This window comes from Callospermophilus lateralis, chromosome 16 (assembly GCF_048772815.1).
Source record: "Callospermophilus lateralis isolate mCalLat2 chromosome 16, mCalLat2.hap1, whole genome shotgun sequence".
NCBI lineage: Eukaryota > Metazoa > Chordata > Mammalia > Rodentia > Sciuridae > Callospermophilus > Callospermophilus lateralis.
In genome coordinates this window covers 47,593,341-47,737,519 of record NC_135320.1, presented here as the reverse complement: position 1 = coordinate 47,737,519, position 144,179 = coordinate 47,593,341, and the positions used below count along the sequence as shown (strand labels likewise).

General features: G+C 34.6%; 3 protein-coding genes and 2 pseudogenes across 8 annotated transcripts; 2 read left to right on the top strand and 3 right to left on the bottom strand.

Annotated features, from left to right (window-relative positions):
- The first annotated feature begins 30,654 nt into the window (after nt 1-30,654).
- Nucleotides 30,655-53,086, top strand: Calb1 (calbindin 1). Of its 2 annotated transcripts, XM_076835875.1 has the most exons (11): nt 30,655-30,873; nt 31,405-31,481; nt 35,074-35,148; nt 43,074-43,157; nt 43,252-43,308; nt 46,395-46,472; nt 49,015-49,070; nt 49,161-49,200; nt 49,321-49,374; nt 52,257-52,328; nt 52,670-53,086. In XM_076835875.1, exons 1-11 carry the CDS (start codon nt 30,795-30,797, stop codon nt 52,781-52,783), a joined length of 786 nt encoding a protein of 261 aa, XP_076691990.1. In that variant the 5' UTR covers nt 30,655-30,794; the 3' UTR covers nt 52,784-53,086. The 2 variants fall into 2 exon arrangements, with proteins under 2 accessions (XP_076691990.1, XP_076691991.1); XM_076835876.1 differs by lacking the exon at nt 35,074-35,148.
- An 8,148-nt stretch (nt 53,087-61,234) lies between these two features.
- Decr1 (2,4-dienoyl-CoA reductase 1) lies at nt 61,235-99,295 on the bottom strand. Its single transcript, XM_076836346.1, has 10 exons — nt 98,922-99,295; nt 84,990-85,192; nt 83,478-83,535; nt 83,266-83,352; nt 82,177-82,324; nt 69,330-69,429; nt 64,176-64,248; nt 62,003-62,149; nt 61,520-61,582; nt 61,235-61,407 (listed from the first exon to the last, which is right to left on the bottom strand). Exons 1-10 carry the CDS (start codon nt 98,988-98,990, stop codon nt 61,348-61,350), a joined length of 1,008 nt encoding a protein of 335 aa, XP_076692461.1. The 5' UTR covers nt 98,991-99,295; the 3' UTR covers nt 61,235-61,347.
- Nucleotides 99,296-103,363: 4,068 nt separating this feature from the next.
- On the top strand, nt 103,364-142,402 carry Nbn (nibrin). 5 transcript variants are annotated; one of them, XM_076835861.2, is made up of 16 exons: nt 103,364-103,414; nt 107,806-107,939; nt 109,805-109,953; nt 110,384-110,543; nt 112,972-113,075; nt 118,060-118,177; nt 118,716-118,909; nt 124,593-124,690; nt 126,635-126,764; nt 128,643-128,918; nt 130,107-130,557; nt 133,564-133,632; nt 134,583-134,738; nt 135,532-135,645; nt 140,997-141,046; nt 142,223-142,402. In XM_076835861.2, the coding sequence occupies exons 3-16, from the start codon at nt 109,880-109,882 to the stop codon at nt 142,251-142,253; spliced, it is 2,025 nt and encodes a 674-aa protein (XP_076691976.1). In that variant the 5' UTR covers nt 103,364-103,414; nt 107,806-107,939; nt 109,805-109,879; the 3' UTR covers nt 142,254-142,402. The 5 variants fall into 5 exon arrangements, with proteins under 5 accessions (XP_076691976.1, XP_076691971.1, XP_076691972.1 ...); XM_076835856.2 differs by lacking the exon at nt 103,364-103,414 and adding an exon at nt 104,616-104,783; XM_076835857.1 differs by lacking the exon at nt 103,364-103,414 and adding an exon at nt 104,617-104,783 and having other exon boundaries at nt 133,564-133,626.
- Nucleotides 114,626-115,378, bottom strand: LOC143382288 (protein BTG3 pseudogene; annotated as a pseudogene).
- On the bottom strand, nt 137,298-137,477 carry LOC143382414 (U2 spliceosomal RNA; annotated as a pseudogene).
- Nucleotides 142,403-144,179: the final 1,777 nt, after the last annotated feature.

Here is a 144,179-nt window from a genome sequence, read left to right as displayed (position 1 = left end):
TATTTATTTGTGTTTGTTTGTTTATTTATTTATTTATTTATTTGCATATTGAAAATTGAACCCTTTGGTGCTATACCACTGAATTATATCCAGGTTCATTTTTATTTTTATTTTAAAACAAGGTCTCACTAAGTTGTCCAGGTTGGCCTCAAACTTGCAATACTCTGTCCTCACCCTCTTGATCAGATTGGATTACAGACGTGCACCACCAAACCTGACTCTCACTTTATTATATAACTAATGCTTTCTTCTTTCTCTCCTTTCACAAAAGAAATGGCACCCTCTTGCTTTCATCCCCTTGTGCAAGGCATTGCCCAGCAATTCCTCTTATCTTTTGTATTTCAACTCGCCCCTCCTCCTGGACCTCCTCCTCAGCCTCCAGGTTTCTCAGTTCTTTGCCAACCACACACTAATTTTCTATCAACACTCTTTCTCTTCAAGTTCTAACCTCATTTCTCCCTTTCTCTTTCAGAACCAAATTTTTATCCCTACTCTCTCTTGAATTAAAATCTCTCTCCAAGGAAAGCAGTATGGAGCTTCCTTGGAAAACTGGGAATGGAACCACTATTTGGCCCAGCTATTTCACTCCTCTCGGTTTATACCCAAAGGACTTAAAAACATCATACTACAGGGACACAGCCACATCAATGTTTATAGCAGCACAATTCACAATAGCTAAATTGTGGAACCAACTCCGATGCCCTCCAGTAGATGAATGGATAGGGAAACTTTGGTGTATATATATACATATATATATATATATATATATATATGTGTGTGTGTGTGTGTGTGTGTGTGTGTGTGTGTATACAAAATATATATATATATATATATATATATATATATATATATATATATTTGTATATATACAAAAAAATGGAACATTACTCAGTATTAAAAAGAGAATAAAATCATGGTATTTGCAGGTAAATGAATGGAGTTGGAGAATATAATGCTAAGTGAAGTAAGCCAAATCCCAAAAAAACAAAGGCTGAATGTTTTCTTTGATATGAGGATGTTGAGTCTTAATGGTGATGGAGGGGGAGCCTGGGAAGAATGGAGGAACTTTAGGTAGGGCAAAGGAGGGAGGGAAGGGAGGAGGCAAGAGGGTAGGAATGATGGTGGAATGAGTTAGACATCATTACCTTAAGCACATGTATGAAGACACAAATGGTGTGAAAATACTTTGTGTACAATCAGTTACTTGAAAAATCGTGCTCTATATGTGTAACATGAAATGAGTTGCATTCTGCCATTGTGTATAACAAATTAAAATAAATAAATAATAATAATTAAAAAAGAAATCTCTCTCCAGAAGGTTATCCTTGGCCTTCTAGTTTAAAACAATTCAAAACAAAAAATCTCTTCATAGTACTCTTTCTCCTTAAACCCTATACTATTACCTTGATGAGTTCCTTCCTTCCTATTTCTGAAATTTTATTTTCTTTGGTTTTTCACTGCCACGGGATAAATATGAATCATCAGACCCATGGTTTCAGAGCAATAATCTCACAGGTTAAGCAATCTTAACCTGTAAAACTCTGATCCCTTAGACTTGAGCAAAACAGCTCAGGCTAACTCCATGGCTGCTGGAATTCACCCTCACAAAACAAACTATACTAAAATCTGGGGCAAAGTCTCATGCATAGCACATATCTGAAATTGTCATCAAGACATCAAGAAATTGATGCCTTAAAAATAACAACTATATGGTACTCATTGTGATCTTAAATATCCAGGTCAGTACCATGTATTCATTAAATGAGCTCTCTTTTCTTAAATATATTAAAATGTGACAGATATTAACAAGTAGAAATATAATGAAAAGTGTATACCCACCCAGAAATTTCATAAAGCATAAAAGTTGTAGTTTCAAATTTGAAATTTGATGTTGTAACACAATGCACATTAGATAGTGAAAACCTGCTTAAAATACATATTTTTAAAAATATTTTGTTGGGCTGGGGATGTGGCTCCAGGGGTAGCACGCTCCGCTGGCATGCTTGTGGCCCGGGTTCAATCCTCAGCACCACATACAAACAAAGATGTTTTGTCCGCCGAAAACTAAAAAAATAAATTTAAAAAAAATTCTCTCTGTCTCTCTTAAAAAAAATATTTTGTTAATAGAAAAAAATGTTAACATTCATAAAAGTAGAAAAACAGAAAAATGGTCTCATCAAATGGTCATGATAACTCATAGCTACTTCTGGAAAATTCACTTTTAAGCTTACTGAATTAAATTTGAGAAAATTAAAAAGGAAAATCATGAAATTATTTATGGCTAAAATCAATTTTTTTAAAAAAGAAATATTTCATATACATCAACTATGTTAAGAGCTTTGTCCTATTTGCCACTCTCTGGAAATATACTGTCTGTCCATCACAGTCAGTGACAAGTTCCCCTTGATAAAAGAAAATCCTTTAAGGAATAGAATTCTGTCTTGATTTTACTTACCTGCAATTGCATATACAGGAATACTCACCTCAGCTACACAACAAACTGATAATGCAAACACATTGCCTAAGGGACTTGATTTCACTATCATCTAAACTACCAAGCAGCAGCTTCCAAGATTGCACTGCCCAAATTACAAAGAGTGGACATTAAATGTTCCTGAGTTACCACAAACATCAGCTGAGGCTACAGTTACAGGAACCCCTCCATCTTGCTGATACAGTAGAAGGAGACTGGTGTACAATATCTCAAGTGCAGTCTCTGCAGGAAGGATGGGGGCAGAAGCCTTGTCCTAGGTAAGGATCAGTCTAGTCTTTTGGATACATCAGGATTATGCATGGTGGTATGTAAGTGCTTTATTTAGGTTATAACATTTGTGTCCTCTGAGAACTAACTCACTGGGCCTCCTGAGTTCAGTATAGCATTAACCTTTTATGTAGGAATCAGAGTATTTTGAGCTGTCTTTCTGGAGCAGTGACTAGAACAGGAAATAAATCTGTTGTGAGACACTACTATGTCACTTGACTTCTTAAACTTTATAAGACAGTGAGAAAAAAAGACCACAAATGGCAGTTAGCAACATATTAATACTGGAATCTAAGACTACATAAGAATCTATTTCTGATGCTTTTTTTTTTTTTTTTTTTTTTGCTTTGTTTGCACAGCAATAGAGTTGGGAGTCTTGGTAAAATAAAGACTCCAAGTTTGGCCTTAAGTTTTCAATTTTTGTTTTGATCCCCTCTATCACTATATTAGTTTTTCATACTATAATAAGATAACTGACATCAGCTAATTATGAAGAAAAAGAGATTTACTTAGTTCACAGTTTGGAAGGCAAAAAGTCCAAATGGTGTAGTGCGGGGTTGGCAAGAGTCACCCCTTGGCTGCGTCACTTCATGGCACAGACAGCAAGGGCAGGAGGACAGGAGGAGCAAGCAACTGACCACTTCTCAAACCAGGAGATGGAGAGGACCAAAGGGGCAAGGCTTGCTTCTTTTATAACAACCTCCTCAGGAGAACTCACTTCCAAGAGCACACCCCCAATGACCCAGGGACTTCCCACAAGGCCCCATCTCTTAAAGATTCCATGGCACCTTCCAATACTGCCACCCTGCAGGGGGGTCTTCAATCATGTGAGTCTTTCAGAGGGAACATTTAAATCATCCAAACCATAGCAGTTGTCCTATTTAACTTTTGCTTTGCAGATGCATCAAGTGTTTCTTACTGCCCCAATTATCACAAAAAATTAGGTTTGAAGTGTTGGTTTTATGTTATTTTTTTTTATTATACCATAAGCCTTAATTTGATATCTGTCTCTTAAGAAATAACATGGAGGGCTGAGGTTGTGACTCAGCAGGTAGAGTACTTGCCTAGCTCGTGAGAGGCTCTGGGTTCAATCCTCAGCACCACATAAAAATAAATCAATAAAATAAAGGCATTGTGTTCATCTACAACTAAAAACTATTTTTAAAAAGAAAGAAAGAATGTAGTGATTCATTTCTTAACTCCTTGCTCTAGCAAGTGTGTTTCTCTTGAATTTATTTTTCCCAAATTTATTCCTAATAAAAGTCAAAATATATATATTAAAAAAAAGTAAAAAATCAGAAGTTGTCCAGAGCAAATAGCATGAGGACAGGTGTTGTCTTAGATAATGAGTTACTTGAAGCTCTCTTTTTTTTTTTTTTTAAGAAAGAGAGAGGAGAGAGAGAGAGAATTTTCTTAATATTTATTTATTTATTTATTTTTTAGTTTTCAGCAGGCACAACATCTTTGTTTGTATGTGGTGCTAAGGATCGAACCCGGGCCGCACGCATGTGAGGCAAGTGCGCTACTGCTTGAGCCACATCCCCAGTCCCAACTTGAAGCTCTTTATGGCCTCCACAGTGTAAGAAACTTAGGTCTGAAGCCTTATTAAAGGCATTAAGACTTTTTAAAATAACTTTATTTATTTATTTATTTAGTACTGAGGATGAAATCCAGTGCTTCACATGTGCTAGGCAAACACTCTACCACTCAGCTACACCCAACTTTTGATTGGAGAAAAAGAGCACCAGTTTAGTATGATAGCTATTGGACAACTGTTGGACAACAAATATTTGAAAAACTGAGAAGCTCATTTTGCAGTTTTGTAACACGTAATGATGCCATCGTTCTGATAGGAATTGCCAACTTCACTCCTAGTTAAGTCAATGACCATTGTTATTCTGAATAATAATAATAACTCAGTTATAGCATCACTAAAATGGAACTACTATTGTTATTTAGATACATAATTTTCTTGAAGAATTTATAATTATAATCTTGCCTCAAAACCCAGCTTTTTTTTGATTATGCATCAAATTTATCCTGAGAGAAGTTAAAGATTTTTCAGCATACAACTTATTGATCTAGGTTAATTTCTTTTTCATTTGAGTTACTGAGGAAGAGTTCATGCAGGTCACTTTTCACTGGGGTTTAAAAGTGCCATAGTGACTTGTAGCATTCTGGTAAAATTTCCCCTTACTATACTTAACTACACATAAAGGGCTACAAATCATTTTGTAGAGTATGCAGGTGATTATGAAAAGAGCAGCCTAAAAATAACTAATGATGTGCTCAATCAACAAATTTTACTCAGAAATAGAAATCTGGAAGATTTTTCATATCCTCATGTAAACATGAACAAAGGTGACAATATTATTGTCTAGGTGGCTGGCACTAGGTTTGTCTTTAAGAGAATTAATAAGTCAGTGCAAGTTGTCTTAGTTCTAGTTTCTACTTCAGAAAAAGATAGATCAGGGTCCCAACACCATAATTGGTGTAGACGATAATCCCAGAATCCCTGGAAGAACATCAAAGTGATCCATAACTAGAAATGAACTCTGTAAGTCTTATTTGCAAGGTCGATATTTCCAAATACAAAGAAGACTAGTCTTTTTTTTTTTTTAAAGAAAGAGTGAGAGAGAGAGGGAGGGAGAGAGAATTTTTTAATATTTATTTTTTAGTACTTGGCGGACACAACATCTTTGTTTGTATGTGGTGCTGAGGATCGAACCCGGGCCGCACACATGCCAGGCGAGCGCGCTACCACTTGAGCCACATCCCCAGCCCAAAGACTAGTCTTTTAATGATCCATCAGAATTCTCTTCTGGACCCAGTTTTGAGACCCAGGCTCTTTCCCACCAACCATCTGTCCATCTGGTACCTATCAAAGTTGTTTCAAAAGTACTTTAAATCACCACTTTAAACTGTGAATTTCTAGAAGAACCAGCTATATAACATAGCAGCCTGCTTTATACTCCTTCTAGAGGATAAGTTCTATTCACACCTGGAAAATTTGTATCAAAAAAAATCTGAAAATATATATATTACTTAAATATTATAGTTTGTTTCATTTATTCCTGAAATAATATCTCAACATACATCTATTGAGTACCTACTAAATGCCAGGCACTCTACTGAATATGTTGAATACGTTAGTTAATGTTTTCTTGTAAAAGTATGCTATCCTTGTGGAGTTTATAATCTAATAAAGAATATCATAATTGCTGTCATTAAACATGACTATTCAGTACAATCATGTATGGCAAATATAGAAAATTGCATCATAATAATATTAAGGACATTATTATTTGCATATGAATTTTTTTTCTGAGACACAAAACTGTAATACATTTGCCTTATCTAGGAATATTATAAATGATTTATTTATGTTTGATTCAAGTCTTTATTCACATCAAAAAATCACAGCATTTTGAAAGAAGCACCAACAATTTTAGCAATTCTAAGAAAAGGTGAATGAAAAAGTAAACAGTCCTATTCAACCAAGGGCCACTGTCATGCCAAATACCATAATCAGACTGTTCCCATCCAGAGAAATCTATCATCATCCAGTTCCAATTATTGTTTTAAAGGGTTCTAGAAGGCAAAGCCAGATTTCTTCTTGTCATTCACTAAGACAAACACTAAGTCAAGGGTCTCAAATTCAAAAGCCTATGGTTCAGGAAGGTAATAAAACAGTAAGCAAATCAGGTGTTAAAACAATCAACTGCTAAACATATAACTATTTTTCATTTGTACTAAGTTTTGGCTCAAATACATTATATCAAAAACATGTATTATAGTGAAGACTACACTTTAAATCACCTATTGATTTAAATTATATCACATTACATATACACATAAAAGCAGAAATTGTTGAGTATTGATTTTCTTTTTCCCAATTCTTTGTTTATTTGATTTAGAAGTGGAAAATTCACCCTTTTTCTCTCACACCAGGATGACTATGTGTAGTTGTGTGTTTTACCTTGGTAGGCAGTACAGAATTCTGCCTTAAGTTCTTTAGGGAGAGTTTTATTTCATTTTATTCAGCAAAAAAAAAAAAAAAAACAGATATTCACAAATATAAACTGATCTGGACATGTATAAAATCTTTGCATAATAGTTTTACCATTAAGAAAACTACCACACAGAGATATTTGTAAAATTCTAGTATTTTAGAAGTTCTATTTAATTCTCAGCAATTTAAGTGGAAGTTTCTACAATTCAGAAACTTCACTTAAAGCTCTTTGTTCACATGATTGATGAAATTAATTGAAAAAGCTTAATTTTCTTAAAAAATGAATGGCAGTTCATTCTTATAAACCTTAAAATCAGAGAATTCTGTCTCAACTTGAGTCTTGGGGGAATGTAGTTCAAGCCATACTTGTCATTTCTGGAAACCATTTCCATCAGGGGAATGTAAACCAATATTTCTTTGTCAGATAACTTTTCCAAAGATATCATTTTACTTAAAATGGTACATTTAATCATTTGGGATCCTTTGTGAATGTCCTTTCACAATACATAGATGAATACAAGATTTAACATCCTTCTGGTGAGCTAAAGCAAGGATTTTTTTTTCAAGATGGCATAAGCAAGTCTATTTCTTTGAACTCTTAAAAAAATCAACAAGCTAAAGTGGCACAACTAAGTCACCTTGTCTCTGCATAGTACAACATATAAAACTAAATTGTGCTTCCAGAGCATCAAGGAAAGCCCTGAGGTCTCTACATTTCAAGCCAATGGAGCATTTCCAGTTTGCAGTGTTACTTACTTCAACCCACACAAAATCCTTTTCTTTTTAATCATTCAGTACAAAGTAATTCCCAAGAAATTGCAATGTGTTCATCTCAGAGGTTGGATGTTAACATATATTTCCATGGAGGACCCACCTATAATCACTCCCTAATATTTCTTGGCAGGTCTTCATTAAGCATTTAAAGGTTCTTCAACACAGAGATAGTATGCTTTCTGATGTGGTGCCTTCATAGGCTTTAGATTCAAAATTTCTTCAGTATCACTTATATTCTCATTTGTAATACATATAAATATAGCTGATCTAGTGGTATTTGTTACACATGGGCTTTCGTGAGCTAAAATCAAACCCAACTCAAATATTTTAACTTCTTTCTCCAATTTATCCATTAGGTTCTCTGCTGTTTCTTTATTATCCTAAGCTAATATTTCTGGTTAGAATTAAATTTGCCAATGAAAATAACTGTCTTGCATAATTTCTTGTGTCTATAATGTATATTATCTATACACTTTGACCTATAAAAAAAGTTTCTGATGCCAAGGCAATTTTTGGAGGCAATACTTAACTAAATTTTATAGTAGTATTAGATTTTTAAAAAAATTTCTCAGATCATTAAGTTTTTCATCGAATAAGTTTTTCATTTATCAATCATATTTCTTAATATAATTGCTTACATAATGGTATTTTAAGTTGCATTTTTGGACAAAGGTACATTTTACATATTAAGCACAACAATAATCTTCACTTTGGGAAAGAAATATGGTCTCTCTCATATGCTACCCTTTCAGCTTATCATTTCTTTTCTCTCTTTTGATGAGATATAAAAGCATAAGAAATCATCTTTTTCTCTATGAAAGAAAATAATAGACATGCAATGATCAAGGCAGCTGAAATTCAGGCTCCTTATCAGGGAGGCAAAAAGGAAACTGTGTTTCTCCCTTATGCTAAATTTGGGCCAAGTAATTTCAGATCTTCTAATTTTTCAGTGGCAGGCAAAAACAGATTATCTGCAAAACTGCTAACTTGTACATGCTGAGAACTAATTCAAAACATATTTAAAGCATTTAGTCCAAACAAAAGTTCAGAGTGCATTTATCCCATGGCTGGTTAATAGTGTGTCAAGTTGTACATCATGTGAACTGAGACCCTTGTCCAACTGCCCTATATCTTAATGACCTCAGATTTGACTACAGAGCATGATCTCATAAATTCTTAAACAAATTAATTATGTATGACCATTATCTATCAAAAGTACCGCTAGGAATTCAAAGAAATCATGAAACAATGGATTATTCCAATAATTTATCAACGTTGTATCAGGAGCCACTGAAATATTTTAATCTGTTAAAGGAATTTTAATAAGAAGCAGTATTTCAACATAGCCTATATAACCTACCACACAAATGGATATAATAATGATCATATATTACTATTATCCCATTAAAACCAATAATTTTTTCATCACACATTGTCAAAAAGAGCCTGAAGAAAATTTTCACTATTAAGTGCAACCCAATAGATTTTACATATTCAAATATATACACAAAGAATAATAGACTTTTCCATCCTATGAGAAATTAGTACACAAGGATTTAGGGCCCTGAAACTCTCCAGAGACTCAAACTAGCAAATAAATTATTGAGTCATAATGAACTGTGAAATCATCAAACTCAACTGTAATTTAACATACAAACATCTGAGACCAAGATGGCACAGGAGATAAACCTAAAGGAAAAGCCAAGCAATTCAGCTTTGAAAACTGAAAATAAGGAGTGAAAGCTGCAGTTCATAAAATATATTAAATATATACATTGACTGTCTCAGAAAGAGCATATTAGGTAGTAAATTTGTCTAAAAGTAGGACTTGGAAAATCATATTTCTAGTTAAGTATCAGGATCCAAGATTATCTTCTCTTAAATCCAGAAAGAATCTTATGTATCAAAAAAAGTTTACTCTCAAGAGAAACGTGGTGTCATTCAAAAAGAATCCATCAAATGTGATAATGTTTAATGAAAGACTTTATCCTGGGGTCTATGGCAGACATCTGAGTGATTCATGAAGTCCCTTAAATTACATATAAAATTTTGTTTGTATGTAACTTTTTCTAAGGACAGAGTTTATAACTTCCATAAAAACTGTTTAAATAATTGATAATACTCAATGAGTTTAAAATTATTATTGTGCTGGAAATGAAATCAAAGAAAGCATTTTATTGGTATTTCTGATTAAGAATCTCAAAATAACCAAGCCTTATTTAAAAAAAAAAAATGTTGAAGTAAGTCATTAATAATTGCTCGGCCAGGTCCTCTTAAATATGCAGTAAAGAATTATGAAATTCGATAAATTAATTAGAAAAGGTAGTGGAGTATTGAAAAAAAATTATGTATAAAGGAACCAGAAAGATCTACATTCTCTCCAAGTTCAGTTGCTAATTAGTTACATGACAAAGAACAAGGTATTCAAATATTCTGATCCCCTATTTCTTCCTTTGCCAATGGTAATCAACAATTCTCACCTTGCAATGACTACCTTACAGAGTTTTAGAGGAATTTAAATAATCTAGCCATTCTTGGCACTTCACAGGAACTCAGTAACAGTAAGTTTCCTCCCTCCTTTCATTCCTATTGAACCAATGCTCCTCATAATGGCCTAAAATATTCTTATCTTTCATTCATGGAAACTGTGGTGAAGGCCAAAGCTAGGTAATATGTAAAAGAGGCCACAGGATAGAAAACATCTCAATAACATTTTTCAAAATAAAAACAACCTAACATTCTTTCAAACCTCCTAAAACCAAGAAAGGCCCAAGTCATATGATGATTGTAAAAAATGTTTACAAATAATGATAAAAATTTGACTAGCCTGAGAGTAAACTCTAGCTAACAAGCAAAGGGCTTAGTCATGTAAGGTAAATGGAGAACATTTGGAAGGGTAGTACTAATCCCAGGGATGGTAAGTGAGGGTGGGGAAAATCCCAAAGTCACGGGGAGTGTCATCTTCAACTGAAACCAACATGAAAATCAACTGGAGAGAATAGACTGAAGGATTTCCGAGACGCCAGTGTAGTCCCTCAGCCCGAACATGTGGTTACAGTATTTGTACCCAGGACTCACCAAGTAGATGCAACACATGAAATGAAGTGGAGCTTTCCCCGCTGAAAACATCCACAACTACCACAACTACTCAGGAAGAGGGCAAGTATCAGGTGAAGCGTGAGGGCCAAAGTATGACCATATTGGCTCCCAGTGCCTATCAGAGGAGAGGCTTCCATTAATTTGCGGGGAGGTGAAACAATAAAGATCAATGTGCTAATAGTGTATATTGCCAAATTTCTACTATATAAGACACTACCTTATATGTGTCCCACTTTAGAAATATTAATATGTTCTTTGTTTTATAAATCTATGATTAAGTATAGGTAGTAACTTCCCAATTAACTTATTATAAGTTTTAAAATTTAATTATCATGTCATTTCTCAATTTTTTTGTAATGGGTATTGAATCAGGAGTGCTTTACCACTGAGCTATATCCTCAGCCCTTTTTATTTTTTATTTTACTACAGGGTCTTGCTAAGTTGCTGAGACTGGCCTCAAACTTGCAATGCTCCTGCCTCAGGCTCCCAAGTCTCTGTGATTACAGGTGTGTGCCACTATGCCTGGCTCTTTTCTCAATTTTTAAAATTTTCACTCCCTGTGAAAATAGTCTATAACTACCAGTCTACAAAGTTGCTAAAGGAAAGTATACATGGTAAATTTATTATCAATTAATCTAAATTAATCATTTTATCATTACTAATATCATAAGCAATAGAAGATCCCCAGGAATGACAAAAAAAAAAACAACAGAAGGCAATAAAGAAGATGACCCAACTGGGCAATCTGAACAAATGACTACCAGTGCAGACATTAATGAAAAAACTTTTTTAAAATTCTAATTAGAATTCTCAAGGAGATTTGGAAAATTAATATTGCATTTCAGAGTAAACTGCTATTTTGGAAATCACAATAGACAAATACATTTCAGTAATTAGAAAAGTGATTGACAAAATTGATAAATCAATAGAAGCAATGATTAGCAGAAAGTGTACTGTTCTAAAAACCAGGTGTATGAATCAGAACTTGAGAAACTCTTCCAGAAAAAGATATGATTCTATATTTATGAATGATAGGTTAAATGCTTATTCTTGTGTGAAAGTAAGAAAAAATCACTTAGATGTTTAAATGGAACAGTCTAGTTTGCAATCCTATTAAACTACATTATTCCTAGAGGTAAATCTAAAAAGAACTATATAAAATTTCTGTGAAAAAAAATTGTAGGCCAAGAGTGTAGTTTAGTGGTAGTACTTGCCTGGCATGTTCAAGACCTTGGTGGTTCAATCCCCAACCCTGAAAAAAATAAACAAATGAGTAAAAAATATAAAACAGTAAACCTCTGCTGAAGGGTATAAAAAGACTTTCTAAATAAAGTGCATGATATGGCAGATTCTTAGATGGAAAGAATCAATGCAATTGTAATGATGTTCATTTTCCCCAATGTGATTTATAAATTTAATACACTTCTAATTAAACTTCTTGTAGAACTAAAGTTATGCATGAAATTTACCAACCTGATTGCTTGATTCATGAAGAGAAATAAATTTATGAGGATGACCCAAGACCAAAGAATTTTAGAAAAAGAATAAAGGGAGATGTTTGTTCTACTGAACAGCAAGATTTAAAAAAAAAAAAAAGAAAAAAAAAAGAAAAAAGCTACAGTGATTTCAATAATATGTCACTTTTTTGATAAAAAAGACAAAATAAGACACAAATCCATATATATATGTGTGTGTGTGTGTGTGTGTGTGTGAATGTATATGTACACACACACACACACACACACACACACACTTTGTATTACAAATGCAGCATTCCAAATCAGTGGGTAAAAAAGAATATATTAAATGTGACAAATAATTTTGACACAGTTGGCTGACCATTTGGAAAAAAAAGTCTTTATGTACCTCAAACAAAACCAAGATATATTAACATTCAAATGTTTTAGCATAAAATTATTATAATAAAACAAAGGAGGCTATTATAATATTGAAGAAGAAAGGCAAAGAAATATTTCTTAGGCGATAAGAAATCCAAAAACCATAAAGTGGTATAACTATATATTAATGTAAAATCTTACAAGACATGAGCATTATGGTAAAATTAAACACAAAGCATTATAATATGTACAACATACAATATTCATAGTATTTTATATCCTATTATATTCCTAAAGTATTATGTTATATTTAATTATGTTGTAATATATAATACCCTAACAGAAAAATAACATAGCTGAAGAACAAGCAAATCTCAGAAAAAGAAAAACAATATGACAAATTGCTCATTAACTACTAATTCTAAAATTAAAATAGAAATATTTAAAATTCTATTTTCTTTCAACCTAGCAGAATAGAGAAGTTTTAAGATGTGAGGTTCTGGCAAGGACATAAGAAAATAGATTTTTACAAAATACAGTTTGCAAACTTTCAGAAAAACCACTTTGATATCTTTTAAATGTGCATTCTACTTGATTCAGTGATTTATTTCTGAGAATATACTTAAAATAATAAGATAAAGATATAGGTACAGAGGTATTTATTGGAATATAACAGCAAAGAGCATTAAGTGGATGTTCTTTTTGTAAAAACACTAAATAAGTTCTTAAAAGATGAAACACTCTTTTGAATTAGCATTAAATGGTCCACAAAATACCTTTAAATCAAATAGACATATTATATTCATATGTTTTGCTTTGATTATATGTGCATTTACATATATATGTATAATTTTAAAGGATGGAGGCAAATAAGCTAAAACATTACAGTAAACAGCTTTACAAAGTGAGATTACAGGGAAGTTTAAGTTTTTCTGTTTTCTAATTTTAACCGTGATTTGTATTACCAGAAAGATAATTTCCATTTTGAAACAAAAGTGAATAAGAAATACCAAATTTTACCATTTATGCAAGAATCAGTTTGATTCACATTTTTATTCCAACTCTCCTTCCAATGAAATCACTAGTCTGAAGAAATGTTTACATCATCCATGAGCAGCTGTAAACTAGCGGATTATTTTCTAGTGCTTATGAATACACTTGGGGCTTAAAGCAAATAACATTTTTTAAATATTGAATCCACAATACAGCTGAGTTATGTTTTCAAGAAATAATTTCTACTAACAGAACATCCAGAGTTCCAAGATATTTGAAATTCTTAGCAAGAAAAAATAAAACTGTATACACAATAGGAAAAAAAAAAGGTTATTTTTTTCTTTCATTTTTGAAGGTCAGTGCTGTACAAAAGTCAGCAGAACATAAAATGGGTGACTTAATGTTTTGTAGATAAGAGAATGACTGATTTCAATATTAGGCATTTCAACTCGTTTGAGCACAGCAACTCATTTGCTCATTTATATTTCCTAGCTACCCAAGGAGGTCACTTACATGATCAAAAGAATATGAGTTTTCATTAGATTGATCAAAAGATGCCATGTATGTTCTTTCTTTTAAAGATACCCATTAGCTTGAATGAAAAGAAAATGCTTATGACAACTGAATATATTTTCCTTTTGGTTTGTTCAAACTAATATGAAAGCACTGAAATGTTTTCCCTTACATGAAAATTTTACTAGTACCACAAAAAAAGACATAAAAAATTTCATACAAAAAAAGTATCTCTCTAACACAGTGTATATTACCCTAGAAGCAATAGAATTCTATGAAATCAAATCAACCATCCAACCAAATAAATCTGTTAAATAAATGTTCTATGCCTAGCAATGTAAAAAATTTTGTTTCAAATATATATTTACTCCCTAAAATGCAATAGTTCATGAAACAGGACTGTCAGCTGTGTAATATATACATACAGTCTTTGAAAATTCATAGTTATATAATTATCCTTTAAATCAGCCTCAAGCTTCATTATGACAGGTTGACAAAAAGGATTTGTGTGAAAATATAAGATGTATTTGTTTAAAACAGTTTATTTATGATGGGTTCTCTAAGAACAGAAATATAGGGTGGAATATTTTTATTTGGAAATTATGGAATTCTTTGATTTAAATCATTTTGCATGATTAACAATTAAGCTGCATAAACAAATTCTTTGTCAATGGTTTCCCTCTATTTAGTAAATGAATTTGTGTATGCAAACCAAAGTTACAAAATAACCTTTATGGATAATATTCTTAACACCTAAGCCTACTGAATAACCAAAGTACCCATTTACCATTCTGAATAAATTGTAGAAACAGCAGCCAATTCGATGAAAATATAAGCTAAATCATCATTTCATTTTAAAAGCTAAAGCAGTAGAGGGCTTGAGTAAATTTTCACTGTCAAATTTTCTCTAGCACTGTCTGATCATTCCCGGATACAGTCATTCATTAGTCTGGGTACTGTGGAGGGGCACGGGCACCCAATAAGCATTAGATTAGTCAATTATGACAAATAAGATGGGAAGAGAAGCAAAAGAACACCAAGAGACACTCATGCACCTTTCCATTTAAATCCTCCCAGAGTTTTGAGACTCTGGCTATCTTCATACGATCATGAGAATACAGGCATAAGGAAAATAGAATATTTTTTTCCAAAAAAAAAAAGAATAAATACTGTAGTCCAGCATTAAGCCCAAGTTTCTAACTGCAAACAGGGGCTTTCCCTTTTCATCTGCCTCCTCAGGAGCCAAACCAGTGAATAGAGTGTAGCTATTTCAGCCATTTGAATTTATTTCATTTTTAGATCCATTTGGATATTAGGTATGAATAATTCTAATTAAGAAACTAGTATAACTAGGTGAAGCCCCAACTTCCTCGGTTAGCAAACAAGAAAACTGAGACAGAAATCTAAGTTATAGAAATATAAACCTACTTTCTTCTTTGCATTTAGCTAATAATCTTAATTGTCTAAAGAGACAAAATAGAATAAAATATTAAGAGAATGAAACCGTATTTCCGGTGTGTCAGGCAGTTGATTCTAATTCAGAATAGCCTTGGGAGAATTCTTTGCCTTTCTTAGACTCAGTTTCCTTGGCAGAAAAGTTTAGTAGATGATGAACTTTCAACCATTTAATCTTTTCTAAGCAATGGGGCAAGACACTCCAATTTTTCTGAGGAAAAAGTAAAACAAAATCTGTGTATTTTTTTTTCTCCATCAGGGCAAGAACAAGAGGAAAGAAGCTTAGGTTCTATTTACAAGAAAAAAATTCATTTAAATGAAAGTCATTAAATCCTGGAATAAGGATAAAGGGTCAAAAGAAAACAAAGATGGGCTTTAAGTAGAGAATAGACTCTATCTCCTGGAAGATTCATTTACTGCTAAAGGACATTGATTCCTACAAATCTGAAAGGTCTTAGTCTATGTTAACACTTTAAAAGATAAACCATTTCTTATCTCTTCAATTTGCAAGCAAGAAAAATTAGACATGGTGGAATAAAATAATAAAATGACTGCTTGAAACCATTCCTCGAATTTTGAGTATCACCAAAATTAGAATTCATGGGCCATACCTAAACTTCTCCACATTAGAAACACATTCTTTACTATTGTAGTTGGCAAAAATACAAAACAAATATACAAACAAAACAATATGTTACTTGTAGTTTGGGGACCATGAGTCGGAGAATTGATGAAAACTCAAATCTCAAAGCTGCATGATTCTAGAAAATACTGAAGCTAAGCTTCTATTTTTCACTCTTATCTCTTCGAATAAGTATTACTCCTTTTGTATCACTCTAAGAGCCATTCTTCTTCAAAGGCCTGGTTTTCTAGCTATTGACAAAGCTTTCTTGGATTTGGGAGTTTATACAAAAGAAGAAGGAATTTGAGCTTTAAATTTACAGATATGCAGAAAAAGTGCAAGTTTCAAATTTGCACACTAACAAGTTTAAATGAACTTTTTTTTTAAGTAACAAAATAAATGAACTTTTAAAGTTAAGCCAAAGGTGTTGATTTTGTCTCTAATTTGATGAAGATTGAATAGGTAGATAAATCCTCTTCATTCTAAATCTTATCACAAGTCAATCTTCTCTTTCTTATATTTTTTTGGACTGTCCTATTACCAACAAAGTTCCTAACCAGCATATGACTTCTGGTCACTTAATCTTTGCCTACATAAAATATTACTAATAAAAATTATAGAAGATTCACAGTTTGAATATAAAGGAGTGTTTTTAAACTCTAGTTTTCTAGCCATGAACTAACAAACAAAAACCAAAAATCCTCTAAGATTATTTTTCTAGAAATCGTTAAAAGAAAGAAATATTGAAATTTTGCCTTTTTTTTTCATTTTTCAGTTTATGGAAACTGCCAAGGCAAATGATTTCTCCTTTATGTTCACACTTCATACCCAGTAATATTAATGAAAATGACACTTTGGGAACAAATAACAAACGGGTCTTCAGTGCTGCTGGAGCCCCCATTGCGACTACTTGGAAACATGCATAGAAGATGGCATGGTGAATAAATTTCTTTGAGGTAATTCCACAGCTGAATAACAAGTTTGCAATAACAAATTCTATTACACTAACTGGTTTCCTTATCATCCCCTATGGCAGTATAGACCTGTTTGAAGTTCATAGGGTTTAAGTGATGAACTAGTTAACCTTTCAAGCTGTGTACTTTACTGTTTTTTTCCACATAAAACTTTATTGAGATGCCCATCCTATGATATATTTGCTTTGAATCACATGCAATTGACCTATTTCCACAATAAAAGCATTTAGAATTACACAATTCATAATTTCCAGTATTCATTTAGGGCTGCTACCACCTTTTAAGGATCCCTTTAGATCCAATCATGTTGCTAAAATGAATATTTTTATTCAAGGAATAATTATGACCTCTCATATACCGACAAGGGCATAATGAAATTGTATACATGCAAACAAATTTTACGTTTCATTAGTTGAGTTCCAAATGTTCTTAAAGAACTCTAAAGCTTTTCTTTCAAATTAACAAATACATTTAGTTTACACAAAAGCAATATCTTCTTTTTTCCTAAGGATTTCCCAGGACATACAAATTATTTGTTATAAGTATTAGAAACAATTATTCATAATTGATCATGGAATACACAATGTGCTGACCACAATATAAACATGCTGATATCACAGCCCAATATCTGAGCTCTTATTAGCTACATAAATATATGTGTTCTATGTAGATGGTGAATGATCTCGTCACATTCCCTCCCACCCCAATCCTCCCCTGCTATTCTTACAGGGTCTAGTAGAATTAAAAAATAAAAAATAAAAACACTATATGATAGAAGAATCATGGGACATTTCTGACAATCCATCTTTTTCTATAATTTTGTATGAAAATCTCTACAATTTTTAACCATTGAGCCCAAATTATAGTGTCAGAAAAGGCCTACCACATATAAGGCTTAAATAAGATCAGTAGTCTCATTTCATTATACTCAAAAGCCAATTATTAAATGTTCATGGATTTTTTTTCAAGCTCATTATGAAACTATTAGTAGCTTGCAAGCAGCCATGATAGGAGCGTTTACACCACAGAAGTGGGAAAGCAATACAAAACAGAGCATTTTATTCAGAGTTTTTTTGCCAGCGCACCACTAAACAGCAGTTTTCCTTCCACAAGCTATAGATCAATTCATATTTTGGCCCCTGCCTAATCTTCAGTCTCATATGTTATCATCCTCAGCAGTACTTATAATGTGTAGGTCCATGAGCATACTGCATTACTTCTTGCTTCTTTTTTACATGTTGTTCCCTCTGCTACCACCATCATCACCACATGTACCACCATTACAAGCTCCTCAAATCCACCTTCAGCTCCACTTTTGCCCAGATAATTCCTCCTGTGCTTAGATGCTATTTCATCCAGGAACCTTGCCCTGTTCTGGTTGACTTGGTTAGATGCCAGTGTTCTCTGTAGTTTTCTACATTAACTTTATATAACACATATCACATTGTGTTAAAATTCTTTTTATACTTCTCAGTATTTCAAATTAATGGATAAAACCCATGGAAACAGAGAGCAACTGAGTTAGCATTGCATTCCCAGTTTATATACAATGGAGAACATATGGGAATTGTTGAAAAGTTATTGAATAGAAATTTCATTAACAAATTCCAGACTGATATTTGCTTCTTGGTTTCATTATCTTCCATGAGAAAAATATTTCCAATTACATTAATGAGATTGGCTGGAAAATGTGATTTACTTTATAAAAAATTAAATTAAATGTTATTAACATAAACATATTTCATAAAGTAAAAATGGCTCTAACCACATATGCTTGCAAATATACATATGTAGTTAGTACACATTTATATACTTACAAAAAAAAGCTTTCTGCCTACTTACGATAAAATAATTTTTAAACAGTGATCATCATCATTAACACAATGATTACTGGTATTTTAGTTAATTTGCATTTCCATGGCACCAAATGCTACCAGGTTGAGTGTAATACCTCTAAGCACATTCTAATTGCTTCCCATCTATGTAACGAGATATTTGTTTAGTCTTCATCACGGTTCTCCCCGGGGCACATACAAGATGTTTAAAATGGAAAAAAAAGAAAGACAATAAAAAACAGGATTTTCCTAGAGGTATTAAAGGTATAATGAAAAATATTTCAATCAGTTAGTTGCAGCCATAAGTATATAAAAATATCATTGTTCCAAGAAACAAACTAGAGAAGAATCCAACTTTCACATTTTCCCTGATGGCCAGAGAACATTCTGAAAGTTTTGTTTCCAGAAGACACACTCAAAAAGTTGCTACCATAAAATTTGGTATTTGGCAGGTTGATTTTCTTTGTTTTTGATTTGTTTTATTTTTTACTAATTATTTTCTTTCACCCTCATTTTTGTGGGTGATGAAAAAAATTCCTTTTTATATCTCCCATAAAAACATATTTCCCAGGGAATTTCTTGATTCTAGTCATGGCTAATTAGAAGGCAGCTATGTTCACCACTATACCACCAGTGCCACTTTGTGTCCTAGTCAATTGGAAAAGAATACCCTTAGTCTCTGAGACTGCACTAATGTTTGTATCCACTAAGCATAGTCATGTGCCATATGGCAAGGTTCAGTCAAGAATAGACCACATATTATTTGTTGCAGTGACCCTATAAGATTATGTCATCTTAGATTCACTAAGATGCATTTCTCATAACTTGTGGCTGTTAGTAATCAATGAATAGCTGTACTTCAAAATGTAAATGATGTGCTGGGGTGGTAGCTTAATGGTAGAGTGCTTGCCTAGCACATGTGAAGCACTGGGTTCAATCTTCATCACAACGTAAAAATAAATAAGTAAAAATAATAGCAGATGGAATAAAAAAGTTTTAAATGTAAATGATTTTTATCATGATCAATAGTCTTCACTTTACTTCAGGCTGACAGTATTTGAAACGTAGAAATCAAAAGGTCATTCAAAAACAGCACCTCTAGTTCATGAATTGTGACCTATGAATGGAAATTAACAACAACCATCCAATAACCATGTACCAATAAAATCACCCTGGAATTTTGCTATTGTGGGAAAGGTTTCCTAGTAAATTATAATGGATCAGGATTAAATACATCTGAAGATAAGAATCTAAAATATAAATTGAACTTGAAGATAAGAATCTAACATATAAATTGAACTTTAATATGCTAACATTGTACATGCTTATTATACCTGCCTTAATCACTAACTACTTGACCTGGCTTGCACCCGACACGGTGTTTTATTTTTTTTTATTTTTTTTTAAATTAATTTTTATTGTAGGTTGTTCAAAACATTACATAGCTCTTGATATATCATATTTCACACTTTGATTCAAGTGGGATATGAACTCCCATTTTTACCCCATATGCAGATTGCAGAATCACATCAGTTGCACAACCATTGATTTACATATTGCCATTCTGGTGTCTGTAGTATTCTGCTGCCTTTCCTATCCTCTACTATCCCCCCTCCCCCCTCCCCTCCCCTCTTCTCTCTCTACCCCCTCTACCCTTTTCCCCACATCCTCGCCAGCACTTGTTGTTGTTTGACTTCCTAATGGCTGCCAATCTTACTGGAGTGAGATGGTATCTTAGAGTGGTTTTGATTTGCATTTCTCTGACTGCTAGAGATGGTGAGCATTTTTTCATATACTTGTTGATTGATTGTATGTCCTCCTCTGAGAAGTGTCTGTTCAGGTCCTTGGCCCATTTGTTGATTGGGTTATTTGTTATCTTATTGTCTAATTTTTTTAGTTCTTTGTATATTCTGGATATTAGGGCTCTGTCTGAAGTGTGAGGAGTAAAGATTTGTTCCCAGGACGTAGGCTCCCTATTTACCTCTCTTATTGTTTCTTTTGCTGAGAAAAAACTTTTTAGTTTGAGTAAGTCCCATTTGTTGATTCTAGTTATTAACACTTGTGCTATGGGTGTCCTATTGAGGAATTTGGAGCCCGACCCCACAGTATGTAGATCATAGCCAACTTTTTCTTCTATCAGACGCCATGTCTCTGATTTGATATCAAGTTCCTTGATCCACTTTGAGTTAACTTTTGTGCATGGCGAGAGAAAGGGATTCAGTTTCATTTTGTTGCATATGGATTTCCAGTTTTCCCAACACCATTTGTTGAAGATGCTATCCTTCTTCCATTGCATGCTTTTAGCCCCTTTATCGAATATAAGATAGTTGTAGTTTTGTGGATTGGTTTCTGTGTCCTCTATTCTGTACCATTGGTCCACCCGCCTGTTTTGGTACCAGTACCATGCTGTTTTTGTTACTATTGCTCTGTAGTATAGTTTGAAGTCTGGTATAGCTATACCGCCTGATTCACACTTCCTGCTCAGCATTGTTTTTGCTATTCTGGGTCTTTTATTTTTCCATATGAATTTCATGATTGCTTTATCTATTTCTACAAGAAATGCCGTTGGGATTTTGATTGGCATTGCATTAAACCTATAGAGAACTTTTGGTAATATCGCCATTTTGATGATGTTTTGTTCTACCTATCCATGAACAGGGTATATTTTTCCATCTTCTAAGATCGTCTTCTATTTCTCTCTTTAGGATTCTGTAGTTTTCATTGTATAAGTCTTTCACCTCTTTTGTTAGGTTGATTCCCAAGTATTTTATTTTTTTTTGAGGATATTGTGAATGGGGTGGTTGTCCTCATTTCCATTTCAGAGGATTTGTCGCTGATATACAGGAATGCCTTTGATTTATGCATGTTGATTTTATATCCTGCCACTTTGCTGAATTTATTTATTAGTTCTAGTAGTTTTTTTGTAGACCCTTTTGGGTCTTCTAGGTATAGAATCATGAGGTAGGTATCACCATTTTAAAGATTTTAAGACTGCTCTTGACTTAGAGCAGGCCATAAAATTAGCAAGTAGACAAATCGGGAATTTTAATAGATCTCCACATCTACAAAGCCCATGTTTTTCCTATTTTCCTGTGATTCCTAATTAGGGATACCTGTTATCATTTAATGCATGATAGGAAGCATTAAAAGATGTCAAATTTCTTCATAACTCACCATATACTCAAAAAAAGATTTCTATTTTTTAAGTTTTCATCAATCCTATCCATGGATTCCTTCTTTGCTACTAGAAAGACCAGAAATAAAAGCATTTATAATTTGCTCTTTTCTTTCCCTCTATAAAGCACCAGACAAAAGGAAATCAAAACTGGAAAAAAAATAGAAAACATTTTTTGGATTTTGATCTCTTTTTCATGTACAGGAAAGGTTAGTTGGCATAGCAGCCTGCTTCATGCCAGTATTTCCAGATTGATATCCTTAGTTGAGAATTTAAAAATATGAAATCAGTCGCATTTTTTGTTAGCATAACAAATGACAACAGCATTTCTTTCAGCACTTTCTTTTCCTCTTTTTCTTCTGTTAACATATGTATGAACTTTCCTTATAGGGTTCTTTGGGAAAGCTAAAAGGAAGCCAGGGTTGGATACACATTAACATGTAAACAAAAGCATCCTCATAAATACAAAAGTATGCATCAACCACATCAAGTCCCAAGTTTACCTGAGAATCACAAGCAGAAACTTCTATGGGAACCTGCACTGGGGTAGAACAATTCTGAATTAGCAAACTAAAGGCTCAGTGAAGACAAGTATGAGTTCAGAACTCCAGAAATATAAAAAGACAAAACAAAGCAAGTGTTGGCAAGGGTGAGGAGAAAGGAGACACTTACACACTGTAAAATTAACAGCAAGAGCAATAATTAATAAAATAAATTAAAGTTTCCAATTGCCAAAAAAAAAAAAATCAGGAAAAAGTAAAATTAATCCTGTTTGCTGACAACATAATCCCACATGTATAAAACCCTGAAGACTCTTCAAAAATCAAAAATAAAACTCTTTGGAACCACTAAAGAAATACAGTAAACTGCAGGATACAAAAATCAAAATATAAATTCAATTGTTTCTTTGCAAAATGACCTACCAAAAGGAAATGAAGACAATAGTCCTACTTACATAGATAACATCAAAATAAATACAATTCTTAGGAAAAAAAATCCAAAGAGGTGAAAGATCTGTACATAAAAGCCACAAATAAATGGAAGGGTATTCCAGGCTCATCAACTGGAAGAATGAATGTTCCTAAAGTGTCCTTACACTGAGTCAATACAATGCTTATTAAATCCAATGGAATTTTTCACAGGACTAGATAAAAACAGTACTTAGCTTCATATAGAACCACAAAAGATTCAAAGTAGCCAGAGAAATCTTAATAAAGAACATTAAAATTGGAAGCATCACATTTCCTAATTTTCAATAAGGAAGAAAATATTGATACATAGTACAACATGGAAGAAGCTTAACAATATTAGAAGCCGACACAAAAAGACTGTAAATTACTTGATTCCATTTGTATAAAATATCCAGGAAAGTTAAATTTTTAGATATGAAATAAAGTCAGTATATGCCCATATGGAAGGAATATAAGCAAAAATTTCTAACAAGTGACGCTAAATTCAGGAAGTGAGGGAAAAGTTCTAAAATATACTTTGCTGGTGGCTTCACACTCCATAAATTTATTAAAAAGCAACGAATTAGCCAAACTGGTGGCACATAATCGAAATCCAAGCTGCTCTGGAGGCTATGGCAGGAGGATTGCAAGTTCTAGGCCAGACTAGATAAGTTTAGCAAGACCCTGTCTCCAAATAAAATATAAAAAAGACTAAAAACGTAGTTCAGTGGTAAAGTGCCTGTGGAATTCAATCTCCATTACCAAATAAATAAATAAAACGAATATGTATTTAAAATGGTTGAAATTTATTTTATATTTCAATAAAGCTATTTAAAAAAAAAACCCACTAAGCTATATTCAACCTTGTTTACACATTCGGATCACCTAGGTAAGTTTCAAAATACACTCATGACTGAGTCCCATTGTCAAGATTCTGAGTTCATATTAGAATTTGGGCATCAAGGTTTTTCTTAAGCTTTCTAGATAATTCTAACATGCAGCCATGATTGGGAACCACTGCAATAATGCGCTTTCATTGAAGCCCTAAATGGTATGCTAAGCTCACCATTCCAACTCTGTTAATTTGTTTAGCAATTTATTGAACTTCCATTATGTACCAGGCACGATGTCTGAAATTAAAACCAAAAGTTAGGAAGACCTCATTTCTGTCTCCATAGACTAACAAACAGGGAGAAGAACATTCTAAGAACTATAACGGTGTAATAAATTTTATAATAGAAGTAAGTACAAGGTTAGTGTAAGAGCAAATAAAGGAATGATCAGTTCTGAGCAACAAAAGAAAAGGTCAAGAAAAGCTTAAGACATAGTGATTCTTAATCCTGGTAGATTAGGGAGAGAGGAAGTGGCAGACAAAAATAGTCGAAGCATAAAATATTTGGGGGAAAGCAAATAACAGTAGAGCTGAAAAATTGGGGAGAGTAAAAAAAAAAAAAAGAACATTGGGGAGAACTGATAAAATAGTGAAATTTCAGAGAATTTCATATGCCATGGATGGTCAGCCATTGAATGAGAAGGATGTATTCATATTTGTTCTTTAAAAATAGCACTGGCAGCATTTTCAATAATGAATTAGGAGATTTCCCTATCCGATCAAGAAGAAAGCATAAGAGAAGATTTTTATGATGACCCTGCATTAGGCAAAGATTACTTAGATACAACATCAAAAACATGATTCCTTAAATCTAACTATACCTTTACCTACATTTAATAATGTCTTTTAAAATATTAATTTGCCATATTACTATGGACTTCCTGAAAAGGCTGAACTGTAGTCCTAATTCCTGATGGTCAACCCAACTAAAAAAATACATGAAGATGCTTAAGTAAGAGGAAAGACCATGTGCAAATGTCCTATAGATGAGAGAGTCTTGCAGAATGGAAAAAGGTTCAGTACAGATAAGCCACAGAATACAAGAGGACGAGTGTCTAGAAAGACATGGGGAACCTAAAAGGAAGACACAGCCGACCTTGTTAAAGATTTTGAAGATCTAGAATAACACAGATTTATTCATTTGATGAACTGCTTATCTGTTTTCAATTCCTGTTCCATTTTTTAAAGGAAAATTTTTAATTCACTGCCATGTACTGAGGGCCTTCCACCAGGCATGTCTCGTTTCATACTTTAAAAAAAAATGTTACAAAAATCTATTGGAAAAAAGTACAATAAAAAATTCAAAGATATTTACATATAATGGTTTTCTTTTAGCCAGGTATTAATTTAGATTGAAATCAAGATATGATAAATTTCTCACCCATTGTTATTAGCTAGATATAGTTCCTGAACATAACTTCCTCTCAGTTTGGCCTTTAAAACTACTTTATAAATAACTGCCCAGTCCAGTTGAGAGACCAGGTGGGGGAGGACGGAGAACAAGGAGCTACTAAAATTCATCCAAAAGGTAGAAGCATTATCTCTTGGTGAAAGACCAAGAGAGAACAAACAACCTGCTGAGATCTGCAAACTGTCCAAGGTTACTGATAAGTACTATTCCAACAAGAAAATGTTGAAGGAAGGAGAAAAGCAAATTTCCCAAACAAGAAAATATAAGCATAGACATGTCCAAAAATATGTAGATTTTTGTGTGTGTGGCTGGAATGTTGGATATTATAAGGACAGTGTTGGAAATAAGGATGAAAAACATGTCTTTGGATTCTGAGCTGAAGAACTTAGACTTTCTTCTTCATGAAGATGGGTACCCACTAAAATCTTTTGAAGGGAAATAACAAATTTCCTCAAATTTAAAACATGATTGATTTGAGAAACTTGATTATCACATATCAACCTGCTAATTATAGAACAGTAACTGTAAGATGCATCAAATTTCAGAATATTAAAATGTTAAAAATGCAGAGTTTAGAATTGATAAAAATTGGTATCAATTGCAAAAGCCTAATGATAAAGTCTGCTTCCCACTTTTATATCTCTCTTTTTTTTATTAATCAAGGGATTCTATGTCTTATAAAATAGTGAACTTATGGTTAAGATAAATTGAAATGTTTTTAACAGTATTGACTAGTTTTTGTAATTTGGGAGGTTAGTTGCCAAACTTAATGAGGTGAAAGGTTTGAGAAGTATCCCAGTGTTCAAGTTTGTCACCAAGAAAATCATGTTTATTCAAGTGTATGCTGATGTTTACAAAACTACCCAGAACAAGCACTATCACAAAATGATAAAATTAAAGAGATGGAAGGGATCACAGAAGTTATAAAGTCAACCCCTCCCAAGGCATATATCCTTTCTACAATTCTCCTCCCAGCTAGTCATTCAACTTTCACTTCTACAATCTTTCCTGCTAGACTGTAAGTCCATGAGCACAGAGATTTTCTGCCTTGTTCATTATAGTGTCCCCTGAATAATATACTATGGCCAATAAATATCCTTGAGTGAGTCAATGGATATTCTTGTGGGGGAATTGTACCACTCACATAGGGTGTTCATCTTAGCAGGGTTGGAATCTAGATGTCTGTTAAGCATTAAGAACCAACTCTTGTGCCTTCAGACTTTTCTGCTTCCTCTTCTTCAGTAAATCCTGCAAATGCTTGCAGGCAGCTTCTCCAAAACAAACTTTCCAACTTCCTTCTACAATCTGTCATACCTTATTGTTTCCAAGACTTTCTACTGTCCCCCAATAGAAGCCATATTTGGTCAGTTCTTTTAACATTTGTGGCTCGAAGAATGAAATATATTAAATAAATAAATATATTTCATGTTACCTGGCCAGCCCAGATGACAGAGTTCTCCTACTAAATCTACATTAAATTCTTCAATCCTCAGGAAAAATTACACCAAAAGACAAGATGATGCTGATCAGGGATCCTTCAGAGAACACTAGTAGGTAAAACCATGAACTAACCCCAGAAGGTTTAATTCATCTATTAAGGATTCATCTGTGAGTGACTAGAATGCTACAGGAGAGTGAATCCCATATTCCCCAAGCAACTGAACCCAGAGTGAAATATTTTTGAGAGTTTTCCTTTCTGAATGGAAGCTAAGTAAGCATTCTCCAAACCTGGGAAGTTCTGAGTCTTCAATTTGCATAGTGAATTGGAATGGCCTGTGGCAGCCTGAATATGAATGGAGATGTAGTAATTCAGTAACATAAAATGGGAAATGCAGTTTAATTACCCTGGATATTTTTTTTTTCACATAGATTGCTTCTACTTTTATAATATGGGATCACGAACCCATTCACCTTAATGTGGGGTAATGAAGCCTATAAAGGAAGTCATAAAAATGCTGTGTTTGCAATGTTGTTTTTAGAAACTCCAATCTAATGGAAAAATCTTGTCATTATTAAAAGCATTTGTAGTTCTCCCAGAATTCTAGACGTAAAAGGATTCCTAAGCAGTGAGAAGTAAGGTCTCTCCTACCTTGGTTAATGAACTAAAGGATTAAAGGATCAGGTGAGAGAAGTATTTCTCAAGTTACTTCAGATCAATAGATATGGAACATATGCTTCTTTACTGGCAATTTCTAGAATTTAATCTAGAAATGGCCCAAAATACAAGTATGAAAAGGGATATTGATAAGAGGTGACAGTATGGGACCAGTAGCAATTCCAAGGGAAAAAAAAATTCTTTTATAAATTACATTTCTGCTGTTAAAAAAAATCTAAGCAATAAAAATTCTACCTTTAAAAAAGGACAAATTTTAAGAATTACTAACGAATGCAAATTAAAGGAAGAATAACCACCTATTTTTTGCCCAGTACATTAGTACGAAAGTTTTCAAGGCAACAACAGCCATAGCCATGAAAGTATGCCATCCTCACACTTCATTTATTTAAGCCATCCTTACACTTCGTTTATTTGAGTTGAGTTGCTACAAGTTGGAAAAAATAATTTAGGAATGTACATGAAAATTTAGAATGTATACTTTTAAACTAACAATACTATTTTTGAGGAGTTTCTCTTATAATCAGAAACATGTGTCTATGATAAATGTATAAAGATGTTTGCTACAGCATTTTTTGTCACAGCAAAACACTAGAAAAAGGTGAAAAAATATATATATATATATGGTTAATCAATAAAATAGCACTCAACTCTTTAAAAAGTATAAATTTGATGTTAATTTTAATACTGGAGGGATGTCCTCTAATTAATAAATAACTCATGGTAATATCCATAACATAGTCCCTTTTCCTAAAGCCAAATAACAATAACATACACACACAAAAAAAATTGTATATGAGAATTTATATATTGGTATTAGGCTGGTGCTTTCAATACTGATTTCCTCAGGGTAGCAATAGCAGTAAGAAGCAATTTAAAGGTGACTTTTGATTTCCACAATTCACATTAGTTTCCTCAAAAACTCACTCCACATAACAATAAAAAGAAGCAGAAAGAATGTGCTTGGTATTTGTACACAGCTCCAAGAAAGTCTTTCTTTCCTTTCCAACCACCCTCCCCTTCAAGTCATACCACCTGAACTTTCCTACATAAAAAGTCTGAAATGTCCTAGTTTCAAAAAAGTGAAATCAAAGTGCTTTTCATATAAGAAAGTTTGGGAAAGTGCTTTTGTTTTCTTTTTCTGGAAGAAAATTCATTATAATTATAAAAAGGAGTAGAAATGTTAGTTTTCTTTGCATCAGTTTGTTCAGTCCCTGTCCCTTTATTATTTTTTTCCTGGCATTTTTGTCTCAACACTGTGGCCAAAATCCAGATACTATCAAATCTGTCAGGACTAGGAAGCATCAGAGTGTACCCTCGAATCATTCCACAGTCCCTGCTTTTTTGCCCTCTCTTCAAATTTTATGTGGTAGCTTAAAATTTAGCTTAAAATTGGCTTCCATCTTCCCATACAGCATGTTTCATACAAAGACACTGGCCACAGAAGGACAAACAGCACCTTTCTCAGTATTAGTTTTCCAGGAGTTAGGATAAAAATGCACAAGCTGTTGGTCTTTTATTCCTATGACCACTTCTCTTTTTACCCAAAGTGCCTACCATAAAATAAAGTTTTCTCTATAAAACTTCAGAGGTTACTTAAGCTTCAACTCTCACAGATGCCGAAAACTGAGGTTAATGCACATATAGTTGCCTGCGCATGTTTCCTTTATATCAATACATACTGTCTTTTGTTTCTATGTGGCTACATCTTTGTAAGTCTAAGCTTCAAAATGGCAGAAGCCATGTCTCTTATTATTTCCAGTGTCTTGGTAGAACACTTGAATAAATGAAAGTGCAAACAAATGACATTAAATCATTTTTTAAGTCAAGGAATATTAGGTTATTAACATCTCAAATTCTAGTTTACCTCTTGTGTAACATCAACTCAGAGACTATATATGAGAATCAGATAAGGTAACTAAAGTGAAAATAATTTATGAACTGCAAAGTATTGTCGCAATGAGGACTCCATTGAGAATATAATCTAAACAGGCCAGCTTTGAATGGATGGGTCTCTGCAAATGAGACTCATAAAAAGTCTTACAAATCCACCACAGGATAGATCTGTAGTTTCAGAAATATAAATTACACAAATTTAAAAATATAAGGCTTAACCAGTCCACTTTAGTTTTAAGTTGGCTATGTTTGAAGTTTCTTTTGTCCCTTTATTTTGTTTTGTATCATTGTAATAAGACACTTGGAACACATTTTTAGCAGACCCAAAGATCTCAGAAGATTGAAAACCATATTCATTAGAAGTATTTGTATAAATAAATAATTTAAATTAGCATTTGTTATATTGAAATGTAACAAATATACAAATATGCATAATATAACATGAGGTTTAGTTAGGTGGGTTTTTTCCCAACTCTAGTGATTTTCAGTTTCTGAAGAATTCTCCACCTGAGATAGAAATAAGGAGGAGTACATATATTAAGGTCAATGAATGTGGCTGTGTCTAGGTCACAATTTACCTAATGACCAGATACTTCCTTTCCTTAATTTTGGTTTATTCTTTCTAAACTTCACAGCAATAAGTTATAGTATCTCTAAGATTACTTCCTTTTCTAACATCTTAAAATTCTATAATTCAATTCAATTGCTTTCCAATTATAATTCTACTTCAAGCTGAAAAAAACAAACAAGCCATAATCCTGCTTTCTCATTTTGGTAAGGCTAGTTCATATAAACCATATGATATGATAATCTTCACAAGCACAAAACAGAATAACTATCAGTATCAGCCAATTCATTGTATACATGAATCCAATTAATTTAGGACTTGCCAAGCTTCCACCTGATTTTGTTCAAACAAATACCAAAAAGTCTTGAAGAAACCGCATGCAAATAAAATCATTTATATGGTTTTGCCCTTCATCAGCTTTCCCTTTCCATCTGAAAATCAAACCCTTTCCAAGTGTGTTCTTTTGCTATGATATTCCGGGATAAGTTTCTCCCTAGACTTAGGGAAAATGAGTCTCTGTTTTCAACATCCAGTCTTTAAGCAAAGATCTCCCACCACCTGCTGCTCTCTAGACTCCAAAACTCCTGCTCCAGCTAGCCTTCCTGGGAAGAGAGGAGAAAACTGGAAGGGAGGGGAAGAAGGTTGGTGAGAGCAAGAGGCGGGGAGTGCGAGGCCTGGGAGGCAGGAGGAGGCGTGGCCCAGCTTGGGGCGGTTGGGATAAATACTGCGAACTGGGTGCGGGGTGCGGAGAGAGAACTCCGGAGGAACGCCTGAGCTGAGCAGCACCGAGGACAGCGCCCGGCAGCGCCCGCTCCCAAGTCCTGCTCCCCAGCCCTGACGGGCACATCGAGGTTCTTGCTCGCCCCACTCTCGCACGGACCCTCACACGCACCGACACCTACCCCTCTGTACAATGGCAGAATCCCACCTGCAATCATCCCTGATCACAGCCTCACAGTTTTTCGAGATCTGGCTTCATTTCGACACTGACGGTAATTATTATCTTTTTAACTGTTTCAAGACCCCTTCCCCTAACCCTAGCCACCGACCCTTTCCTTGCACTTCCCTGAGCCTCCTGATCCCGTCGTCCTTTTTTTTCTCTCTATTCTTTACTTCTCCCCCCACTCTGTTTAATTTTCTCTCCCCTACCTGCTGCCAATCCTTCAACGTGAAAGTTTATATTGCTTGTGTGTAATGCTCAAACCTTGAACTTTCCTCTTTCTAGGAACGATAACGGTGGGAGAGAGAGAAAAAGAGCAGGGTTTGGGGAACTCTGCCCCCCCCCCCCGCAAAGTTTTCTGTAGCTGCGTTCAGCATCCTACTAGCCACCTTTGTCCTTAGTGCAGCTAAAGTTTGACACCCCAGAAGCGGGGAGCTGCCGGGTCTGTACCCTTGGCTGGTTAGTTAATGTGGAGGCCAGGGAGCCTCTTGGGTTGCCACAAAGATAGCTGTCGTGGAAAGAGGACGCAGAAGAAAACTTGGAGTGAGGTATCTGACACCTGGGCCCCTCTTTGTCTTTGCAGGAAGTGGTTACCTGGAAGGAACTGAGCTGCAGAACTTGATCCAGGAGCTCCAGCAGGCGCGGAAGAAGGCTGGTTTGGTAGGTTAGAGTTTGTGAAGGAGGAAAAAGACCTTCAACCCTAAAACATGAATATTCTTGTGTTTTCCTAAGTCATCAGGGGGTCAAGGACTTTCCCGGGAAATGTAAACATCTTTTGAATGAGAAAGGCGAGAACAGCTTTCAAATTGCTTAGAGAGAAAAAGAGGGTAGTGGGGAGAAGGAGAAGGGGGAATTCCCGAGAGAGGGAAAGAGGGAGGAAAAACCTTACAGTCTTAAATCAGAGCTTTCAATATAGATATCCTGTACTTGTATCTGCTTCAACAGGTCTGAAAAAGAAAGGTGGATATGTGAGAACCTTTAGCAGACCACCACTTCTGTCATTGAATTCTGTTGGGTAATTTTTAACTTCTCTCTTCCTTGCTGAGAGAAGGGGGTAGAAATACATTTCTGCCCCTTGGTGGTCAGGAAACAGATCTGCAGATTATGGATCTCTTCTAATGCCAGTTATTGTTGTGATGTTAATGTAGTTGGGGAGCCGAGAAAGCATCCTATCTTGACCCCTTTACTGGGGAAAGTTGGTCGATTGCTAATATAATAATGCACAAGAATTTAGCAAAGAAATGTCTTCATTTTTGTTAAAGAGAAGAATTCCAAAAGCTAGAGAAATAAAAAGTAAAACAATTTTAAGAATTCAATATATTCTTACAAATAAAAAGAGTGATTCTAATTGGAAGCAATTAATGATGTTTTGAAAGAAGCTGTTTGTAGTTTAAGCCATTAAGTAATTAAACAAATGACATTTCTTACTAATTATAAATATCATTTGGATATAAATCAATCTGTTAAGATTGCCAACATAAAAATAAAATATACCCAACTTTTAACCATATGAGATGGTTGTATAGAGAAAAATGGGCTAAGAATTTCAACCAATATATTGGGGTTTATGTAAGACTGTCATTCAGAAGGTAGTGTTGGGTATCTAATTGGATATCAATGATCTTTGGCCTTTTACTATGATTAGAAATAAATTTTTACATTGTAAATGTTGTACATGTCATCTCTGTATATTATATAGAAGATCAACAGCTTTAGGATTGAGTGATATGTATGTATATATATATATATATATATATATATATATATATATATATATATATATATATATAATTTACTAAGGGAATTATCTTTTTGTTCTATCTAAAGTGTATATTACACCTCTCTGTACAACATATTTAAAAGAATTCCAGAAGGCTCTACAGTGTATTATGGGGTATTACAAAACTGTGGGTTACTAAAATCATTGGCCAAATTGATTTTAAACCAGATCTTGTTCTAGGCATTGTTTTATACAGATTTAATATAATGCAAATCTTTTAAAAGTATAATAGAATGAGATCAAATTAAAAATTTCATATACTTTTGCCCTCCTCCCACCTTATTCATTACTATGTAAATAAATTCATACAATCCTATCATTATAGCTCTATGAATCTTTGGCCAGTAAAAGCCCTTATCTTCCTTATTTAATAATATATATTTAAAATATATATAGAGAGAAAAAGAGGGTAGTGGGGGGGGGGGAAATCCTGGTTGAAAAAGTCTTACTTTTCACAAAATTTTGAATTAAAATTTTGAAAGATGCTTCCAACAACTAAATGACTATAATTTTTCCAGAAGTAGTTTTAATACTGAAATTTATTTTCATCTTAGATATTCAAATATTCAAGAGCTTTGTACGGTTTTTCCAATGTTTCCTTTCCTTCTTCCATTTTAAAATTTGAACCTTTTTGTAAGCAAAAGGTTTTAAAGAGTTTATATCTTCATTATTTTTTTCCACTGCCTATACTCTTAAGTCTGGAATGTATGAAGATCCAATTGTTAGATTTTATTTCAATAATATTCAACTTGAGCAGAGGTAAATGATTATGTCAATTTATTTAATACCTTGGTTCTTGAGTATTTTTCTAGAAACTTCAAAAATTTTACCAAATGAAAATAACAAAAATGAAAGATGACAGTCCAATATATTTCTGAAACTATACCCTTTTACACTAAACATATTGTTTTGTCTTTAAATTTGTACTTCTCTTTACAAATCTTTAATGATAATTATATATTTTACCATTTAAAAAATAGATTTGACACAATTGTCACCAGAAACTTCACAACTAAATATCAAGTGTTCCGGTTAAACTAGTAGTTTTATGTAGTTGTAAGATTTAAGAATGAATGCATTGGTTTTACTTTAAGATTTGTGTGAAAAATATAGGGACTGGTATTCCTCCGTTGCCATGGGGATATCATTTTATTTTCTTATAGTTGTTCTTCTAGCAAAATTTAATAAATGCAAATGGTAATTTACCCACAGTAGAAGAGTTCTTATCAGACTACAATATAATTAAATTGTTTTGTTACTATTTATTACCTTAGTTCAACTAAAGATATTTGCATTGATATCAAAAAGATTTTGTAAATACAAGCAGTAATATTTAGTCTCAATATAGCCTTTAAATTACATTAACTTATCTACCCCTAGAATAAACCTGTGTGGTAGGTGACCATTGTGTTGTCAGTTATGATGAAAATTGAGACCTTAATTTGCTTTCAGAAGGATGTAGAATATTAGTAAGGGCTGACCTATTTTAAATAGGCTTCAGTTAATGCAACAGGGCTATTTTAAATGGGCTTGTTGAAACCCAAGGGTAAAAAATGAAACTTCCTGAATAATAGCTCTATGCTCAGATCACAGCTTTTAGTTCAGAACTCTCTAATCTCTCAATATCAAAAGAGATTATAAAAGCAATAGACTATATTGAAAAAAGCGACAGACAGCATTAACTTCTGTCACTCTTAAGCTTGTTTTGTTGTACTACAATACATGGGGAAGAGGATATCATCTTGGAAGAAGTGGAAACACTAAAAACTTCTCCCTCAATTACTGTTGGAGGCAAATATCATAAGCATACAATCCACAGTCTAAAATAAATTCACCAAAATAAGGTCATCAATATTGCCTGTCTGTTAATGAAAGTTCAAATTGATCAAATCATTTTTTTATCTCATATTTTTCCCCCAATATTAATTTTTAAATTTATTTAATCAATGAATAGCTATTTCATTCTGGGAACATTTCTTGCTCACCAAGTAAATTACTCTTCAACATTCACTTTTTTTTTTTTTGCTTATCCAAACCAAAACACGTAGTTCTACCATACATAATATATTATGCTAGCATAAGGAAAATGTTATAGGACAAATAGTGCAGAATATAAAATAATCTTTAATGAAACAAGTAATATTTAAAGTGTATTAATAATTATCATTTTATTTAAATTAACTAAAGTTAATAATAATGAGTAATTCTGATTATTTTCAAAGGATAGCATATTCTCAAAACTAATAATTTAAGATAAATTCTAGTGACATACAAAAATCTTCATAAATATTTAATTTGAAACTAATAAATACTATATTAATTACATCTAATTTTCATGACAATCATTTATCAACATGCATAATTCTAAATGGTTCCCATTTTGGCTTTTTACAAAAATAGATTAACACCATCACAAGCATAATTGTTTTGTTTTGTTTTACAAACTTCATACCTGCTTTCATATCATTTTAGGAGTTATCGCCTGAGATGAAAACTTTTGTGGATCAGTATGCGCAAAGAGATGATGGAAAAATAGGAATTGTAGAGGTAAGGAACATATGCATTTTTTTCTGATTTAATAAATGAGCTTCATTTTTTAAGTTATATTCAAGTCAGACATGATATGACAAGACTCATTCAGAGAAGCCTATTTTACCTAAGTAATATATAATCTTCTGTTCAGAATGTATGAAATTTTAAAATATTTAGAAAGGAAAGAAACCTAAGAGTTACCTAATCCAGAACCTCAGTATAATATATTGTAAAGCTGAGACCCTCAAGAAGTGAAATGGTTAGCATCTGGTCACGCAGCTGTTTGCTGGCACCAGTGCAGTTAGAAGAGGAGTGCCCAACTTCTGGGTGAGTGCTCATCACATAACACCACCCGCCCTCACTTCAACTGCTTCATTGGTACATACGATCATTTAACCGTGTAGACTTTTCTGTTGAAACTTAAAATTAAAAGTTTGCAGTTGCCATAAAAATGTGGCAAAAAGCTGCATCCTGGATTCTGAAATTTTATTTTTGATTGGATGATGGCCTCAGTAAAACTCAAGAACTCAAAAAAAGTAAGTGAACATTTTATGCTATGTTATAGGTAAATATTCCTTTTGTGTCTCTAAAGTTGAAACTGTGAGTGTCAAATCCTTTCTTTTCCAGTTGAGGACAACTTACTTTGTGAATCAAGGAAGCAAAACTGACGATGCATCCATTTTATATTCTCAGATTTATGGGGTTGGGGGAGGGAACATTGTTGCTTACCTTATTTCTACTTTTCCAAACTGGTGGTGCAGCAGCTTCTATCTATTTCTGTAAGCTTAAAGAAGTTGAATGGAAAGTTTTTTTCCAGAAAAAAAGTAATAAGGTCATATTTTAAACTATGACAAATCCCAAGTATAATAACGTTTTCATAGAGTGTTCTCAGTGCATTAGATTGACAGGTGTTCTGGCTTTCAACAACTTTTAGTTATAACTTACCTTTGATTCAGAGAATTAACCTGATTTTCAAATAATTGATCTTATTAGGACACTGTGGTGCTGGTGTGAAATACACTTAATTTTAAACAGCTACTACAAATAGAGTTAAGGGAGGGCATACTATTATTATCTTTGCAATTAAAAAATTTCCCTGGAGTATACCCTTTTCCCTTTGCCTATGTATAACTCATTACTATATAAATAGATATTAGTAATGAGACTTACAGATTGAGATAGAGGCCAATTAATCAAGATATAAAATCATCAAGAATAATAAAATAACTTTAAAATGAACACAAATGAGATGAGGTAAATCATATTATTCAAAACTAGCTTTCAGAATCTGACATCAGTGAAAGTCTAGATTGGTTATTTCAGAATTCGGCATACTGTATAATTGTACTAGAGGGAAGACTGTCATCTTATATGCTATGTGTTACACCTTGAAGGACTTCAGTGGGTCTATCTATTTATTCTCCCTCACCTCTTTGGTTATGCTAGGTTGTATAACAAAAAAACATGAATCTTATTCACATGAATTTTATACTTTTAAAATGAAAAAATGGATGAATTTGTTTTGAATCCAGCTGTTAGTATTTGTGATGTAGTTTAACCATTTATGCCTTATTATTTTAATTCTAATGTGAATGAGAAGCAAGAGGTCACTTAGCAGAAGCAAATTGTCTTGGACATTTGGTGATATATTTCTCCAAAAGATTAAGATAACAAACTATACAAGTTCGGGTTCCCCGGCTAAAAAATAGATCCTCCTATTATATTTAGACTTTATTTTATTGTTATGAGGTCAAATAAAAGAACTTATTTGAAAACTTTATAAATTGTATAATGTTACACAAATTAAAATTCCTTTTTTTCACATTGGGGTTACATCTTGATTAAACCCATTGGAAGCTGAAAGCAGCATAAGTAAAAAATGCATTATTAATACACTTTGCCTACAGAACATCATAGCTTAGCAACAGAGAACATTGTGGAATAGAGTTGCAGACTCTCATGACTGTGTGGCTGACAGAGAGCAGCTTGCTGCTACTGCCCAGTTTTACAAGAGAATATTCTACTGTATATTTTTATTCCAGGAAAATATAAAAGTTAAATTTTTTCCAGAGTGATGGAATTTTTTCATTTGTTCTAATTAGTTGTTCACGACAGTAGAATGCGTTTTGACATATTGTCATATTTGACATATTGTCAAAAAAATAATAATAAGCACAACTCAAAGCTGAGATTTTGATGTACAATTTTTACTGAATGTATACTGCTTTTGCACCATTGTAAAGTTGAAAAATTGTTAAGTTGAACCATCCTAAATCAGGGACTATATAGAGATGTTATTTGGCCCAAGAATCTGAAACTTGATTTGGGCAGAATTCTTCAGATCAGTTAAAACAGAAAGAATTGAAAGAAGAGGAGTGAGACATGTAAGAATTTGTTTCAAGAATTTAGTGTTCTGGGACATGGCACTTTTTGCTAGATAGAACCCTTGAGAAGAAATAGCCAAATTCCTCATTTTCAGATTGAAGCTCAGAAAGTTAAATGATATGCCCAACAGCCCACTAACAGGGAATGACAAAACCTGTATCCAGATCTAGATCTGACTTTAACCCCACAATTCTTTTCAAGTACTTGAGTTACCAGTGAAAGACATAGGAGGAATGTGGATGTGGGAGCAGGAGGGGTGGGATTCATTGGAGATGAGAAAATGAAGGAATGGGAGAACAGGGAGGAGAAAAAAGTCATATGTACACATTACTTTTTACACATTACATGTAAAAAACTACCATGGTAGTTCATAGGCACATTGCTTAGAGAGATTAACAAGCAGCAAAGAGCAGTTCAGAAAAAAGCTGGAAAAAAAGCAATTGAAAGTTACAGATAACATGAACAAACTAAGGAAAAGAAAGCAGAGAATGCCTGAACTTACTGTGTGACCGCTGGTGTCACAAGAAAGTTGTGTTAAATGATGCTCATTCTTTCTTTATCCAACTCCAAATATATTACTTGCTTATAAATCCTACATGTAATATGGAACACAAAGACACAAATCCTAACCAATTTTAAAAGAACATGAATCCCCCATCTTTCCAAATGTAATGTGTAAAAAATAATGTGCACGTGACTTTTTTCTGAACATGAATACATGAATAATTTCATGTATTTAAATGGATTTTAAAATTCATACAAATTCAGTTCAGTAATAACAAGATTTTTAATATGAATTCAAAACAGAAGCATTAAAATTCTGAAATAATTTAACAAATACCACAATTAAAAAAATGTTCTAAGTGTATGCAAACTAGTAAGTCTATTGCAAAGAAGTCTAATTAAAATAATTAAATAAGGAGACTGAATGATTTGCAGGGGACGGAATTTTCTTTTCTGGGATTCACACAAGTATACTTATTTTCTTTAGCTGGATGTCATATCTGTAAGCTTTTTTCTGATCCCTTGGGCAATGTATGGGACCCTACCATCTTCTCCAGTCTTAGTATTTTTATCTGTTCAGGTCAGTGCATCCACTGAAAAAAATAGATCTAAAAGCTATTTTAATCCTAAAAGTGTAACAACCCTCCCAGGAAAACAGGCACTTCTCTTGCCAATTTTTTCTTTCTTTCCACAGTGAGATTTGTGCATATAAGTTTAGGCAGGATGAATATAGTATTTCATGGCAGACTACTTATCTATCCACTTTATAATTTTTGTAAATGACTGACAATAAAATTTGACTCAAAATTTTGCTCTGAATATATTTTTTAAAATAATTTATTAGGAAAATATTTTTGATTGAACATTTAAATGGAGGATAAGGAAGCTTATAAGGGACAAGGATCTCAAAATCAAGAAAGTCAAACTGACTTCAAATGAGGCTCAAACTACAAGTTAAGTAAGAACAGGCTATTTATCCTCTCTGAGCCTCTATTTTCTGAGCTCTAAATAGAGAGAACTATGTATTAATTTCATAAAGTTGTTTTGAGTAATAACATTAAATCTGATAATATACATCAAACAAATAGATCAATCCTGGCCCACTGTAAAAACTTAATAAATGTTTGTTATTATTATTAAATGTAAAAAAACTTATTAGAAAATTTACATATTTGAATATCAAGTCTTTCCCACCACTTGTTATATAACTTGTCAAATTCAAATCATTAGACTCAAGGAGCCTGAAATGTATGAGATCATTTGCCTTGCAAGTTTTCTGAACTCACTTCTTATTGACTAGGATAATGTTACCTTCTTTCTCAAATGAAAAAGGGAATGCGTAGCTAATGGACTCAAGAAGGTGAACATACACCAGGATTGTCTTTGGAAGTTAGGAATTGTGCTTCATATACTTTATGTATCTCAGTCATTTATATCTCTAATGAAATTCCCATCATGTGAACTCTTCTCACACCTAGCACTTAACTTTATCACTATATCTATCTCCTGCTTGAAATTGTCAAGAAAAAAAATATTTGGTTGAAATCATCTGTCTCCCTATAAGATTCTTACTAGTGGTGACTATGAATCACCAGCTAGTAACAGAGTGACCTAGTATTTAGTAGCCAAATGAACCACAGAGAGAGATTTACATCAACTCCAAAACTTAAGACAAGGGCTCCATACTATTCCAGAAAAAGAACAAGATGTAAAGTTATTGAGTTTCCTGGGAAGCAAATTTGAGTGGGAGAGTAATATTGAAGAGGGTGATTAAGAAGTGCTTTGAGATCATTTCCTGCATAAAGCCACGAAGAGAACAGGACTGGACAAAAGCAGATGCTGGGAAATGACATCCTAACGGAGGCTTTGGCTAACCTTACAGTGAGCTCTGAAGCAGGGGTGACCCTTCAGAGATTTCCCAAGTTGAATGAGAAATTCAGGCCTTTATATTCCCGTGTGGGTTTGTAATGGGAAGCCACCTCTTGGGGTCACAACTGTCTTCAGCCAGGCAATTCCTCAAAGGGGCCTGACAGCTGAGGTCACAGCATACTCCAGAACCTGAAGGAGCTCTGGGTAGCATATCATAACATCTATTCCAACCCTTACCCACAGCTCAATAATAAGTTATTTGAATTATCTCCAGTGGAATTTTACTTCCATTTACTTATAGCCTATCCTGACACTAGAAAAGTCAATTGCCTTCATTCATTGCATCAATAAATATTTACTGAAATTTGTGCAGTTGCTGAGCAAAATACTCAGTAAGTAAAACATACATAAATAGAAAGTTTACTTCCCCCGTCTCAGTAGCAGACAATTCTCACAAGTGAAGATCTGAGGGATTCTGTTTGTGTCTACAGGGATCCTCTTTCCATTCATCCTCTTGATATTCTCCACTATCTTCTGCAACCAATAAAAAAAAGTTTGGGGATGGCTAAGGACTAAGAAATCACCAGCATCTTAGAATAGGCAGTACTGGGTACTTCTATGGACAACAGTGACATGGCTAATCTAAGAATAATGCAGCCCTACTTAATACAGTCTATGAAGACCCATATTGATGTGGTCTTAGATGTTGCAGCTGGAAAATTACTCTACCCACTCTGAAGGATCAATTACAACACAGGACCACCACAATGTTAAACCACACAGTAAAAGATTTATGTTCACTACAGCCACATTCTTCCTATCCATATATATTCATTGATCTTTAATGACTGGTTTGTCTTATAACAATAATTTACATGTTTAAGATTCATTTCCAATGTTTGTAAAATAGGGCAGTACTGTGTTGAGTATATCATTAGTAGTTCAGCAAAATGAGAAAGAATGAATATGTCACATATAGATACAATCTGTAATTTTTAATCATTAAAGAACAAAACAGCATGAGCCAAGGAATACACATTGACCTTAGACATGACTAACAATTTGACCCTCTTTATGTTTGACATTCTAGAGACCACTAAACTTTCTATGAGTTACATGAACTTTAATTTATGAACCTGAGATGGTTCGATTTCCACTAGCAACCCACTCACAGAAAAAGTGGAAAGGGGATGTTATAAAGAAAATAGTGTTTTAGTTTTCAGTGAAATGAAAACATATCCATATCATATCCATACTATCTTGTCACATGTAAAAATTAGCCATATTTGCATTCTAAGATTGAAGAAGCAACCTATCTTATTTCTGTCTTTAAGAAGCATGCTGCTGACTTAACTTTCTAATAAGCAGCAAATTAAAATGATTTTTCAAAGTCTTCCAATCACCATATTATTCAATCTCTTGGGTTTTAGCATCCTCAACTCAAAAATTTGGGCTTTATATTAAATTGAATTGAATTATTTCTGAGTTATATAATTCTATGATTTAAGAATTTGAAGAAATCAAAAGCCATAGAAGAGTCCTGAATGTATTAAGAGATCTGGATCTCTCTCGATATCTCTCTCACACACACACAGACACACACACACATATACACACCCAGCAGTGATATATGTGTTTTGGGACAAAAAGCTCACTAGGCTTTTTTAAAAAATTACTGTAAATCCTAAACTCCTATTTCCACCTTTTAGATTTATTAGTATCTACCCACACTTATGACCTTTGCTTTAAAATAAGATGTTTTCTGAACTGAGTCTTGCTAAACATCCTAATAAGATATTTGGTCCTTTGCCTTAGTCTTATCCCCACATGTATGACCAAAAACTAAAGTTTTTACTTGAGGTATTATTTCAAAGATCTAAAACAAGATAATTTACAGGACATATTATGGAGGCATAAGGAAAATGAGATTGCTTGCATTTAAGTTAAAATGTTGTTTTGAATTAAATTTTAAACGAACCTAAGATGATGACACTTTTTAAAAAATAGGTGTGATAATCTAATATGGTAGCATTTTTAGGACTTATACTAACCTTAAAGTTACTCTAGACTACAGATTCTTGCTTTACACTGGAGGAATGGGGGTTCACGTCTGTGCCCCAGGGAATTAATCAACTTCTAAAAATTAGGTGAAGTATAGTGTATGTAGGTTCATTCTTTAATGTTGAAGACACAATGAATCCAACAGAAGGTGTTTTGAACCCAGTACATTTAAGAGACATTAATTTCTCCTTCAACTTATTTTAGTGATGAGGGAGGGTACTGAGGTCCAGAAATGGCTGAGGGAGTTGCTGGGACCACAGCTCATTAGCAGCTAATCCAGAAATAGAATTCACATCTGCAGTGGGGCCATCAATCCAGCTCCCTCCTCCTCTGTATGCAATAGATGGATTATATTAGTCTTAAAACGGGATCCAGAGTCCTCTCCCCCCACTAAAGAAAGGGGGGAAGTATTAAAGCTATGAATAGAAATCTAGGGGAAATGTCATAGACTTAGACAGTAGAGATCAAAAATTAACCTAAGCTCTGGGTTCAAGCAGTAGATATCCTTTTAACAGAACCCAACAACTAGACTCATCTGATGATTGTTCCGTTTCTCACTAGTTGCTGTGAACTGTCTCTCAGCCTATCTTCCTGCAGCTTTACAGTTTTCTTCAGTTTACCGTCCCTTGCATCTCATAGTAGACGTTTCCCTCCGACTTGAAAATGCACTTTTTTTTTTATTCCCTCCTTTCCCTTACATTCTTGTTTCCTCCATTTCACATGAAATTCATGGCCAAATGTGCCATCTGTGCAACCAGAAAGGAAAGAGACTTGGTTCGTGGCACAGAATACTAAGGGTTCAAGCCGCCAGAGTAAATCTGCTTGTAGGTGCACAGACAAGATAGGGTCCTGCATCAGCTGTTTCACTGACGGGAGAACCAAGCACTTAAGAGCACATGAGCAACAGAACCCCCCCCCCCCATAGAGTTTGAAGGAGCAGAATACCAGAAAGAGAACATCAGCTCATGTTTTTTTCCTCTCCTGCTTCTCTAAGAAAAAAAAAAAAAAAAAAACCCTGCTTCTTAGGAACATGTTGAAGCAAAACTAAGCAGCAGGTGATAGCAGAGATTTGTTTTCAAGCTCTTTACCACAGTGTTTCCGTTCTTTTAAATCTTTTCCAGTTGGCTCATGTATTACCCACAGAAGAAAATTTCCTGCTACTCTTCCGATGCCAGCAGCTGAAGTCCTGCGAGGAATTCATGAAGGTAGAAGAAAGATGTTACTTTAAGAAAGCTGCTAAATGTGCAAAAATTGTCAACTTTCTTCTTTTAATTTTGTTTTTCTTATCCAAAATTACAGACATGGAGAAAATATGATACTGATCACAGTGGCTTCATAGAAACCGAGGAGCTTAAGGTAAGCAAATAAAAACTTAGGCTAAGCTTTTTCCTTTCAAATGCAATTATGAATTGCTAAGGGCTTCATTGCTTTTTTAAAAAACCTCCTACAAAAGAAACCAATGTTGAGCAATGGCACATTTTCACCCACTCTTCCATATCATTAATGAAATACCATATCAAAAAAGAGACTTCAAGTGCTTCTTGAAATTCTGTTCAGCAAAGCGAGAAATTAGCATTTCTGGGTTGTACATAAATTATTATATAAGGCAGACAGACAGATAGATAGAACTATGTACAAGGTGAAAAAGATACCCCATTTCCATTGAAATTGGAAATTTTATTTAATAAAATAAACACATATAAATAGACTTCCATTTCAAAAGAAAGACAAAGACAAATTATGGGACACCGATTTCAATGCCAACTAGTTTATACACATTGTCTTATTTAAGTTTTGCATGAGTTTCAAGATTAATATTACCACAGTAACAAAAGGCTTCCAAGAAGTGGTCTACTGCAGACCACATGGAAAAAAGACACAGGACTGCAGTGTTTATACCCAGACTTGTCTACCTTCAAAGCCCGTAGACATTCCATACAACCTACTGCCTCTCAACAACAATATCAACAAAATCCTAATAGAATTGAACTTGTGAAAATTGCAACTTTGAAAGTGAATTTATCAATTCATATCCCACAGAGGGACTGAGGAGGTGGTGTGGGAGTTGGATATAATGGAAAAGAAATCTGAAATCAAGTCTTACCTTGGGGCAAATTGGTCCCTGGTTCTATCTAATGTTTTTCATCTTTAAAATTGGGGTAATAATACCTTCCCCTCAGATGTATTGCAAAGCTCAAATAAGATGTCATATGTGAAAGATTCTGTGAAATATAAGACATAATAAATCGTATTATACATGAACTCAATTTACTAGCCTTTCAGAAATGTGGACAAATCTTTCATCACATTTTCTCAAATCAACCTTAGAATGTTATGATCTGAAAGACTCTATATTCTTAATTCAGAGAGACTGAAAGGGGAGCAAAGTTAATATTTACTGATCACTTGAATATACACCTTCTATGTGGTAGGCACAGTACTATGTGCTTGAAATGTATTTTAACATTTAATCCTCAGAGAAAACTTGCAAGGCAGTTTTCTTATTCGTTATTCCTGATGTATAGAGAGACTGAAGTTCAGAGCAATTGGATAATTTTTCAAGATTGCACAGCTGCCTAGGAATAGAACCCAGGTTTGGACTTAGCATATCTGCTAATATTAATAATGCCTTTTTCCTGTAAAACCACATGCCTTCAAGCTTCATTCATTGAGCTACTTCTGCTGATGCTAGTGGGAAAATACAAGTAACAAATAGTTTCCTAGTCATAGTTCAACATGGATTTAAAGAACAAATAATTTTAGAGATGGAACTGGAATCTTTGTACCATTGCAAAATTGCCAAAACATATTCAACAGTAACCTCTAGAAATGTGAAGTTGCTGAAAAATGATGTATTTTACACTCTTGGGGCTCCGAATCTAGAGCCCACAAGGTGATAAGTGCAGCTATTGTGTCTTTTTTCCATTAGATTAAAAAAAAATTCTTTTAAAAATCACCTCAGTTCATAATGAAAAGCTTAGTGCATTTCCAATACTGACCTCAAAATATTCTGAAAGTCTCCTTCTTTGTTCTAAATTTTATTCTCAGAAAGAGATTCTAAATAGAAGTCCTGCTCCCTGGGGAATTTTGAAGATAAGTTGGCATTCTTTTTTAATGGATCTTTCAAGAAAGCTAATTTTAAGATCCATAATAGAGTAAAACATCGCTTGCTCTCAGACATGACTTTGAATCTTAGTGTTCCAAGGTTTCTCCCAGGCTATTTTTGTGACCACCATTTTAGTCTCTGATGAGGCTTTTTAACCCAATTAATCTCTGACAAAAGCCTCAGAAGTCTCAAAAATAAAATTCACCCCCACCAGATATCTGCGAATTTTCCATGCCTCTCTTTGAATGTGAAACAGAATGTTTGAAATGAAAATAAATTTATCAAGCCAAGAAAAAGGTTTCCTTCCAGAAGAGACTGAAGTCAAATCAGCCCAGCAGAACTGTTCATTTTGGAGGGAGATAAACCACTGCCGAGTCAAAGAAACCCAGTTCTCCAATAATATCTCAGCACAGGATCTACTCAGTTTCCACATTGCGTTAATTCATTTCCTGAGCAAATAAAAAGTTGCTAATGATTAACACAAGATAAGATGAAAGACTTTATATGCTTAAGGACTTACATTATTATTTATATGGCAAGCCTTTATAAAGCTTTTATTTGACTTATATTTGTTTAAAAAAATAATGAACTCACCCTAAGATTCAACTTGATGGTTAATCATCTTTATTCATCCTTCCCACATTAATCTCTTAATATGATTCATATAACCTTCAAGGATTAGATGCCATCATCTATGACCAACTGTTTTAGTTTGTACATTCAGTTGAAGCATGTTGACTAAGGTTCTTTGAATTATATCAAGACTGAAATCTAACCAATAAGCCCTCTGGAGAAACAAGCCTCATAATGGCTATAAACTGATCTATAAATACAGCCTGTGAGGGCAGAACATGAATTTGAAATTAGAGGTAGAACTCCATCTGGTTTGCTGGTAAATTTTTCACATCTTACAGAAGTATAGAGAAAAGTCCTCAGAATTCTTACAAAAAAGTCATATGATTACTTGTGAAGATATCATTAAGCATAAAGGCATTCTTTGGGTTGGCTGGTTTTCAGTTTTAATTCACATTCCTAACAGTTCACAATCCAAATTCTACTGTAATTGAAATACTCAATACATGATATAGCTAAGGACTGCAACAGATCTGGTCTCAATAAAAAGCAGATGTTGAATCTATCAAAGGCAGTTTCATCAATGGAATGATATGAGGACCATGTGGTTCAGTCTGGCTTCTAAGGTCCTCTCTTCACCTGCCTCCATCCTCAAAAAGAGGCTTTCTTTGCATTCCTGGTATGTTCTATTTCAAGGAATGCTGAAACAAAAGCAGACAGTATATTTCAATGAAATTTATCTGGGTGTTCTTTGTCTTAACAGAACTTTCTAAAGGACCTGCTAGAAAAAGCAAACAAGACAGTTGATGATACAAAACTAGCTGAGTATACGGACCTAATGGTAAGACTGATCTGGAAAAGATGGTAGCCAAGAGCTCATGAAGTACAACTGTGTTCTTGCTAATTCTCCAGGCTACACAGAATGAAATAAACAAACCATCACATGCACATCATTTCCTTTGAAAACTGAAATACTTAGGATGCTTCCATCTTAGGTTGAATGCTACAAGGATTGGCTTTAAGGATCAATGTATGAACACTTCTTTTCTTGTAAGGCTATATCATTTTTCTCTCTCAAAAGATGGTTTGTTTTTCTTGCAAAGTCCACGTGACTGTATCACCCAATTATATAACGTGTATATGTTATATATATAAATTATAAATCACATCACCCCAAATTCTATTATAGAGGTTCTGAATCCATTTTTATTACAGCTTATAAAATTGAACTTTTTAGAATTTTAAGAGAACTTCTAGTTTACTTAATTCATTAAGCCACTTAAAATGGATCTCTTTTCTTTTGATTGTTATTTTTGGGTATTACATCAATGCTATAGATAAAGAAATCCAAATACACCCTGAGTTCATTGCTTTGGTAAGTAGTATAAGCAAGATCTATTACAGAATATGAATAATGGAACCAAGAAAACCTCTTATACATAGACCCCTAAAGTTTGAGGGAAAAAGTAATTAATGAGATTCTAGACTAAATAAAAACAGTGTCCATGAAGTTACTTTGTCTCAGAAATGGTGAAGTTTGCTCCTTTTAATTTGTGAAAGGATTGGGACTTCCAGGATATACATATATTTACAGGTGTTCTAAGTATTGTGAAGGTACTTTTGAGTTCTTATGCCATGATTTAAATAAATAATCTCTACAAATATACTGTATACTATTAAAGTTGTCATACTACATTATATTGATGAGCAACTTCAAATCTCTGGTTATCCTGAAAAATAATCTTGTAAAATAGATTTGATATATTTGATATAGCAGCTGAGGTTTGCTTTCAGCCTACTTTATCTAGAGAAACAAAGACAAAGTTATAGAATGTTGTTATTGGATTATTCACTAAACTTTCATTTATTATAAAGTGGGACTAATCTTTAGTTTTAAAATAATCAAAGAGTTTCGTGTGTGTGGTTCTCTTTAATTCCTAATTACATTTCCATTTACAATAGCATATTAGCAAACAATTGGGATTTCTTGCCATTTGCCACAATGAGAAGACCTAAGGCCTCACTCATGTCTTGTGAAATGGACAATAACCTACATTTATTAATTTTCTATGCTGCTCCAATATTAAAGGATGTCTATTTAAAGTAGTCTTCTTTCCAGAAATTTGAAGCAGCCTTTCAAAAACTACTCTGATGGGAGTTTCCCCCTGTTGGATTGGCCTGGTATATCTGATTAAATGTCATAAACCAGTTCAAATCCAGGAAGCAAATTAATCAAGAACTAATTAAAATTTAAATATATAGGTGGGGAAATATTTCCCTATGGGTTCTAAACTGTGTGATCTAGTTGTCCAGTATCTTGGTAGACAGTGTGACAATATTAGAATTTATGGTTAATGTTATAGGTCAACACAGGACAATGAAAATTCTGTTCCTACAAAGAATTCCGAGAACATCTCAAACCATAGAATGCCCTTCCTTTCTCCTTTAAAAGATCTCATTAAACCTAGGTCCATTATAACCTGATCACAACCCTTCCTTTGAAAACAAAAATAAGGCTGCTTGTTTACATACTTAGCATTCATTTAGTAAACATATTTCATGTATTTTATTTCACATATACCAGTTCAATATAGTAACAATAGTTGTTATTTTCTAAAAATGCAAATGCTTCCCCTAAATATATGAATGAGTGTGTCTATGCCAGGACATGTCTCAGGGTATGACAAGGGCATAGTTATATATAATGGAGAGCTATGGCGCTTATTGACTGTCTCGTACCCTGTGGAAAGTAAAAGGATTCAAAATTATTCAAGACTTCTGTTCTCTCATGTTATCTGCCTATTGCTTTTATTTGTACTATTTTGTGCTCTAAAAGGGTAAAATGAATTAAACATTTATTTTCCTACAATCATTTGGAAGATTCAGGAAGTTCCACTTATTGCCAGGCACCACCCCTCTCACCTCTTTATATACATAAAAACATATGCAAGAAAAATGAATTATGATATTCTAGAAACCTAGCTAAGATCATGGTTACTATGACTATTCTATATTGCTCTAATGAACTTTGGCAATTGACACAAGTTATAGAATTCAAAGTCTTAGGAGGCTGAGGCAGGAGGACCGAGAATTCAAAGTCAGCCTCGGTAAGAGAGGGGCATTAAGCAACTAAGTGAGACCTGTCTCTAAACAAAATACAAAAAAGGGTTGGTGATGTGGCTCGATGGTTGAGTGCCCCTGAGTTCAATCCTCAGTAACACCCTCCTCAAAAAAAAAAGTTTAAAAAATGCTCATTTCTGAAATTTTGTCTTATGGATAATTCAAGCTGCTTGATTTTCAGTGTCCATCTTTATTCAATAAATCATTCCTCCATGATATTTTGTTTTGTCTTTGGAAACAAAAAAACAAATTTTGTCTTTCAGCTGAAACTATTTGACTCGAATAATGATGGGAAGCTGGAATTGACTGAGATGGCCAGGTGAGTTTAGGAACTATGGAAATGTTATTAGAATAAACTGGTCCTTATCCAAAAGTCTAATCTATTAATATAATGTTTTTCTTTCAAAAGGTTATTGCCAGTGCAGGAGAATTTTCTTCTTAAATTTCAGGTATTTAACTTTTCGTCTATGGTGCAAAATACTTTCCTTGACTAGTTAGAATATGGGAGATTTGTCAAGAGAAATGTACTAAAATACAGTGACTGTTTTAACCTTTGCTCTGTCTCCTAGGGAGTCAAAATGTGTGGGAAAGAGTTCAATAAGGCTTTTGAGTTATATGATCAGGTAAATGTTTGTTCTTTTTTTATTGTCGTAATATTTAGCATAAGATCTACCCTTTTAAAATTTAAAATAGGAAATACAGTATCACTAACTGTAGAAACAATATTATATAGCAGATCTTTAAAATTTATTTGTTTCATAATTGAGAATTTAATCCCAATGGTTAGTGACTCTCCATCTCCCCTTTTTCCAACCCTGAAAACAACTGTTGTACTTTGTTTCTGTGAGTCTGACTCTTTTAGATATATCAAGCAGTGTTTAATCTCCTGGAACTGGCTTGTTTAACACTTAGCATCATGTTCTCAAGATTCATCTATGTTGCAATATATTGTAGGATGTTTTCTTTAAAGGCTGAATAATATTCTATTATATATCTAGACCTATCTAAACACACACACACACACACACAAAAATTGTCATTTCATGCATCGAAGGACTTTCTGGTTGTCTCCACAACCAGATCTCTTCATGATCCTGATCTTTGGATAAATACCCAGAACTGGCATTGCTGATTATATAGTCATTCTGTTTTTAATTTTTTGAGGCACCTTTGTACTGTTTTCCATAGTAGCTACACAATTTTACATCCCTGCCAACAGTGTACAAGGGTACTGATTTCTTCACATCCTTACCAATACTTTTTTTTTTTCCTTTTGCTTGTTTGATCATAGCCATTCTAACCGGTGTAAGGTGATATCTCATTGTGGTTTCAATTTGCATTTATTAATGATCAGTGACACTGAATGTCTTTCCATAAACTTGCTGGCCATTTATGGGAAACATCTATTAAAATCTTTAGCCCATGTTTTAATCTAATTATTATTAGGTTTTGGTTTATGGAGTTGCAGGATCTCCTTATATATTTAAATATTTTATTCTTTACATTAGAGGAAATTAACACCTTATCTAACAGTTTGCAAATATTTTCTTCCATCCTGTAGGTTTCTTTTTCACTCTGCTGATGTTTGTTTGCAATGCAGAAGTCTTTGATTTGATATAGTTCCACTATTTTTGCCTTTGCTGCCTGTGCAGATGGGCTCAGATCCATGAAATCACAGCTAAGAACAATATCATAAATATTTGACCTGTTTTCTTCTTGGAGTTTTACAGCTTCCAGTCATAAGTTTTTATTAATTGTGGGTTGATTTTTGTATATAGTATAAGGATCCCATTTTATTTTTTTCATATGGATAATACAGTTTTCCCACAATTTGTTGAAGAAACTACCTTTGCCCCATTGTGTATTCTCAGCATCCTTATCAAAGATCAATTGACTACATATAGAGAGATTTCTGTTCCATTGGTCTGTTTCTGTCTTTATTACTATTTTTACTGATTGTGGTGATCTTTAATATTTTAATTAATGTAGTTTGGTCACGTACTTTTTTTAAACTTTTTTTTTTTAGTTGTAGATGGACACAATACCTTTATTCATTCATTTATTTATATGTGGTGCTGAGGATCAAACCCAGTGGTGCTTCACACATGCTAGGCAAGCACTCTACCACTGAGTTACAACCCCAGTCCTGGTCACATACTTTGATATTAGGAAGTATAATGCCTCTTGCTTCATTCTTTTAAAAAATTGTTTTGGCTTTGGGGTTTTTGTGATTCCATGTGAATTTTAGTTTTATAATTTGGCAAAGAAAAAAAAGGTATTGGAATTTGGAAGGGGATTGCATTCAATCTATGGATTTCTTTGAGTAGCATGAACACTTTAACAGTAAGCCTTCCAGCTCATAGCACAGGGTATCTATATGCCTGTGTTTTTCATTCTTTCATTAATATTTTGTAGTTTTCAGTGTACAAGTCTTTCATTTCTTAGTTTACTCCTAAGTATATTCTTCATTTTTGGTACTATTGCTAAGTGGGATTTTCTAATCCTTTTCAGATAATTTTTTGTTAGTATGTGAAAATAAAACTGATTTTTGAATGTGACTTTAATATCCTATAACTTTACTAAATTTATTAAATGCCTAAGCTTTTACTGGAGTCTTTAGAGTTTTCTAAATGTAAAATTCATATTATCTGAAAACAGGGACAATTTTACTTCTTCCTTTTTGATTTGGATGCCTTAAGAGTTTGCTTTTATCTATAATTTGATTCTTGAGAATTTGGAAAATGTTCACTAAGGGAAAGCAAAAACCTCAAACTCAAGGTTCATATTAATAGAGAGAGGCTGTGAAAATTGTACAACCAATGCATTCTTCTCATAGAAGCGTATGACGGCATATCCCACATTGCACAAACCTTGATTCCAACCCCACCTTAGGATTGTCTGCCATGAGATTTTAAATAAAGGACCCAAATCCTCTGAGCCTCCATTTCCTCATTTGTAAACAAGTGATAATAGTTATGCTGACTTGCAGGGTTGAATAAAGAAGAGGCTAGGGAACAACATCCCTCAGAAGCCTCCCACGCAGATAATGGTAATACCCATATGTGCAGAAAGGCAGTTTGTGATGTCATCAATTCATGTCTTCAGCTTATTCCTCTAGTTTCTCTGCTCCTGGGCCTGGGTTCTAGAACAACTAACATCTCCTGGTATGACATCAGACCACCGACATAGCTTCTCCAGGCCTCAGTGTCTTCACTTGTCATATGGATATATTTATGACTACTTATATTTATGATGATATTGTTGACATCAAGTGAAAGAGTAAATGTGAAGGCACTCTGAATAGTTCAAGGTATCTTGCAAGGCAACTCACCAATTTTGCAATGTCAGAGCGGTTAAAAATGTTCAAGGCCTGATGTAACAGGTTAGAATATAAGTAGGCAACTGGCAGATTATCTGAGGATTCCAATTATTTCCATTTTACTTCATTGCCTTCTACTGGGGATGGAATTAATTGTGCACTGTTTTTTATTTCTCCTTCCTTCAGGATGGCAATGGATACATAGATGAAAATGAACTGGATGCTTTACTGAAAGATCTGTGTGAGAAAAATAAACAGGTAATTTCGTTATTACTATGTCACTTATTTCTTTAATTGACTCTATTGAATCCATCCAAAAGCAACCACACTTCCATTTTGGAAATGTACCTTAAAAATTTATAGAGGAGCAGAAGTAGGCTTCACTTCTTAACTCAATTTGATTCTGGCCTAAATCAGTGTAACTGTGAATAATACATTTTAAAAACAACCTTGTGATTATTCACATTTATATGGGAATTTAATGTAGCTCTTAAAGGATTGATGTAACAAGCAGTCTTCAACTCACATTTTCTCACTTGACTGTAGTTAATTAACTTTCATATTTAACTGGATTACGATGCCATCTATGTTCTATACAGGATCTGGACATTAATAATATTCCAACATACAAGAAAAGCATAATGGCTTTGTCAGATGGAGGGAAGCTGTACCGAACGGATCTTGCTCTTATTCTCTCTGCTGGGGACAACTAGAGTTGGTGGCTACAACCACTTGCTAGCGATACATTGTATCTAAAAAATAACTGTGCACTATAAAGGAGTAGGCTGTATTTTCTTTTATATCTGTAAATTTCACTGCATATAGATAACTATCCAGGATGTGTGGCACATTCTTTTCTGCTTGTTTCTATACTGTTTGTAATGTACAGTTTTTGTAACTCTATGATTGATAAGAAGAGAGCCTATGCTTAGGTCAATCAGTAACCCAATTAAAAAAATAGTCTAACATATCCTTGCTTTTCTAAATACAGCTGGATGTTAAGATTTCCCTAAATATTCCACCAAGATTAATCTCTAAAATTTTAGTCTCTGATGTGTAAATGCACATTTGGCTCTAAATATGAAATTATACATGGCCAAGTCAAGCATTTTTATTTTAGACAATCACAGGACTGTTCCACAAAATATTTCTAAGCTGTATTTCCAACTGTTAGGAGGAATGTTCTTTGACTACTAAAATACTCATCAAATTACAATAAACAATTAGTATGTCTTTATGAAGTTAAAAGTATCACTAGGGATTTAGTTTATTAATCAACAAAATATTTACTGCTTGGCTTAAGTTGATTTGGTGGAAAGGCAAGGTAGTGCCAGATAATACATAAATCTGATTCTGTTTCCAACAAGTCTACTGTTTAAGAATATGACCTTAATCCATTTTCTAAACTATTTTCATGTGTTTCAGATATAATTATTCTAGTAAACTGCTCTTTATGTCATATTGTGTGTAAACTGATTAAATTTAATATACTAAGTATCCTGGTGTCAGTTTGCATACTTCCTGGATTTCTTTCTATGTAGAACTGTTCATTTCCACCAAGGGTATCTGCTGCCTCTGAAAATATTTTTTTCTAGCTATAACAACTCTATTTTTTACTACATAATTGAATTTTAATGTAAAATTCATAGCATCCTGATTATTGAATGTTATATCATCAATACTTTTGTGTATTCTGTGGATTCTATATTTCATATTGAGATCAGCATTCAAAATAGTTCTATTTCTATCTGCAAATAGTTTCAAATGAGTTGAAAATAGTATTAAAGAGAAATGCTAATGTAATCATTTATCTTATCTAGTAAGGGGGGGGGGATTCTGAAACCTCTTTGACCCACATATAAGTCACAGTTTCACATTATTTGTAGCTAGAATATTCTATACTGGTTATAGTTGACATGCAATGGTTGGTGATTTCAGATTCTATGATTGTGAAGCCAGGAGTGATGAGAGAAGTGTCTGAGGGGAGTTTATAAAGTTACTGCCAAAGAATTAATGATGGTACTGGGTCAGCTTCAATGTTCCCTTTCAACATTTACTTTTTCAATTCATAAAAATAACAACAACAAAAAAGTATGAGTAATCTCTTTCCCTCAAGACTGAACAGAAAAGATCCGCCAAAAAAATAAAATTTATCCAATGATGTGAGTGATAGATTGGCTTTGCGTGTAGTGAGTAAATGGAAACACTGACATTAGACTGAATTTAACTACTAAGAATAAATAAAGATAAAAATGACCTTAATCTCTTGTATTTGCTTCTTCTCCAAAATATCTGTTGACATATAATCCATAAACAATCCAGGTGGGAAATATAGGATTCTCAAATTATTACAGCATATGGAATCCAAATAAATGAAAAATTGACTTAATGAATTATGAGATGACTTGGTGAATTAAGGAGTTTCTCTGACACTATACCTGACAAATTTCAAAAAATCCAAATATTTGAAGTATTTTTGACAACTGACATAACCAGATAGTTCTTTTCATGCAATGTCTCCCAAGGAGCAGGTGGAACATAGAAAATTTTCCTACATTTCACCTATAAAAAAAATAGCTATTCACTATAACATACACACAAAAACTATATCAGGTTTGGCACTCTACCCATAATGGCACAGAAAAAGAAAACACTAATGACAAAATAGTACAATGGTAGTATTTCTGAAGAGACTCCTTAGGTGATGGTAATAATGGTCACGAATCTATCATCATGATTGTCATGTTAGCCTTCAGCTCCTAAATACTACCAGACAAAGAAATTCACATACCTCATCTAATCAGTCACATTTACTTATATGTGACACATCTGCTTTCTAGAACAGAAAATAGAGTGAAACACACACAGACACACACACACACACACACACACACACACACGAAGCACCTACAAGGGTAAATAAATGTAAGACTATGAGCACAATGTCTACCTCACACCACAAACAAAACGCATTCCTAGTTTCTATCTAAGTGTAAAGGTATGCAGACAATAACACGGAAAAGCATTTTCAAAATCCCAGTTATGAAATATATTTTAACCAATTAGGAAGAAACCGACTGAAAATTGTACTACATTAAAATTAAGAACTCACATTCACAAGAGTTTTTTCATATTTAAATCATTTTTTAATATAGTAAAGTACCTAAAGGCAGTTGGGACAATGGAAAATTTTTTTTATTTAACATCAATTTAAAATATTGTAGGGACTCACTTGCCTCTCAAACAATGATCAACTCCCTTGAAACAGAGAAGTGGAGAGAGGTAGATGGCATGTCCAGGATCACCCAACCAAATGTCTAGATGAGCCCTCAGGACTTCAGACTCTGCACAAGTGCTCTGGATCTTAAGGGTGCACCAGAATAACTGTGAAAGGACTCTCAGTTAGGATAGCACAGAGCAGCGTCATCCATACTGTCATCCCCAGTTCCAAACACTGAACCCCTGCAACTGGAAGGCTCAAAGCCCTTATCTCTCCTAGGTTCCTAAGAACAGAGTCTGGCAGTAATATGTGTACCAATCACATCATATATTCCTAAGCTCAGACAACCCTAGGCATAGGACAGTTAAATGGTCATGGAGCTATAACCTCCCCTTACCTCACCTGAGCCCTGAAACCTAATGTCTTGGCATCTGCTACAACTCCCAGAAAGGAGATCCTGATGAGACCCATCTACCAAGAGATTGAACTAGTCATCCTTAGAAAAGATGTCACCAGTAATACCGTGGTCCTCCCTGACCTCCAACTTAGGCCTCTGATATTCACAGGACCCCAGATTCATCTTGATATGCTATTGTTTTGGACATTATGGTTTGGACTAGCAGTCTCTTCCTCTAGGAACACTCACAACCAAGTAGGTCCATCAGACTTTTCCACCATGTCCTGGCTTCCCCCTTGGTCCCCACTCCTACAGGCTCCCAACAGTATATGACCATGATGGTTTCCTTCCTAGGAAGATAGGACGTTTCCTAAAGTGATTTACTAAACAGCAAAAATGGCCACTATTCTTTAAACAGAGCTTGTTCACTAAAGGAAAAGACACTGTTAGGAGAGAAAAATAAAATTTCAGTGTGGGAGAAGATATTTGCAACAATTATAACACAAAAGCACATATCAAAAATATAATACTTGTAAAAATAAATTTTTAAGAATATAATCCAATTGAGAAATGTATAAGAAAGCTTAATAGGCATTTCACAAATAAAAGAATATGTAATTTTCTTATAAGCATATAAAAAGTAATCAATCAACTGTATCACTGATCAGGAGAAATGGTAATTTTAAAAAACAAGATCCTATCATATACTCATCAAAAATACCAAAAGTAAAACGACTTTGCTAAATACTGATAAGGATGTGGTACAGTGGAGATTCTCACATACTACATGATGGGAGGTCAAATTGTAAATACTTGACAAAGCGATTTAGAAGTATCTACTAAATTTGAAATATGCATACATTATAACCCAGCAAATTTCACTTCTATGTATTATCAAAATAATGGTGAAAGATATGTACATATCTGTGTGTGTGTATATATATATACACACACACTCCCCCACCCAAAGGACAAGCATGTTCACAGCAGCACTATATTTGTCAAGGCCTCAAACTGGAAACAATCCAAATATCCACTAACAGAACTGATAAATTATGTATATTCATATACAGTATATATTCAAAGGAATGATCTAAGACAATGAGGATGTGCAATCAGTTACCACACATAAAAAAGCCAGAAACAGAATATATGTTGCATGATTCTATTTATATAATTTCTAAAGCACACTAACTATGGTGGTGTTAGATGTCAAGATCATGGTCTTGGGGCTGGGGATATAGCTCAGTTGGTAGAGTTCTTGCCTCGCATGCACAAGGACCTAAGTTCAATCCCCAGTACCACAAAAAAAAAAAAAAAAGTGTTCTTAAAAGGATGCTGGGAGTCTTGATGGAGGATAGAAAGAAGGTTTCTAGATTTCTGGTAATATTGTTTCTTGACCTGTAGAGGTTACAAGTGTATGCTAATTTTGTGATAATTCATGATTGGTACACTTCTTAAATTAAGGCTTCTCCAACTATAAGATTCTACTATTCATGTGGGAGCAGTGGTACACTCCTGTAATCCCAGTGGCTCAGGAGACTGAGGCAGAAGGATCAAGAATTCAAAGTGAGTCTCAGCAAAAGCGAGGCACTAAGCAACCCAGTAAGACCCTGTCTCTAAATAAAATACAAAATAGGGCTCGGGATGTGGCCTCAGTGGCTGAGTGCCCCTGAGTTCAATCCCTGGTACACACACACACACACACACACACACACACACACCCTGACACCAAAAAAAATATGGTGCAGTCACATTCCTGCTGCTTTAGTTTCCACAAGAACAAAAAGGAAGAAATGATTGTCCCTCTATAATGGAAATATTTCCTGGTGGTTTCCCCAAGTCAGTTTTAAGATGTTAACAACAGCCCTTACTTAAAATGGCTGCATATTAATTCTTCCATTAGTGCAACAGGAACAGGACTGTAAGTATCTGAGTGACAGTAATAATTCTTGAGATGAGACACTGATGTGGTTATGGCCCAAAGGCAGTCTGTAATCAGGACACTGATTATCCATAAGTAACATCTGTTTCTCTTTCAGACTCAGGAAGAATGTCTGGTAGGGGAAATCTCCATGACTCTATCTTTTTTGGTCCTCTCTGCCATGCTCATAAACTTATCTCCCTCATCCACCTCTTGTAATATGATAAGACAAACTTTAAGAGATAACTAATAGAAGGGAAAATGCATAAAACTCATAACAAATCAAAAATTTAAATATACCATTAAGGTTCCAACAAGTAAAATGACAAACACAAAATTCTCAAGTATAGAAAAGTGTTAAAACTCACTAGTAATTGGACACATTTGTAAAAGAGCTATCCTTTGTTCCTTATAAAATTGGTAAATAGTTTTCATTGTTGGCAGGTATTTGTTGAAATTGGAATCATCAGACATTGCTCAGGGAAGGTTAAGCCCATATAAATTTTTGGAATAAAAATTTGGAAATGAGTATCCAGGGCATTTAAAAGTTTCAGAACCTTTGACTGATACTACTACTTCTAAGAATCTGTCATGAGGAAGCCAGGAGTGCAGTGGCATTACATGCCTGTAATTCCAGTGGCTCAGGAGGCTGAGGGAAGAAGATCATGAGATCAAAGACAGCCTCAGCAACAGCAAGGCACTAAGCAACTCAGTGAGACCCTGTCTCTCAATAAAATACAAAATAGGGCTGGGGATGTGGCTCAATGGTTCAGTGCCCTGAGTTCAATCCCTGGTACCCGCCTCAAGAGGTCATGAGGTAAAAAGAATCCAAATTATAAAAATGTTTTTAGCACACAAATATGTTCACATAGTTTTATTTATATGACTGAAAAAAATAACCTATGATATCATTTACATGTGGAATCTAAGAATATTGAACTCAGAAGTAGAAAACAGAAGAGTTGTTTCCAAAAGTGGTGTTGGTGGGGAGTGTTGATCAAAGGAATTTTAGACAGAAGGAACAGGTTTTGAGATCTATTGCACAGCATGGGAACTACAGTTAATAGTAATGTATTTTAAATTTCAAAATGACAAAATAAATTTCAAATATTTCACCATTAAAATGACATAGATCAGCCACGTGATGGATCTGTTAATTAACTTAATTAATCATTCCACATTTTATACATGCATCAAAACATCAGGCTGTCCTTCATAAATGTATCCAGTTATGATGTGTGAATCAAAAATAATAATTTTAAAATGCACTGCCAAAAGGCAAACCAAAAAGCATCATTGAAGGAAAAAATTTAACTTAAAATAAGAATTGTAAGAATAAAGAATTAAACTGTGGGCTGGTGATGTGGCTCAAGTGGTAGCGCGCTCACCTGGCATGCGTGCGGCCCGGGTTCGATCCTCAGCACCACATACAAACAAAGATGTTGTGTCTGCCGAGAACTAAAATAAATAAATATTTAAAAATTCTCTCTCTCTCTCTCTCTCTCTCTCTCTCTCTCATCTCTCTCTCTCTTTAAAAAAAAAAAAAAGAATTAAACTGTGATACTTGTAAACCAGAAAACACTAAAAATCATACTTTTATTTTTTAAAAAAGTAGGATCTGATTGGTCATATAATCTGAACTATGAAAAGAAAAGAAGGTGATTGAGAAAACACTAGAGAAAATATTTTTAAAGTTATAAAAATATAAATATAATATTCATTTACCCAATATATGGATATATTGGTGAAAGTAGTGAAGAGAGTGTGTCTGTGTCCGTGTATTTTTGGTGACAGGTGGTGGGTGGAAGGTGGGTATAGAAATGGAAAAGAATGCTAAACCATCATTCATGGAAGAAACAAACTTCTAAAACTGGAAAAATTTAAGAAATTGCAAATTAGTGTGTTGCTTTAAAAACCAGAAGTGTATTCTAGAAAGAAAAAAAAAACAGTCAAAAGAGCTGCAGATGGTTGGAAAATGAGCAGTAGAGTGGGGACTGCAGTAGCCTCTGTGTAAATTATACAGAGATCACTTTCATAAAAATAATAAGTGAAAGAGCAAAAGGGTGAAAAATTATTCCAAAGTATGAACATAAGTTTTCCTTAGGAAATTAGTGAGCTTGTCCTTTTCTATTCTTTTGCATTCTCACTTTTTCTATAACAATCAGGTCTTAAAAATAAAAGGTACAAAAACTAGAAAGGTCGTCTTTCATTTGTTTGTTTGCCACTTTATAGTGTTTTTATTTGTTTGTTTCATCTCACTTAACAACCCATGAAGCAGATATTATAATCTAGTATTTTATAGATGAAGAAAATTAGAAGTAAGACACAAGGTCTTAAAACTACCAGCACTTTTCTTTCTTAACACTATGGGAAGTACTAACAATTAAAAAAAAAAAAGATGAGTGAGAAGAAAACAAGGATTACTGTTTAAGGTAAATGGAGATGGGGTATTTGTACTGAAGAGTATATGGAAAGTGTTAACATCCTAAAAAGCTAGTGAAAACCAAGGGCATTTATTCCAAGCCTATAACATTATCCTGAGTGTACACTATAAAACATAATAAATGTAATTGATATACACAATTATCAAAATAAAAAGATTGCCTTAAAAGGTTTATAGCATATAATTCAAATAGGAAAACTGAATTCCTCCATGGACCTCTTCAGATGAAGTAAGATAGAAGCTGGTTCCCTTTCTGAACAATTTGGGCAACAGGGATACTCAGTCTAGTGAACATGTTATCAGTGACTTCTATGAAAGCAAATGGCCTTTTTAAAAATATAGGTTCAAAATTATAACTGTAGACTCGAGCCTTTGGTTTTCTTATTCTATTCTCACGATTATAAATTAGTCAAAAAATATGAAATTATACACACAAAAATATTTTATATGCTTTATTTATCTTCTCTACCCAGAGAAATCTAGTTTCTTTAAGGCTGAGATGAATGCTGTCTCATGGAAGCCACCTTCTCTGAACTTCAGAAACAAAATGAGTAACTTCTTCCTCCACACTTTAATACTGCTAGAATAAATGTGTTATGCCTAATTATTTACCTGTCTACCTATCCTGATAGATAATGAAGTTTCAAGAGGGCAAGGGATGGGAATAGGAAAGATAGTAGAATGAATTGGACATAACTTTTCTATGTTCATGTATGAATACATGACTCCACATTATGTACAACCACAAGAATGGGAAGTTATACTCCAAGTATATATAATATGTTAAAATATATACCACTGTCAGGTATAACTAAACAAAATGAGTAACTTCAAATTTAAAAAAAGAAGATAATTCATAATTTTAATGAAAAAGAAATTATTAGAAAGGTGGAATCCATTGAATTTAACGTAGATTTCTTCTTTTATGCCCCAGGACAATAAGCATAGTATAATATGCAACTTACATGCTACTCTCACCATCAGGTTTCCCTTGACTTTCCAGATCACAATTACCAGTGCCTCACTCTGTACTTTTAAGCACTTTTCACCTCTAGGCCTTTCTCCACTCTCCCACCTACTTAACAAAACAAAAAAAATTGAACAGGTGATATCCTATCTTATTCATCTTTAAATATGTAATAACTTCCACTAGTCAGGTACACAGTATACTCTCAGCAAATGCTTGTTAATTAACAATTTATTAGACTTGAAAATAATTGAAAGATTTCAGTCAATTTATATCATTTTTAGTCTCTAAATTTTATGGCACCGAAGATTAAGGCCAGAGTGATCTTAAGAGCCCTTTGTCTTTCGGATGAGTCCCTCTATTGTGTCCCACTCCTCCTTGGTGACCTGATAGAAGAAAAAAAAAATGTCAATTTAAGGGGATTCTTGAATGTTTACAAAGTTTAGCATATAATATTGCTAGCTACTAATATTGATTATATACACAAAATGGCATTACCTTCCTTAGGCTGTTGAATTCACCTGATATAAATACTTCCTCTCCACCATCAAATCTAATAGTCTGAAAAAAAAATTTAAAAACTCTGAAACTAGTTTCTTTTTAAAAGCTTCTTAACCATTCCCATTTTCATATCCTAATTGGTTGAAATATCTCCTTAGTACTTTCAAAACCAAATTTTAAAGAATAAAACTGATGATTAGAGTTAAACTGATATATTCTATTTAGAATACTCTTTCCAACATCTCCACAATTTCAAATTCTACCCAATCTTAAAAGATCATCTTAAAGCTGTGCCTACCAGGGTAACCTGCAGTTAATAAAATAATTTATTGAATAATTTTTATGGGCTAAAAATGTAATATTTTATATTATTTACAGCTAAATAAATATTTTAAATCATATTTATATGCAACATTGTCAGAACTGCTTCCAAATTAAGGCTTCCCAAACTCCCCAAAAGTCAAGAGATGAAATGCTTACTGCTCCATTAATCCAAGAAGCATAATCACTACAAAGAAAAACAGCAAGATTTGCAAGTTCTTCCATGGTTCCCAGTCGTCCACAGGGAATTCTGTCAATCATTTCTTTCTCAAATGTCCCAGCTGGGTCCAAACGGCTAAAGGCACCCTTTAAAATTAAGAAAATCATTCGTTTGTGTGTGTGTGTGTATGTGTGTGTGTGTGTGTGTGTGTGTGTGTGTGTTTAATCCAACCATTTTCCTACTTAAATTTGCAAAAAATGAAATTCTACTATGGCAGCCTGTTTGTACCTTAGGCTTTGTGAATGGGAGAATTTCACTAAATTCTTTAATATTCACTTTAAGCCCAAACAGGTCATTTTACCTAAATTTGAAATTAAAAAAAAACAATGGAAAACATAACTATTAACCTTAGTTTCTTCTCTGTAAAATGAGGACACGTACCTTAGCTACCTCACCAAGTTGTAAACATCAAATGAGCAAATGTATACAAAAGTCCTCTGAAAAATGTATAAGCTCAGTGTGGTGGAGGCAGTGGAATTACTGGTCATTTCATTTAGTGAACAGAGAAAAGTGACCCAAGTAGGAGGTATTTTCTTTTCTTCTTCCCAGATAATAGAAAAGGAATAAAACAAGCATGTTATGATATTAAAATCACGTAGATCTTAAAGAAAAACCATAACTAACTTATCCAATTTGTTTTTATGTTAATGATGTGCAGGAACAGAGCAAAATGAGGTATAGATGTGCGCTGATCAATAAAAATGACTGGAGCTTTCTGTCCTAGAGGCTTGAATTGTAGGTAATGGTTTTTCTCAACACAGTTCTGAGACAGAACACACACCTGAGACTCTTTATAGGGCCGCCAGTTCTCCCTGGGCAGATAGGGCATAGACACTGGTCCCAACCCTGGTTCTATCTGTACTTGCTAGAGAGCTTCTACTCTTCAGCTTTCTTTAATTTCTTTAAAACTATGTACCTAATCTTTGGGTAGAAGTCATATTTCTACTGCTAGACTGTAAGTTCCTTGATAGCAAGAACTTTGTCACAAATGTTGCTGTATCATTCCCAGTACTTTTGTGCACAGTGGCCACTCATTAACTGTATGTTAAATAAATAGTAACATGAAAGTGATCTTTCCTAGATATTGGAGTCCAAGGAATAAGTTTCTGTGACTGCAGAATTCTTTTCAGATAATTCTGAGCACAGGTCACCCTAAGCCATGTGTTTTAATAAATGTTTTTGAGTTATATTTTCCCTGCTTTTATTAGATTCTTTATTATTGAAGTGTCAGATAAGAAGATATTCAATCAAGCTTCACTCTGGTAATTTTTTCATTCCACACATTAAACAGCTAAATAAATTGTTCTTGCCATTTCCATGTTAAAATTTAATATCCCAGAGCTACCTTGCCACCCAAATGTTCTTTAGTATTATTTATTATACTCTTATGCATTTTGATTAGGTTTCCCAGCCATAACCCAGTTGAGATTATAAAATCTTGTTTCACATGCCAACAAAAAGTGTGAAAGTCAAATTATCTGGGGGTAATGTTAGAGAACAGAGAACCTGTGGACATTCTGAGCAACATCTGTAGCAGCATTAGTGATAATTATGAGTTGCAATGAGTATCTGTAAGGATTATTAATTATAGGTGAAATGCATGCCTTCGGGAGGATTTTTAATCAGAGAAACGTAGGAGTTGGATGACATCCATAATTGATGGAAAGTGAAAAGGCACAGGAATGAGTCAAAGAAAATGCTACCTATAGCAAGACCGAGCCTTCATGATCAAATTTTAGGGCACTTCTTAAACTAAAAATACAGTTACATTTCCATGATTAAAAAAAGAAAAGAAGTCAAAGTAACAAGAGTCCTTAAAATTTGGCAAAAAGTGAAAAAAATACCAGACAATAACAGATTACAATAACAGAAGCAAATTGGGAAAACAAGTCAGTACTGACGGTGTAAAAGGTCCTAGAAGACAATGAAACAGACCTCATCACGATGTTCCACAGATGCTATATCCCTTCCCATCCCATTATTTCTCATGTTGAACAATGCCAAAAGCTCTCTTCCATACTGGACAGTCCTTCCTATGCCACCCAGAATGCATTCATCACTGCTTCATTCTTTAATCATTTACACTGTTAAAATAAGGCAACTATAACTTACTTTAGTTTTTATAGGCCCCGGCTGAATTACATTGAATCGCATTCCATATTTACCCCATTCAGCTGCAAGAGACCTAAAAATTTAAAAAAATAAAACACATCAAAAAGATTACACCATATTCTGAGAACCACAAATAACCAAGACTCACTGCATTCTTAATCCACACCAAAGTTTACTATAATACCCCTCTAGGTACATAATAGTATTATTTCCTAAGTTATAGATAAGGTAAAGTGAAGGTAAAGACAGGTGAAATCATTTTCCCTAGGTTATATGACCTAGGTCTAGCCCCAGAGTTTGTGCCCTGAGTCACTCTGCTGTACCACTACCATTTGTTTTAATGTCTTTACTCATTATGCCACTTATCATTAATACTGTAGAACAAGACATCCCGTATCAATACAGATTTTAGAGTAGGTATACACTAAGCATATAAAAACGTGAAAGCTTCAAGCCCTTCCCTCCCATTTTCTGGAGTTCAATACTACATTTACAAAGTTCATTATAATTTTACTTGTAACCCTGGGCACTGGACTCCAATGTCTGCAGCATCACAAGTACTTTAATTGAATAAGAAGTGAATTACACAGACTTAAAATATCAACCACATCCATGTTTAACTAGTCTTTAATATAATTGTTGAACTGAGCTTTAAAGGTAATAAAAATCTAATGGAGCCTTACTAAATGTCTTGAAGCAAAATATAACATTAAGAGAAAACATGGAAACTTGAAACAAACTGTTTGACAAACATACTTGACAGATCATTCTTTTTTTAAATATAAACTCATTTTATGAATTTATACTGTATGTATATTTGTGTGTATACAGAACTTAATTTAGTTTCAATTAATGAGGTGTATACAGAAACTTAATTTAGTTTCAATTAATGAGTTAGGGTAGCTTAAAAGTATAGATAATGCAAATGAGAAGACAGGAAGGGCAAGGAAAAAGAAAAGAAGAAGAAATACAAAGGGGCAAAGAATGAAATAAACCTCTAAATATATTATGATGTTTCATATGATTGTAATAGGCAGGTCACAAATTTCTATCCACTCTTTCTATACCCTATATAAAAAAGGTAAGCCTAATCAGTTACATGGTTCACTGTGTCCCCCAAAAAGGAGCAAACTAATGCTTCAGAAAAGCACAATTGTTTCTGATACAAAAATTAGAATATTTCTTCCAAGAAGATTTATAAAAGGAAAATTGTATAACATAAAAATGTCCTTAAGACATTGTATCTTTGCAGTGGATAAAAAAAGGATAAGTTGGGCTGGGGATGTGGCTCAAGCGGTAGCACGCTTGCCTGGCATGCGTGCCGCCTGGGTTCAATCCTTAGCACCACATACAAACAAAGATGTTGTGTCTGCCGAGAACTAAAAAAAATAAATATTAAAATTCTCTCTCTCTCTTTAAAAAAAATTAAAAGAATCAATAAAAGGGATGGATTTAAACTAAAAAGCTTAAAAAAAAGGATAAGTTTTATGAGACTGTAAGATATCCTTATTATAGTCAGACAGTACTTCAAAGGTCAATTCAGTAAAACCAGTTCTGTGTGATAGGGCACATGTGAAACAGTTCAGTCTGTTACTCTGACTTAGTCCATAGATGCATTTTATTTATTTATTTTTTAATTTTAGGTGAATAACAACCATACATAATAGTAGTCTTCACTGTGATATACTTTTTTACCTTAGATGCATTTTAGAAAAATGGGTGGGTAGCATCTCTTTCAGGCAAATCATACATAAAATAAAAATTGCTTCTCTGAGTGGTCCTTTTAATAATATTCATGACCATGCCTACCATAGGCATGTACTTACAGAACACCTACTCCAAAGTGCTGGAGAAGTAGTAACTTTATGTTTTAACAGAATTACTCAGCCAAGCAGAATCTGTCATCCAGTGAAATACTGAGCAACTTAGTAAGGAAATATGCCTAGAAGAAAAGCCATCCTATCTCTTCTAAGAGGTCTGCCAGATAAATCTGTTTCATGCTAGCACAATCTATCTGCTCTTGTTAAGCTAGGTTATATACTGAAGAACAGGATAAGGAATCTATCTCATTTGGTTAGATCTGCATGTTAAGTTGAGGTACAATATACTCAACACATGTTAGCCATTATTGTTCATGCAACAAATGTTGATCATAAACACCAACACTCTATAAGTACTGTGTAGTACCCAGTAAGGAAGTTAGTGTCTGTTCTCAAAAGAATAGTCTATCTGAAGAGATGCCAATTTGGTTGTATACTTGTTGTACCTGGAATAATGTAAAGTGTGTCATGGCTGCTTGAAGGACAAGATATCTACTCAAACTGAGAGGGCAGAGAAGGCTTCTCTGAAGAGGTGGTATGGAAGTTGGCACTTAAAAAAGATTGAGTTTGCTGCAGGAGGTGACGGGGATCCAGGCATATGGAGAAAGAAAGACAGCTCAGGCATATGCGTCAGTACGAGTAAAGGGCAAAGGTGCAGACAACATGCAATATTTGGGAATCTACAGGCCTTTATCCAGTTGACTGTGTACTATAAAGTAGAAAAAAGGGCTAGTTCAGGCTATAAAAAAAAGCACATATTTATTCAGCATTTATTAAGCTCAATATACTATGTAGAAACACAATGAAAAGCCACATGGAATCCAAGTCCTGAAAGGATATGAAATTGAAACTTCTAACAAAGAGTCAACGGTGCCAATGAAACAAATGCTGACATTACACAAATGCTATCATGTTTTCATCCTTTATTTCCAATTCTTTCTGACATTAAAAAAAAGTAATTATTCAGAACAAGATTTAACTTCTGAATAAAGTTTCTATGGTTTGACTGTGTCCCCAAAGGTCATGCATTAGAAATTTTATACTCAAACAATAGTTTGGGGAGGTGAGACCTAATAAGAGGTGATTAAGCCATGAGGGCAGAATAAATTAATGTTAAATCAGAAACGTGTTAGTTGTGGCGAGAATGGCTTCTCATAAATCAAAGTTGACTCCCCTCTTGCTTTCTCTTCATTTTGTGCCATGGAAAGATGTAGCAAAAAGGCCGTTGCCAGATTCTGGCAACTTGATATTGGATTTCCCAGCCTCCAAAATTATGAATAAATAAATCACTTCTTTATAAATGACCTGTTATAAATTACCCAGTTTCAGGGTTTGTTTTGTTTTTTGCTTTTTGTGGTGCCAGAGATTGAACCTGTATTCTACCTCTGAGGTACATTCCCGGCCCTTCTTTTCTTTTCTTTTATTTTTTATTCTTTATTTATTTACTGTTTTTGTAGTTGTAGATGGACAGCATGCCTTCATCTTGTTTATTTTTATGTAGTGCTAAGATAAAAATCAATGCCTCACACATGCTAGGCAAGTGCTCTGCCACTCAGCTACAGTCCCAGACCCCTCCTTTTATTTGAGACAGAGTCCCCACTAAATCTCCAAGGCTGGCTTTGAACTTGTGATCCTCGGTTTCTCTACTTGCTGGGATTACAGGTGTGCACCACCACATCCAGCTCAAGTATTCTTTCATAGCAGCACCAAATGGACTAAGATACAAAATAATTCTCTTTCTGTCTCAACAAATGTGTTACTGCAGATCTAAATGTTAAGAGTATTTTGGAACTTGAGGAAGAAGAGAACAGAAATGCAGTTCAACAAGCACTGAACATCAGCGATGTGCCAGAATCCTACAGGGTAATGAGGACACAAGAATACGATCCCTCTTCTCATAGATCTCATACCCCAGTGGGGAAGTCAGCTTTAATGTTATGTTTAAAAGTCTCTTTCCTTTCTCTGTGTCCCTGCTACATCAACATATTTTAAGTTCATCTAGAATCTATTTTTCAGTGTGTATGTCTTCTCACTAGATTGGATTAAACAAAGACTTAAGGCACAGAGAGTAAGTGATAATTAATTCTGTGTAATGAGGAAACATGACCATAGAGGTAATATGACAAGAATCTTTAAGTAGACAATATATCGTAGCAAATCCAACAACAGCCCAGTTAGAGACATAAAAATGTCTAGTATAAGCTAGGCATAGTGTGGTGCACATCTGTAAGCCCAGCAAGAAGGGAAGCTGGGGCAGGAGGACCACAAGTTTGAGGATAACCTCTATAACTTAGTGAGACGCTGTCTCAAAATAAAAAATAAAAAGGCTGGGGATGTGGCTCACTGGTAAAGCACCCCTGGATTCAATCCCCAACACCAAAGAAATTGTCTACTGGCATGTTTAAGGAAAAGTGAAACAATTCAATGGAAATTAAAACACAGGAATAATGGATGAAATGGTGTAAAAATATAAACAGGTAAAGACCAAGGCTGTTCTATTTCCATAACAACCACATCCTTGGTTTCTGCAGAAAGGCATGCACACAAAAAAACACTTATTGAATAAATTGATTAAAAACACAAAGGCCAGGGACAAGTCTGTTTAGAATGCCATACTTAGTTACAGCTTTTATTCCAAACACTAATGGAATATGAGTGAAGGTTTTTATCTAGGGAATATCATATATATACATATATATAAAGAACAATACTTCTGGTGAGAATGTGAACAAAAAATAAAAGGGGAAGAGGCTGAAAGGAAAGAAATATATTACAGGATTATTAAACCAGGCAAGCAATGAAAACCCCCATAACAACAAATACGATGGGGAAAACAAACTCAAAACGACATTGTAATCTGAAAAAGGAAAAGCCACTAACCTTGGCAAGTGCTCATGGACTGTGTTAGTCCCATTAATCTTGCACAGTAGAAAAAATAAAAGGATGAAGATGTGTTCACAAGTTTAGAAATGGCATTAGTAAAGACACATGGTAGAGTGGAAAAGGCTGTAGTCCTGTGGTACCTAATTAGTAGATACTGGCCCCAAGTGACTATTAAAATTTTTTTTCAAAAATTAGTTTCTCAGTCACAGTAGCTACATTTGAATCCAGGGCTACATGTGGCTGTTGTATATTGGAATTATAGGACATTTCCATTACTATAAAAAGTTCTATTTATAGTACTGCTACAGAAAAATAGGACTAATCCAGGAGAATGTGTATCTCTTAGTGAATTCAATTTGTCTTATTTTACTTTTCTTTGGGTGAAGACTAGAAAACAGGAATTTTAGTACCATGAGCTATCTTCAGCAAGAAGTAGTAAGGTAGTTCTCACTTGTTCATGGCTTCCACACCTGCTTTGGAAGAAGCACTTGGTACTACAAAACCAGATCCAGTCTCAGCATAAATGGTTGTAATGGCAAGAAATGCTGCTCCTGAAATGTTAAAGGATACAGTCAATTAATAATACAGCCACATCCATTTCCATCAGGAAGGCAATATTTACATGAACAGAATCTGATTCAAGGGAGTATCACAAAAACTAAAGTATTTTTTATTTTCTCTAAGAAAATTGCTATATCTTGCTACCAATCTTGCTGTCTTTAGATGGCCCAGTCTGTACATACTTAGAATTATACACCTAGTAAGTCAAAACAAAGGCTCTAACCTCAAAAATGTCCCTATAACATCTTCTATAATCAGCTAGTTGGGATTCCCATTAACTAAGTACCACTTAAATAAAAATAAGTAATACTTAAAAAAAATTATCATGAACTTATGCCTTTAGCCATGAAAGACTTATCCTCTTCTTGTAAACATCAAAAAAACTAAACAAAAAAACATGATACAACTATTTTCAGATACTGTACAAGGGGCAGAGAAGGACAGTGATACTTGAGAGAAGGAAAATGAATGAAAATGAGCCCTAAGGTCATCCTGGGGCCCTAAGATCATCTTGGGTTTTTGCCTAAAGGTACCACATAGACTGTGCCATAAGGAAAAATAATCCAAGCAGAAAATGACATTGAGCTAAGATAGCAATCAGAGTTTGGGGAGACTGAGGAAACTAAGCAGGGATGGAGCACCATAATTTTTCACAGTCTGCTTGAGTCTGGCCAAATGCTGAGGTATGCACATAAGAGTGAAATTCCATAAGGACAGGCAAAAAACAATTTCCAGGGAGCTCTAAGCTGAACAACTCCAGAGCTCACATAGGACAGGAGACACAGGAGCTCTAAAGAGCTTCATTGAACATTCAGCACTTTCAATAGAGAGCTCAAGAAAGAGAGCTTAGTAGGAGGGCTCAACTAGTCTGAAAGTAAAGGCTACTCTACACCTTAAAATGATTGAGCCAATCCACAAATAATTTATCTGCTTGCTAAAATAAAATTCAACATACCTCAAAAGGAAACTTAAAATAAGGAACACATATACAACAACAACATATTTCACAGCATGCAATCAAGAATTACTACACATAGAAAGACTTAGAAATATAACCAGGACAAAAATCAATTAACAGAAAGAATCTCAGAAATACCAGAGAATACAGAATGAGCAAAGACCTTTAAAAGGCTACTATAAACCAGACACAGCAGTGCACATCTATAACCCTAGTGACATGGGAGGCTAAGGTAAGAGGATTTCAAGTTTGAGACTAGCCTTGGAAATGTGGGGACACCTTACCTCAAAATAAAATAAAAGCATTGGAGATGTGCCCCTGAGTTCAAGTCCCAGTAGGGGCGGGGGGGTGGGGAGGGTGGAATTATTAACATGCTAAAAGATTTCAAAGAAAAAAATATAATGAAAAAAATAGAAAATAAAAAAATAGAAATAAATAGAATTTCTATAACAGAAAAATACTTGGAAAAAATTAAATGAATGAGTTTAGCTGCAGAAGAAAATATCTATGAACTTAAAGACCGAACAATAAAAGTATTCAAAACAAAGGACAAAAAGGGGAAATAGGTGACCAAAAATTTTTTAAAAGGCCAGAGCCTCAGTGACCTATGGAACAATATTGAACCTTCTAATATATGTAGAATTGGAGTCTACAAAGGAAGAAAAAAATACTTGAGAAAAAATTTCCAAATTTGGTAAAAACTGCAACTTTCCAGAGAGCTAAACAAATTCCAAGCACAATAAACAGAAGAGGGAAAAAACCCACTAAGGCATATTACAATCAACCACTTAAAAGCAGGGATAAAGAGAAAGGCTCAATAGCAGCTGAGAGGTGAGGTGGGATGGCTTCGTAATCAGGGGACACATAATATTTCTCATGATTTCTCATCAAAAACAGTATAAACTATAAGACCATGGAATGGTATCTTTAAGGTGCGTGGAGTCAACCCTGAATTCTATATCTAGTAAAAAAAAAAATCCTTCAAAAATTAAGGTGATATTTTCTGATACACAAATGCTGAGAGAATCCATTGCTACTAGACCTGCACTATAATATGTTTTGAAAAAATTTCATTAGGTTAAATGAAAGAAATACAGATCATCAGAAAAAATGATCAATATCAAAAATGGTAAATATGTAGGTGTTTTGGTCCAGATATGGAATGTCCATCAATGGCTCAGGTGTTAAAGGTTTGGTCCACAGTTGGTGGTGCTATTGGAAGGAGGCAGAAGCTAGTTAGAAGAGGTAGGTCATGGGGGTTGAGCATCTGAATGGTGTATCTTGTCCCTGGCTTCTCTTTCTGTCTCTGTCTTGTCTCTCTCTCTCTCTCTCTCTCTCTCTCTCTCTGTGTCTCCCTCTCTCATTTTTCTCTGAGCAGATGTACAACACTATCTCTTTCCACAATGATTATGGTCTCACCACAGGCCCAGACAGTGAAGCAGGCCAAACATGGATTGAAACTTCTGAAATCATGAGTCAAAAATGACTTTTGTTGTAATCCCAGAAGCTCAGGAGGCAGAGGCAGGAAAATCAAGAGTTCAAAGCCAGCCTCAGCAACAGTGAGGCACTAAGCAACTCAGTGAAACCTTGTCTCTAAATAAAATGCAAAAAAAAAAATAAAAAGACCTGGGATGTGGATCAGTGGTTATGTGCCCCTGAGTTCAATCCCTGGCACCTCCCCCCCGCCCCCCCAAAAAAGACAGAGAGATCTTTCCTTATTTAAGTTAATTTTCTCAGGTATTTTGTCACAGTGATGAAAAGCTAACAAACTCAAATGTTATGGCTTGGATGTGAGATATCCCCCAAAAGCTCACATGTAAGACAGTGAAAGGTTCAGAAGAGAAATGATTGGGTTGTGAGTCTTAACCCAATCAATGATTTAATCTCCTTATAAGGATTAACTAAAGTGGTAGGGTGTGGCTGAAGGAGGGGGAATTAGAGTGTAGCTTTGGGTATATATTTGTATCTGGAGAGTGGAATCTCCCTGTTTCCTAATCACTGTGATGTGAGCTGTTTCCCTCTACCACCCTCTCCTGCCATGATGTTCGGCCTCATCACGAGCCCTGAGGAATGGATCCATCCTTCAATGAACTGAGACCTCTGACACCATGAGCCCTCAAATAAACTTTTCTTCCTCTACAGTTGTTCTAGTCAGATCCTTTAATCATAGCAGTGAAGAAGCTGACTAAAACACACAGTATGTAAATAGAAGACATTTTCTTTTGATTTTTAAATTTCTTTTAAAAATAATTGACTTTATAAAAAAAACTAAAACAAGAAAAAATAAGTAAAAAGGGGGGAAAAACAGATGGTATAAAGGTACACTACAAATAATACTACGTATCGATTTCCATAGTATCCGCAATATTGCAGGTTCTCCATAAATAAAATAGATTACTGAAAAATTAAAAGAGTAATCTTTAGCTCCAAGGAAATCAGTGATTTTCTATGTCTTTAGATTCTGCACTGGGAAAAGAAAATATTCTAATATTTGCAAAAGGATCAAAATACATTTATATATTTTATAAAACATGCTTTAAGAAGTTTAAAAGACTATAAGGGAAGTATTTTGAAAAACATTTAGATAATTTCTTTTTTCTCTTCCACATATTTAGTTTCTCTTTCCCTCGGCATTTTCTTTTTCTCAGCACATGCTAGAGAACATGGAGGTGGAGGAGGGGGCAGGAGTACCATTTTGAGGATATGAAAAACAAGATCAGTGATGTTAGTCATTCTGGTGACTCCTTTTATATATCAACCTCAGCTTTCCAGGTCTCTGAAAACTCCTTTGCTTCCAAAATCTTACTCTGTTAGAGCGGAAGGATGCAGAACACTAGTGTACTTCATCACAGTGCCCAGACACCAGATGCTAACTGCATCTTTCTTATACTGAAATCTAAAAACCACCTCAAGAGTGCCAGTTACTTACACAAAACAAATGCTCCAACAGAAAGTGCACTATCTCTCAACTAAGATTAAATGGATGTTTTTTCCAAGTGTGGGAGAGAAGAAGTTAAGCCTTTATATGTCATTTAGAGGCCAAAAAAGAAAAGTTATTGCATACTTCTCTTTCTCCCTATAGGTTTTATTACTACTTAGAATTAAATACTGCTCATTTTTTATTTTCCCTGAGCATAAACAGGAAGAGAACTTTGAAACTGCACTGTTCCAATAGGAATGAACGCTGCACGGTGAAACAATTAGCAGCTAGACTTCAAAAACAAACAGTGGGACCAGAAGTTCAAAGTAAGAAATTGCCAGATTTTCAGGGCTAGTCACAGATACATTTTCTTTTTGTAGGAAAGCCAGTCATTTCAATGAAAATAATCACCATAGAAGGTGTTTGTAAGTAGCAAGTTTCTAACAGCCCAATACAGACAACAAAAATGAATTTATGTTAATTTACTGAGGCCAAGAAAATGGACAAAGGGGGCAATATTAGGCTACAAAATGGAACCCAGAGCTAGGCCCAGAGGCACATGCCTGTAATCCCATTGGTTTAGGAGGCTGAGGCAGGAGGATTGTAAGTTCAAAGCCAGTCTCAGTAATTTAACGAGACCCTAAGCAACTTAGTGAGACTCTGTCTCTACATAAAATATAAAAAGGGCTGGGGATATGGCTCAGTGGTTAAGTGCCCCTGGGTTCAATCCCCAGTATCAAAACAAAAACAAACAAACAAAAAAAAAAAAAAACCTCAACAGAGAGACCATGGAACAGAATACAGAACCCAGAAATAAATCCATGTACTTACATAATAGTCAACTAATTTTTGACAAAAGTGCCAAGAATATCAAGAACAGGCACAGTGGTGCATGCCTATAATCCCATTAGCTTGGGAGGCTGAGATAGGAGAATTACGAGTTCAAAGCCAGCCTCAGCAACTGCAAGGCAATAAGCAACTCAGTGAGACCTTGTCTCTAAATAGAATACAAAATAGGGCTGAGGATGTGGCTCATGGTCAAGTACCCCTGAGTTCAATCCCTGGTACTAAAAAAGAAAAAAAAATATGCTGGAGAAAGGACACTCTTGTCAATAAATGGTGCTAGAGAAACAACTGAATATTCACATGCAGAAGAATGGAACTAAATCTCTACCTTTGATCAGTTTCAAAACTTAACTCATAATGGATCAAAGACCCAAATCTAAGACCTGAAACTATAAAACATAGAGGTAAAAATTCAGGATATTGGAATGAGCAAGAATTTTTTGCATAAGCCCCCAAAAGCACAAGCAACAAAAACAAAAATAGATGAATAATATTACACCAAACTAAAAAGCTTCTGCATAACAAAAAAAACAACAGAGTGAAGAAACAACCAATAGAATGAGAGACAATGTTTGCAAACTATTTATCCAAGCAGAGATTAATGTCCAGAACATATAAGGAACTCAAAAGCTCAACAGCAAAAATACATACAATTTAAAATAGGCAAATGATCTGAACAGACATTTCCCGAAAGATAATATACAAATGAGTATATGAAAAAAAATGCTTAATATCATTAATTATCACGGACATGCAAATCGAAACTAAATAAGATACTATTTCACCCCAGTTAGAATAGCTATTATCAAAAAGACAAAAAACTACAAATGCTGGCAAGGATGTAAAGAAAGGAGAACTAAAATTGCCCTGTGTAATTCCAGTGGGAGAGGATTCTAAAAGCTGTTCTCCCCAGACTTGGTCAGATATACCTTTTCCCTTTATTGTCTCTGCTTTGTATTCTTTCACTGTAAAGAACCATACCCATGAGTAATAACTAAAAAATATAAATGAAATTTAAAATTATGCCAGCCTGTCCTCATTATTCTAAAATGGAAAAAATTGTGTAATACAGAAATATTAAAAATCACACTGCATATTAAAATAATAAAATATACATAAGATTGGGTCCAATTTCAGAAGAAGATTCAAAAGCTCTAAAATCTTGTTTCAATACAAAGAAGGAAAAGTATACCAGTTAATGAATAGTTTTGGTTCCAATGGCCAACAGAGATGGCACTGTTATAGTTAAAGCTTCGTCCCAGGGTTTCATAAACTGACTTCCAGACCACTCACGTATAATCGAATTAAGCCTTTATTGAAGCGCACCGGTGGCGGCTGACCAGAACATAAAGCTGTTCCCCTGATCAGTCCTGAACAATTGCATGAACACTCCTTATAAGCCTGAAAACCGCAAAAGGGATGTTCAGGGGGTCTAGCCAATGCAAGCAAGCCAGGTTACAGAAGCGGGACACTGCAGTCAAGCGGAGGGAAGCCTAATCAATCACAGTTAGCCCAGTCACCCCACTTACAGAAACAGAGCCCTGTTACCCTAGTTACAGAAACAATACCCCATTAGGTAGTTTTGTGTTCTTAAAGGTTTCTATAGCAAAAGGAAAAGAACATCTTGCCCCAGTCATGACTCTTCTACTTGGCATGGTTGTTTTACAAATGAAGTCATAAAACAAATAGAGTCACATTTGCTCCTACTGCCACAGCACAGTATAGTACAAAGATACCTGGGCTACCAACTACTCATCTACCTCACAGAAAATGCCCCATTTTGAAACTAATAATATCATTTTTTGATATCATTAAAAAAATTTTAATAATCTGTAACTTGAGCTTATTCTACATTTGACTTCGCAGCTACTCTGCTACTTTCATTATAATCTGACTCCTGGCCTCACAGTTACAAATACATATATACCCACATCTCAAACCCAGATTCTGCCATAACCCTAGTGGCAACACCCACGTAGATAAAATCATAAATCCTATAGCTCTATGACATCCCACCCCCACTGATCTCCAGTTCTTCTCCAATTAGGCCATCACCTGATCTATGTTATCATTACAAAATAATGAATACAGTGCCTCACTCTTAGGATTCAATCCTTCCAATCCTCTCACACCTTTATACTACATGTATTTCTTAAAACTTTGTTATAAATTCTTGGTGTTTCTTTTCCTTCTTTAGGCTTATAATTTCCTCCTACTCTAATTTTCTGATGCTCATGCTGGACTATTACATGAATTAATCACTCAATTCCTTGCCGTCATCTCTTAAACCATTCACCCAAACTGCCTCTCCATGCTTACCTAGAAGGAGTTTGATACTGTTACAAATGTGGGTGGATGTCACTGGAAAGATGTGTCTACACATTTCATCTGGGCTCTCAACTCATCAATTCTCAATATACATAATAAGCTCCTCCACCAGTGTTTAGGATTCACAACTCTTAAAACTAGATCATGTTTTTATTGGTTGTGTCTCTTTCTCCTTCATCTTTAACACCTCTTTTCTTTGGGTCCTCCTCTGAGCCATTAGTCAAGGTCTTATCTGCACTCCGAACCTATCTCTTCCTAAAACCCTCCAGTTAAACATTACCCATCTCCAGAGGATAAAGTCCATATCTCTTAGCCTCATCTCCTGCCTCTCCAGGAATTGTATGGTACCCCTTGTACCTTTAAACACACAAGTAAGTGATTGTTTGCAGTTTTACCTCTTCTATTATTATTGCTGGCAAATAATCTTACCACAATCATAAGCAGAGAAACTTTTCTTTGATGAGGAACTCAAGGAAATCTGTTTCTCAGTCATTTTTCAATAAAGCATAGACTAATAGCTAAAAAGCATCAATGCTTTTAAAGTTAGCCAAATGCCGACATAATTTTTTAAGAAAATTGAGCAACACTTTATAAAGGAATATTATCTATTAAGTAACAACTCTTCTTGTTCAAATCTTTAATATACCACATTCTCATATAGGTTGCAACCTGCAAGTTTAATTACAATAAGTGGTAACTAGGGTTCTGGTTTTTCTAATCCCTCTAATTATGAGTCATAAGCTAAAGTTCAGGTACTTAACAGTCCCCTAAAAGAAGCCTAAAAATACACTTACAGAGGAAATTAACATTTTTATTTAATGGCTAACCTGAATTAGCTTGGGCCAGGCATTATTGTTAATAGAAGAGAAAGAGATACAGAGAAGTAACTTGCCCCAGTTACACTACTAATAAGTAGTGTAATCAGGCTAAGCCATTTGGTTCTAGAGCCATCATTCTTTACTACTATATAAAAACAGTCTCCCCACAAAATTTCCTACTACATAGTTAAAAAGAAAAAAAGATTTCTTTTCAAAATTCACAAATCACCTAATCTTTACATTATCTTCACAAAATAACAAAGACACATGGTTACTCCATGATTATTTAATAAATGGAAGTGAAATCTTCCACTCAACTGGCAAGGATTTCTAGCAAAAAGGGATTTTAAAAGGATACTAATGTTGCCATAAAAATTTCAATTGATTACCAAAAGTATGTTTTCAAATAGTCTCTAAATGCACTTAAAGAAAGCATTGGACATGATCCAAACAATGTGCCCATATAGTTCTTATATACTTAAAATCTCTACAACACACACCTTACATTCACACTGCTGACAAATATGCAAAGCCTATTCTGCTCTCCTCCTTCTGTTCTAACATAAGCCATTTGCCTTCATTCTATTGTGAGCTATCTGGTTATCTTCTTTTCCATCTAAAGGTAAAGTTGAAGGACACAATTGAAAGAAGGGTTAAACATAGCACAAGAGTTAATAACAAGAATCAACAAATGGGACTTACTTAAACTAAAAAGTTTTTTCAAAGCAAGAGAAACAATAAGAGAGGTAAACAGGGAGCCTACATCCTGGGAACAAATTTTTACTCCTCACACTTCAGATAGAGCCCTAATATCCAGAGTATACAAAGAACTCAAAAAATTAAACAATAAGATAACAAATAACAAAATTAACAAATGGGCCAAGGACCTGAACAGACACTTCTCAGAGGAGGACATACAATCAATCAACAAATACATGAAAAAATGCTCATCATCTCTAGCAGTCAGAGAAATGCAAATCAAAACTACCCTAAGATACCATCTCACTCCAGTAAGATTGGCAGCCATTCTGAAGTCAAACAACAACAAGTGCTGGCGAGGATGTGGGGAAAAGGGTACATTGCTGGTGGGACTGCAAATTGGTGCTGCCAATTTGGAAAGCAGTATGGAGATTCCTGGGAAAGCTGGGAATGGAACCACCATTTGACCCAGCTATTGCCCTTCTCGAACTATTCCCTGAAGACCTTAAAAGAGCATACTACAGGGATACTGCCACAATGATATTCATTGCAGCACAATTCACAATAGCTAGACTGTGGAACCAACCTAGATGCCCTTCAATAGATGAATGGATAAAAAAAAAATGTGGCATTTATACACCATGGAGTATTACACAGCACTAAAAAATGACAAAATCATGGAATTTGCAGGGAAATGGATGGCACTAGAGCAGATTATGCTTAGTGAAGCTAGCCAATCCCTAAAAAACAAATATCAAATGTCTTCTTTGATATAATGAGAGCAACTAAGAACAGAGCAGGGAGGAAGAGCAGGAAGAAAAGATTAACATTAAACAGAGACATGAGGTGGGAGGGAAAGGGAGAGAAAAGGGAAATTGCATGGAAATGGAGGGAGACCCTCATTGTTATACAAAATTACATATAAGAGGTTGTGAGGGGAATGGGAAAATAAACAAGGAGAGAAATGAATTACAGTAGGTGGGGTAGAGGGAGAAGATGGGAGGGGGAGGGGAGGGGGGATAGTAGAGGATAGGAAAGGTAGCAGAATAAAACAGTTACTAGTAGGGCATTATGTAAAAATGTGGATATGTAACCGATATGATTCTGCAATCTGTATTTGGGGTAAAAATGGGAGTTCATAACCCACTTGAATCTAATGTATGAAATATGATATGTCAAGTGCTTTGTAATGTTTTGAACAACCAATAAAAAAAAAAAGAAAGAAGGGTTAAATACATCCTCAACTACCTTTGTGTATTTCTACAAGGTTTCACTGAATGAACAAAGGACCATCTTTGTGCTTCACAATAAGAACAGTAAACAGCCAGGCACAGTGACACAAGCCTAAAATCCCAGCTGCTTAGGAGGCTGAGGCAGGAGGATCACAAGTTCAAAGCCAGCCTCACAACTTAGCAAGGACCAACTTAGTGAGACCCTGTCTCTAAAAAGAGAAGGCTGGGGATGTGGCTCCGTGGTTAAGCTCCCTGGGTTCAATCGCTGCTACCAAAAAAAATACAATGATAAGGAAAAAGTGGAGAAAGAATATAAAGGGATAGAAAGGGTTTTACAGGTAAGAAAGAAGGAACGGGCCTTGTTGATCTTGATGGGTAGGAAAAGGAGACTTCTACCATGAAACAAGAACAACATGCAGCCTGGGTTTTAAATGCTGAAGTCTACATTATAGCCTCTAATGAGGGAGTCCTTCATTGAACAGTGGGACTGAAGCTGGGCTAAATGATTCTGAATGGCTTAAAGAATGACTCTAGTCAGACCATGCATAAGGGGGCAAACTAGAGCTGTTCTGGACGGACACAGATTGGACAGGTTGAGGGCACTGGATTATGGAAGATGAGGGAAGAGTAACTTATTATAGTAGCCTTAACTGTTTAAAATGTTTAGTAATACTAATTCAACAAAATAACTCTTATTATAGATCAAAAACATCACCTGTTGTGAATTTCAAAGCTACCTGTTGATTCTAGTATTTAACAGAAAAATTCAGTCTTTATGCTATCCATATCCCTTGTGAGTAAACCTTCAAACCCTTTCCGGTGACTGCCCCAATATCTTTCCTTGATTGATTCTTACATGCTGAGCCACTTAACATACTTTTGATCACAGATTACTGTGCATTTCTGATCCTGAACTGACTTCCAGGTTCATCCACATTGACACAATTGAGAGGTCATCTTAGCACTTGAATTCTTTCACTGTTGATCCATTGCTAGAATAGACCCTTCTGTACTGTACTTTCCTTGGCCCAGGGGTCCAAGTTCTCCAAACTCTGTCAAGTTACATCAATAACTGACAGGAATCTTGGAAGAATAAAAACTGGCTTCCATCTTTTAAAAGTCTTACCTAATATATTTTTAATGAAGCCCATAGAATTTTAATCCAATGTGATGAATAAAAATAGATCAAAGTCTATGTTAAAATGAAAGACAATAATGAGAAAAAGTCAGACAGAAATCTAAGGGTCACAGAGATGGGCAAGAGAAGAAATGAAAGAGATAATGAGGCAGAGAAAGACAAAACGATGAAAGAGATGAAGATAAAGAGAGAAACAGATACCCCGAAATGAAAAGTTCACAAAGGCAGAGAGAGAAATAAAGACACAAGCAAGAGGTAGAAGAGAGAAAAAAATCAGAAAGATACAGAGAAACAAAAGAAAGATACAAAGTCCAGAAAAGAGAAGTGGAGAGAGAAGTAAGCCCATTCTTCCTGTCCTCCTTCCCAAATTTATCTATTCCTTCTGAAAATAAATAAAAAATGTATATAAACTTCAAATCTAAATCATATTTACTTTGCTGCAGTGAAATGACCAGATACTTAAATTTCAACAAGCATTACAGGGAAAGGATGGAAGTTATTAGTATCCAAAAACAAACAAACAAACAAAAAGAAGCTGTGCCTCTGCATCATCATCCTTCTACCCTTTCTCAAGCTTGATTGAGGATTATCCATGTTGTACAGAAGAAGACATTAAACCTCAGAAGACAAAGCCTTCTGACTCAGGAAGAGGAACCTGGCCAGCTCCATGCCTGCCTTTCTCCCCTCCCTTCTCAAAGGCCATCCTGATGATCAGGAGGATTCTTCCTCCTTGTCCTTGTCCAGAGTGTTCTCTACCCTCTCTGAAAAGCACCCCCTCATTCAAGGTACAAGCCCAACTTATTCAAGGACAGAGTCTTGTCCACCTCTGCTTCAGGCATGCAGCATAGGGCCCGGTACACGCAAGTCATCAGTTTTTTTTCAATGAATATATTAAGTTGGTCCTACACATAAAGGTGTACATACACATATATACGTTATACATGTTTACTATGTATGTCAACAGAACTTGAATAAAGTTGTTTATAATACTAACCAAAATATTGTAGTAATTTCCATCTACATCTACTCCCCCTCAAGTATTCTCAATCTCATCGATGTCATCACCATCCAGACTGTTCATCCCAGCTACAAATCCCTTTATCTAATTAGTAAAGCCTCTAGTTCGTATTTTCTATGCATCTCCTACTTTATCTCCCATGCCATGTATCCACATGCCAAAATTAAAAAAAAAACAAAAAAAAAAAAACAAGATCTCCTGAATGAGTCTCTTTAAACTTTTCCATGCCCCACATTGTTGCCAGTAACCTTTTGAATTAAGTCACGTTCTTAATGAAATACTCTCAATGGAAAGAATTAACATCAAACTCCCTATTTTGGTATTGGGCACTCTCCTGGCTATACCTCACCTACCTCCCCACAATCATTCCCTAGCTTTCTCTGTCCTTCTCTATCCACATCATTCCCTAAAAAAACACTTCTTTTTTTCCCCTTCACCAGACTTCTCTATCCAGGGACAACACATTTCCTTGCCTTCCCTTTTCCACATCTACTTTTTTTTTTTTTAACATTCAGCTCAAATTTCATTTTATTCCTCAATCTGCTGACTGACGCTAGGGAGAGGAAGTCATTTCTGTATCTGGATTTCTAATGCCCTTGAAACATGTATATATTATGGCTTACATCTAACATATAGCAGTTATTTAAACATCTTTTCCATTACAAAGTAAGTTGTGTAAGTAAAGATTGTCTCATTTTCTTTTTTAAGTGTCCCAGGGTTTAGTACAGAATCTGTAGAGAGGAGAGACCTAATAAATACGGGAAGAATAAACAAACATACCTTTCTGTGCTTTAATAAGCTGTTTTCCAATTTCAAGTGTCACATAGGCCGTGCCATTTAGAACTATGTCTGTTATGGTCTTCCAAGCATTGGGAGAGAGTCTTTCAGTGGGTGAAATAAAATTTCCTGCTGCGTTGTTTATCACGATCTAATAAGTAGATAAGGCAAGTTATAGAAACTTTCAGATAAGGTAGAATATTTTCCCACTAGGGCTTTTATTTTTGAAGCTTATTAATCCAAATAATATAATACGGCTTAAGTTCATAGTCAGCCTTTATAACAATACTATGAGATTGGGTTCAGTTTCATGTTCTTGGAGTCTGAAAATCTCCTATTATTTCCCAAGTTCAGAATCCTAACACGTCTTTAAATTGGGGTAGTTCTATTATTAAGAAAAAAAAAAGACAGAGTAAGCATGTTTATCATGTAACTACACTATTTCAGGGAACCTCAAGAAATGCCTCTGGATTTCTATTATTTACTTTTTAACTTAATGAAACTCTTGGTCATTGACCTGTTTCTTCAGGATCAACTGCTTAGTTGTATGACAGATTCAATATTATTAGATGGTTTGAAAATATCTTTAATGTAGAAAAGTACTTACTTTGAGATTATTGGAAGAAATGGCTTATCTCTAATAAATGGACCAAATAAAATGTCCATTTATATCTCAGGTTTTAGAAGGAGAAATTTGGAACTTCTTGTAGTTTTTCTTACTTGTATTGTTCTCCTCCACCGAGAGATAATCAAAAGTTATTAAGAAAAGCAAAGACCATGAATCATATAAACTAGATATTGTGTTCTTGGACTAACTGCTCTTGTTATTTCATAATCTTATTACATAAAGTGAAATCAAGTTTGTTCCATGATTATAAATGCATTTTTAAAGTATTCCTGAAAGAAAGAAGGGTAGCAGTCCACTTAATCTTTTCCCTGCTTTGAGCCGAATTAGCATTTTCCTAGGGACAGAAAACATGTGCTTCTCTGTACAGCCCTTGCTCACATCAAGAGTTTATTTCATTTTTGCATCCTGATGGGTGTTATCAACTTCAAATGACTCTCACTTTGTCTTCATCACCATATGCTTACATCAGGAAGTCCTGCGACTTTGATCAGTTCCAACACAGTCTTGTGAACCATATCAGGATCCCTCACATCACACTGAAGTGCATGAACCTGCATAAAACAAAGAGAAAAAAAGAATTCTACACTCCCCAGACTTCCTAAACCAAAACAGGAGTAAATTGTTTAAACATGTTATAATTCACAAATTTAATTTAAATGACTGCTTTTGAATTTACCTTATTTCCAGTTTGAGAAGAAATTTGTTCTGCAGTAGCTTTCAAAACATCAATCTTCCTAGAAATAAACACATGGTATAATGCATGAGTTCTGAAATGACTTCATATATTTTTCTTTTTAATTCCACAAATTAGAATCTACAGCTTAAAGTAATGCATTTTTGAGAAAATATGAGTTATATCTACATACAAATCAATTTGAATGAATTTATTTTAAAAGTTAAATTCGAACCATTTTTATATATTTGATAGTAATTCACTGAACTGAACACTTTTGTGGGGGGGGGGGGCGGAGGTACCAGGGATTGAACTCAGGGGCACTCAGCCATTGAGCCACATCCCCAGTTCTGTTTGGCATTTTATTTAGAAAAAGGGACCCACTGAGTTGCTTAGCACCTCACTTTTGCTGAGGCTGGCTTTGAACTCACAATCCTCCTGCCTCAGCCTCCCAAGTCACTGGAATTACTGGCATATGCTACCAAATTGAGCACTTTTATACCAGTTACTTTGACAAATATTTAAATTATTTCCTTAATTATAATCATTGTACCTGTTTTTTCCACCGGAGTCAGCTTTACAAAAATTAAAAATAAATACATTTATGTTATAATGTCAGTAAGTTGTTCAAATAACCTATATGCCTTCCGAAACTTATGTCCTTGAAATATATAAAATAAACCATGAATATAAAACTATATAGTAGTAAAATGAAAATAAAACTCTTAAAAACATTGCAACATAAAAACAAAAATGTTCTGGTCAATGAGCATTCATGAGTGACACAGTAACTGTCATTCAGATACCTAAAATTTTATACCACTCAAAACTGGAAGAAGGGGTGGATCTTGTGCTAGTCTCCAGTGCTCCAGAATTATAGATATAGGGTACCAGATATGCCTAAGTAAGAAGATACACATTCCACTTGGTTTTACCCTTCCCAGATTCATCACAACAGATGTGTTGAAATATCTGTGCATCTAAAAGAAAGTGGAAGGAAAACTTCTAATATCCTGCTACAAGGTTAATTATCAATTGAAGCAGTAATCACAATCACTCCCACTGAAAAATAAAGGAGCCTCAACATAGTACTTTTTTTAAAAAAATACTTTTTTAAGTTGTAGATGAACACACCATCTTTATTTATTTTTATTTATTTATCTTTATGTGGTGCTGAGGATGGAACCCAGGGCCTCACACATGCCAGACAAACACTGGACCACTGAACTACAACCACAGCCCAACATAGTACTTTTTAACTTCATACACAGAAAAAAATAAAAAAATCTATGGGCTGGATTTGGGAAAAGTAAATATTATCATTTCCTTAATTTTCTTTGTTTCTATCATCTCAATCATAATGACTTTTTCCAAGGAAATTTATTTAGTAATCTGCAGAATACTTCATATAAGATTAGGATGCAAATCAAACAATCCAGCAAGCAGTGTTTTCAATATTATGACACAGACAGGTTCTTCACCAGACTCTGAAGTGAAGGGCTGAGACTGACTTACCTGCTGGCTATCACACATTGAGCACCTAGGCTGGACAGAAAAGTTGTCATGGCTTTGCCAAGGCCAGTACCTCCTCCAGTAATGAACGCCACTTTTCCTTGAAAGCTATTAGGTGGCAGCATCACTTTTTGAAGGGGAGGAAAGAATTTAGACTGTGAAGCTTCCATGCTTTGATATAATATTTTTGTTCCATAACTGAAAAACTAAAAGGAAAAAAAAACAAAATGAAACAAATTGAACTGCAGACATAAATTTGCACAAGAGATATTTAAAATTTATTCTTGAATTTAATATTAATTAAGTTCTTGGATTAATACAAATGTACTGCAAACATGATTATTATATTTAATAAATTATTATTCTTTTTCTTTTTGAGTATTAAGTAATATATGAAGGGGTTAAAAAACATGGGTTCTAGAACTATAGACTAAATAGTGTGAAATTTTCTCCCTAGTCATATAGTCAACAGAAAGTTATTTAACCTTTCTGTGCTTAAATTTCTTCGTCTATAAGATGGGAATAAAAGAACTCTCTTCATAGGATTACCTGAAATAACTATGACTATAGTATATACATATAGCTATATATATATATATATATATATATATATATATATATATATATATATATATAAAATATATAAAACACATTAGTATGCACTATATGTTCTATACATATGAACATTATTATTTGCAGGTGTTTTGCTTAAATTTTACTTTAAAAACTGATATAAAACATTTTAATTTTTTAAAAGAATAATTTGGGGACTGGGGCTATAGTTCTGTTGGTAGAGTGATTGCCTTACATGCATAAGGCCCTAGGTTCAATCCCCACTAACCAAAAAAAAAAAAAAAAAGAATAATTTGGATAAATATCACACTTCATTTTTGAATTACTGAAGAAAATTATTTTAAAAATTTTAATGCTAATTACATCAAATGCCTCTATTTTGTTTTTTTCTAACCAATAAATTTAGAACAGAAATTTATAATCACATTACATTTGAAAACCACTGATATTCTCTCACAGTTAATTATAAAAACACACTGTAAGAGTTTAACATAACAAACAACAGGAACTACCATTCATTAAGTGGTTACCATATGCCAGGGTCAGATATTAAACTACCTAATCACCACAACTATCACATGAAATAGTTATTTTTTTTTAATCCCATGTAGAGGAAGGGCTCAGACAGATTAAAAATATTAAGCAAGTACAGGACTAAGATTCAAACATGGGCTGACAGACTCTGGAGCCCTCCTCTGATAACCACCTTGTATGTTGCTTCTATCTAGTCTCTGAGCTCCTACTTAATAATCACATATGGGAGGTATGTAATATTCCCCCACCAGGAAAACAATCGCAAGGTCAAAACTCCAGAATCTCATCTTTTCCTGCTAGAGTATTCCTATAAGCTAAATAAGCTGCCAACAGTTGATCCAGGATCCAGAAACTTACCCTAAAGAAATAATCAGAAATATGATCAATGATTTAGAGTAAGGTTGTTTTTCAACTGAAAATTACATAAAATGTTTATGATGTAATATTGAGTAAAAAAAGAAAAATATAGTGTATTTTCTTAAATAAAACCAAATGCTCAGGAAAAAAAAGACTAGAAGGAAATAACAGCAGTAAGCAGTAGACTGAATATTTACCATCTACCAAGATCTATTAGACTTTCCTCCCCCGTTTACTTCCCTCCCCTCTTCCTTTACTTCATATACTAAATTCTGTTGCCATTCTCATTTTATAGATGGGGAAACTGAAGCACAGAAATATCATGTACTGTATTTTTATAGACAAATAATAATAAGCACTTCACTACTCATTTATATAGTTCTACTTATTTATAAAGTACTTACACACTAAGTACTTTATATGATCCACCAATAATGTGAAGAGAGAGCCTACAGAATGGGAGAAAGTCTTTATCACATGCCCCTCAGATAGAGCATTAATCTCCAGGACATATAAAGAACTCAAAAAACTTAACACCAAAAAACAAATACTCAATAAATAAATGAGCTAAGGAAATGAACAGACACTTCACAGAAGAAATACAATTGATCAATAAATATATGAAAAAATGTTCAACATCTCTAGCAATTAGAGAAATACAAATACACTGAGATTCCATCTCACTCCAGTCAGAATGGCAATCATCAAGAATACAAGCAATAATAAATGTTGGCGAGGATGTGGGGAAAAAGGTACACTCATACATTGTTGGTGGGACTGCAAACTCGTGCAACCACTATAGAAAGCAGTATAGAGAGTTCTTAGAAAATTTGGAATAAAACCATCATTTGACCCAGTTATGCCACTACGCAGTTTATAACCAAAGGACTTAAAATCAGTATACTATAGTGACACAGCCACATCAATGTTTATAGCAGTTCAATGCACAATAGCTAAACTCCAGAATCAATCTACGTGCCCTTCAACAGATGAATGGATATAGAAATTGTGATATATATAAACGATGGAATATTACTCACCCTTAAAGAAGAATGAAATTATGGCATTAGCTGGTAAATGAATGGAACTGGAGATTATTATACTTAGCAAAATTTGTCAATCCCAAAGAAACAAAGGCTTAGTGTTTTCTCCCATATGTGGATGCTAATTCACAAAAAGGGCCAGGGGGCTAGGGAAGAATAGAGGTATTTTGGACTAGACAGAGGGGAATAAAGGAAAGGGAGGGATACAGTATGGTGGTAGGAATGATAACAGAATGAATTGGATGTTATTATCCTATGTGCACATATGATTAAACAATTGGTGTAACTCTACATCATATATAACCAAAAGAATAAGAAGTCATACTCCATTTATAAATGATGTGTCAAAATGCATTCTACTGTCATGTATAATAAGAACAAATTAAAGAAAAAAAGTAATTTATGTGATCCAAATCTAAGATCTGACTTCAGAGTCTATCCTTTATAGTTATTATCTATAAGTAATGGAATTATGGATAATTATTTAATTTTTATTTCATTTTGGTTGGTTTTAAATACTTACAAAAATCTATCAAGTATTATTTGATTTCATAATCATAAAAAATGTTATTGAGAGATAAAATTTGAGAATGTATGTAAAAAAATTGAAGATAAATTGACAAATCTGGTTATGTTCCATGCCAGTCATATTTCTTTTAACTTCATATTGACAAAGCTTTTTTTTTTTTTTTGGAATCCTTTTGCCACGTTTGATAATCCCAAGAAACCTATAATAATCTTTTCCTACCTAAATGGCACTTTTACCTAAGGCTGCCACCCACCTCCAGAATTACTGCATTAAGATGATGAATCAGGAAGTTTGCACGAGTAGGCTGGCAAATTTGTCACTACCTAATAATAATGAAAAAAATGTATTCTAATTTTCCAAAGGCTCTACCATGAATATTTTTTACTTAGTTTGTGGAGGAAATTAGATGGGAGGCTTTATTAAAAATAACTAAAGAAGATATTTATATACTAAAAACATTTTTCTCAACCTCCTAACTGCTAGGGGAAAGCTTACAAAAGTAAAACATCACATATGATAATAACAATTCCCAATAAATACCTATAACAGATTATTGTATAACAAGATATTACCTATCTTTTTTGATCTGATCAATACTGATCTTATGACTTCATCACTTTACCAATCCAAAAGTGAAAAAAAAAAACACCCTGATATACTATTTTAATTCACATTACCCTCTGACCACTCATAGCATATATGTGAATATAAATTCAGCCATCCCTTGGCCTGTTCAAGGTTAGTTGCTCCATATCAGCACTGAAATACATAGAGATGATCAGGTCTCATAAGATCACATTGTATACACTCATATTTCTACAAAGAAATATTCTGAATAACAGTAATCGTACTTGGTCATTTCCTTTAAATTATTTTTAAAAAGCGGATACAAAACAGGCTTTGAAAGATTTTTCATATCTTGCTTTGTAGTTTTTCTAAACACAAGTTGTTTAGAAATAAATTGTTTCTGAAAATGGAAATAACACCTTTCCTATCAAGATTGATTTCTCTGGAGATCTTTGGTGACTTAAAAATTTTAAAACTCTCTGAAGTCCTCCAATTTTGACAATACAGATTTATTTTTTAGTGTTAGAAGCTATAATCTGCCTCAAGAAGGTTATCTACCCCTGGTGCACCCCACTTCCAAACTCGTCAGCTTCCCACTTTACATAAACAATATCTTCTTCCTTCATATATTGCTAAATTACACCTAAACTAATGAGTCACAATCAGCTTCTAATCCTCAAAATGGCAGTTCTAACAGTCTTGACCTTATCTCTTCCCTGTTGTCAATGAGAGTCATACCTAAATTACTTAAGGATCTGGACTAGTCTAAAATGTCTAGAGTCAAAATCTAAAGGTATATTGGTGATCCTAGGCCAAATGTGTTTTATAAGACCTAATTTGGAATTTTAAGTCAACATTTAGATATTGGGTGAATTCACAAAAACCAGAAGCTCTACTAACACTTGGATCCAACTTCTTACATGATTCAGTCCAACCTGCCTGCCCCTTGGGACAGACCTAGGTTCTTTTTGGCCCTGACTCACATAGGGACAGTAAGCGCTTTTTATTGGGTGGCTTTCATTTACAGAAACTTTACAAACCTGAGGTATTTTGAGTATAGAACCCTTAGTCTAAATAAAACCCAAGAAGCAATACAAAAGAAGGATTTTTATTTGTGTGTTGCAGGGGGTTATTTTGTTTGGGCACTATATGTAAGTTTCTGAAATTTCATATAAAACAGATTTCTATAAAAATATTAAAATCTATATTTTAGAAAATCCAGTTTCAAATCTGTAAAAAGTTATATAGTAATAGACTCTTACATGTAAGTTGTGAGACTAAGTTCATATTTAAATAAGCATTAGCTTAGCCTATTTTACCACCACCACTATTACCACCACCACCATCATCATCATCTCTTCTGATGAAGCCTCCATATTAATATCCAATCCCTCAAACACACTGATGTCCTCCAGACTCAAAAAGAAAAAGTCAAATTATTGACCCTAGCATTCAAACCTTGTACAATATGGCCTCAGCCTAGCTTCCTACTTGTTCTACCTCATAGACTTACTAACTCCTCAGCACTCCCAAAACTTATCAAGTTCTTTCACCTTCTGGCCTTTGCTCCTTCTTTCTCTTCAGCCTAGCAGAATCAGCTTCCAAACCAGGCAAAACCTTGACACTTTTAAACAGGTGCCTCCTCAATTAAAATTAGTAAATAAGCTAGGCATGGTGTCCTATGCCTGTAATCCCAGCAGCTCGGGAAGCTGAGGCAGAAGGACCACAAGTTCAAAGCCAGTCTCAGCAAAAGTGAGGTGCTAAGCAACTCAGTGAGACCCTGTCTCTAAATGAAATATAAAATAGAGCTGGGGATGTAGCTCAGTGGTCTAGTATCCCTGAGTTCAATCCCCAGTACCAAAAAAAAAAAAAAAAAAGGAGGTAAATGAACCCCTCCCTCCACCAGGCGCCAGACTTCCACACTAGACTGTAAGGACTCAGGAAGACGGAACAGTACTTTATTCAGCACTATAGCAGGGCATCTGGCATTCGATAAATGCTTATTTTATTGGATGTAACACTGGTTGACCATGCTCCAATTCCATTCAAAAGTGCTTGGGTGCAGACATGTAGTCTTACACAAATATACAATACAATCCAGCTCTTTGCCACTTGTTTTTAAAAATTAGAAGTCACTTCCAATGACCATTAATTATGGCATCTTAATTGTGAGCTTATACCCAAGAAAAGAAAAACAGAATCTATTTGTATGCATATTATTAAGTCAACAGCAAATAGAAAAATGGGCTTAAAAAGGTAGCCCACACAAAGAATATATATACAATCATATTTATAAGTGAACAAGCTTGTATAAACAAAGAAAGATATCAGTTTTCTCTTACCAAACTGATTAAAGTTCAAAATTTCATAATACATAACACAAGAAACAGCTTAGTAATGCCACTCTTACACTCTTTGATATGAATTGTGGTAAGTTCTTTCAAGGTCAATTTGGCAACATCTATCAAAATATTGAATATATAAAATTATATTAAATATAAATACACTTTTACTCAGTAGCTCCACATTCAGGAATTTACTCACAGATAAACTCATTTGGGAGAGGTGGGAGAAGAAGCTCTGTTTGAAGATACATTAAGTGGCTGGATGGGAGTGAGGGAGGTAGAGCACTTACCTAACACAGGAGACTCTGGGTTTGATGGAAGGAAGGAAGGAAGGAAGGAAGGAAGGGAGGGAGGGAGGAAAATGAAATAAAGAAATTCTATTTACAATAAAATCTAACAAATCTAATAAAAGAAATGCAATACTTGTTAGCTGAAAACTATAAAACATCATTTTAAAAAGTTAAATAAATGAAAAGATAGCCTGTGTTTATGTACTGGAAAACTTCATTTTGTGTAAAGGGAAATTCTTCCCCAGAAGATTCAATGATATCTCTATCAAAATTCCAAATGGGCTTCTGCAAAGATTGACTAAATACCTAAAATTGATATGGAATGCAACAAAATTAAAATAACCAAGGATGTTCATTAAAGTATGGATCTATTACCTACTAAAAGGAGAGAGAACTTATATGCCAAATGTAAACATTGTTATGTTGATTCACTCACTCAACAAACATTTGTTGAATACCAATAATGTGAAACATTATGTGTTAAGTGAAAAATTCAAGGTAGAGAAATATATATCACATGCTCCCATTTGTGTGGCTTTTTAAAAAATGAGAATATTTTTGTACATATGTTGATAAATACACAAAATTTGTTGGAAGAACCCATAAGAAACTATTCATTGTAGTATCTTCTTAGAAGTACTTACTATATTGACAACTATATATCCTTTGATACAGCTTTAATGTTCCATATATTCATTAATTAATGCCATTAAAAACAGTTAACACAAAACTGAATCATATAAGCAAGCACACAATACATGAAGGATACAGAGAAAAACAAAGTTATAAGAAGAAGAAAAGTGGTATAGAATCAGTTTCATAAGGACATATGCCTTACTTCAAGTGTAAGTACTCTATATTCATACTTGAATGTGAGCTTTATAATAGACAATGAAATAATTCCATTTCTTTTGGGGGAGAGGATTCAAGGTATCTGTTGGTTTAGATCAAATATTTTTAAGTCAAATTTATTGACTCAAATTCCTATCCCAAGAGCTTTACAAGCTGGACCTTAGCTGTAATATAAAAATGTCAGGCTGGTAAATACTGGATAACCATCGTTTTCAAAGGATGAATTAGAAAATACATCTTTGTCCTGCCAAAGCACCTCATGTATTTCCTGCACATACTAAGCCTTCTAAAACTATCCCAGTTTATTTTGTCCAATTGCTAGAAAGCTACTTGTCTGTGCCATAAAGTATTTTTTCAACGCCAAGACCACTGCTCCTTCAAAATGGTGCATGTAGTTCTTGACAGGAGGTATCCAGAAATACAAGAGGCAGCTAGGTAGGACACTCTACTGGATGTTTCACTGCAGAAAAGGATACTCCCATAGAATTGTCTCACCCCAAATGCCAGTAGCAAAGGTTGAAGAACTGAAGTACCCAAACTCTACTAAACCCACAGCTCACCAGAGGCCACATTAAGCTGGAGATCTGTGTCTGTGTGGATTGCTTGAGCATGTCTACCCATTCCTTAACTTAATGCAGCGCACTGCACAGAGGCCACTGGTGTCTAAGCTTCTGTCTACAGACCTCCTTGCCACAGACCTCGTTACTACAGCAACTTGAAGGTAAAGCTGAGCAAATATAAAAGAAAATGCCTCACTGGACTCCATGGCTAGGCTGAATCATGCAATTGCCGGTAGCAAGAAAGAAATTACATTTTTGAGTAATGACACATCTTATAACAGGGAACATGAGTCCTTGAAAAAGTGGATACTCTGTTGCTACAGGGTATACTTCCCATTTTTATTACAGTTCTTATTTATCTGCAGTTAGATACAGACCAAATAGATGTTTCCTAACACTACACAATGAGAGAGATGAAATCAGTAAATTAGGAGGCAATTTGAAATATTCAACTGGGATCTTCACTCCTCTGCCTTTCATTTGATCTCCTATTCCATAGCTAAAACTAATATGACTCTCTTTTTGAACCCAAAATCAGAAACCCTGCTTTTGCAAAGGGTTTGTTTTGATTTGGGAGTTTGTTTATATGAAAAAGCATTAGAGATAATTGTGACATTATGATTGGGTATACAGTTCATTCAATTATTTATTCTGAGCAAGTTTTATGGCATTTACAATGCCCCAGACCCTGTTCTAGGCAATGACAATACAGCAGTGAATGAAACAGATACAACAGTCACTTTTTAGTGAGTTTATATTTTGGAGGACAAGGAATGAACAAATTACGTGAAACATATAATATATTAAACGTTGATTGGTACTGCAGAGAAAAATAAAGTATGGAATAGAGGCAGAGCATTGCTACTTTTAAAAAGGTGGTCAGCGAAGGCCTCACTGATGTGACATTTGAGCAAAGACCCGAAGGTGAAGGGGGATGAGTCACTCAATTTCAGGCAAAGAGAACAGTATGTAGCAAAGGCCCTTAGGAGGAAATTTAGTATTTGGAGGAATGGCAGGAGGCCAGAATGGCTCAAATAGGAGAGTCAGTGGGAGGAGAAGAGGACAGTGAGGCAAAGGGGACTGGATCACCAAGGCTGAGTCAGCCCCTACACAGACTTTCACTTTTGCTCTGAGCTGACAATAAAGACTACAAAATTTTGAGCAGAGTATTAATATAATCTGCCTTAAGCTTTTATTTAGAGAATTTTTCTGGATGTTGTGTTGAGAATGGGGACAAGGGGGAAAGGTTAGAATCAGGGAGACTAAACCATTTGTGTAACAGGCCAGGCAAGAGATGATGATGGCCTTAACCAGGATGCTATCATTAGAAGTGGCAAATAAAATTACTTGCAAATGAGAAGGCTCAGGAAAATGAGGATGTAATGAATTACCACTACACCTAACATTGCCTAGTTCAAATCTTTCTTCTTACTTTAAAAGCCCAACCTCACTATCCTTTGACCTAATTTGACTGAAAATGGATAAATGGGTCAGTTTATTTGTTCACTGAAAAGGTCAAGGCCATTCAACTGTGAAAGCTTTTTCTGCCTGTGTCAACATCACCTCAATACCTCTGCTACCTCTGCATTGCCTCTGTGTTCTAGAATGATTAAGACTTAACTGAAGTAGGAAGAGGAATGGAGTCCTATCAGACAGGAGGAATTAGTTAGATAAGAGATACTGAAAGCATTAGAAGTAGAGACAACACAGCCACACGTTGAACCTGAAAATTAGCTTGCACCAAATACTAGAAGTAATAAGAGAAGAGCTCAGGATGGCACTGTAACTAAAATAACTGGATTGATATGAGAAGACCCACAGTAGAGGATTGAGGATAGAGTTCTGAACTAGAAATGCTGCATCTAGGCTCTTTGCCATATCTACTACAAGAATGAAGACCACTCTCAGCAATCAGCCTGCAGACATCACTCAGAAGAGATGCACATTAACTGTGAAGAATCCTAGAACAGTCCAGAGGGACATCAATACAGAACTCAATCTTCTTGGAAAAAAAAAGAAGCTCCGTGCTGACAAATGATGGAGAAACAGAAAGGAACTGACTACTGTTCACACTGTCTGTAGCCACATACCGAACATGATCCAGGGGGCAACTGGGCTTCCATGACAAGATGAGGCCTGTGTATGCTCACTTCTCCATCAGCACTATTATTCAGGAGAATGGGTCTCTTGTTGGAATCTGAACTTGCTTAGGTAAAAATATATACATAGGATTTAGATAAGGACAAGCCCAGAAAGAGTGAATCCTTGAAGGAAATGATACTGAACTTGTTTCAAATTCAGCTGCTTTGATTCAGCAAACCCCAACAGTTAAAAACAAGGACATCAGGAAATTCTCATCAGTATCTATGTTCCTGAACAGTTCAGCAGAATGACAAATAAGATCTAACAGTCATCCTGTTTCTGTATAAGGTCCTGGGTTATGAAACCAACTTCTGATATTTTAATGACTCAGTAAAAGACCACTACCGTAAGGAAGGAAAGAAGGCAGGCAGGCGTTAAGCCAGTTTTGTAACAGAGAAAAAATCAGGGTTCCTCATTCCAGCACTTGTGAAAGCTCAGTTCTGTCACTGCTTTTAGAACACAGCATCTTTCCTCTCTATCCACTGCCTGATTTCAAAGCCTATATCTCACACCATTCATAAATACTAAGGGCCTACTCGGTGTCTTCTTTTAACCAGCCTCCTGCCTGTGGTCTCTGCTTATCCCCGCCTACCCACAATGCTGATCTCCAGGGAACTCAAAATGTAACCATGCTACTTCTCTCCTTAGTATTCTCCCATTGCTCCCAGAGCTGTATAAAGTGCAGATTCCTCAGCTTCACAAGCATTCCAAGTCGTCAGGTCCTGGCTCTTGCCCTTCTCTCCTGCCTCATCCTATTTGAAATTTATTCTCAGGGCAAAAAGTGCTCAGGGTTCCACCAGTTTCCTACCTCCCTATCTTTCATGAATCACTCCCCACCATCACTCCCACGTTCATCATTCAAACCCAGCTCAGAGTTCTGTCGCCCTCTGACACTCCCAAACAGAATGTATAGGATGGTTTAGGCGTCCCAGCACCTGCTGACATTTTGAGACTGACATCACTTACTCCTCTCCTCTACCATAGTCCCCTTTGAATGCCCTCTTGGATCTTGGATCGCGGCAGTCAGTCCTTAGCTCAAGGGCCAACGACAGAAATCTGGGCTTTACCACATACCACACATTCAACTATCATTCCAGATGATTTTAGTCCTTTGTAGCTTTAATACTGCCTTTGGTTCAGGTCCTCATCACTTTTGTTTGACTTCTGGTCTCCCTAATGAAATCATCTTCCTACTTACAACTGTGATGGGATCATACCACTTCCTCAGCCTCACCTTTATCCCCAGCTCCTGCTTTCAACGAAGTTCTCTCAACATATCTCCTAAACATCCTTCCACATCAAGTCTCCCCACCAGCGATTATCATTCCTCAATTGATGCATGGACAATCACCCAGGCTTGACTATCTACCTCCACTCTAATTCTCAATTCCATAGCTTCGGAACAAAACTCTGACACATCCATGTGGCCAGCAGGCTGCTCACTAACATGTCTCTAACCCCTCCCTCCTTACTCTCCTGATAACCTCTACTGGGGGCCTTCACACAGGCCACTCACGGACCTAGAACTTTCTCACACCTCTCTCACTGGCTAACTCCTTCTCTTTCTTCATGAGTCAGATGAAAAATACACCCAAAACAATGTTCCCATGAAACTAGATACTCTCCAATGTGGGGTGAGGGAAGGATAGGAAATGCTTCTTCCAAGATCAGATGTTTCCCTTTCTCTTTTTTTTTTTTTTTTTTTTTTTTGTTGTTGTTGTTGTTGTGTTTTGTTGTAGCACTGGGGACTGAACCAAGGGCTGTGCAAATGCTAAACAAGTGCTCTACCACTGAGCTATACCACCAGCCCTTTGAGACAGGGTCTCACTAAATTGTTGAACCTCAAACTAGTGATACTCCTGACAGCCTCCCAAGTCACTGGGATTACAGATGTGTGTCACCATATCTGTTTTTCATGTTTTAAATATGTGTCTGTCTTCTTCAGGGCAACCAAAAGAAACTGAGAACAGGGTTCATATCTTTTTAATTACTTCATCCCCAAGACATAGCACAAGGTCAGCAACAGAGCCTGTTCTCAATAAATGTTTTTTAATTTCGGCCTACGAGCTAAAGGCACAATCTAATATAGCATTTCACAAATAGCTTTTATGACACATAAAACATTTCTGTTGGTTATGGTAACAAAAGTATTCAAATAGGGGTTTTAATTCTAACAACTTGTATTTGCCCTCAAAAACATGATGTTCCCTGGAACAAACTCCCACTTCACAGATGTTAAAACTTTTCTTATACTAGAAATTAAAACTACAACCTCCATGTGCCAAAAAGGGGAAAACCATATTATCAGGGGGCTCTCTGGCCTCAAACCCCAAACCTCAAAATTTCCACTTCTCTTAAGCAAAGGAATTTAGTAAATAGTCAGGTTATAATTAATTTTTAAATGAGTCCATTTTCTTCTTCTCAAACTGTGCTGTCTACTTGTTTCAGAGGAACTGGGGTATGGCCTAACTGACCTTATTATTAAGATTAGTGGTTTGTGTTCAAAAAAACAAAACAAAACAAAAACTAAAACTTTTTATATCAGAACTGTTGTAGATTTCAAATGAACAGTTCTTAGAAGAGTTAAGAAAATACATGCACAAATCTCTTTTTAAAAGTTCTCTAACTTGGGCTGGGGATGTGGCTCAAGCGGTAGCACACTCGCCTGGCATGCATGCGGCCCGGGTTCGATTCTCAGCACCACATACAAAACAAAGATGTTGTGTCCGCCGAAAACTAAAAAATAAATATTAAAATTCTCTCTCTCTCTGTCTCTCTCTCTCAAAAAAAAAAAAATTCTCTAACTTGAGAGAATCACTATACCCATTCCTATGTTCATATCTGGTACCACTGTTGCCCATATTTTTCTAAAGAAAACACTATAGCTGTCCACTCTGTCAAACTTATTTAAAAGGGGGGGGGGGCTTAACAGTTGATAGGTTAACTTTTCTACATTATGAGGTGCCCCTCTCCCAGATTTAACTCCAAAAGGGGTCTATATACAGTTTAGGTTTAGTTTGTTTCATCTTTATGTGAATTTGCTTTGTGAAAATTCACTATACAATGTGGAGCCATTTCTGTCACATTCCACTAAGATGGATTGAGGGGCAGGCAGTTAAGAAAAGGACACTCTCTGCTCAAAATACCTGCTCCAGAAACTGTATCACAGAACCAATCCAAGAAAACAAGCTCTCTGATCTTTAAGGTTGTTGTTGTTGTTGTTATTATTATTATTTTCTTAAAAACTAACTAAGAAATGCCAGCTATGACCTTAAGACTACATTTAACCACTGCAAATCGGAGCCAGCCAACTACTGAAAGTAGGGAAGGTGCCAATGAACTTTCTTCCATTAATTCTCGGGTATGATATTTCTCTGTTCTAATAAAACTTCTTGGGGCTGGGGTTGTGGCTCAGTGGTAGAGCACTTGCCTAGCATGTGTGAGGCATTGGATTCGATTCTCAGCACCACATATAAATAAATTAATAAAATAAAGGTCCACCGACAATTTAAAAAATATTAAAAAAAAAAAACAAAAACTCCTTGGTTCTATGGACATACCAGTCACCCCGTCTGTGCAAGTGGATTACAATCCAAACAAAAGTCCCTTGATTGCAGATTCGTCTCTGTATTTTTTTGATAGTCTGAATTGATGACTAACTGCACTTAAATTAGCACATAAACGGATCTCAATAGAGTTTCTGCCTAGCATGAGTCAGGGCCTGGGTTCATTTTCGGACTGAGGGGAGGGGGTAGTGAAGAGTTCCGATAATGACAGCATCAATGCTCCCTCTGGGAACCATTCCTATCACGACCCTCTCTCACTCAAGGTGGAATGTGCCCTTCCCTGCCTCTTTCTACCTATTTACACACAAGTTTGAAACTTGTAGGAATTGTGAAAACTTGAAAACCACGTGCCTCCCTATCCACCTATGCTCAACAGCCTTCTTATCTGAAAGGGGACTGTGACCACCGCCCGGTCCCTCACTATGCTCCAGCCCTGGCACCTGCACGTCCTCTTTCCGCGTGCCTCCCTGCGCCCTTATCCTGGCTCCGCGCGTCCCGGCCGCCTCCTCCGAGGCAGCCTCCAGCAGGGCGCTCGCAGGGAGCAGCCGGACCCTCAGCCCCTCCGGCGCCGCCTTACCCGCCGGGGGCCGAGGCCACAGGGCAGCTGGGACGCCCGAGCAAAGAACACACGGCCCGGAAAAGCCATGTCACCTGAAGAACTCCGGCCGGAAGACTGCGGGGCTCCGGGGCGGGCCGGGAAACTAAGTTCCGGGGGCTGGGCCGGGGCGGAGGCCCGCGGTCCCTGAGGCTCCGGTCCCTGAGGCGCAGTCCCCGACTGCGGGCCAGCCAGCCCTGTTCGGCCGAGGACACGACCTCGGGGCCTCCTGGACACTTTCTCCCCGCCGCCTGGACCCAGAGCGTTTTGTCGAGCGGGAATAGCGGTTTCGGCGGCGCTGTTGTGGGTGGACGGACCCCGGCGCCGTACGAGGGTTTGCAAAATTGCACCAACGCGCGACACACCCCCGTTGCCCACCCAGTGCCAACACCCTTCTCGGTAATTTAAGTCTATTCCTTAAGGGGACGTTTAAGTTCGTTGTCGAGGTCGCGCTGACTCACATAGTAGCAGCAGAATAGTATCTCAGATTTAAAACAAGGCTTCCTTTTCGGGAGAAGCGGCTGCAACCTTGCAGGACACACCGCCGCCTACCGCCGAAATGCAGCCGTACTTGGACCTCCGGGACCAAAGGAACTGGTACACAACTAAAAATGCAAAGGTCAACCCTGGAAGAACAGGGGTTTGAACTGCACAAATTCGTTTACTCGCCTCCCCGCAAATTTTTTTCCCTATTTTTGAGACTTGGAACATATCGGGGGGGGGGGGGGGGGGGGGGGGGAGGTTCGCAAACTATGGAGCATAGAAATACTGAAAAAATGTAAAGTTACATATATCATGAATGCATAAAATACACGTAGCTAAGTCCTTTTTATCACGTACTATCATAAAATATGCACGAATCTATTTTTATTTATATATTTTTTATTTATATAAAACAGTAGAATGTATTACAACTCTTTATTACATATATAGAGCTCAATTTTTTATTTCTCTGGTTGTATACATAGTATACTCAAACAAATTCGTGTCCTCATACATGTACTTTGGATAATAATGATCATCACATTCAACCGTCTTTAATTACCTCCTGCCCCCTCCCTTCCCCTCCCACCCCTCTCACAATTCTATTTTTAAAGTTAAATTTTGTTAAAATAGGCGTGCAAACATGGACCATACACGGTGCCATTTGAAGTCAATAGAAATGAAAAACCAGTAAAGATTCAGTTTGAAATCACAGCTGCATAAAATTAACTGTAGTACATATTACATTACTTTGATAATTTTATAGCCACTTCCTTTTGCTATTTCTGTGAGCTTGGATGTCACCATCTTTTAGTTGATCTGCAGTTCATATTGCATAAAAAGTGATCTCTTGTGTTTTTTGTTGACTTTAACATAATCATACAAAGTTTGTGCTAATTGACTGTTTATGTTATTGGTAAGGCTTCCAGTAGATAGCAGGGTATTACTAATTAAATTTGGGGGATTTTCAGAAGGGGGGAGCTTTAATTTACCATTCTTTTATCTCCCAGATTCAGCACAATAGTGACCCTTCAACAAACATTTATCCAACGACTAAGTACTGATACTATTGCCATTTCCTAAACATGGACCATAAAAATAACTTAGAGAAAAACTTGTAGCAGCCATAGGAGTGAAAAACCAGCCTCTATCTCAAAGCAAAGCCTGTCCAAGGAAGGGACATGACCTTAGTCCTTGGAAAGACCCACAGAGCACTCCTAAGCACATTCCCACCCTGCTGAGTTGTTTATCTACAAATAACAGGAGAGATCTGCTGCGCCAGGTGTCCCTGACTCAGTCAGGCTAGGTGGGGATCCATAGCAGCCCCCTAGCAGCCACCAATCATCATGAAACAGGGAAATACCTGGGATGCCAGTGGTTTATGGTGGTTGATAACAAGTTGGGAAACCATGTAGTTCAGCATGTACACCCCTCTTGGCTCAAACCAATCAGTTCAAACGAATACCCCTTTTGTACTGACCAGTCACCCCGACCCAACTTGTTCCCGCCAGTGAATGTGCTAATCATGTTTTAGAGTTGTTATTTGATTTTCCCGCGGTGTGTGATGATTTGCTAAGGGATGCTATGATGTATGTGAAGTCCCTGCCCTCTCCAAAAAATGTATAAAACTGCTGCAAACCCTGGGCTCCGGGCCTCTCAGCGTCACCAGTTGCTGTGTGTGCGCGCGGAGGACCGAGCTAGCTCACAATAAAACCTCTTTGCTGCTTACATTGATCTTGGGTCTCTGGTGGTCTTTGGGGTTCCCGAATTCGAGCATAACAGGAGCTAGTAAGGAATAGATTAGAGACATGAAAGAGAAATGCCATTCCAGAAGCAACAAATTCTGTCCTAGGAGCCATGGGATCTAACTAATGTCAGTGCTTGGGTTTGGGGTTTTTTTGTTTTTATTTTTTTTTATCAGCAAAGTTCAGCTTTTTATTGAACATGTTACAAGAATTTAGTCAAAAAGATCAAGCTCATGTCTTCAGCAGATTCTTCATTCTTTGCTGCCACTTTCTTCTCAGCTGGAGCAGCCTGATGGAGGGAGTAGGACGTCCTGCTGGTGCTGCATCAGTTGCTGGAGTAGGCCCACCAGCCCCTAAGTTGCTAATATTGACATTGGCCTGGGCCTTTGCAAACAAACCAGGCCAAAAATGTTCAACATTTACACCAGCTGCTTTAATGAGGACATTGTTTTATCCTCCATGACAGTCACCTTGTTGTTATGCAGGATGAGAACAGAGTAGATGCAGGCCAGCTCAGAGACCGAGGCCATGGTGCTGACTGTGAGGCATGGTGTCAATCGCCAAATGAAATGAAGGCCTCCCCCCAATGTGACCTTAGCTTCATCAGAAGAACCAGGCACCTTGGCAGCTGCTGAGAGCCATAGCCAAGTCAGAATGACACCAGCAAGCCACTGAGATGATAATGGTTTTGTTAAGCTGTGTATTCCATTGTATATTAGACCCCTGCTGTCTGCCTTGGGCCTGCTACTTTAGTTCTCCCAGGATCCCCGGAGAGTTCCCACTGGTTGGGGAAGTGCAGGAGGAAGGATTTCCGGAGGAGGGACTTCCGTTGGTGTGTGGTGTGTCCCGGGAGAAGGCCACGTACCTGGCGTTCGCAGGGGAGTGCGGAGAATAAAGGAGTTCCTGTTTTGAACCTACAAGGCTGTGTGGCGGCTTGGTTATTTTGTGCCCAGCCAGACTGCGGCAGGCAGCCCCTGAGGAAAGGTTTTATTACTCATAGAAGCTAATATTTCTCAACACTGTTTTGGATGTCAGACTGTTCAACATCCTATAAATGTATTTCACTAATCCTCATAAGCATTCATTAAGTGTACACTATTATTATCAACATTTGGGAAACTGAGGTAGAGAGCAGTTAGGTAAATTTTTCAACTTATGGAATCGATGGAATCTGAGCCCAACTCTGTCTGGCTCTAACACCCTTGCTCTCAGGTCGAGTGTAGACTTGGTCAACTGCTGAGGTTCAAAGTGGGTTATATGTCTCGCTAGATGTGTAATGTTTTAACAGGTATACACCTGAGTTCCTTATCTGTGAAATGCAGATATTAAGAATTCACAAAGTTGTAGCTGGGTATAGATGAGATAATGTACTTAAAATACTTAGAACAGAGCCCAGCACATCAACAACCAGTAAACACTATTATGCACATAAAGAGTGAACCATTGTTAATCAAAAACTACAGGAGAACCTCTGACATCATTATTATAATAATGTTTCTTTTATTATGGAATAACAGGATGTACCTATTAAGCAAATTTAACAAGATCATTACCAAGAAAATATACTATCTCATGGGGAAAAAAATAAGGAAGGGAACCTTCCCAGGGGAAGAGTGGGCCAGAAAAGTTGTGACTTTGCCCAAATACATTTTTGTAAACTGATTTTGGGTACTGTATATCAGGTTTGTAAAAACTCTCTTAACAAATATTTTAAATAGTACTGAGTAATTAAGAGGCAATAATGCTTTTACCAAGGCATTGACAAAAAGCTAGCAAGAGGCTTACTTAGCCTTTTTAAAGAAAGATTTTATATACATTTCAAAGATAAAGTATTTACAATGACAGGTTGTATTATTCAGCTTTCAATCACTGTGACAAAACACCCAAGATAAACAACTTATAAGGGGCAAAGGCTTGGTTTGGTTTCAGATCATGGTCACTTGGCCGTGTTCCTTTGGGCCTGTAGTGGCATGGTATATCATAGAGGAAGCACATGATTGAGGAGGCCTATTTACCTCATAGCATCCAGGAAGTAAAAAAGAGAGAAAGGAAAATTCCAGAATCCCCATATCCCTTTCAAGGCATGCTCCCAATGACCTAACTTCCTCTCACTAGTCCCCACCTCCTAAAAGTTCTACCACAACCTCTTGCTAGCTTTACAACCCAGCAATGTCTTTCTCAAGGACATGAAAGCCATCCCTTTGAAATATAATCCACATGGAAGAATTCTCAAGGAAGACCTTGAAGGTAGGAACCTAATATTTGACTGTTCTGACTCCAAACAGCAAACCTATCTCCTATCATTAAGGTAGGGGAAGTTTATTTTTCCTTTGGATCAAATCAATTAGCTACCACAGACAGTTATCCCAATTACCAAGTGAATTTAGGCTGAACTGTATGACAAGTGTTACTGCGCACTTTTCAAAAAAATCCTGAGTTCAATTCCGAGTAGCAAGAAAAAGGAAATAAGAACAGAACAGATAGATTCTTATTTCATTCCTGATGTCAAGGGAAAATGATCAATAATTTATCTTAAGTATAATGTAAGCTGTAATTTTTTGTAGATGTCTTTTATCAGGTCAAGAATGATCCTTCTATTCCTTTTTGTCATGAATGAGTATTGAATTTTATCAAATGCTTTTTCTGCATCTACTAAAATGATGCAGAAATTTTTCTCCTTTTTAAAGAATTTATACTGGTGAATTAGGCTCATTTTTTTCCCTCCAGTGTTAATCCACCCTTCTGTTTCTGGAATATAGCCCACCTATATAAAATTCTTTTTATAATACCACTTGATTCAATTTACTAATCTTGTATTAGGATTTTTGCATCTATGTTGGTAACAGAGACTGGTAAGCTAAGCTTTTAAAGTGGCATGTTTTTATTTTCTGTTAGAATCCTCTTTTGTCAACCAGAAATTACATAATCAAAAGTGTGATCTCAGATGTTTATTTGGCAATGTGCAAGAGGTGAATGGTATCCTCTTGGGGAATGCTGGGCCAGTAAAAGAACAGTTGGAAATGTAGTCTGTTCAATACTTAGAATGGGATTAGATGAAAGTGGAACCTGATGAAATAGAGAAGTTGATTTAAACTTGAAAAAATATTTAATGTAATGAGTTGCCTTTCAGGTAAAATCCTTACCTTCATCATTATTGATCTAAGTAACACCCGAAATTTAAGACATTGCAAATGCAAGGAACTACATAATCGATCAGTTACGTATTTGCTCAGAAGATTTCATCACACTGTTTTAGGGTTAATTTTAAAAATTATTTCCTTTCACAATCAGAAAAAAAAAAATCTTATATTTTATGAACACCTTAAAATGAAACCCGGCTTTCATTCTCTTAATGCAACACCTTTCAGTTCATACTGCGTTGCTCCTTACCACCAGGTGGCGCCCTAGCGCTCAATAGCATTCCCGCCCCATCCCTCGGTTTCCAACAGGGCTTGCGCGACTGCCGGGAGCGCGCACGTCCTAGTGTTCCCGCGCATTGCCCTTGCTGTGATCGCGTGCACATCGGCTATCCGCTGCGAGGCGGCCGGTGGTCAGCTCCAGTCCTGAGGAGCCGGACCCATGTGGAAGCTATTTCCCGCCGCGGGCCCGGCCCGAGGTAAGGGTGGAAGGGAAAGACAGAGACCCGGCTTTCCCGGGAGCAGCTGCTGCGTGGAGTGTGCGGAGCGACGCTTCCGGTCCGCTCTCACTGCCTTCCGGCGCGGCCTCTGTGCCAGCCCTGGGATTCTGTGAAAGCGGGATGCGAAAGTCGGAAGTTTGCGTGAGGACGCCGCGTTTTCTTCCGGGACGGTGCGGCGACTCAGTCCACACCAGACGGGAACCAGCACCTGCTCACGCGCCGTGACGGAGCGAGCCCCGGACGCCTTCCTTTTGGGACACCTGGTCGTAGGCTTTTAGGAAGAGATCACCAGGAAGTTAACAAAGCCAGACCACAGGATGACAAGGAAGCGATCTGTCGGGGGCAAAGCGTTTCTTTTTTTTTCTTTTTTGAAGAACCACGTGGCACACAGGAAAGCATGCTTTCAGATTTGTTTCAGACCTTTCCCCCAAAATAGCTGTACAGTGGGAAAAGTTGATTCCCCAACCCCTTTCCTGAACTTCCAGCAGTAGAAATTTTTCCTCATAAGTTACTGGTTGCCTCCTGTGTGTTGTTATTCGTTGATAGAAAGTTAAGCAAGTACCTATAATTGGGTCTTGTCCTCAGAAAGTTTACATTGTGATTGGAAAAAAAAAAATCAATGAAGAGGCTAAATTGATAATGTCTGGGAATGTGAAGATAACTAGAACAAAAATACATAGAAGAGGGCATCCCTGTGGCGTGGAGTACTGCGATTTGTCCACAAATTTTGTGTTTGTGGACAAGTTAGGATTATGTTCATTTAAAGAAACCTGACTGGAGGACTGGGGTTGTAGCTCAGCGGTAGAACACTTGCCCAGCACGTAGGAGGCGGCCCTGGGTTCGATCCTCAGCACCACATAAAAATAAATAAAAGACGTTGTGTCCCACTACACCTAAAAAAATAAATATTTTAAAATACAAAAGAAATCTGACTGGTTCTCAGGTCTCCTGTAGGTGTGTTATAAGAAAAACTTAGAGACCGCCAGGGCCTGTGGTGCATCCATGTAATCCCACCTACTTGGAGGCCAAGGCAGGAAGATTGACAAGTTTGAATTCAGTCTGGGCAGTGCAGGGAGGCATTGTCTCAAAGTGATAGGATGCTTTCCTAGCCTATGCCAGACCCTAGCACTGCTGAAAGAAAGAAACTTGGAACAAATTAAGTTGAGCAGAGTTTGAAGAAATAAGGATTTGTGAATCAAGCATAACCTTAAACGAGTAGATGTTCAGAGCGTTTCCTTCAGCCTCTTGGCCAGGCAACGTTTGTAGACAGGAAAGGAAGCCATACAAAACAGCTTGATTGGTTCCACCTCAACATTTGCCTGATACGTAACCATGGTCTGATCAGTTGACAGGCAGTCTGATTGATACTCAGGTTAGGTTGTAATAGAGTGTCATGAACTATTATCATAATCTGATGCAAGCTATAGATCAGTCCCCTAATCCAGTTTGTGTTGTGTGGTAAACAACAAAGGTTTTTCCTTGAAACTATCCAGGTTAAGAATCTGATTAACAGGCCATGTAGTCCAGACTACTTTCCAGAATGGAGTTCAGGGCTTTCCTGGGCTCCTTTCCAACTTGTCTAATATAACTGCTCTAATCATCCTACAATTGTGGTAATGGAATCCCCTGCTCCCAGGCTCAATTTCACAAATCCCCAACATACTGTTACTCCAACAATGTGTGATTTACAATGTGTTTTTAAAACTAGTAATCATTTCCTATTGATGCTATGTTTAACATAAAAACAGAATTCCCCCAAATCTGCACTTGAATCCCATCCAGAATTTATTGCCTTGATGTATATTATTTACTCCTAATCCATTTCAGACCTTTTATGTACCTGTTTATGTTTGAAGCCTTTTTCTAATCATTTAGTTTTATTAATTGTACAAATTAATGGGTTTCACTGTGGCATTTCCATATGTGCATTATCTTTTTTTTTTTTTTTTTTTTTTTTTAATGGTACTGGGAAGAGAACTCACTTTACCACTGAGCTACATTCCCAACCCTTTTTACTATCTTCTTCTTTTTTTAATTTAATTTAATTTTTAATTCACTAAGTTGCCCAGGTGGGCCTCAAACTTGTGATCCTTCTGCCTCAACATCCTGAGTTGCTGGGATTACAGGTGTACCCCACACCTGGCTACACATGTGATGCTTTGTCAACCTTCTTTAATACCCTCCAATTTTCTTCTCCTTTCTTGACAGTCCATTTTCTATTTTCAGGTCTTTTCTTTCTTTCCTTCTTTCTCTCCCCGCCCCGCCCAGTTTCTACATATCAGAGAAAACATGTAGTACTTAATCTTTCTGTGTCTGGCTGATAACCTCCATTTCTATCCATTTTCCTGCAAATAACATTTCATTCTTTTATGGCTGAATGAATTTCATTTTGTATATATACTGTATTTTCTTTTTATCCATTTGTTGATGGGCACCTAGGCTGATTCCCTATCTTGGCTATTGTGAACAGTGCCACAGTGAACATGGGTATGCAGGTATGTCTTGCATGCTGACATCACCAGGAGTTGTATAGCTGTACTGTAACTTTCATACCTTTTAATTACTATGGCTTTATGGCATACTTTGCCATCTGATAGGGCAAGTTCCTGTAATACTATTCAAATTTTTCTTGGCTACTTTTAAACATACTTTCCTAATGAATTTTTGAATCTATGTAATTGAGTTCCAAACACAATATTATGATTTCTTGGTAATACATTAAATCTATAAGTTAATTAGGGGGAACATTTACTTCTTTCAATATTGTTTTCCCTTTAGACAAATGATATAGCCTTTCATCTATTTAGGAATTATTTTTTGTCCTTTATGGGGCTTTATTAGAAAACACAAGTTTGATATAAACAAAGTTGATTAACATTTAAACATCAAAGGTTTTATTTAAATATTTGACATCACATTTTCCATACACACGTATATGTATGTATGTGTATTTACACGTGTCTTCAATTCACTTTTTTTTTTTTTTCTTTTTTTTGCTTAGGAGAACCATACAGACTTTTGACTGGTACTGAGTACATTGTTGGAAGGAAAAACTGTGCCATTTTAATTGAAGAGGATCAGTCAATCAGTCGAAATCATGCTGTGTTAACAGCTAACTTTTCTCTAACCAATCTGGTATGTTACTAATTTTATTTCACTAGTTTGAAGTAAGGCAACTGAAATCATTACAGATTATCTTGGTGCATAGGAAAGTTCATTGGACCTTTTGTTTTCATAGAACTGGATTTTTTTAAGTTGTTGATGGACTTTTATTTATTTATATGAAGTGCTGAGAACTGAACCCTGCGCCTCATGTGTACTAGGGAAGCGCTTTACCACTGAGCCACACCCCAGCCCCTGGATTTTTATCTTAATATTAACAAAATTAAGTACTTATAATTTGGGTTTGGGGGTATTGCCTTGTGGCAGACCACTTGGCTAACATTGCATTTAATTAGAAATACTACAAAAAAAAAACAAAAACCTTATGGTTGGCAGTGGTACCAGTGATATTTGTGTTTGAAGTTTCTGTGTTAGTAACTTACTCTTAGTGATTTAGAAACTCAGAGAAAGTAGAGCATGTTTGTATTTCATGTTAGCTTTTTATTACTGTGATGAAATCTAAAGAGAAGAAGTTTTATTTTGGCTCATAGTTTGAATCCATGGTTGCTTTTCCATATTGCCATGGACCCATTACCTCATAGTACATTATGGTAGGAGTTCTTGGTGGAGGTAACTACTCACTTCCATGGCAGCCTGGAAGCACAAAGATCAAGGGCCAAGGTTCCAACGTCCTCTTCAGGGACATGCTTCCTTTCATTAGGCTCATCTTTAAAGATCCCACCACCTCCCAGTGAAACCATAGGCTGACAACTGAGCCTTGAACACATGGATCTTTGGGAGGCACTCCAGATCCAAATTACAGCACATTTATTGAGTGGGTAAAGTGTATCGGTCATCATACCAAGTCTAGGAATAGAACAGTGAATGATTGGACCTTCATGACTCTCCCTATGGACACAAGCATTTCCCTTATAAAACAAAATTTCACAGTAAAAGTCATTTTATTGTACAAAGGAAGATAATTTTCAAGTATGTCATACAGCTCCTTTGAATAGCTTTGGTGATTTATTTATTTAATTATTTTAAATATTTTTAGTTGTAGATGGACACAATACCTTTATTTTATTTATTTTTATATGGTGCTGAGGATCAAACCCAATGTTTCATACATGCTAGGTAAGCCTGTACCACTGAGCCACAACCCCAGCCCCTTGATGATTTATTTTAATAACACAAATCGCTTGTGATTTATTTAATCACAACCATGGATACAAATATATGAAAAGAGAAATGTATATAAATACCTGTGCTCACAATAATGTTTGTGGTACTAAAAAAGTCAATCCATTATTTTGAGCAGTGACCACATATAGCAAAAACTGGGTTCATTTTGTGATATTTTGGTTTTGTGTCTGTTCTTTTAGGTATAGAGAAACATTATTGAAATTCCTACAGAAAAAGTAAATTATTACTAGTTAAAAGTTTCTAGTTAAAAGCTAGAAACTCTAGCTTTTAACTCTTTATTCTTATTGGACCAGTTTTTACAATGTGATTTTGATCATTTAAAAAGGAAAAAAGAATTTTTTGGAAATGAAACTGACATATATGTGAAACAAACTGTCCCCAAACAAAAACTTCTAAAATGTGTGAAATCAGAGTCAGGAAAATCCTATAACTTAGGATTATTAATATAATTGCACTGATTTTTTTTTAAAAAAGCCAATTTTGTTATAAAAGCAGTAATCTGGGTTTAAAAAATTTTCTTAAGAAATTATTAATTGCCACTTCAATGATCATTCCTGAAGGCAACTTTAAATTATATTGTCTACTTAGCTTTTGCTTGTTCAAAAAGTTATTCATCTTTTGAAATCCTTTTCTTGAAAATTGAATTTCTGAGTGGTAAAAGACTATAAATTATTTGTTGATTTTTTTTTCAGAGTCAAATAAATGAAATCCCTACATTAACAATAAAAGATAATTCTAAGTATGGTACCTTTGTTAATGAGGAAAAAATGCAGAATGGCCTTTCTCAAACTTTGAAGACAGGAGATAGGGTTACCTTTGGAGTATTTGAAAGTAAATTCAGGTGAGAAGTTTTAAATTTGACATTAAAATAAACAGTTTTATTTTATATCAAACTAGTTCTAAAAGATAAGAATATTTATGGATAATGAATTGAAAACAGTATATCAATATAATTGAATTCCCAGCACAGTAGTGAACCCTTGTGGTTATACATTTGTCAATCATAGGTAGTGATAAAAGTGAATGGCAGTTTGTGCAGGCTCTGAGAACCATAATGGGAGTTCAGTTGCTTGACATAGGTGAAAGTGTAATGTTAACTTTGATCATTTTATCTTTACTGGAACTCAAGACTTAGGAAATGATAATTTCATAGGTTATAAAGTTTAATGATACATAAAAATGTGATGTGAGCTTAAAGGTTTAAATTTCTAAAAATTGCCATGTCTATAACTATAATAATAGAACTTTTTATAACTTATTTTCACTTACAGAGTAGAATATGAGCCTTTGGTTGCATGCTCTTCTTGTTTAGATGTCTCTGGGAAAACTGCTTTAAATCAAGCTATATTGCAACTTGGAGGACTTACTGTAAACAACTGGACAGAAGAATGTACTCACCTTGTTATGATATCAGTTAAAGTTACCATTAAAGTAGGTGTCAAAATTAAGTTCTATAAACCTAAGCTTACTCACCCACTAAGCTTTTTGGTTTTTTTCTCAGTACCAGGGATTGAACCCAGAATGACTTTATCCCTGAGCCACATTACTTACCCTTTTTTTTTTTTTTTTCAGAAGGAGTCTTGCTAAGTTGCTTAGAGCCTTGCTTAAGTTGCTAAGGTTGGCTTTGAACTTGTGATTCTCCTGCCTTAACCTCCCAAACTGCTGGGATTATAGGCTTGCGCCACCACATCCAGCCTGTACCTATACACAGACTTTTAAAAAGATTTGCTTTGAAACTATCAGATCTCTTAGTCATAGATTTGTATATTTCCATTTCCTGGATTTATTTAGGTTCACATGGCTCTTTGGATAACCTGTTTATTATCTGAGACAAGCAGAAGCACATAAAATTAGATTTCAGATTTTGATTTAGCATTTTCAAAAGGATTTGTGTTATCCTTTCACCATGAAGTTTAATGGAGTTCGTAATTTGTGCTCTCTAAAAGCAAAGAGGCTCGTTTTCAAAATTAGCATGCATATCTCTTCTGTGAAGTTGTCTTCCTCCAGTTTCTGATATCATTTTGTGATTTGAAGCTCTCTTAGTATTTTAGTATTTATTTGATTTAAGGCCCTAATCACAAAGACTTTTTAAGTTTTTATGTAGTTTAACATTAATAAATCTTCACAACCTAAAGATATGTAGATGTGTACCTTTAGAAGATGCTGATTATATGTTAAACAGTAATATATTTTGGTATGTTTTCAGATTTTGCATCTTCCTCAGATTTGTTTATATCCAAATCTAATTGAAGAATGACATTGGGAGGTGATTCGTCTCCTTTTAAACAGGTTAACTATAGATATGTGGGATTGTTTTAGGTTAATATCTATATAGAGATGATTCAAAAATATTTTAATGTTCAATATAATTAATACAATTAAATATAAGCATTACTCTAAAGAAGTGTCATAGGCTTGCAGCTTAGAACAAACCTCAAGTTAAACTTGTACCTTGATTAAGGATACCTCTCATCAAGAATTTTTCATTGTTGCAAGTTTATAAAAATATTTTAATGTTCAATATAATTAATACAATTAAATATAAGCATTACTCTAAAGAAGTGTCATAGGCTTGCAGCTTAGAACAAACCTCAAGTTAAACTTGTACCTTGATTAAGGATACCTCTCATCAAGAATTTTTCATTGTTGCAAGTTTATGAAATTGATTCATATATTCAGCACATGAATAGCCTCCGTAGTACTAATTTATACAAATAAACCCACAGATGGTAGATTCATAAATCAGAATGTCTATTAATTTATAGTAGGAATATACTGTTACTGTGATTGGAATATTTGAGTATGGACTCCAGGAAATCCCCATTAAGATAGTAAGGTACTTAAGGAAATGGAGTAAACAATCATATATTTGTGTGGTAGGTGTAAAGCAAGATCAAAGGCAGTTAGATTGTCTTGAGAAACTGTACTGACTCCATTACAGAACTGAATAGTGAATCTTTCTCTATTAGACATTAACGTGGTTTGCAGACTTTTTTCAATATTTTTTATCTTTTTCCATATTTCTGATTAATCATATGCCAAAAAAGAAAACATGGTCATTGTATTGTTTTTTGAAAATATTTCCAAAATGCAAATTAACTTATATTGTTAAAATTATAGAATGTTAGAACCAAAAGAGAACCTAGAAGTACAAATTGAGATATGGAACAATTAAATAATTTTCCAGGAGTCACATGTGTTATGGTTTACTCAATCCAGTATTGAATTGCACATTACTACTTCATGCTATAAGTTATTTATTTCATTCATATTGGAGGTTAGTATCTCAAATTCTGTTCTTGAGATGTGCCCTATATCTGCTCGTCCCTGTTTAGACCAGACCCTTTGTTATTAAAAACATCCTTATAAACTCTTGCTGTATTATTTCATAGATTTATGCCCAGTCTTCTGCATTTTCATTTCCATTGCTCATAGTAATAGTTTCAAATCTTTTCAGAGTTTGTGACTGTATCTGATTTGAGGCTTATTTATTTCTTAATAGTCTCCTCTGCAGCAGATGCATTTTTTTAGGTCTACAATATGCTTTTCACATTTTAATGTTTTTAAAATTGGAATATGTTTTAAATTGATTGATATTTTGTTCCATGTCCCACCACCACCCCCTCAAAAGCAGTTATTAAATTAAATTTGTGAATGGTTGATTTTATAATAACTTGTATTCTAAAACTAAGCAATGACCAAATACATTTTATAAATTGTGCTTCCTTTATAAATTTAGGACTCTAAAGGAAAAACAATATAGAACAGTCTCTTTCTAGTTTATAACTTAAAACATTTTATTTTTTTAAAAAAGTTGATGTATGATCATATATATTTATGTATATTTTCTTCATTTTAGACAATATGTGCACTCATCTGTGGACGTCCAATTGTAAAGCCAGAATATTTTACTGAATTTCTGAAAGCAGTTCAGTCCAAGAAACAGCCTCCACAAATTGAAAGGTACATTATGTATTTCAAATATAATATAACAAGATAGGACATATAAAATAGATGGCACTGATTTTATTTAGACTAATACTCTGTTTAATGACTATTTTAGTATGTAATAGTTGATGTTATAATACAGTATTGCTAATGGCAGTTTTTGTTGTTGTTGTTGTTAGCTTATAAAGAAAGGATTTCACAAATTCCTTGTAGATTGTTTCTTATGTTCATAAAACAAACATTAAATAAATACTAATTACTTAAAGAAAAAAATGAAAGGAGAATAAATGGCCTTGAGATTTGGTCAGAAGAGCATATGTTCCATCATGCAAGAGGAACCCCTGAAAATGCATGATGCAGCAACCTTCTTCAGGAGCCATGTAGCACAGAACAAAAATAGTAGCAGAGCTATGGCCTTGAGCATAGAGCTTGTTTCTTGTGAGCTTCAGTTATCTCATTTCAAAAATGAGACTTATAATTATCCAGCTGAGTTCTTAAAAGTATTAGTAAGAGTAAGAGTATACAGTATTTAAAGTCTGAGAATGTCACCTTGTTTAAAAAAATGGTTCATGTTGCTAATTGAAACAATATATGGGAAGATTCATAAAAGCTTTATTTTATTATTAGTTTGATGCTGTGTCAAGTTTGTGAACCATCAGTCTAGAAGATCTGTTCCCTCTATATTATGTTAGTGATGCGTAGAAGTAATATATATTGTCCTCGAGAACAAAGATATTAGGCTTTTTATTTTTCGAATTGTATAGTTAGTCAATTTACTAGCACAAGAACTTCTTTACTTAAAAATGCATGTCAGTAGATTACAGTCTATATGGCACAATAGATTATCTATTAGCTTGTCATATCTCTATAGGACAATTCTAATATTTGAGCAAGTTTTAAAAATTAAAGTGTTTTTCAAGTTAAATCACTACTTATTGTAAGCCGTTTGCCCAATGCAGAGTTTTTAGGTACTATTTATATCCCTATTAATAATAGATGTCTGCTTGTCTTAGTCGCCCCAATCAGATTTTTCACCTTCTTTCTTTCTTCATTTATTTTTTGCCTCAAACTACTTTTTATTTGCAACTACATGATTTCACGCAATTTTTCTAAAGAATGACATAAAATAGATTTCCTTGTATATAAATAACTTACATACTCTCCATAAAGTAAATGCTTAAAGGTGCTAGAACAAATCGTCCACTCCTACAGTGTTTTGTATACAACAGAGTTGGTGCACAATATGTAAATACTCAAGTCCAATATTAAAAACTCAGGCACTTGACTAGCTTTATAATAAAGTTTCTCAAACTATATCAATATATCTAAAGTGTGTGTGTGTGTGTGTGTGTGTGTGTGTGTGTGTATATATATATATATATATATATATATATATATATATTATTTATTTTTTAAGAAAGATTATTCTCAATAACTTCTCTATAAAAATAAGTTTGATGGTTTTGGCCCATCTAACTTCACTACTGAGTATGAACTTTGAACTTTTAATGTGTAGTAAGATATATTCTTCTTACTCTCAACATGACACTCAGAATCAAAAGGAGCTAGTGAGGTGCTAACATATGAGGATTAATCCAGTGATTCTGGTCACAATGCATTCCAGGAGGAGGTATCCATGTCACTGGAATTGGGCGATATGGTTTATTTTTCCTTCCCTGATTTGGATAACCAAGTGGAACAGGAGGAAGATAGTGACTCTAAAGGCCATTCCCTCTGTACATTCCTGGTTTTTTCCTAGGCAAAGGGTGCCACTGGGAGAGGTGGAATATCAGTTCTGAAATCTGGTACACAGGGATCCGGGCTGCAGTCACAGAATTGGGTTTCACTTCCACTTCCACTTACTTGTGTCTTCATCTGAAGAGGAGGATCCCGAGTGATAATCAGATGTAACTTTATCAAGGGCCCTGGTAACTTTCTTGGAGATCTCATCCTTGTTCTCATCCTCATTTTCAAAGCTTGCAACAATGAATTCATTGTTTTTCTCTCCATTCCGATAGCACACCTCACATGGGTCCACCCAGAGAGTGAGCTCCTTTGGCAAACCCAGGTCACTGTATAAGATGCAGCTGTTCTCACAGGCTTTTAGGACATCAGAGTCAACTCTGAAACTTATTGACACGAATGCATCTGTAAGCCTGTCCTTTTGATGGTTTTTCTGGATACCAGTGATTTTTATATTTTTCTTGAAGTATTAGAGTCAATTTCTCAGCAGATCTCTCAACTGCCTTGTTTTTTCAACTTATGTTTTCAAACTAGCTTTGTGAAAAGAAGACAACGGCAACAATTTCATTCTTCATTTTTCCCCGCCGCCGTGCGGCTTCTCTGGGGCTGCAGATTTAGCAGCCGTGACCATGTCCGGCCGGAACCGAGGGCGCCCGCTCAGTGGCTTTCTCTGGGCAACAGGGAGCGCTGGGAGCCTTGTCCGGAGCGGAGTGTGCGGCTCCCGCGTCGGGGACTGGCTGGCGGGCCAGCAGGCTGGCGAGCTTCACCTTCTTTATAATTTTCATTTGGGAGGGTTTTTAATATAACCTGGCAAATAATGTAACTTCTGGACTGTGGGGAAAGATTCTCAAATTTTGAAATAGAACATTCTTAACGTTTCTTGATTCCTAGACCCTTATGAGAATGGGCTCTCCTTAGTAAACTTCACTTACATATTACTAGCTTGCTTAGTATTTAACAGAATCATATTTTCCCCAGAAACTTATTCATGAACCTTCTAGGTAGTCCATAAATCCTGTAAATAATAAGCCATTGGTAATTTTAGATTACTTGAGGGTAGAGCATCTTGTAAGTTTTCACTACTGGTGGATGCATTTGTGGTCTTGGAGTTTTCAGAATTAGTTATGGAGCCACTATGCCTGCCCATAATCCCAGTAGCTCAGGAGGCTGAGGCTGGAGAATTGTAAGTTCAAAGCCAGCCTCAGCAATTTAGCTAGGCCTTAAGCAACTCAGCAAGACCCTATCTCTAAATAAAATATAAAAAAAAGACTGGGGATGTGGCTCGGTGCTTAAGCATCCCTGGGTTCAACCTTGATACAAAAAAAAAAAAAAAAGAATTAAGTCATTGATTCCTCTATCTTCTCAGATTTTCTGGTCTGTTTAATCTGGATCTGCCTTTGACTAATAGATTCAGCACAGTTTCTGGCTCTACATGACTACAAAATGTCTGTAATCTCATCGTATTTCTTCAGGACAGTTTTTAATATTTGAGTAGGTTTTAAAATTAAAATGTTAGGCTGGGGTTATAGCTCAGTGGTAGAGCTCTTGCCTAGCATGTGTGCATCAGTGGGTTCAATCTTCAGCACCACATAAAAATAAATAAGTAAAGTAAAGGTAATGTGTCTATCTACTACTAAAAATATTTTTTAAAAAATAATTAAAATGTTTTTCTAGATAAATGTAAACTATTACTAATTATTATAAGGCATTTCACTCAGTGCAGAGTTTTTAGGTACTATAAGATTGAATAATGCCTAATTCACTGTTAACCAGGAAAGTCTATTATATTAGCCCATATTTGATGATGACCATTGATGATCAGGTTCTTAATATTTTAAAATGCCTATCATTTGCCTTAATAGATTTCTACACCTATCTGGATCTATTTTGATATATTTGTTGAAAATTTCTCAGTACTCAGTTACTGGTAGAAAAAAATATTTTATTTACAAGCATTAATTAGTAATAGGAAACTAGTGGTAGAAATGATAACAAAGTTTATAGGAAATAAACTTACATGACTTTTTTTATATTTTTAGTTGTAATAATAATACCTTTATTTTATTTTATTATATTTATTTATCTACTTCTGTGTGGTGCTAAGGATTGAACCCAGTGCCTCACACATGCTACCACTGAGCCACAACCCCAGCCCCTGAGTGACTCTTTTGATTACATGAATAACTCTTCTTTAGTTTTGCAAAAGCATGTTTACTAATCCTATATTTAAGTTAGGAGGCAAAATATATTTTTACCCTAGAAAAAGTGCAGTCCTGTTTAGTTCAGCTATATCTATATCTTTGCACTATCATCAAAAAGCAGTTGCAGTTTCATGTACCTAACATGATTTGTGATAATTCATTTCAAAAACCATACTCGCAATGCTAGTGTAGGTGAAGTCATTTTAATTTAAAAGATTCTGTTTAAAAGGAGTATTTAACTTTAATATTCTAACAAGGGACATTTATTAAAATATTCTATATGTCTGAACATATGGACATTACTCTTTAGAAAAGGACTTGCTTTTAATTTTTTACGGAGTCTCTCATATTATGGAGTGCTTAATATATTACCTTATTTCAAAAAAGTATTGTTTTTGGATGATACTATTAGGACATCAATGGGTTAACACTGTGAACCCATTTTCCATGGGTCTCTTGCATTCATCCACAACTTGTTAGATATGCCAAGAATATACATCCCTGACATCCCTTTACACAGTCCACTTCTCAGTTATGTTTATAGTGAGAAACCTTGAGAAATGAAATAATGTCTCCCTCTTGGGGCAAAAAGCAGGCTTGCTTATAACTAGTTATAAAAAGCATAATTTCTCAAGGTCATTGTTTCTCACTTTTGCAACAAACTACTGTTATGTGCCTTCTTTGTTTTCCTTGTAGAACTTGGATAGGAGGAGATCTGCCACAAAACTTTCAACCTTTTGTAATTCATGTAATCTGTTTGGATCATATATATTTAATTTATATCTTGTTATGATTATCTACCTTGGATTATTTTTATTTTGAGAAAATAAAGACAATTCTGCTATAATATGTGGCACCTGTCACCATATTTTTAAAAAAGGGATTTAGATGAGTTTTGTCATTTTGTGCCAGATAGAACTCTTAATTGTTTTATTAAATACTAAGATAGTATTAATGAAATTGAGTCTTTCTACTATCAAATAGTCACATCATTTACTAATTTAATAGTAAACATACAGAATGGTATATAAAGTATTCTTTAATTATTTTTACAGTTTTTACCCACCTATTGATGAACCAACTATTGGAAGTAAAAATATTGATCTATCAGAACGACAGGAGAGAAAACAAATCTTCAAAGGAAAAACATTTATATTTCTAAATGCCAAACAGGTAACGTTTCCCAAAGAAAACATTACAGAATAGTGCTCATTAATACTTTTCAGATAGTTATTAATAACATTTCATTTGGGAGCTTTGTGTAGCTTTGTGAAGTACAATAAAAAACTACCCAGGCACCAGAACCTACCAGGTAATCCTGTGTATGATTACAGTATTTCTTATTATCAGTTAAGCTTATATAGATAAACTGGAGAGGATAGAAAACTTATATCTGTTGGTATACATCAATGGAATGTCTTCTGTATACCAAAATGGAGATTCCAAGAGTTTATGTTGTAGAGAATTATGCAGGTAAGTTAGACTGTGTGGTAAATGTGATGAAGTGCAGGCAAGGGAATTATTAAGAGGGCTGTAGAGACACCTACTGAACCAAGGATTTTCCCAATGTGGAACCTCAAGTTGCCTATTCAGCAAGTAGAACAAATTCTACTTCACATCTCCAATCAAATTCTTACATATTAAGAATGTACTTTAAAAAATGAAATACGAATGTTACATTAGTTTTTTAAATGTTTCTTTTCATTTTTAGCATAAGAAATTAAGTTCAGCAGTCATTTTTGGAGGTGGAGAAGCTAGGTTGATAACAGAAGAAAATGAAGAAGAAGATAATTTCTTTTCAACTCCTGGAATTTGTGTTGTTGATATAGGAATAACGAATACACAGATCTTAATTCCTGATTCTCAGAAAAAATGGGTCCATTCAATTATGGATATGCTCCAAAGGTACAGAATTATTCTTAATTAGTTAAGAGAAAAAATGCAGGGAGGAGATTTTATATGTAATTTTCCTTTTTGTACTTCATTTTAACAGATAGAAGAATTATTATAAAGGATGTAACCTGTAATATACATGAGAACTGATTGTGACTTGATATGCTAGAAATAGAATATCTGTGTACATAACAACTTGATCTCAAGATTGTTTACCTTTTTTACTATAGAATTTGTAGAAACTTCTCTTTAAATTAATAAAGTAATATTAAGTTACAAAGTGAACATTCAGAAAGTGATTTTTTTTCTGAAATTGGAGTTGAAATGTATTTGCCCCTTGATGTTTATTACCAATTAAAATGCATATAAAATTTCTATCCATCTTATATGAGTTCTTATGGGTAAGTAGGTGGAAAATGTCACATACCTTAGAATGGTGTTTATAGTGGGGAAGGAGAATATAAAAGAGCTACAATCAAATGTTTGTTTCCATACACTTTTTTTTTCTTTTGTGGTATTGAGAACTGAACCTAACTCCACTATTCGGCCACATCTCCAACCCTGTTTATTTTTTATTTTGAGACAGGATCTCACTAAGTTGCCCAGGCTAGCCTTAGATTTTTGATACGCTGGCCTCAGCCTCCCAATGAAGTGGAATTACAAGTGTACACTACCACACCTGACTTCCTTAAACTCTTTATTAATCATAATATTAGCATTGTTGAAGCCAAAAACTAATAGAAATACCAGACTTGGCAGTCTGTTGATTAAGTTTCTTTTCACCAGCAAAAAGTAGTTGAGTCCCAAAATGAAAAGTCCACAGCCAGCTTTCTCCAAAAGACCCATGTTTCCTTTCCCAGAAGTCCTTCTGATTATGGGAATTGGCTTTTTTCTAAATAAAAAGTTAAAATTTAGTCATCTGTCCTGTAAGTATTTTACTTATTGAAGATGTATTAACTACTGTAAAAGTAGATTTTGTAACAAAGTTATACCAATCTACTACTACAACAAAAATGTACTGTATTTTTCCAGAACCTTAGATGAAATTTGGGAACTCTGCCTGTAACTACTTTAGTTATTTTTTTTTAATCATCTCCTTCCCTCATCTATTTCCTAGGCTTGCACAAAATTGGATGAATTATAAATGATACATTGTCATCATCAAATCACACACAGTATAAAATCTTTTGATTTAATAATTATATAATTAGTTACTTTTAATACTGTAATAAATATTTTAAAATCTGCCACCTATAATACATGCTAGATCTTTGATCATTCTGAATCCTGGGATCTTCATTTATCTGCTTGTACTTTTTGGGAGTGGGTGTATGTGTGCGTGTTATTAGGGTTCTGGCCTAGTTTTTTTTATTTTGAGAAAGTCTTGCTAATTGCTAAGCTGCCTTCAGACTTGCAATCCTCCAGCCTTAGCATCCTCAATTACTAGGATTACAGGCATATACCACCACACTCAATTTACCTGCTTGCTTTTGTGTAGTTTTATAGTTTTTTTTTAATGTATTCCTAATATGGATTTGTATGTGTCTCTTGTATTTAACTTTATAAAATGGTTATTGTGCTACATGTAATCTTTGTTTTTTTTTCTCTCATTTCAATGTTATGTTGTAAGTATTGTGATACATGTTGTAAATTATTTGTTTCCATTGTAGAATATGTTTCACTTTGTGCATATATTAGTTCATTTATTCAGCCCCCAGATTTGTTATCTGGTTTTGAAACCTTGTTTCCAGATTTTAAAAATTTTAAACACTGTTATCATTTTTTGTACCTTCCCTATTGGTACTGGTACAGATTCTTTTTTTTTATTATTATTTTGTTTTATTTGTTTATTTTTTTTACATGGAACTGAGGGTCAAACCCAGGAATGTAAAATTCCTGTCGGGAATTTTACACATGCTAGACAAGCACTCTGCCACTTAGCCATTACCATAGACCCAAGATTTCCTTTTAGAAATATTTCTAATTTTCTCTGATAGGTGGATGCTAATCTTATAATGCGGGGGGTGGGGGTGGGGGGCATGGAATAAGTGAAGGAACTTTTTATTGGGCAAAGGGAAGGGGGTATGGGAATAGGAAAGATGGTGGAATGAGATAGGCAACCTTAGGTACCCCAGGTTCATGTATTACTTCACGAATGGTATGACCCTACTTTGTGCACAACTAGAGAAATGAAAAATTGTGCTGCATTTGTGTACAGTGAATTGAAGAGCATTCTACTTTCATGTATAACTGATTAGAACAAATGAATACAATTTTAAAAAATATTTCTAGCCAACAGATACAGTGGCCCATTCCTGTCTTAATCCTAGTGACTCTAGAGGCAGAGGTAGAAGGATCACAAGTTTGAGATCAGCCTCAGCAACCTAGCAGGGCTCTGAGCAACTTTGCAAGACCCTGTCTCAAAATGAAAAAGAGCTGAGGATGTGACTCAGTGATTAAGCATCCCTGAGTTCAGTCCTTAGTACCAAAAAAATGTCTGTGTTATGTGTACATACAATGTGCACATGCACATTTCTAGGACTAGAATTGCAGGATTATATGAATGCTGAACTTTGTTTTTCATTTTACATTCCTACCCACAATAGAAGAGATACATAGAAGAGATCCTTCTAGATGCATATCATCTTTTTTTAATGTATAGTTTTATTGTGGCTTTTTTAAATAGTTTTTTTTTAGTTATGCAGGACAGTTCAATTCATTTTAACATAATTATATAAGCATGGTATATATCTTGTTCTAATCCACACCCCAGTACCTCAATACTTGGTATTGTCATGTTTTCATTTTTACCAGGTGAATGGATTTATAATCATTGCTTACTGTGGTTTTGATTTGTGTTTTTCTGATCACCAGTGATACTTAATTCTTCACAATTTATAGAACATTTGTTTTTCTTCCTTTGTGAAATACCTGTTTATGTCTCTTGTCCAGTTTTCTGTTAATCATGTTTTTTCCCTTCTCGTTTCTTCTTGTGCAGAAGGTGAAGTTTAGGGCTTTGAAAATGCTAGGCAAGCACTCTACCATTGACCTATACTCCCAGCCCTGTGTTCTTCTTTTTACTACAAATTTACCCAATATTCTTTGTACCTAGGTTTATATTTTCCTATTTTTATTTTCCTCAGTTTTAGTCATTGGTGTGTGTATATTTAGTTTTATAATTTTATCACATGTATGTCTGTATTCATCACCAGGGTCAACATACAAAATAGTTCCATCACCACAAGATCCCTCATGTTGTCTTTTTATGACTATATCCACCTCCAAATCTCCTTTCCCACTATTCATTCCTCATCCTGAAACCCTGCCCACCACTTATTTATTTTGTTTCTAACATTTTTCTTTTTCGACGGCAGGGCGGGGGTTTACCAGGGATTAACTCAGGCACTCGACTGCTGAGCCACATCCCCAGTCTTATTTTTTATATATTATTTAGAAACAGAGTCTGAATTGCTTAGTGCTTCACTTTTACTGAGACTGGCTTTGAACTTGTAATCCTCCTTCCTTGGCCTCCAAAGGCTCAAGAATTATAGGCATGCATCACTGTGCCTGGCTTGTTTCTAACACTTTGCTTTTTTTTTGTCTTTTAATATTATTTTTTAATTGTAGTTGGACACAATATCTTTATTGTATTTATTTATTTTTATGTGGTGCTGAGGATCCAACCCAGGGCCTTGTATAACACTTTTAAATAAATAAAATGTCTTTTAAATAAAATGTATTTAAATGAAAACCAAGAGCATGTAATCTTTTGGGATTGGCTTTTTTTCACTCAGCAAAAATCCTCAGATTCACCTAAGTTGTATTAGTAGTTAATACTTGTTTATTGCTGAGTAGTATTCCATGGTGTGAATACCATAGTTTTTTTTTTTTTTTCCATAGTTTGAATCATTCACCATTGAAGGAAGTTTGCCCTGTGCATAGTTATTGTTACAATAAAGCTTCAATTAACATATACAGGTTTCCATGTGAACAAGTATTTATTTCTCAGGGATAAATATACGGGGATACCAATTGCTGTACTATACAGTAATTATATATTTGTGTGTGCTTTTTGATTTATAGCAAGTTTTTCTATTTTCTTGATGTTATATTTCTTTTTTTCACTTATGTGCATTGCAAAATCTATTACCACTTTATAACTTACCTTTTGCAGTGGGATAAAAAAGAAAAGACATCTAATTTTAATATAGTAAAAATATCTTTTTATAGTCAGCACTCTTTTTGTTTTGTACATAACATCTATTCATAGATCAAAAAGATATCTATATGTTTTTTACTAGTATTTTGATATTTTGATTTGAAATTTTTTAATTTATTCATTTATTTATTTTTGGTACAGAGGATTGAACCCAAAGAACTTTTACCACTGAGCTACATCCCTAGTCCTTTTTATTTTTGTTTTGAAACAGACTCTCGCTAAGTTGCTTTGGGTGGCCTTCAACTTGGTATCCTCCTGCCTTAGCCTCCCATGTTGCTAAGACTACAGTTGTGTACCACTGCTCCAGGCTATGGTGCTTTTTTGTGGGGAAGGGTTTCTGGGGATTGAACTCAGGGCCTTTCAACTTCTGAGCCATATCCCCAGCTCTATTTTGTATTTTATCTAGAGACAAGATCTCACTGAGTTGCTTAGCACCTTGTCGTTGCTGAGGCTGGCTTTGAATCCTCCTGCCTCAGCCTTCCAAGCCACTGGATTACAGGAGTGCACCACCATGCCCAGCCAGGCTATGATGCTTTTTAAAATCTTGGGTTTTTTAGTGTAGTATTGTTATGATTGCACATATAATTGAATCAGTACACACAAAAAAACATGTTAAGTATTTTAGGCTAATACAACCAGATAAAATGTCTTTACAATGAGTATTAAAAGACATTATGTAGCTTTTTGTTAAAATTTTAGGTACAGTTTTAAAATTTTTTAAATTTTAAAAATTTTTAAATTTTATTGAATAGGGTTGGGTTATGGCTCAGCTGTTAGAGTGCTCGCCTAGCATGTGTAAGGTTCTGGGTTCAATCCTTAGCTCCACATATAAAGAAATAAAATAAAAGTATTGTGTCCACCTACAACTAAAAAGAAGTATTTTTAAAAAATTTTATTGAACATTCCTTGTTTTGTAAAATCAGTCATTCATATTACAGAACAAAAGAAAATAAATTCATCAGAAGATTCCTTTACTAAGATATCTTAATATATGTAAATTTGGTAAAATGGACTTAACTTATTAAACTTATACACATGTATAGATGTAACTTACACATAGTTATTTGTGCTTCTCTCCCTCCTTCTCTTCTTCTTCTCTATTAAGTTTTATCTTAGAATCATAGTAATCATAAATTTGTTTTTAAAAGTTCATGTTGTTATTTCATCTGCGTATTACTCTTTTTATTCTGAAAATTATTGAATTTTAGAACTATTAAGATATGTATTCTTTCCTTTAGCTCCTTATTTTACAAGCGAAATTAGCTGAGTTACTAACAGGTGATGGACCTGCCCTAATAATGTTTCCCAGTGAGTAAGCTAGTGCCCTATGTATTTTCATACCATAAAATTCTGTTCATACCATAAAATTCTGATATGACTTTGGGAGGATAAAAAAGTTGTTTCAGTTTGACACCATTCCAGTAAAAGTTGTTTTAATATATTGTTATGCTTAAATTATTTTTTTTTTCCTAATAGGCAAGGTCTTAGACCTATTCCTGAAGCAGAAATTGGATTGGCAGTTATTTTCATGACTACAGAAAATTACTGTGATCCTCGGGGCCAACCCAATACAGGTAAGTAAAGCATTATCTTATGGATTTCTTAGCAACATTATTGTGTACATTGATGATAGATTATATGCACTTTAGAATTACACCTGCCAGGTATGACTGTATTCACTTTCCTTTAAAACTCAACAGTGTATTCATTTGTTTATTCATTCAATAAGTATTTCTGCCATGTATTAATCACTGTTCTAAGATGTTGAAGATTCTAGTTGTGAATAAAGTAAAGAACAGCATTATTCCTGTGAACTTTTTACTCTAAAGGTCAAGATTAAAATAGTGAACAAGCAGAAAAACACATACACATGATTTCAGATAGGGCCATGTACAAAGAGGAAGGCAAAACAAGGTGATGTGATAGTGATTGGAAACAGATTTTAGAGAGGTAGTCAGAGATGATCTCATTGAAGATGTGACATTTGAGCTTCATGCATCCTGATTGATGAGAAAAGGCAACTATGTGTGAATCTGGCATAGAATCCCTCACAGAAGGAACAGATCACTCTGGTGTGGAAAATGGATTACAGGGGTCCAAAATAGAGTGAGGTTATCAGTAGAAAGCTATTGTGGCTATTGTGGAGGTACTCAGAGATGATTATTGTTATTCCTTTATTATATTCAGCCCTCTGTTTACCCAGGTTGTACATTTGAGAATTCTAACAAAAATTCTTCAGTCAAAAATATTTGGGAAACAAAAATATTGTACCTATTTTATCTATACTGAACATGTACATACTTTTTAAAATATTTTTTTTAGTTGTAGTTGGACACAATACTTTAAAATCAATATTTTATTGATTTATTTTTATGTGGTACTGAGGATTGAACCCAGCACTTCACACATGCTAAGCGAGCGCTCTACCACTGAGCCACAGTCACAGCCCTCAGGAGTTAATTTATAGTATACAGGAAGTTGTGTATAGGTTTTATGCAGTACTATACCATTGTATATAAGACTTGAGTATTTTGGATTTTAGTAATCATGGGTGGGGGTGAGTGGAGAGTAAGTGCTAGAGCCAATCATCTGTGGATAATTAAGGATGAGTGTATAATCCTCTACCTTTTATCTCTTTTTTATAAATAAATTGATACTGCCATTATAAAGATCATTCCTCTATTGTTTTCTTGCTTTTTAACCTTAGAAATGTTTTCATTTTTTCTCTCTAATCACTGCCTCTTCTTTGCCTAGCTACCAAAGCATTCAGTCTGTATTCTTGTGCACATTTATTTGCTTTCTGGTTTCTTTCTATTTTTATTTCATGAACAGTTATTGGTCTTTGGCTAATAGACAAGTTAGAGAACAGTATCATATCATTATTTGCTACCTGGGGGCAGGAGTATCATTTACACTGTAGTCCATCCAATGGCACTTATGCAGTTGGGCCATGTACCTTCTGAGTGCTCGACAATCTTAATTTAAATGGATAAGGAATGTGTTAAGCTACATTTTGGAAGATGTGAACCATTTAGGGCCTAATGACCAGGAATTAATTAGATGTGTAGGTCATTAATAATTATTAGTAGTAATAATAACTGCTGTCTTTTGAGGTGCAGATACCAAAGTTAGCATTTTACATACATTGCTACAGTTTAATTTGCAAAATAATCCTGTGAAGAAAGAGAATATCATATGCATTTTATAGATGAGGGAACTAATGTACAGAGAGTTTAAGAAATTAGCCAGTAATAGCAAGTAATTAATTCAAATTGACTCTTAGGTCAAAGCTGTTAAGACATTATTACACTGCAGTACAAAGGGCTTGTGTTTTCATGTTTGAAGTTTGGAGAAATGATGGTGTGAGATGATTGGGAGCACTGACTAGAGACAACCAGGTGCAATATTACCTAATTAATCCTCTCAGCATGGCACAGTTTTAACAATTTTAAATGATCAAATGTCCATCTCCTGTCTAGTAGTTGTGATATTTTTCTTTCCAATTTTATGATTTATAGGATTAAAGACAACGACTCCGGGACCCAGCCTTTCACAAGGTTTGTCAGTCAATAAAAAACTAATGCCAGTGGCTTCAGTGAATACTACAGCTTATGTAGCTGACACAGAATCAGAGCAAGCAGATACATGGTAAAACTTCTTTGTTAAAAATTATTGCTACTTTATGAATAAGTTAATAGAATATTCAAGAAATCAAGTCAGTGTCTTTAGCAAGTCATCTCTTAGGAGTTAAAGTCTGGGAGTATGAGATGCCAGGAAAAATCATACCTTAGGACAGGAATCAACAAATTTTCTGTAAAGGATCAGCAGTAAATATGGCAGTGTGGGCCACTGATTTCTATTATAGCTATTTAACTCTGCCATTGTAGCATGAAAGAAGTCAGAGAGAGCCAGCATATAATTGAATGTGACTGTGTTCCAATAAAACTTCATTCACAAAAAGAAATAACAGACCTGATTTGGCCTAAGGGCTGTAATTTGTTAATTCCTGTCATAGGATAATTTGTTTCATACCTTACAAACATACATGGAAAACTAAAAGAATTATAGTATTTCATTTGTGACTGGTGAAATAAGTTTGAAATTTGGTAGTCTCCACTTATCTGCAGTTTCACTTGCTGCAGTTTTAGTTACTTGTGGTAAACTGTGGTCCAAATATATTAAATGGAAAACTCCTGAAATAAATAATTCGCAAGTTTTAAATTGTACTCGTGTCTGAATAGCATGATGAAATCTTTTACCATTCTACCCAGGATGTGAATCATCCCTTTGTTTAGGAAATTCACACTCAATATGCTACCCATCTGTTTGTTGGTCACTGGTAATCATAATGGTTATCAAACTGACTGTCTTGGTATTGCAGTACTTCTGTTTAAGTAATCCTTACATAGTATCCTCACTCTTCGTCACAATGCCTACATTATTCATCTTTTACTTCATCTCATCACATAAACATTATTCATCTCACATCACAAGAAAGCTGAGTACAGTACAGAGACACTCTGTTTGTGTAACTTTTATCATAGTCTGCTGTCATAAATTATATTACTAGTTTTTAGTCTCTTTATCTAATTTATAAAGTAAATTATCTTAGTTGTATATGTATAGGAAAAATGTTTATATAGTTTGGTACTACCATTGGTTTCATGCATTTATAGAAATGTCTTGGAATGTATCTCCTAAAAAGATGGGGATGGTATATCTGTCTTGTATTATGATTTTGTATAGTTAAATATTACTTTTAATTTTTTAGATACTTGATAGGGTCTGCTAACTATCTGAGTAGTTAATATATGTCCATGAAGTTATTAATATTTGTCCATATCAGAGGTTATTTGAAGAGGGATTGTAGGTTTGGTTTTGTTTTTTAATGGATGGGATTAGCTATTTTGTATTCTATACTATTTTTCATTTACAATGGTGTATTTCAAATATTCCATATTGAAGTATTTATATTAATGTACTTAATGATATCACTATATTAGGTCATATTTATTTTAGTTTTTACTACCCTCATGTTTTATATTGTGTCCAGATTTAACTTTTTAAAGGTTGGATAGAATCATATTCATCTAAAGTGATCTAAATACCCTATTATATGTGACACTATAATAATAGGAGTTTATTATAATTTTCCAGTTTTTATGAAGGTACTTTTACATAAAAATACTGAAAAAAAATTTCTCAACAAAATAAAAATCACCTGGTATTATCACCTAGTTTCATTTATAATAGGATACTAGGTTGATATTCCTTGTTTACTTGACAGTCGTTTTGGTAGAACATGCCCCTACATATGTATTATAGGGGATGAAGAAGAGTAAGATACCAACCTTTTTCAAGGCACTTAGATGACCGAGGAGCTATTTTCTTGGGATAATATATTGCCCAAATTATTATCTATATATAATCTTATAAAGTCATATTACAGTAGAACTATTTAAAGATCTTTGTTTCTACATAAAAGTTGCTGTGAACTTTACCTTCTGTTCTTTTGTTTTTCTACAGTATGTTTTTGAATGAAAGGCCAAAAGAAATAAGTATCTCCAAGATAGAACAAGAAGTCAGAATGCTTTCACAAGAAACATTCACTGTACAGGAACCTTCCAAAACAAGCTCCAATAATAACAATATAGTATTAAATACTTTGGTTAGGACAAAAGTCCCAAACTATCAGCTTTCACCAACCAAATTCCTAGGTGTAAATAAAAGTAGAGATTGGTCTTCTCAACAGCAGCAGACAAACTCCATCAAAAACTACTTTCAACCATGTGCCAAAAAAAGGTATATTTTTAATAACATTTTTTTCTTGTGCCTCTGAAAAAAATTAACATTTTTTATATTACTGTAGTAGAGTATTTGAGTCTGTTATGCTCTAGTGTGCTCCTCTGGAAAGCTCTGGCCCCCTAGCTCCTTCACTCTGAGAAGTGCCCTAATTTCCTCCTTTATTAAGACCATTAGACAGATTCTTCATCTTTCTTCTTCTGTACCTTAGCTTATCTGCTGTTTTGTTTGCTGCACTTCTTTTGAAGAAGAGTTTACCCACACCTGCATTCCAAAATCACCTTTTTTGCTTTTTTTTCCTTGATAATCTCTCTCACAAGGTAAATCAAATTTTACCTTATTATATAATTTTGGTATTTCTCCTCTGTCTTCCCAAATGAATATTGTTGATCCTTATTTTCAGTGGCTTATCAGTCCTTCCCTTGCCATCTGTTTGTGTTGTCAGCTCCCTCCTTCAAACTCTGATCACCTAAGTTACTACAAAAACCTCTTGAATAATCTGTGTGCCCAGTATCCTTACATTACTGTTAATAGTACATCACTTTAACTCTTTAATACACTATAAATTCATTAAGCTTCTAGATAGTAGATACTCAAGTCTGTGTCTTCTGTGGACTTCAATACAATTTGCATGTACAAAGTTTTCAGTATTTATTGAGTGAGTAATACAGTATTGTATAGAATACTCTCAGTGATAGATTCACATAATATATGCAGTATACAGTTTATGCCATGTTCTAGATTTAGCCACTCTTGTTTATTATTTTGAATACACCTCCCATTAACTCACAGGATTATATACCCAATTTAATTTTTCCCTGCCCACAAGTTCCCTACATTATAAAATTAAGCTGTGATCTCCTGGCAGTAGGTCCTTTGTGTATTTATATCCCTTTTCTTTCACTTTGATATAACATCTGATTCTACTTCAGCAAAGAAGATAGAATTCTCCATTGCTTTAGGGTGGATAATTTATAGGGCCTGTAATTCCTATCAAAACAGAATGTATGTGAATTTGGTACTATTTTCAAATGCTTATATGTTGATTTCTAGTGATATTGTTAATAAAATCAGGATTACATTGTGAATTAAATGGAGTGAGTGGTGAATAGTGCCAAATTTAAAAAATGATGTAGCTGTGTTAATCTTTTGGTTTTGTTCTCTCTCTCTTTTTAAAAAAAACCTAAGGGAAAGAGATGAAGAAAATCAAGAAATGTCTTCATCCAAATCAGCAAGAATAGAAATGTCTTGTTCTCTTTTAGAACAAACACAACCTGCTACACTCTCACTATGGAAAAATAAGGCAGAAAATCTATCTCAGAATGAGCTTGTGGACAAAACATCAAATAACTTATTTACAGATGATGAAGATTTAGAATCCAGTGTGAAAAATTCTTCTGATAAATCTCTTTCTACAGAAAACCTTAGATCAATTAAAAAAAGAAAAGAAATTGATGATTTGGCCGTAGAAGATGAAATATCAAACCAGTTATTCAAGAGCATGAAACCAGAGTTAGAAAGTGAAGTAAAAGTTGAAAAACAAGTGGAAGAGTTCAATATAAGAAAGAAGTTAAGGATGGATATAGAAACAAATAATAATTTTAATAATGAAACAATACCAGAAAGCAGCAAAATTTCTGTAAGTAACATTTTTAAATGAAAGCTATTGCCAATAGTAACTTAGAATATTAAAAACTACTCTAGATTTTGTATTAACAGTATGAGCAGCTATTGTGTCCACTTGAAAAAGAAATTAATGTTTTGAACACCCAGTATGAAGTGTAAGAATTTGTTGTTCAGTAAGATAAGTGTAAAAATACAGTGGCTATGCATCAGGATAAAATAAATAAAAACAAATAAAACTATTATACATGATTGTTTTAGTAGACTTCCAAATTAGGCTATACTGTTATAAAAGATTTTCAGCCATGCTGGAAAGTTAGTGGATGTTTTAAAAGAATAAACAGCACAGAAAGTACAAGAAAGTTAGTAGAACAGAGCACTTTATCTACTAAGTAAATTTTTAGATTAAAACGTATGACATCACTAGGATGTTTGTTATAAATTTTGTTCTTTAATGTGCTTTTCTAGTTTTCATGAATGTTGGTAATTTATCTTACTTTAGCTAAGAAAGCTCTTCGTATTATTTTCTATTTCGTGTATCAGTAAGTCGACCAACTATCTGTACTGATTAACTCATTAGCTCAGAACACAGAACTGATGAAACCAAAATGTGAATTCTAAATGTCCTTTTGTGGACTAAGTGCATTAGAGTCACCTGATAAGCTTTTTAAAAATATGATTCCCAGACCAAAAATCTTACAGATCCTGATTCAGTACATCTGACTTCTGACCCAGAAAAAAAATTTCCTTCTTGTGTTGATTGAGAATTCTTTTAAAATATATATATATATATAAATTTTTTTAGTTGTTGATGGACATTTATTTATTTATATGCAGTGCTGAGAATCAAATCCAGTGCTTCACACATGCTAAGCAATCACTCTACCACTGAGCTAAAACCCTGAGAATTATTTTTTTTTATTCTTTTTTTTTCAAGTTGTAGATTGGACACAATACCTTTATTTTATCTATCTTTATGTAATGCTGAGGATGGAACCCAGGTCCTCATGTGAACTAGGCAAGCACTCTACCACTGAGCCACAACACCAGCCCCATTAATTGAGATTTCTTTTGATATTTTTTAAAATTCTAAAATTAGTGGCTTAAATAAGATAGGGTTATTTTGGGGGAGGGGGAGGTTGTTTTACTTATATAAGAAGCCCAGAAGTAGATAATCAAACTCCTTTCCTAGAAGTAGATAATCAAACTCCTTTCCTAGCTGTTTGTCTTTTGGCTCTGACATTCTACTTTCCAGACATCAAGTTTACCTTCTGGGTGTTTTAGTTCATTTTCCCTGACTATAGTAGAATTCTGGAGTGAGTAATTTATAAATGAAAGAAGCTTATTTAGCTTATGGTTTCAGAGGCTAGATGTCCTAGGTTGAATAACTACATCTGGTAAGAGCTTAGTCCCGTATCATAACATGGTAGAAAAGTAGAAATGTAGATGAGTTGATGTGGGAGAGACAAGAATTGAGGCTCAGCCTTGCTTTATAACAATCCACTGTTGAAATTACCAGTCCTGTCCCACAAGAGCAACGTTCTTCCCCTTCCCTCTTAATCACACTGCAAACATCCTGGTCACTGTTAAAAATATATAATAGGCAAAGAAGACAAGGGTCACAGCCTTTTACAATCCTGGAACTCATCTACTTAATGAGGTTGCTTAATATTATAAACATTTAGTCTTAAGAAAGATCCTATTTATATTATTTTGACCACATCTTTGTAAACTACTTTTCCTTACAGAACCTTTCCTCCTGTGTTTATTTCTGATTTTCTTTGATATTTTCTTTTTTTAGTTTTTTCTCTTTTTTTTTGGCGGGGGGAGAGGGAGGGGGACTTGTTTTCCTTTTCCTTAAATTTCCTTTTCCTTAAATTTTGTGCCAAATTGGTCCCCGGATCACACTGCACACAGATCTGTGTGGAAATGGTTGTGGTTTTAGTTCATCACAGAATTCTTTGCTCCATCCTGTCTGACCACTAATGGATGTTTCACTATTGACTGCACATTGTCCCAGAGCTATTGTTACCCACCCCAGGCATTAGTCATTAGAGCACAGACAGAGAAAGAAAAGAACAAAGCACTATGCACTCTTGACATGGGTACCACTAAACAGTCTTTTCTGGACCAGAAAAGAACTTTCATTTACTATGTAAGGTTTATATGATATATAATATCAGGCAACATGATTATTCTATTTTGCTTATGATTCTACAACATAATTTCTTTTATCTTATTTTACTGTTTCAAAATTCATGACATTCTAAATTAAAAATATAGTACAAAAACTTTGGAGAACAAATAGATATTTGATTATAACACACTTTAGGACATATTAAAAGTTAAATCATCACATTCCAGCACTAAATTTATTTTAATAAAAATCTAGGTACAAAACTGTTTTTGCTTTTGGTGTAAGTTATTTTTAAAAACTCTTTATTTAATTGCTAATTCATTTGCAGTTTTAAGTAATGATCTAAAGAGATCCCATATAACCTCATCCCATTTTCCCTAATTATTTGGACAGCTTAACCAACTACAGTATAGTACCACACCAGGAAATTAATATTAATGCCGTTAACCAACCTTACTCAATGGGAAGTTATTTTTAATTTTTTCTTTTTTATCATTTTAAGGATTAATTTGAATTTATGAAAGCTCATCAATAAAAGGAAAATAGGACAAATGATTTGTCGGTTATCCTACCATCCACAGACAACCATAAAATATGTTGGTATTTTGTATAGTTTGAATCAACTGTTAATGCAGTTTTATTAATTTATATTATGTTCCTATTGTTGACTATTCTTAACGTACATAATTTATATGAATTTTGATACCTTCCAGTTCTGTGCTTCAATATTCATACTAAAATATCCTTACATTTATTTTTATTTTTATCTCATAATTTAGGAAATATACTTGAAAGTCATATGGCTGGGTCAGTATGAATATCTCAAAGTTTTTAGAAATGTTATTAATAACTTCTGTGAACACAATTTTTTATTTTAATTTTTAGCAAGAAAACAAAATGGGGAAGAAATGTGAGCTCAAAGAATCACTGTGGTCAACTAAAGAAGAGGTATCTGTAAGGAAATTCTTTTGTATTTGATATAATTTTCATGAAAATTTGACTTATAAGGATCAGCATCTTATTAGTTATATTCTTAGGATTAAATATTGCTTTGAATTTTAAATTCTGGACTATTTCATGATTGTGCCTCCTCTGGAAATGGATAAATCATACTATAATCATGATATAGTGTAGTGCAAAGAAAAGCCTGGGTGTAATTCTCTTCTCTACTGCAAAGATAAGTGACCTTGCACAAGCCATTTTCACATTTATAAACCTCAGGTCCTTTGTTTGTAAGATGAGGTTAATGCTTTTCTAGAGGGGTTGTTGTTATATCAAGTTCAATAACAGATTTATGAATATAATATTTATAAATTCCAAAAAAAATTAGGGCATTTTTATTTAATTGAGGTCCTTCTTATATTCTATCACTATCAGATGATCCTTTTCTTCTGGCTTTTCCCGTTTTTCTTTTCTTCCTGTTTGTGACTATCTTAGACATGGTGGCAACTTTCATATGAATTATATAGTTCACCAATTAAAAGAATTAAAATGGTTAGCCTTCAGCAGCTCTAACAATGCTGACCACTGAACAATTGAATGATAACAGGAAAAATCTTCAGATTTAGTAACTATTGACCTAGAATAAAAAAACACCTCATTTAATAAGGTATTATATTCAGAATTAATGATTATTTTTTTGAGATATAAAAAATAACAAACTATTGAGACTTCAACAGTTTATAGATGAGAACGTATAGAATGTTTTCAAAGTTATAGAATCATTTTCTGGTTTTGAAATAGATGTTTTGATTTCAAATACAAAATTCAGGTACAAGAAATAAACCCTTCTTACTGTTTTGTTTTTCAAGTATTTTAACTTATTTCTGTATATATCCAAATAACAAATAATTTTCTTTTTCCTTCTTATTTCTTCTAATTTATCCATTTTAACCCCATTTAAGAACAGTGATAACCTTCAGGACAATGGTGAGATGCTTCCAAGAAAGGTGTTACTGACTGAATTTAGATCATTGGTGGTTAATAATTCCACTTGCAGAGATCCATGTGTGGTAAATTATGATTATGGTCAAATAAAGAATTTCAAGAAATTCAAGAAGGTAGGTGTTTCTTTAACTGTGTCACAAGAGAGCAATGTTTGAAATGTTTTTAGAAATACAGTGGCATTAAATAGTAATAAAAACAGTATGTTGAAAAATGACGCTGGTTTCTCCCACTTTAAAAAAAATAAGAAGGACTAAACTAATAATTAATATATAGAACACCTAAAATGACAAAGATTTTATCAAGACTGAATTCTTTATAGGTCGCTATTACCTGGCATGTCCCATAAATACTAAGGATTTATTACTTATTTCCTAAAGTACAATAATATCAATGTACCTGATATGAAGTTTACATAGGATTTTTTTTTACCCCTTTGTTTTTCAACAACTGAAATGTCAACTGAAAGTATAAATTGTTTCCATCTCCAAAATGCCCTGATAAGGAACTATAAACTGAAAAGTTTTGAAAAGACTTAAAATTTTAATCAGTGTTAGAAAGGGTGTAAACCTTGAAATCTTTGAAACAAAATACAGTGCTTTAAATTATAGTGTGTGTTCACTTTGGTTGCTTCAATTGCTAGATGATAACCTAAGGCCATTTGTAAATAAAAACTACAAACTAAAACTTTTAAGTACATAAATTCTAGTGACATGTCTAAATCTTGATATGGTAATAACTAGAGAAAAAAAAAACAGGTAAAAGCAGATGAGTCCAATAACAGTTTCCTTTGTCTCATTTGTAGGATCTAAACATCTTTGAAAGTTGTGTAATCTTTGCTTTTTAATCTTTTTTTTTATGGTCATCTTAATTTACTAACATGTTTAACCTCACTGCTGTTATTAACAGGTCATATTTCCTGGAGCAGGAAAGCTTCCACACATCATTGGAGGGTCAGATCTGATAGCTCACCATGCTCGAAAGAATACAGAATTAGAAGAGTGGCTTAAGCAGGAAATGGAGGTTTGTACAAAATAAGGCCTCAAAACTTTTTGACTTGCATTTCAAGTCCTTTGCAGTTTTCTTAGAGCAGATTCTTCTTAAAACCAGACTTAAGTGACCTAAGGTCATTCAAAAATGTATTTATAGAATACAGGGTATTAATATTAATCTGTGACATTTCCTTAAGGGAATTCTGTATTTATTTTTATATAATTTTTTTAGTTGTATATGGAAACAATGCCTTTATTTATTTTTATGTGGTGCTAAGGATTGAACCCAGTGCCTCACATGTGCTATGCAAGCCCTCTACCACAGAGCTACAACTCCAGCCCCTAGATTTATTTTTATTGCTTAAAAAAAGTAGGACTTAAACAGATGAAAATATAATGTAAAGGGGGATTAAAGACTTAAGTCACAAAAATCTTAAAGGAAACTAAAGAATAATAATTAAAAGGTTGGCCATATATTCATATGGAAAATTATATATAATATATCAATGATGTAATATATAAATGAAATGTCCTTTTTATATCTAGAAATTGTGTTTCAACAGTTCTGCAATTTTCTCATTATTTTCTTGAACATTACCCTTTCCTTTATCCATATCTCTTTCTAGAACTTTAGTTTGAAATAAGTTAAATTTTCTCACTGTCTTTCTCTGTTTGTTTCTCTGGATAATATTTTGATAATTTATTCATATTTTCTTCCAGTTTACTATTTTTGTCTTTAGCTCTGGTTAGTATTGCACCCATTCATTGAGTTTTAAATTCAGTCTATTTCATTTTTTCATTATTAGAACTCTGTTTCTTTCTTTTCTAAATCTTATTCTCTGCTGATGTGTTTGCCTAATGATACCAAAGTGTTTGTTGATCTGTTTTTTTACTCATAGGGTATTTTATTTCTGAGTATATCCTTTGTGATCTTTGTATATGAACAGATCATTTTCCTCAAAATGTAATCTGTAGGATTTTCTGAATCCTAAATTCAGATTTAGGATTAAGATAATGCTTATGTCTGCCAGACCCGCGGCCCCCCCCACTTTTTTTTTGGAGTGCTGGGGACCAAACTCAGGATATCCTGCGTGCTAGGCAAGCACTCTATGCTAAGCTACATCCCTAGTTCTAACTTTTAAGTTAAAATCTCTTCTTGTAATTGTTTTAGGTCACTCAAGTGTTTGTATATATTTACAGTAGAACAAGCGACAGCCGGCTTGTCATTATAAACTTCAAGTGAGGGTTGAGGTTGTGGCTCAGCAGTAGAGTGCGCATCTAGCATGCACGAAGCCGTGGGTTAAAAATTAATAAATAAACGTGTTATTAAAAAAAAATACTTTAAGTGAGATTTTCATTCTTTCTTTCACCAAGTGCCAAAGTCAAAATAGGCAAGTTTTTTACCATCTCCTATTATTTCTCTTTCTCCCTATAGTACTGGGATCTGTAAAGTCCCTTAGGTTATCTTTCATATCACTCACACCCCATGCCGTTATCAAATGAGATCAAATTTTTCATGGTTTACAGATGAGGGCAAAAGCTGACTCTAGTACTTGTTAACTTGTCAGGGTTCCTTTTCTTGCTTTATTGTGGGCATAGTGTACCTTTAGTGATTCATTTTTAAAAACACATTTTTAAAATCAGGGATTTTTTTTTTTTTTTTTTTTTTTTTTTTTGGTGGAAGAGGGCTATACCATCCCTGGAAGTATTGCAGTACCAGGTCACTATGTGACAGAGATATCTCCTTTTCCATCTCCTATTTTCAAAAATCCATTTAATATGATGTCCTCTAATAGAAGACATATCACATATTCGACTAACCAGAACAGATATTACATTCATTTTAGACAAAGGCCAAGAAATACTGAAGTTATTTTATATAAGGGTTAGGAAGGTTTCTCATAAAAGTAAAGATATTAGGAAGGTCACTCACAAGATTTATTGTCAAAAATTAAAGAATGGAAGTCATATCCACTCTTCTCTTTTGAAATAATAATTAGCTTTATTATTTTATAGCTATGCATTCTTAAGAATTATAGCAGTATACAAAAGAGTGAAGAAATTAAAACCTAAAGCTCAGGAATTAACTCTTTAAGCTTTAAGTGAATAACATTCCAAGTATCTCTTTATTGAGGAAGAGTGGAAGACAGAGACATACTGGCAACAGGAAGGAGAGATCCATAGAAGCAAGTTAAATTCAAAGTATTGCTGAGTTGGTGTAAATGTTTCTTTCCTCCAACACATTTTATTTCCTGAGATACCTCTGAAACTAAAGGGGAATATTTGAAAAACACTGTGAGACTAGAATGAGTTTGGGTTTTAAATATATATTTTAATTTTACATACTATTGGTTGTCTCCCTACTGTGAAGAGTAAGGACATTATTTGAACTTACCACACCTCCTCTCCCTCACTTTATGACAGTCCTATTATTTGCTGAGCTCGCTGCATTTAAGGAATAGCAATCCTTTTATTGAATCATCTTTGCCCACCACATCTGTTTCTTCACACATATTCACAGTGGTTCTTAGCCTCCTTGACGTGTCAAAAATTCAGATTTCAAGCCAGGCCCATTAGTACGTGCCTGTAATCCCAACAGGTCAGGAGGCTGAGGCAGAAGAATCATGAATTCAAAGCCAGCCTCAGCAACTTAGCGAGGCCCTCAGCAACTCAGTGAGATCTTGCCTCAAAATAAAATACAAAAAAAAAAAAAAACTGGGGATGTGGCTCAGTAGTTAAGCACCCCTGAGTTCATTTCCTGGTACCCCTCCGCAAAATTCAGATTTCAGTTTCCAGTTGTATCTATTCTGTTCTTTATCATCTGTGTGACATTGAACAGATTATTTAACTTTATACTTTTTTTCTCCTGTGTAGAATGAAAATAATAATAGTGCCTCTATTTCATAGGCTTGTAAGGATTAAATATTAAAGATATGATGAGTGGACCATCCCTAACCCAAATTCTAGAATACTCCAAAAATCTGAAACTTTTTGAGGGCTGTCATGGTACTACACATGGAAGATTCTGTACCATGAAATTTTGTTTCATACTCAAAATTATTTCAAATATTTTATTAAATTACCTTCGGTCTATGTGTCAGATTTATATGAAATATTAAAACAAATGAATTTAATGTTTAGACATGCATTCTAGCCCCATGAAAATCTCATTTTGTATATACAGATATCCTGAAATTAAAAAAAAAAAAAAAAATCCCCAATCTGAAACTTTCTGATCCTAATAATTTTCCATCAGGGAAACTTGAACTATATAAAGTATTTGTAACTGTGGAAATAGTATTAACTATTTTTGCTTCATTTATTAAAGGATGTTATTATGGTCCTCAGTTTGTTTACTTCACATTTCCCTTTTCATTGTTTCTTTTTGGTCATCTAATTTTTTGTTCGTATTTTATTGCTTTTAATATTATTAATTTTATTGTTATCGTTTTGGATTATTATTTCTTACAGACTGGGTTTTTAACCTATCTTTTGCATTTTCTGTTTCCATATCTCTCTCTCTCTCTCTTTTTTTTTTTTTTTGGTTCTCTTTATTTTGTGAAGTAGCTTTATTATTTTCTTTCATCTTTAGTTGTTCAAAATGAAATGTTTTAAACAGACATTCTCTTTGCTAAGCAAAGCATCTTATACGGTTTTATTTGGGTATTGCATTCTAAAGCCAGTGGGTAAGGCAAAAATTGAGTGTAATCAAAATTATTCATAACTCTCCTAGCATACCCTTAGCCAACAGAATTGCCCTGGTGCCTATCAGTGAGATATCAAAAGCACATTGCATGACCCACATAGTTTCTGTTACCTGGAAACACTGAGTCAGAAAAAGGAAGGACTCAACCGGAGTTGTGTGCTGCTTTTATTGAAAAGCTAGGCTAGCTCTCTTCCGAGATTTGAATTAAATAGCCTGTATTGGGAGTGCATTCTATCCCAAAAGAGAATAACCAAGCGTTTTAGGTTGGTCATCTCACTTATCAAGAATCCTGGAACTTATGCCTTTGATCATTATCTGTTCTACTTCTTCACCTCCTGTGACAGTAGACCCTTTCTAACAGACTGCCAGCAATGTTTTCCCTTCTCAGGCTACCTTTTCCCCAAATTTGGTACCTTGGCAAGAATTTTCAAGTGTGGCCAGTTCTATAGCCCTTTTTAATAGGTTGGGACAGCACTGGTAATGAGGTGCATTAAAATCTTTTGGTTCTTTACACAGCTGTATTTTTTAATATGTGGTGTAGGACTGTACTCAATTCATTACTGCAGTTGGGTTTTGTTTGTTTGGTTGGTTTGGGGGTGGGGGAGGAATTGGGAGAATTTCATTAGGAATTAGAGGTGCTTCTGTGTTCTGGCATTTATACCATTGGTTTTCTTTTTTTGCTAGAGCGAAAGCACCTAGGGAGGATTTACTCTGTAAAGCAAGTTTTCTTCTGCTGTGTGTCTACTTCATATATACATAAATATCATATTGTATCTTACTTCCCTAAGTTTGCCCCACTACTACTTTTTTTCCCTTCTCACAGGATTAGGTAGGGATTGAACACAGGAATACCACTGAGCCACATCACCAGCCACCACCACCCTTTTTAAAAATATTTTTTAAATTTTTTATAATTAGTTATACATGACAGTAGAATGTCTTTTAACACTTCATACATAAGTGGAGTATAACTTCTCATTTGTCTGGTTGTACATAATGTTATACAGGTCATGTAACCATACAGGCCCATAGGATAATAATATCTGATTCATTCTACTGTCATTCCCTATCTCCATGCCCCCTTCCCTCCCTTCACTCCTCTCTGTCTAGTCCAAAATTCCACCGCCCCTTATTGTGAATTACCATCTGCATATCAGAGAAAACATTCAGCCTTTGGTTCTTTGGGATTGGCTTATTTCATTTAGCAAAATATTCTCCACTTCCATCCCAGAGCACTGAATTTTCATTTAGTAAAAGAATTCTGCTGGAATGAACATTTAAAAGTTCAGCAAGCTAGCAATATATGTTGGTTGCCTTTCAGAGCAGTTGGCTGGAGAAAGTTGTTTAATTAGCAATTTTGCAATAATAATCTTAGCATGAAGTGAAAATAGAAACTGTTGAATGGGAGAGATGTTGAAGAGGCAAGATTTATAATATCTCAGATGTGGAAATCATAAAGACAGCTTACCAAAACCTGTTAACAGGCCTGGGGTTGTGGCTCAGTGGCATAGCTCTTGCCTGGCACATGTGAGGCACTGGGATTGATCCTCAGCACCACATAAAAATAAATAAACAAAGATATTGTGTCCACTAAAAAAAAATTAAAAACCTGTAAATATAATAATTTATTAAGTTCACTACTAAGCAAATGTTTGCAATTCTGTTAACTTTGACAGGTACAAAAACAACAAGCAAAAGAAGACTCTCTGGCTGATGATCTCTTTAGGTAAATTATTGATTCACCTTTCTTATATACCTTTGAGAGATGTGTATAAAAAATTAGTTTTGCTCACAGAGATTAAAAATCTGTTTCTTCTTAGTCCCTCACCTAAAGAATATTATTTTACATATATATTTCTTTTTATTATTTTCACCTCTTAATTATGTTTACTGGATATACCATCAAGATTTGGGGTTGATTAAGTTGTATAATAAGATACAGAAAAAAATTGTATGGGGCATTTAGGCAAAATGAAGTTTCTACTGGGTAAATTTGTGACTTGCTTAAGCTCTGAGAGAAATTATGAATGAATGGGTTTGAATTTAGAAGTAAATGCCAAACCACATGTTTAGTTTTAATTGACACATAAATAAAAAGAAAGACTGGATTAGGATTTCAGAGGAGATCATGCGAGTTCAGGGTGGTATGGCCATAGGCTGGATTAAGATTTCAAAGCAAGTTTTTGTGAGAGGCTTTAGGAGAGGTAAAATGGGTGATTATAATATAATCTGATTTAACACATTTTCACCATTTGTAGAGGCCCAACAAACCTTATAATAATTGCCTCTCAAAAAGTAATAAAATACTATATAGATGGTACCTGCTGGCTAACAGAGAGTAATATTTTCCCAAACTTACTTAAATACTGTATTTTTAAGTATTTTGCAGCCAATTTTATGATTCTCTAGTTTCACATTTGACATTATAAATGGCTGATAAAAATGTTGACAAACAATACTGATTTTCATAAGTAATCAAATGAGACTATCTGGTTTCCCAGGTGTATTTACTTAATGGCTATAGGAGAAAACTTTGTTAAAAAAAAAAAAAAGTAATTAGGTTAATTATGCTCTTTTGTGTGAATGATGCACTTTAATTTGAGGAAAGGCAGATGTGAGACCTATTTTGATGCTATACTAGATTTTTAATATTTCTTTAATTATTGTAATGCTTTACACAATTTTTTATTATTGGTGATACTTGTCTTCTACTAAATATTCATCAAAGCAATATCAAGAGAAAAAAACAAATAAAAATGTGTTTGTTTTCTGATTCGGAGAACAAAAATTACCATTTTCATCTAATTTGTCAAAGTGTGGCTGTAGTTGGAAATCCCTTTAACTTTAAAGGCAAAAGAAATGGGATCACTTATCTAAATGAACACCATTTCTTGTTTTGCAGATACAATCCTAATGTAAAAAGGAGAAGATAATTGAGAACTTTAAAAGGAAGCTGTGGAAACAGATTTCCTAACAAGCATTTACTTCATGCTAACATGGATGTCTCAATGGTGTATAGCAGAGATTTAAGTCCCAAGTACTCCATGTCCTAAATTTATTAAATAAAGTGCCCAAAATTCCATTTGTTGTGTGTGGTAATGAATATAGTTTGTTCTGTTTTCATGCTTTTGTCATTTCATTCTCATGATAAATTTTTTTCTATTTTTAAAATGTTTACTTGTTATTCAATGGTTAATATAAACATAGTCCAAAATCTTAAAAGTACATAAGGGTAAAGGACAGTGTCCCTTTTACTACCCATCTAGTGATTACAGAAAAAATCCATGATACTCATTTCTTGTGAGTCTTTCCAGATTTTTAATTTCTGTTCAAATTCCTATGATTGTCATTTTTGTTCATTCCTATACAGATGATAGCATTACACAGTGTTGCACCTTGCTCTTCACCTAATGTATTTGAAGATCTTAAGCATATCAATGTAATTTTATAATTTTTTCTTTTATACTGACTGAAGGCCTCTTTTAGGTTAAGAGTATAAGATGTGAAACTATAGCATAAGTTAGTACATATAGTAGCGAGATCTTATGAAAGATTCAGTGTTCATATGCAGTCAAAAGAAGTCACCACATTTAAGTGTTTGTCCATGATACCCTTTGACCTGCCCTGAGAATATACTCTTTTTAATGCAGATAGTTTATAAACATCATAGGTCTTTGTTTTATTCTCACCTTTCATTGTACTTTCAAATTCTTTGTTTAGGAAGCATTATTAAACATGCAAAGCACTGCCCTCCACAACACTGAAAGAACTCAAAGATTAATAATTAAGGGTCTGTATTTGGAACTGATGGTCTGTTGTTAAAACTCTTAAGTTTTTTAAGTGGATGGACGTGTTTCCCACTGTTCCATCTTTATAATATGGTTCTGACCTGAACAACTTGAGTCACAGACTTGCTTAACTGGGGTATGTAATTTTCCCCCTGGCTTTGTTGGGAACTCTTTTTTTCTAACTCTTTTATGTGTTTTAGGAGAAAGAAGGAGAGAGATAATGCACCACTTTTCTTCATTAGATGAATGGGAACTGTGACCAGCCCCAATTCTACCTTAAGGATTTAGGTGCTAAGGATCAGTTTAGCTTCCCAGTGGCAGGGAGGAAGTGACCTGTCTTTGGCCACAATCTGACAATTACCATTCCCCAGCAGGCCAGTGGCACACCCTCTTCTCAGGGCACGCTTACTTATTATTCAGAATTATATTTTCCCCCAGACTTCTTCCTGATTCTTTAGCTGAGACTTTGTGGTTGGTCACACTGGAAATCTACATCTGATTATCTGAATTAGGATCATGACCCAAATTCCTTAAGAGACTGAAGCAAATTGGGACCTGGATAATGTCTTCTCAAGGCTCTGTATAACTTCCTTTTTGAATGCTTTTGCCTTTTTTGTCAAACAGATGACTCAAAATTTATAAGAATAAAAGTATTGAATAAGACCATGTCCCTTTAAAGATGATGATAGCTGGTACGTAAATGTGTTGGAAGGTATTTTACTGCTTTGAACTGTAGAATTGAATTGCTTCTTGATCTGGCACTATCCAGGCTAGCCTCCCAAACTAGGGGAACAGCACTTCTTTAAAAGGAAGCATCAGCTTTCTTAGCAAGTTGAGAGAATTTAAACATCAGGATAAGAGGTGTGGATTTTATTCCTTAGAAAGTGGGGGAGTTGTTGACACTTTCCAAACAGGAATTTCAAAATAGGTGTGCTAATTTTACATAAGCTGTATGAGGAAATGGAAGACACAGACATTTCTACACTGAATAATGAAGAAACTAATCATTATCTTAGTCAGGAAAAGATTATAAGGAGTTAGAAGTAAAATGGTTAGACTTGGAGCAGGTTT

Coding starts and splice junctions, on each gene's coding strand:
- Calb1 (XM_076835875.1), top strand. CDS start 30,795: ATGGCAGAATCCCACCTGCAATCATCCCTGATCACAGCCTCACAGTTT. Junction 31,482..35,073: donor CGCGGAAGAAGGCTGGTTTG/GTAGGTTAGAGT, acceptor ATATCATTTTAG/GAGTTATCGCCTGAGATGAA. Junction 43,309..46,394: donor TAGAAACCGAGGAGCTTAAG/GTAAGCAAATAA, acceptor TTGTCTTAACAG/AACTTTCTAAAGGACCTGCT.
- Decr1 (XM_076836346.1), bottom strand. CDS start 98,990: ATGGCTTTTCCGGGCCGTGTGTTCTTTGCTCGGGCGTCCCAGCTGCCC. Junction 61,583..62,002: donor CTTCTTGGATTAATGGAGCA/GTAAGCATTTCA, acceptor TTTTTTTTTCAG/ACTATTAGATTTGATGGTGG. Junction 61,408..61,519: donor AATTCAACAGCCTAAGGAAG/GTAATGCCATTT, acceptor TTCTTCTATCAG/GTCACCAAGGAGGAGTGGGA.
- Nbn (XM_076835856.2), top strand. CDS start 104,747: ATGTGGAAGCTATTTCCCGCCGCGGGCCCGGCCCGAG. Junction 118,178..118,715: donor TATTTCTAAATGCCAAACAG/GTAACGTTTCCC, acceptor TTTCATTTTTAG/CATAAGAAATTAAGTTCAGC. Junction 130,558..133,563: donor CAGAAAGCAGCAAAATTTCT/GTAAGTAACATT, acceptor TTTAATTTTTAG/CAAGAAAACAAAATGGGGAA.